At 38.3% G+C, this 119506-nt stretch overlaps 6 protein-coding genes, 2 long non-coding RNA genes and 1 other non-coding gene across 14 annotated transcripts in view; 7 read left to right on the forward strand and 2 right to left on the reverse strand.

The window, feature by feature from the left end:
- The window catches only part of dhx16 (DEAH (Asp-Glu-Ala-His) box polypeptide 16), a 9785-nt gene extending 301 nt beyond the window's left edge, over positions 1 to 9484 (forward strand). Inside the window, exons 1-21 of the mRNA XM_077528362.1 lie at positions 1 to 13; positions 536 to 738; positions 1146 to 1390; positions 1553 to 1730; positions 1801 to 1857; positions 1951 to 2205; positions 2319 to 2555; positions 2638 to 2829; positions 2910 to 3020; positions 3102 to 3217; positions 3674 to 3884; positions 4111 to 4209; positions 4487 to 4639; positions 4816 to 4956; positions 5115 to 5277; positions 5555 to 5673; positions 5881 to 5948; positions 6029 to 6191; positions 7228 to 7389; positions 7668 to 7841; positions 9038 to 9484. The exon at positions 1 to 13 is cut by the window's left edge and continues 301 nt beyond it. Of these exons, the coding sequence (XP_077384488.1) occupies positions 541 to 738; positions 1146 to 1390; positions 1553 to 1730; positions 1801 to 1857; positions 1951 to 2205; positions 2319 to 2555; positions 2638 to 2829; positions 2910 to 3020; positions 3102 to 3217; positions 3674 to 3884; positions 4111 to 4209; positions 4487 to 4639; positions 4816 to 4956; positions 5115 to 5277; positions 5555 to 5673; positions 5881 to 5948; positions 6029 to 6191; positions 7228 to 7389; positions 7668 to 7841; positions 9038 to 9166 (3171 nt within the window). The 5' untranslated portion in view covers positions 1 to 13; positions 536 to 540 and the 3' untranslated portion in view covers positions 9167 to 9484. The remainder of the gene's footprint in view (positions 14 to 535; positions 739 to 1145; positions 1391 to 1552; positions 1731 to 1800; positions 1858 to 1950; positions 2206 to 2318; positions 2556 to 2637; positions 2830 to 2909; positions 3021 to 3101; positions 3218 to 3673; positions 3885 to 4110; positions 4210 to 4486; positions 4640 to 4815; positions 4957 to 5114; positions 5278 to 5554; positions 5674 to 5880; positions 5949 to 6028; positions 6192 to 7227; positions 7390 to 7667; positions 7842 to 9037) is intronic.
- A 147-nt stretch (positions 9485 to 9631) lies between these two features.
- Positions 9632 to 17630, forward strand: rnf183 (ring finger protein 183). Its single transcript, XM_077528370.1, has 3 exons — positions 9632 to 10881; positions 11902 to 12132; positions 15320 to 17630. Exon 3 carries the CDS (start codon positions 15352 to 15354, stop codon positions 16270 to 16272), a length of 921 nt encoding a protein of 306 aa, XP_077384496.1. The 5' UTR covers positions 9632 to 10881; positions 11902 to 12132; positions 15320 to 15351; the 3' UTR covers positions 16273 to 17630.
- A 2544-nt stretch (positions 17631 to 20174) lies between these two features.
- mgat1a (alpha-1,3-mannosyl-glycoprotein 2-beta-N-acetylglucosaminyltransferase a) lies at positions 20175 to 27999 on the forward strand. Of its 2 annotated transcripts, XM_077526680.1 has the most exons (4): positions 20175 to 20826; positions 22263 to 22597; positions 25574 to 26206; positions 26471 to 27999. In XM_077526680.1, the coding sequence occupies exons 3-4, from the start codon at positions 25610 to 25612 to the stop codon at positions 27167 to 27169; spliced, it is 1296 nt and encodes a 431-aa protein (XP_077382806.1). In that variant the 5' UTR covers positions 20175 to 20826; positions 22263 to 22597; positions 25574 to 25609; the 3' UTR covers positions 27170 to 27999. The 2 variants fall into 2 exon arrangements, with proteins under 2 accessions (XP_077382806.1, XP_077382807.1); XM_077526681.1 differs by lacking the exons at positions 20175 to 20826; positions 22263 to 22597 and adding an exon at positions 24843 to 25116.
- LOC144022147 (uncharacterized) lies at positions 26208 to 28724 on the reverse strand. Of its 3 annotated transcripts, XR_013284274.1 has the most exons (3): positions 28509 to 28718; positions 26876 to 27172; positions 26208 to 26815 (listed from the first exon to the last, which is right to left on the reverse strand). It is a non-coding gene; the product is annotated as an uncharacterized LOC144022147 (long non-coding RNA). The 3 variants fall into 3 exon arrangements; XR_013284272.1 differs by having other exon boundaries at positions 26208 to 27172; positions 28509 to 28724; XR_013284273.1 differs by having other exon boundaries at positions 26208 to 27175; positions 28509 to 28724.
- sh3bp5la (SH3-binding domain protein 5-like, a) lies at positions 28467 to 37493 on the forward strand. Its single transcript, XM_077526682.1, has 6 exons — positions 28467 to 29194; positions 30454 to 30516; positions 30795 to 30923; positions 33042 to 33206; positions 33282 to 33455; positions 34470 to 37493. Exons 1-6 carry the CDS (start codon positions 28955 to 28957, stop codon positions 34923 to 34925), a joined length of 1227 nt encoding a protein of 408 aa, XP_077382808.1. The 5' UTR covers positions 28467 to 28954; the 3' UTR covers positions 34926 to 37493.
- A 689-nt stretch (positions 37494 to 38182) lies between these two features.
- Positions 38183 to 92729, forward strand: gabbr1a (gamma-aminobutyric acid (GABA) B receptor, 1a). 2 transcript variants are annotated; one of them, XM_077526761.1, is made up of 24 exons: positions 38183 to 38461; positions 42089 to 42175; positions 42391 to 42455; positions 43984 to 44122; positions 45683 to 45868; positions 47704 to 47721; positions 54266 to 54426; positions 62547 to 62681; positions 66100 to 66270; positions 67723 to 67824; positions 69076 to 69141; positions 70156 to 70347; positions 75163 to 75408; positions 75629 to 75692; positions 78931 to 79008; positions 80745 to 80895; positions 83552 to 83684; positions 84195 to 84311; positions 86338 to 86448; positions 86545 to 86638; positions 87736 to 87863; positions 87947 to 88075; positions 89681 to 89824; positions 89969 to 92729. In XM_077526761.1, the coding sequence occupies exons 2-24, from the start codon at positions 42097 to 42099 to the stop codon at positions 90233 to 90235; spliced, it is 2976 nt and encodes a 991-aa protein (XP_077382887.1). In that variant the 5' UTR covers positions 38183 to 38461; positions 42089 to 42096; the 3' UTR covers positions 90236 to 92729. The 2 variants fall into 2 exon arrangements, with proteins under 2 accessions (XP_077382887.1, XP_077382888.1); XM_077526762.1 differs by having other exon boundaries at positions 86344 to 86448.
- Positions 92730 to 93195: 466 nt separating this feature from the next.
- Positions 93196 to 114098, forward strand: LOC144021886 (uncharacterized). The gene is made up of 4 exons (XR_013284209.1): positions 93196 to 93610; positions 108205 to 108308; positions 113224 to 113314; positions 113674 to 114098. It is a non-coding gene; the product is annotated as an uncharacterized LOC144021886 (long non-coding RNA).
- tnfb (tumor necrosis factor b (TNF superfamily, member 2)) lies at positions 96576 to 115081 on the reverse strand. Of its 2 annotated transcripts, none has more exons than XM_077526117.1 (4): positions 115061 to 115081; positions 99857 to 100152; positions 99662 to 99773; positions 96576 to 97544 (listed from the first exon to the last, which is right to left on the reverse strand). In XM_077526117.1, the coding sequence occupies exons 2-4, from the start codon at positions 100055 to 100057 to the stop codon at positions 97060 to 97062; spliced, it is 798 nt and encodes a 265-aa protein (XP_077382243.1). In that variant the 5' UTR covers positions 100058 to 100152; positions 115061 to 115081; the 3' UTR covers positions 96576 to 97059. The 2 variants fall into 2 exon arrangements, with proteins under 2 accessions (XP_077382243.1, XP_077382242.1); XM_077526116.1 differs by lacking the exon at positions 115061 to 115081 and adding an exon at positions 102772 to 102880 and having other exon boundaries at positions 99857 to 100331.
- trnaq-uug (transfer RNA glutamine (anticodon UUG)) lies at positions 99450 to 99521 on the forward strand. Its single transcript has one exon. It is a non-coding gene; the product is annotated as a tRNA-Gln (tRNA).
- Positions 115082 to 119506: the final 4425 nt, after the last annotated feature.

Consider the following 119506-nt stretch of genomic DNA (forward strand, 5'->3'; position numbering starts at 1 on the left):
ATTTTTAAAAGAGGTAGGTGGATTTTTATTACAATTCTTTTGACTCAAAGGGTCGATATTCTTCTATTATATACTACTGACAGTGGGTGTAAATTAGGAAGTTGTGGCTTCGTGGCTGTCGAGGTCATGTGTAAACAATTATATACAGTGGTTATTTTGCCGTGAGTGGCAACTCTCCACCTAGTGTTATTCTTCCCTGAATCGCACAAGTACAAATTCTACACCTTTGATTAATGTGCTGCTGATGCAGGAGTGGGTAGTGCGCTCGCCACGCAGGTGCTAGGTCACGGGTTCAAATAAACGTGTTCTGTACATTTTAATTTATTTCCCCCCTTTTTCACCCCCTATGTTTACAATTTCTTGTAGCCTGTCGGGAGTTGTAAACGAGCCATTTGAAAGAAAGAAAGAAAAAACTATCGATACAACAAATCATGCAGAAATAAGACCCGATAGTAATTTTTCAATGAATTGCTTTTTGACTGCTTGATAACTTCTTAACTCAGATGCCGTGTTTGCTTGTGTTTTTACTGAGCAGACACCATGGCCAACCTTGAGCAGTGGGTCAACGACCGGCTGCATGACATCTTGGGCCTGAGCGACCGATACGTTGCTCAGTTCATGATCGGCACCGCACGCAAGGCGACCAGCTCCCAGGACTTTGTGAGCCGGCTCCAACAGACGGGCACCATAGACATCGACCAGAGCGTCACCGCCTTTGCGCATGAGCTGTTTGACAAGGTGTGTAGACTCTTCTTAAAAACCTGAAATATGTGCTACGGTGAATTCTTGGGCAAGAGAGAGACATTTACCAGGGACTTTTACCTGAAACTCATATTCCACAAACGCAACATTAGTCAGAATACTGTTTTTACACTTGTGGGGGCACGTAAAACATATTATTGTGAAGAACATTTTTGACTTGACTTCCTCTTTAAAGTAGCGGATATTAATTTCCATTTCCATTCATTTCAACGGGGAAAGATGATATGAGTATTTTGAGTTAAGCGTGTGGTCATCGGGTAAATGAAAACCTATAAGTCAACGGCGTTAACTTGGCACCACTGTCTGTTAATATAGCAAATTCTCAACATTTGTATGAGGGTATTAGCTCGGCCCCTTCTTTAAAAACCCAACCCGTGTTGCAGATTCCTCGTAAGCAGGTCGTGGAAAAAGCCTCCCGGGTGATGGAGCGTCAGGCCATCGAGATGGAAAGGAAAAATCGCACATACACTTTGCTGGAGGACAGCGACAGCGCCGAGGACTCTGTTGTCGAGAAGCAGCGCGGGAATAAGAAGAAGAGCAAAGAGAAAGAACGAGGAGGGAGCAAGCGGAAGAACATCCGGCGGAAGAAGGAGAGCGAGTCATCCAGTGAAGAAGAAGTGCCTGTTAGGTAATCTGCAAAATGTGTTTTCACAATTGTTCTGTTCCATATAAATTGGCTTTTTAAAGCTCTTAAAAGTTACATTTAACTTATACCTCTTGCCTATGCATATAAATACATACTCTATTATATTTCAGTCTTGTTACCTAATTGCATTTCTTACTTCATCAGGGCTAAGTCGAACCAGGGTGACAACTCCACCGTCAAAAAAGAAGATGAGGAAGAAGAGTGGGAGAAGGAGGAGCGGGAGCGTCTCCATGACATTGAGGAGCGTGACGCCTTTGCTGAACGCGTCAAGCTGAGAGACAAAGATAAGACGAGAAATATTGCAGAGAGGACGGACAAAAAGGTGACAGGAGCAGAGTCTAAGAAAAATAAATCTACTGCATTATGATAATTTCTTCACTTTTTGTCTTAAGGCTTACGAGGAGGCTCAGAAGAGGCTCAAGTTGGCCGAAGATGATCAGAAAAACATGGTGGGTGAAAGCATCATTTGGGGAGTGGAGAGGGCGAGGAAGGGCGTGTTGTGCAAAAATCTTTGACCTGCCCCTGTTTCCCTCCCTTGCCAGTTGCCTGAGCTGAGGAAGCAGTCCCGCCGCGAATACCTGAAGAAGCGTGAGGAGGAAAAGCTGGAGGACCTGGAGGCAGAAATTATAGACGAGGAGTATTTGTTCGCTTCCGACGACCTGACGGATCGTGAAAAGAAGGAGCTGGAGTACAAGCGCACTCTGCGAGACCTCGCCAAGGACTACAAGAAAGCCGGAGCCAAGGAGCTGGAGGAGAGAAAGAACAGATATTACATGCCGGAGGAGATCAGGATTAAGGTAAGATCCTCAATGTGGGTTCCCAATTAAACCACTGTTTCTTTTAACAACAAATTGATTTAAAAAAAACAAAAAACTAATGCATCTCATCATCCTTGGTTCTGTCCATCTAGGAGGTGCCTCAGAAGGAGTTGGAGCTGGAGGAGGAGGCGCCCATGGAGCTGGGCGGCGAGCAGGGCCGCTGGGAGGAGGAGCGGCTCAAGACGGCCTCGCTCAGCTTCGGTGCCAAGAAGGAGCGCGAGCAGGGCATGAAGCACCAACAGGAGAAGTACCAGCTCATCCTGGAGGAGGACGAGATGATCGACTTTGTCAGCACCGCCATCACTATGAAAGGGACTCTAACTGAGAAGGTGAGGAGATTGATAGTCCTTTTCTGTTTTTGTAAACTGTTTTTTGAAGGGGTTTGAATTACATGTAATGAATTTCCCCAAGGAGAACGAGACTCCGGCCTTGTCCCAGGCTGAATTGAAGAAGCAGTCCATACAGGAGGTCCGCCGCAGCCTCCCCATCTTCCCATACCGAGATGACCTACTGGCAGCCATCCACGAGCACCAGGTGCTGGTCATCGAGGGTGAGACCGGCTCGGGCAAGACCACCCAAATACCGCAGTACCTCCTGGAGGATGTGAGTGTCGTCTTAGATATAAATATTTATTTGCAGTGCTACCTTGACTTCTGTTTTTGACTAAACGTGTCCTGTCTCAGGGTTTCACCAAAGGTGGGATGAAAATTGGATGCACGCAGCCTCGCAGAGTGGCTGCCATGTCGGTGGCTGCCCGGGTAGCGCAGGAACTGAGTGTGAAGCTTGGTAACGAGGTAAATAAAGGAGGAAAAAAAAAAAAAACATTTTGGTGATGCTTTCCTCAATTTGTCATTGATGACATTTTCGTGGTGCAGGTGGGCTACAGTATCCGCTTTGAGGACTGCACGTCCGAGAGGACGGTGATCAAGTACATGACAGACGGCATGCTGCTACGAGAGTTTCTCACGGAGCCCGACCTCGCCAGTTACAGGTAACGTTCCCACTCACACGTCTTGTGTCATTTATCAGAAGTTCCTCGTCAGGAACAACAGCAGGAGTGAGCAATGTATGGCGGATGGTCCACAGAGCATTTACATGATCAAGAGTCCTGAAACACTTAGCCTGTTTTTTTTTTTTTTTTTTTTTAAATCCCTAAAAGTGGTTTGTTGAAATCTATGTGTGAATGTTCTCATTGATTTTTCTCATAAAATAATCAGTTAACTGATTTATTCTAAATAAAATTAAACATCAGGAAAATAAACAAATTTATTACATTTTTATTTTCATAAATAACTAGTTAAATATTATAATCATATTGATTATTAATATTACAATGTTAAAAATTATTTATATTAGTAGTAAAATAAACAAGTTCATGGGGGTTCAACTGTATTTTAATAAGCAGTTAAAAGCAACCCTTCCTCTCCCATTGTCTTTATCATTTTAGTGTGATCATCATCGACGAGGCTCACGAGCGGACCCTCCACACTGACATCTTGTTTGGACTGATCAAAGACATCGCCAGGTTCCGCCCTGACCTGAAGGTGCTGGTGGCTAGCGCCACCCTGGACACGGAGCGCTTCTCTACCTTCTTTGACGACGCACCCGTCTTCAGGATCCCCGGCAGGAGATTCCCCGTCGACATCTTCTACACTAAAGTGAGTGCACATTCCGTAGTAAAGAGGAATGTCATGTTTGTTGTTTTATGAGTATTTCCAGGCCTTTTGATCAGTTTCATTATCTTATTGCAATTTTTTAGCGACTGCTGTACTGTAGAGTCGGATCCTTCAGATATTTTGTCAAACGTGTGTTATTACAATATCTGGGCACTGTTTTTACATTTGTGGGAAAAGTTATAATAATTTAATTTGAATTACCATCTAGGCTCCGGAGGCCGACTACTTGGAAGCATGTGTGGTGTCAGTGCTACAGATCCACGTCACACAACCTCCTGGAGACATTCTGGTATTCCTCACCGGACAGGTACGCTGTGAGAACTGGTCTTACAAAAAAATGAAATAAGGGATATGTTGCTTAATTGAAGCATATTTACAATGTGCTGTGTCCATTTCCTAATGTAAAATGGCAATTATGATTGATGCAGAGAAATGGAAAAAATCTTGTCAGACAATAGACATCCATATTTGGAAATGATTTGACATTTACACTTGGTTCAATTTTAGTTTTCCATCCTTCCATGGACCAATTGCGTGTCTGCTCATAGGTAAATAAAAAGTATGTCCGTTCTCCTTTCGTGTAGGAAGATATCGAGACGTGTTGCGAGCAGCTCCAAGACAGATGTCGACGACTCGGCTCCAAGATCGCCGAGCTACTCGTCCTGCCCATCTATGCCAATCTGCCCTCTGACATGCAGGCCAAGATCTTCAGCCCCACGCCGCCCGGCGCACGCAAGGTAGGATCATGCAAGAGAAAATTGAAAATGTGTGACTTTTCTACTTTGCAGTTTTCCATTCATCCATTTTCTATAGCGCTTTAACCTCATTGATGTCACGGGCCAGAGCATTGGCCCCCAATGACGTCTGCATTTTTTACGTCGTGATGCTGAGCATTTCCTGCATCCTTTTTCAGGTGGTGGTGGCAACCAACATTGCTGAAACTTCACTGACCATTGACGGCATCATCTATGTCATCGACCCAGGTTTCTGCAAGCAGAAGAATTACATCGCCCGTACCGGCATGGAGTCGCTCATCGTCATGCCTTGCTCTCGGGTGACTCCGCACATCGCTATTTATTTTATTTAAAAAAGTGACTTTTTTTGGTGGGGGAAGCTGGAAAAGATGAATGTCATTTTAGTTTATGCAAGATGTTCTTTTTTAAGTATTTATCTGTCTATTAACTGATGTCTCTCTGTGTGTGTGATTTCCAGGCGTCGGCCAATCAGAGAGCGGGCCGCGCTGGCAGAGTGGCCGCCGGCAAATGCTTCAGGCTCTACACGGCATGGGCCTTCAAACACGAAATGGAGGAGATGACAGTGCCTGAGATTCAGAGGACCAATCTGGGAAATGTAGTGCTGCTGCTCAAGAGTTTAGGTGGGTGTGAACGGGGTAGTGTGATGCCACAATACATTCAGCAATGCAGTACAATTCACCACTGCAAACTACAATCACAATAGTTAACACATTGATAAATTAATGCAAAACCAGCCTTTCACAATCCTGCCCTAAATCAGAACATGCATCATAAAGATGGCCTCAATTATGAAAGGTGGAATGGTCTATTCTTATCAATGAACATTTTTGTAGCTCTGCTATGACAGACATGGGTTTAAGCTGATCTATCTGTATCGCAACGTCTGTCCATTTCTAGGTATCAATGACCTCCTCCACTTTGACTTCATGGACCCGCCGCCGCATGAGACGCTTCTGATGGCTCTGGAGCAACTTTATGCCCTCGGAGCTCTCAACCACCTGGGAGAGCTTACAACGGTACTCTATGAGTGGATACAGTACACATATAATTTCCTATTAAGGCCTTCCATTATCCTTCAAAATGACATGTCATTCGTCCAAATAGCAAAAAAAAAATGTTAGCACAAGATATACTAAAACATATATCTAAATACAGAAAAATCCTATATGGCCGGCATTCGCTGAATCTAACTTGTTGCTTACTCTCCTCTTTGTGGACTTTAGCTGGGTCGCAGGATGGCTGAGCTGCCCGTGGACCCCATGCTGAGCAAGATGATCCTCGCGTCTGAGCAGTGAGTCTCCTCCGGCACAAACCTTTAAAAAAAAAATTCACATGTCCTCTTCACTCGCATCATTGCCTGCACCCTTCCAGGTACAAATGCTCTGAGGAGGTTCTCTCAATCGCTGCCATGCTATCGGTTAACAACTCGATCTTTTACCGACCCAAGGACAAGGCGGTACATGCTGACAACGCCAGGATGAACTTTGTGGTGCCCGGCGGAGATCACCTGGTGCTGCTTAATGTCTACACGCAGGTGTGGACACATTTTGGTGATGGTGACATAAACCTTCCATGATAGGTTTTGTTGGGGAATATACAGTTGCATGAAAAAATACCGGTATGTGAACCCTTCTGAAGAATAAATAGGTCATAAAATGTGATCTCATCTAATCAGATCTGACCTGATTAACAACAAAAACAGTAGCCACACTTTTAATAATGCCATAGGTTTTATACTGGCAATTTGTGTCCTCTTTTCTTCCTGTTTTGAGCCAGTTTAGCTGTTATTGCAAATGTAATGAAACTTCCCACTGGTGGGTGGGGATTTTTGTCCATTTTATTTTTTCATTTTCAACTTCACCTCTTCACTGTACTGAGTTTATGTAAAGATGTATTTTTTTTAGATTGTTTTGCACATTGTGTAAAGTGTGAAAGGTTGAGGAAAAAAATTTAATGGATATTGTATGCTAACTATTAGCTACAAGAGCTGTTGTTGGCTTAAAAAAAAAAGATTGATTCTGTAAAAGAAACCCCCCAAAGGGAAAAAAAAAAAAAAAAAAAGAAAGAAAATCAGGCTTCGTCCAAATATTACATAGTGAACTCAACTCTCAAACATTATTTTTAGAGCCTCAACTAAAGAAAAGTGCTGAACATAAATGATGTAAAAAAATAATAATAGAAAACTAAAAAAAATAATAATAATAATTTAAATATTATTTTTGAATATAAATATACTTCTGTAGCTGTCTTTAGACCAAATAGTCAGTCCTGTGGCTGCCTACTGAACAAGCTAAAAGGGTAGGAAACTCAAACAAGGCCTGAGGGTTAAGCAGACTATTTGTCGATTGATGTGACTTAGATATGGAGATCAGATCACATTTCATGACCCACTTGTGCAAAAATCCTACTAGTTTTAAAAGGGCTCATAAGCTTTTTTTTCCTTTTCTTTTTTTTGACAATGTATATATGGAAATATTAATATTCCTTAAATACATGTTGGACACTACCCATGCCAAACTTTTATTATTTTTTATTTTTTTATTTTTTTGTAATGTGGTTGTCTGCCTTAGTGGGTAGAGAGCGGCTACTCGACGCAGTGGTGCTACGAGAACTTCATCCAGTTCCGCTCTATGAGGCGAGCGCGTGATGTCCGTGACCAGCTGGAGGGCCTGATGGAGCGCATTGAGGTGGAGATGGTCAGCTCGCAGGGCGACTCACTGCCCATCCGCAAGGTCTGTGCAATCAAGAGAAAACGTATTAAAAGGATTTTTAAAATAGGTTTTACAACCCCACACTCTAAAAACACACACACTTTTATCAAAACACCTTTTTAAAGTATTTCTTTGAGCTTGAAAGAATGGCTTTTCATCGTAGGAAATTACACTTTGCTGCAATTTAAAGTAGTCAGTGTACAATTGTTCTAATTAACTCTCACCCATCCCTAATTTAAATGTGTGTTTTTTTACATTGACATGAAACTTGACATTTTGAATGAATGGGTTCTTTCTAGGCGGTGACGGCAGGCTACTTCTACCACACGGCAAGGCTGAGCAAAGGAGGCTACAGGACGGTGAAACATCAGCAGACGGTCTACATCCACCCTAGCAGTTCGCTGTTTGAGGAGCAGCCCCGATGGCTCATCTACCACGAGCTGGTCATGACCACCAAGGAGTTCATGAGACAGGTCTGTAACGTCCTTCAACGTAGGTACAGCCACTTACTGATGCAACCGGCAGATGGCACAACTCATTTGACGATTAGACAGGTTGCTTTAGAAGTACTGCTCACTCTTTAAAGATGCCTGAGGCAGTAATGGAAGTTAAGTCAGCTTATTATTGAAAAATATTAGACAAAATAAAAGACAAATACAGTACCATTCTAAAAATATTTGGAAAAATTACAAACTATATTACAATAATATCACATAAAAAAAATTAGATTTTAAAAAGTCCTAAAATATTCAATGAAATCAAACAAAAATATCAGGGGAAAAAAAAACATGCCAAATAGACATACTACAACAACAAAAATAAAAAAATTTAAATAATGAATGAATAATAATGAATGAAAAATACATATTTCCCCCAAATCCTCAAATTTATCAACAAGAAACCTATTAAAAATGCAATTTATGAAAAGATCAGATAAATGTGCGATAAATAGAAAATCATGAAAAGATTGGAGTAATACTTCATTTGTGGAAAAAAAATTCAAATATTAGATTAGTTGAAAATGGTCTATTGTAGTTTTTTATTTAAAAAAAAAACAAAAATTTTGAAAACATGAACAATATTAAAAATAAAAAATATACAAAATTATCTAATTTAATACACAAAATAAAGAAAATGTTAAAGAAACCAGTATTTAACACAACCAAAGGAGAGAATTAGATTTTTATTTTTTTTCCTTAACAAAAATGTTAGAAAATCATATAAAATATTTATAAAAAATGTTGAATGGAAAAAAAAATAGTCCTCTTGAAATACTAGAAAAAATACAGCATTGCAAAACAAATCTAAACATTTTTAGACAGCTAAAATTCAGAAAATATTAGCAAATAATACTTGACAAAAAATAAAAAATATATTGGAAGAATTCAATTATTACAATAAAGGAGAAAAAATGCAAAATATTTGACAAAAAAATAACATGCTGGAGTCTCAATAGATTTTCTGACATCTAACACGAGGAAGCTTGGAACTCCAAACCAATTTCAAGTCACTCCTACCTGTTAAAAAGCACGTCTCATTAGAACAAAGAAGAACAGTTCTTCTTTAATGACTCCATGGGGAAAATATTTGCTTGTCACGCTGACTAGGTACAAAAGGAGGAAATGTGGCTGACAATTATGGAGCTAATGGTTGCTGCCTTTGCCTCCAGGTGGTGGAGATAGAGAGTGGCTGGCTTCTGGAAGTGGCTCCTCACTACTACAAGAGCAAGGAAGTGGAGGACAGCAGCAGCAAGAAGATGCCCCGCAAGCAGGGCAAGGCCAAGGAGGAGCTGGGCTGAAAGCCAGGGACCCAAGTACGCTGGCACACTGGCACACTGGCAGCCTCAATAAAAAAAAAAAAAAACTTTTGATAAGTGGACATGCTCAGGCAACCTGAACACAATCATGTTTTATATGATGAGGAGATTCCACAGAAAAGTGGGTGAAAAGCTCCCAACCGGTTTAATGATAAACCCGATTGCCTGCGGCGATAACGTGCGACTCAGCGAGCTCATTAGTGACGCTTGGCCACACATACTTGAATTTGTTACAATAATGTCCTGATTGCTGAGAAGCAATACATTTTTATTACTGCTGTTTGTATTTCCTCTGCACAATCAAGTACTTCCTGTTTCCCTCTTTAAAAAAAAAAATCATCAACAGTTCTTAAAATATGGGCCTTAATCCACTCATCTGTGCTTTTACGTTTCTTTGCTAGGTTTTGAAATATTAGAATTATACAGTGATACCCTGTTTATCACTCGGGATAAGTTCCTGACCCCTTTGCTAAAGGTGAAAAGCCACAGTTTTCGAGAGGCCACGTAGAGAATGTTTTCTACAGTATCGTTTTACCCTTCCCACACAACACATTCACACTTACTAAAACACATTTTTGAAGTGGTAATTCTCAATTGATTGGTCGGGACCCAAAGGCGGGTTGCGGGCTGCTGGTTTAAAAAAAAAAAAAAAAAAAAAAAGACATGTATTTTGAATGTTTCAGTTGAGATACGTACCAGGTTTCCACATAGAACATAATATTGCGTAAGTGTCAGAAAATATTACTTGCACTCTACTGTAAACATTGCAGCTCAGCCCTTTGTCATGAGTTAGCGATATACTTTTGGCGGCATGCGAAATTATTGTGAAACTGCATTTAAAATTGTAACATACTGTACAGGTATTTTCACTAGCTATTTTTAAACAAACAAAAGATGTATTGTACTTAACTTCTATAAGAATGAAATAATTATAAAAATGTTCAACTGAGGCATATCAGTTTGTCTGTTAGCTTAATGCTAACATCTAATGTTAAATGCCATAGATGAGCTAACAAATTAGTTTTTTTTTTCTTTTCTTTTTTTGTCTTTACATTTGAATAAGTGGCACTCACTTTAATATTTGGTCAATGTTTGGGGGTGCGTGTTGTGGATGGGCGGTTTGGTGATGAAGTGCTGCCTCCATGAGGGAAAATACAATCCATGCTTTCTTCATTAAGGTCTTCCTGGGGGTTTGCTTGCTTTTTTTCTTCACACCACGGACTATGCTACCATCTTCCTAACCTGCTAGCTTTGCTCCCGGTCGTCATAGCAACAGAAGGGAACCAGCTGCTAACATAAATGGAAGCATAATTACCCTTTCTGGTGATTACAATGTCTTTTATTAGAATATTTTATGTCTTTGCAAAGCAAGCCACGGGATTTAAAATCCGAGTGGTGAAGTATCATTTTCCCCCCCATCGTTGTGAACTGCATAACTGCGTGGTTTAGATATTTATCCACAGTATTCCCAGCACATCGAGCAGTGGCGAGCGTCGGTAAACCGCCAAACCGCAAAAAGACTCGTCGGGCCGGTGTAACGTGCAGGTATGACGGCTGTGAACTGTCGTCGGCCAAGTGTTGCTGATTCTTCCTTGATTTGTATCACGCATGACGCCACCGGTGCAGATATGCGGCCTGTTGACATCCATCACGCCTGTCAGCCAATGGGGAGGTCAAGGACATGCTGGAGCTACACCGTATGTAGTACTGTGAACATTTCCAAGGATGTCCAGAAAATTGGTGATTGAGAGGATTTAAAAAAAAATGTAATTATACAAAATACTTTTAAAACTTAAAGGGATACTTCACTTATTTAGCCCATTATAGCAATAAAAAGTTAATATTTTGTCTATAATTGTACCTTTAAAAACACATTTTGCAACTTGCTGTCGACTGAAAATGACATCACAAGGGCTCAGGCAACCAATCACAGCTCACCTGTTTTCTAGCTTTGGTCATGTGACATTCACAAGCTGAGCTGTGATTGGTTACCTGAGCCCTTGTGATGTCATTTTCAGTCGACAGCAAGTTGCAAAATGTGTTTTTAAAGGTATCAATTGTACATGAAAATAATGAAAATATCAAATTTGACTGCCAACAATGGCTAAATGAGTAAAGTATCTCTTTAACTTTTTTTCCTTTTTACCAAAAATATATTTATATGAATACCATTTGTTTAAATGAGATGTGTGGGATTTTTATTTTATTTTTTTTATTCTTAATGACCAATATAAATAAAATCATAGATCGGTCATTTAAAGATGACATGCTTGTGATGCAATCTTCTTTTTTTTTTTAAAGTAAATACAATAAAATAAATTTTTTTGTATTTAAAAAAAACAAAAACAAAATTAAAGGCACCTGTTTTCATCAAAAAACAATGTGTTAAAAATGGTAAATGGTCTGCTTTCCAGATAGCGCTTTATAAACTTTTTTTTTTTTTTTAATAGACTACATTCATAGAACATTTTTTAAATAAGATGCACAAGATGACTGTCATTGTTTATTAAAGTTAAGACAATGTGGTGTAAAAGTAATATAACAGTAACAGCGGCCATTGCGAGGCCTCAAACAAGATGTCCTCAGAGGGAAGTGGCTACTGAGCTGCCACAGAGACTGGAAGAGTCACAGAAAGGCATACAAGTGTTCTTCCTTGCGAGTAGTGTACATCTTGCAAAAATGTTCGGCCAGGCCTGACTGCCATATTCCACACGCAGAAACGTCCACACGCGGCAGAGCAGGTCCGACTGGTCCGACCAGAGGCGGCTGCCAGGCGGGCAGGAGTGGTGGGGGCGTGCCCCTCCCGTGAAGGCGGTGCTGTGTCACAGTGAGAAAACAAGACAGAACAGCCAGACTTGGAATGAAAGAGGAAGGCCAGCGCTGCACGCTTTTTACAACCTCAGGTGCAACCCCATGGAACTGCTGCTGATGTGAGACTTTCTCGACAGGTGGGTTGTGATTTTATTATTTATTTATTTATTTACAGTGGTGGGCAGTAAGTACAAATCTGATTTTTAAGGTATCTTTATTTTGTGTATTAATTATTTTTTTTTATTTTTTACTGCATTTGTTTACGTATGTCTGTACCAGCTTCTGACATTGATATTCTTGTAATTTGTAAAGACACAAAATAACTGCATGTTTTTTCAGTTGGCATGAGTTAATTTAGCATATTTGTTACATCGCAAGGTTAACAAAGCTTTGGAAACATGCTTTAATAGCTTGTGCGATGTTTTTTACAATTTCCTTTTTAGTTCAATCACTTTACGAGGTAAGAACAAAGGAGAACTATTTTGTGTTTAGACTGCAGAAATGTTTTTTTTTTTTTTAGTTATGCCAAGTTATCAAAACAGATATTGTATATAATTGATGATAAAAATTCATTTTTACTTATGCACATTTAGGTATGTACTTTTCTTAAGTAAATGAGTTGAATCAGTATTTCTACTTTCTTTTTTTATACTTCTACTTAAGTACAGAGTGTGACTATTGTTACCAGCGCTGCTTCTGCCCTTCTGATCCATTTTATCAACAAAGAGGAGTTTTACAGCTTTGGGCTTGTGAATACATTTTGGATATCTTGTACACACAGGTCAGAATGAGCACGTTAACTGGAAAAAACTTGTTGACATCCAACATGTTATCTTTTCCTTACAAGAAGTGAATTAATTTGGGCTGAAGTATTACAGCCGTATAATAAAACCAAATGACCTACATGTCACGTTTACAGCGAGCAAAATAATCCTGGTGATCAGTATGATCACAATTCACTAGTGGGAGTGGCTCAAGCCATGAGGTATGAAATATGCTCGTTCAATGAGAGAGAGATAAAACGCTAATGCACAACATGTTACAGAATTAGTCAAAGAAAAATACAAAAAAATTAATAACAAATATTAGACAAAAATACACAAATATTTGATGAAAATATGCAATGTGCAAAAATATACCATTGTTAGAAAATAATACAAAAACATACAGCAAAATACACAAATACGAGAAAAATGTAAGACAAAAATACGCAAATCTTATCAAAACAAAACAATAGACAATATCATACAATACAGTAGTGGAATATACACAATAATCTGAAAAAATATTGGAAAATATGAGGCAAAATTATAAAAGAATATTTGATATATAAAAAAACCCAAAATGCTGAACAAAAGTTTTGGACGAGGAAAAATAAACATCAGATGAAAAAAGCAAAAATATATAGACACCTCCTGCCATGTTGCGTAACATGCATTACATCTATTCCACAGTTCCGGTCTTGCACTAAATACTGTAGCGATAATGAAAATTAAAAACTAAACTATCCGCCCACTATGTTGGCACAGTTTGTCTTGAACTGTTTTGTTCATGAGAAATCTCTTAAATTGGGTCAATTGTATCGCTAGGCACTGCTGACATTCTGACTCATCTATCAATCTCTGAACGTCACTTTTTGGGTTGTTGGCCATGTAAAAAGGAAGTTAGCCCACTCTAGTTCTCGGTTATTGAATTATAATGCCCTCTTTGCCATCACTGGTGCGCTACAACAAGTTTTGTTTGACTCTAAGGCATTTAAATATACAGAATGTGGTTTGGTTGAACTGATGTTAAAGTTGAAAACGTTGAGGTTACAGTGGATGTCGTGGATTTCAGTTGAGCAAATTCAGGTGTATGTAGGCTGTAATTTGAAGCACTTCCACCGCAAGGACCCACGCTGACGTCTGTGTAGTAAAGGCCGAAAAACAAATAGAACCTACAAGCTAACTGAAGAATCAACATCAATGCTGAAACAATGTTGGGTGTCATTTGGATAACTACCTCCTGCTCGTTTCCTGCTTGGCCAGTTGTTGGCAGTCAACAAGTTATGTTGTTGTCGAAGAAATGCTTGACTGGAAAACGGCAAATGGGGACACATCGAATACTAACATATTTGATGGAAAATACACAAATATTAGACAACAAATATTTAAAAAAATAATCGAAAAATATTTGGTCAAACAGATTACAAAATAGTAGACCTAAAATAGTTGACAAAATGAAAGTAATGCAAACATGATCGTATACATAATATATGCATTTGATTAAAAAAAAAAAAAAAAAATATTATACAGTGTTTGTGGAAGTAATACAAAAATATTAGGAGATAATACACAAATAAAATCCCTGAACCAAAACTATTTAATATAAAATGCACAAATGTCACAACTGAAAGATTTTGGGAAAAAAACAACTTGAATATTAGACAGAATAGAAAAGAATGCAACAATCAAAGCCAAAAATATTAAAATGGAAACTAATATAGGACACACTTACTCTAAAATAGTGACAAAAATATTGGGTCAAAAGTATTAGAGATAAATGTTAGAATATATTAATATAATATTGTTCCCAAAATAATAAGAAAAAATATTTTTTAAATAATATATAAAAAAAAAATAGGAACTTATTGGAAAATAAAAATAATTATTAGACCAAAAGTGGGAAACTACCATCCATCCATCCATCCATCCATCCATCCGTCCATCCATCCATCCATTCAGCCATCCATCACCAAAATACACTATTACAAAATTATACAACAATATTAGTCCCAAGATGTTAGATAGAAATTTATAAATGATAACAATACTACACACAATTGTTGGAAATTTGTGTAAAAATATATTTGGAAAAAAAAATAGAAAATAATAATTTTTTAACTAAAAATCACAAAAACAATTGTATTTTTTAAAAAGAAATTACAAAATATTGGGCCCAAAATATTACTTTTTTAATCATTTAAAAATATCGGAGAAAATGATTGAAAACAAAAGCAAATCTTACTTTAAATATAAGAAAATAAAATGAATATTAAGCCCAACTTAGACAGAAACTTGAAAATAACACAAAACTACCAGACAAAATTATTGGAAAATACTCAAAATATTATACCAAGAATATGAGACCAATAACAAAACACAAAACTATGAGGAAAAATTAATTTGATATATTACGCCAGTATTTGTTGCTCATAACGATATCTCGTTGTTGTTTATAACCATGTTATTTGCACAATGACAAAATGAATAAATATTGAATATTGAAAATATTTTCATGCTTTGCCAGTTGTCGTAAGCCAACAGGTTGTGTTGTTGTCCGCAGAAACCCTTGACTGGCAACCACAGACGGCCGACATGAGCGACGAGCGGGAGAGGCGGCGGCCTCGTCGTAGCCACAGCCACGAGACCCGGCCGCCCCGCAACGTCAAGCCCCGCATGGACACCCGCCGCCCGCAAAACGTCAGGCGGTCCAGGAGCACCGACTCCGAGAGGGGCCGGCGGCGAGAGCGCCGCTCGGGGGAGCCCAACCAGCACCGGCACCAGCACCAGCACCAACGCGGCAGGAGCGCCGACCCGGGCGAGCGCCGCCAACCGCCCGAGGAGAGCGACGGCGAGGAGCTCGAGTGCGCCATCTGCTTCTGCTCCTACGACAACACCTTCAAGACGCCCAAGCTGCTCGCCTGCGGTCACACCTTCTGCCTGGAGTGCCTGGCGCGCATCAACGTGAGCGCGCCCCAGCTCAAGACGCTGTCGTGCCCCGTGTGCCGCGAGCTCACCGACATCCCGCACGGGCAGGACCTGCCCCGCCTGGGCAACAACCAGGACATCATCGGCAGGCTGCCGCCCGATATGCGCCGCGCCAAGTCCATCCGCTTCAAGCGCAGCAAAGGCAAGCTCCTCCTCAAAAACCCCGCCTCCAACGGCCCCGTCAACCTCGGCGTGCTCACCCTGCCGCAGAAGAACCACGAGGCCCAGGCGGCGCCCGCCGACGCCGTGCGCCTGGACGCCATGGAGGGCGGCGTGGCGCCCGCCACCGTGGTGGACGTGGGGCGCCCACCCAACAGGGTGCGCGGGCGCATCCGCCGTTTTTTCCGCTCGGACCGCTGCTACTACATCACGGTGGCCAGCGTCATCACCATCACGGTGGTGCTCTTGCTGGTGGGCATCTTGGCCTTTGTGATCGTGCCCAACGTGACCGGCAATCCCAGGCCGCCGCCCGGGAACCAGACGACGCGTCCGCCGCCTCCGCGGATCGCGTTCACGACAGGACCGTGACGAGGGTAGCAAAATTTCAGGAATTTTCATGGGATATATGAAGGAACCTAAATATAATTGTGGTGAGACATAGGCCGATTTTTGTTGTTGTTGTTCAGTGTTTCAGTACGTTTTTGCACAACTTGCAGTTTGACAGGGAGCTCAATAGAAAATGTACAAGTTTTTTTTGTTTTGTTTTGTTTTGAATTCTCAACAGACCCATCAACATATATGTTTACAGAAGAGGATTAGGGCCAGTGAAGAGAGAAAAAAAAAGAAGAAGTTTGGCAGGAGAAGAATTCTCATTTTAAAGTCAGAATTTAAAGTGAGAATTCTTGACTTTATTTTCAGACTATAAAGTCAGAATTCTGACTTTATTCTCAGAATTCTGACTTTGAAGTCAAATTCTGAATTTATTAGTGCTACTATTATGCTCACTTTAAAATTCAGAATTCTGACTTTAAAGTAAAATTTTGACTTTAAAGTGAGATTTATGATAAATTGATAGTAAAGTCAGAATTTTTAGATTAAATTGAGAATTCTCACTTTAAAGTCAGATTTCTGAGATTAAAGTCAGAATTCTGACATTAAAGCGAACATTCTGAGAATAAAGTAACTTTTTTTTTCTTCTCTTCACTGGCCCTATTCATCTTCCATATATGTCTTTCTGTGTGTTGCGTGTTTTTTTTGCCCTTTTCTTTATTTTATATACCTTTCTGAATGTTGCGTGTTTTTTTTTTTTTTTTTGTAGTACAAGCAGGTGTAGATGTGCTGTCACTTGAGTGAAGTGAGGGAGAAAATATGTGGATGACTGCTTATGACAACAACAACAACAACAAAAGGTTTATAATTGTGCTTGAATATACCTTTCCATTAAATAACCAACTTAATTCCCATGGAAATTTACTGGAATTTTCTACCCCTTGTACTGAGACTTTTTTTTTTTTTTTTAAACTAAGCACTACTGCTTCACGTGTTTGGCGAGGTGAAGAAATGAAGCCAAACGAGGATGGTAGCATTTTTCTAATGAAGCAAGCACAGACTTCAAATTGCACGCACATGTGGAGTGGAAACTGTGAACGCCAAAGATGTGGGGAGTGCATTATGATCAACTACAAAGTATTGTTTATGGACCAGCTAACTGTACATATAGCTCCATGTACATGTGTGATTTCATTGTAAATATTTGTAAAAATTCAATCAGAGCCGCCCGTCGTAATGTCTTTCGCAGGCATACTTTGAAGATCCAGCAGAAACATGTGAAAATCTGTGATGTAGAGAAGCCACAAAACTATTTTTTTTAAATATAGTTGTATGCCTCCTATGCTTTTAAAAACATGTCAACTTATTAAAATACTTAAACTTATGAAAAAACGTAAGTATTCCTTAGTGCCTCTTCTCACTCGTGTTGTCAAAAAATTGTATGATTATCATATAACATCACTTTGACGAAATGAAATGAAGTCTCGCACTTGCACAGTCCTCCAAATAATAGACAATGTTGGGTTTTTTTTGTCAGTATTTAAACACCAAAATGTTCATTTATGAACTTCTGTTAGCTTATTGCCAAATGCGATGGGCGAGCAGGAATTAGCATGTATGTTACGGTAATTATGAACCTTCAAAAAAAAGACTTGCCTGTATATGATACAAACCCATTTAAAACAAACAATGCTTTAAAATTTTGTGATATAGCCAGCCAGTGTGAATTAAAAAATAATACAAATGGATCAGAAACAAAGATACAGAAATGTGACTAAAAATAAGAAAATAATTCACCAAAAAATCCTGTTAGAATACATGAACAGTAAAATATGATTAGCAAATACAACATTGAGTGTTGGTTTTCAAAAAAAAAAAAAAAGGGGGGGGGGGGGGGGCATTTCCCATCCCTAACCAAGACATAGATACATAGATTATCAGGTTTAGCATGCTAATCAGCTAGCCACTGTGCTTGTACCTCTTTCTAGCCAGTTTAGCCAAAGCTAAGCAGACAAATATGTAAATGACATGAACATTGTATGTACTTATGTATAAGTCAATTAATTTATTTGTACAAACCCGTGATTATAATATATGTAATATTTTTCACTAAAAGATTGACAAAAAGCTGCCCAGCTAATGTGGAACTTTTGTGGAATGCGTTGTGTGTTATCTGTACACTACTGTACTTTGTTTCCATTTTGGAGGCCAGCCCATACGCACATCATTTCCTTGGTCTTCTTCAGACGTGAGCATGTCTTGTAAACACACGACAAGCCACAAGACATGAGTTTCAAGTGAGTTTCCCCTTCTATTCCCTCACAGGCAGCCAAACCAGTCCGACACTTAGCGAGTGACGCCTTTATCTCGACTTGTTAGCCTTTGTCGTCGACGGACAGATGGATGAGGGGTTCACGACAACAAGACAGAACTTGAAACATACAGGAAGTAAGTCTTCGTTGTAAATTTGCAATTTTAGAGAGAGAGAGAGAGAGAGAGAGAGAGAGAGAGAGAGAGAGAGAGCAGAAACTCAAGTTAGATGGCTGTTGTGTTTCGTTTGGAACAGTGCAAAATAAAAGTATATGTCAACTACTGCATCTTGGATTGTACTTTAGCACAGTATGTAGTGACTTGATACAACTGACCTGACTTGAGTTTTTTGAGATTCGAGCGATCGTTTGTGATGTGGGCACCATCTGTTATTGTCGACTGAACTTGATTGATCCCACTTCACAACATGCAGCAGATTGGCAAAAGTAAACATCCAGCCACTTTTAAGTAAGTTTCATATCTTCAGGTATTAGAACAGAACCAGTTGATAGCAATACTCATGTGCATGTATTATTTATTTTCTGAAGGATTATTAATATATTATTGTGGTTTAGTGAGGACTGACTGTTCATGTACTGTATAATCTGCATGTCTTTATGATACTGCCCCCAGGTGGCCAAATGGGGTATATGCCACGGAAGAGGCGGGACTGTTTTTTGCACATCAGTTTGTTTCCGGTTCCGTTTGGGACGTGTGGGCTGCGTCAAAAATAATTGTGCTTCCGACTTTGTGCCCCTCGGTTGCGCGTTCGCAACTCGGACCGGAAATAAACAGTTGTGCAAAATCACGCCCCGCCTCTTCCGTGGCATATACCCCATTGCGCATTCCAGAATGAGCAGCACAATGTCAATGGGATTGAAGCAAAAGTGCTAGTTTTCTAACTACAAGCGGTTCTATTTTGTCTACGCCACCAGAGCCAGAATCCAATTCCGTCATTTACAGATCATATCCAGGAGTTTTATCGTGTTGCCCTATAGTAGCTGAGGTCATATTTGAATATTTTATATTTGAAGACAAAAAAAAAAAGCAACAAATTCAACTAAACAAGAAGTCCGTTTGCCATGATTCTAGGAAATATATATATATACATTTTTTTTTTTTTTTTAAACAGACATAACGGTATATTTGAAGTGACATTTAGTTGAAAATAACTTTTTTTTTTAAGAATGCCACTTTAAGTATATCATTTATTTATTATTATTATTATTTATTACTCTGTATGTATTAATTACATTTTAAATTGATATTAATTCAATTTTGGGCGTTATAATTGTAATATTATCAGTGCAGTATATGGTTTTAAATTACAATTTATTTATTTTTTATTTGTAGTATAAAATTAATTACTGTGCATGTTTTGATTACATGAATTAAAAAAAAAGCAAGTTTATCTTTTCAACTCAATTTAATTTTAAAGTGCACATTCATTTTGAATGATAATTAATTTGATTATTTTAGTCTGTCTTCCACTTGGGAATTAATTATAGTACTATATTTATAGTCTACGTATTAAAATGACACCCTCACCCCTCCCGGACTTTGGCAAAATAGGTCAGTCATCCCCTATAAGACCCCCCTCCACTCGGCCTCCTCCCCTCCTCCCCTGTCCCTGTCCCTGTACCACCACCGGGGGACAGAGGTTGAACGAGTCAGCCGCTCTTGCAGACGCCGCCGACCGCCATGGCTTCGACTCCCTCCGCCTCGGCCCTCACTTCCGTGCTCCGATGTCGCGGGACGCTATGGACCAGGAATCCGCCCAGCAAGCGGAGCTCCCCCTCGGCGTACGGCCCCGCGCTGGCCGGCGGACCTCGGCGCGACTCGCTCAGCCGCGGAAAGAGCTTTTTGTCGGCGTATCGACTGTCCGTGCGGTACGATTCGCCACTGCGGGGGGGCGACGGGGCCCACCGTTCGAGGGATCCGCTGAGAGGCGTCCAGGAGGTGGACGCTCACCCAGCGGCGCCCCGCGGCCTCGAAGCAAGCACCGGGCGGCCGGGAGGAGCTCGTCAACCCGCCGCTGGTGTTGTCGTCGTCACCCGAGTGCTTCGACCGTGTCCAATGAAAGTGTTCGTTCGGGACGCGCGTGAGCACCAGTATGGTGTTTTGGGAGTTTGCCGTGACGGTGGAGAAGCGACGCCGTGTTTCAGGGACGCCAGATGGGCGACTTTGAGGAGCACCTGCCGCTCTCTCCAACTTCTGCTGACCCACATTGTGTTACGGAGGCTGGCCATGCTCTGCGGATGCGGCAGGGGGCGCCATCGCAAGGTGACGCACGACAAAATGACGAAATAGTGTACTGTACTACAAAAATATTAGACCAATACGTTCTAAAGCAATACAAAAATACTAATACAAAAATATATATTTGAACAATAATACAAGCATTACACTGAAAACGAATTACAATTAATATATTATTTCAAAATTATTAGAGGAAAAATAAACCAATATTGTAAAATACAAAACAGAAACAAACTTAGAATGAAAAATACATCAATAATACTAATATATATGAGCCTACAAATACAAAAGTATAAAACCCGATACATTTAAAAAAATAATAATACAAAAATGATTTAAAAAAAACTCACTGTATTTCAAAATAATGTAAAACAGAGAAAAACAAAAACATGGAAAAATACAGTAATATTACAATATGGTGGAAAAAAAGATTTGGATGGAAAATACAAAAATAACAGACAAAAAAGTAGAAAATGACAATATCATAAAATAGCATTCAATTCATTATTGTAAAATATACAATATACATTTAAAAAAAAAGACTAAAATATAAGAACAATATTGTACAATATATATATATATATATATATATATATATATATATATATATATATATATATATATATATATTTTTTTTTAAGTAGATGGAAACATTAACAAATATAAGAGCATATTTAAGTAATACACAAAAATAATGGTATACCAGAAAAAAATGTAAGAAAAAATTCATAAGAATTAGAAAACAATACAAAATATTTGACTGAAAAAGTGAAGAAAAGAATACATGAATATTAAATGGAAAAGATAGACAACTGTTAGAACACAATACAAAGTAATTAGACCAAAAAATACGAAAACATTAGAAAAATAATATAAAAAAAAAAAAAAAAAAGATTACCGAGGGACCATCCATGTATCCAAAAATATTAATTGGAAAAATACCTTAAATAAATAAATAAATAAAAATACATAAATAAATAAGTATTGACTGAAAAATGCAAAAATATTAATCAATACAAAGTATTTAACTAAAAATACTAATTTATTAGAAGAGTTTAAGAATAGAAAAAATGTTAAAAATACACAAATAAATAAATGTTAAAAAAAAATATACACACATGCTATTTCACCGAAAATATGTGATGATAAATAACAAAAAATGTTTGATGTAGTATAGAAAATAATACAAAAATCACTCGACCAAAAAAAACAACAAAAATATTAGATGATATAAATGATGCTATGCAGGCAACAGGTGACTTATCCTGTTAAATATAAAACATTTGAGAGCCAACCGTTCAAATCCCAAGTAAACATCTTACATAACTGGGTAGAATGTACACAAAAGCAAGCATCAAAGTGTGTTTTGCTAGCACCTTTAAAAGAAGAGATTTTAACATTTTCATGACATCAATATCCCGTAATATGTATTTTTTTTCTGTTGATGTGTTTTTTGTCAGATTAAAAGAGATGATTCCGGACAGAAGATTCACAAAAACGGACCCGACTGACAGTTCAAGGCCTTGAACTTGACACACCGTGACCCCTGTCTTATTTATTGACTTCTGTGTGTGTGGAATTTTACCGAAAACAACCTCAACATGAGGTCCACCTCCAGAACATTTTGGTTATCTTCTGTCCATGAGTGTTACACGTGGTGGAACGGGTGTTCCGAAAGTTGCAGCCTCCGCGTGTATTTTGCACATTTGGACTTCAAACTATTGACCAAAAAAAAAAAAAAAAAAACCTTTGTGAGCACTTTTCCGTCGGCGAACCGAAAGACTCACAGCGAGAGGTAAAAAAAAAAAAAGAAAAGAAAAGAAAACACATAGAAAGTCTTTGTCATTGACCGATATGATGATGTTGTCGCTGTTGATGATGTGTGCATGTGACAAAAAAGTGCCTTTAACTGCTAAACCTGACACTTGAAAATATTTTTTAAGATTAAGCAATTCAGAACTAGAGTAGACTACCTCATTTTTTGAGTGTTGAGAATTGATTTAGCCACTCTAGTTCTTAATGCACACTAAAAAAAATGTTAGGTTGTTTTCCTAACGCACTCACTGGGTAAATGTGATTTTGGAGCAGATTGTATTATGTTGCAAGATGGGTGTGAAGTTTTTGTTCACATTTTGTCGTGTTCAATTAAATTTTATATATCAAAAGTACTAGAGGTATCGGTCTGGAAAAAAAAGTGCGATCAAACATCCCTAGTTGTGTTTACCCAAGATTGGGTTAATTATTTTGATTGGTTGACGTTTTTTACGACTTTTGCCGTCAATGGCAGTGAATGAGTTACTACAGCGATACTGACAACCTGGCAACCAATTTCTTGCTCGCTTTAACTCACCACTATGGGTAGTTTTTACCCCTTGTTGACTCAAATCCTCAACCCAACACGTTGGTTATAACTAACCCAGCAGTGGCTTGGTCAATTGTGATGCAACTTGCAAATGATGATGTTGGCCTCTCAGAGCGTACATGCTGCCCTGTCTTATGTAAGTAAGTCTCAACCGTATAAAAATAGTTGTCACCTGGAATGAATTTGATGCCTGGCAACATGGAGGATGTTTAGCACTTGGACAGTATCCAGTACAATGTCATGTTCCAGTGCAAGTCATTTCTGTGCAGTTTTATAGTAGCTAATGTGGCATTTACAGTATTAAAAGTTACACATGATGATGCAATGAATGCTAAATGTGCCTTTCATGTGCCAAAAGGTGTGCTGAAATTCAATTCTCGCCATCACGGCGTGCATGCGATCGCTGGCGACTCGTCAGTTTGTCTGTTGGCGAGTAACACACATACAGGATTGGTTCGATTCTCCAGTCGCTCTTTTTTTTTTAAACTTCTATTATGGATGTTATATTTTTATTTGGTACTCTGCAATAAACACCCCATGGCCATGACAATATACACAAATACAGCTCATTTCCTTTAAAAAATAAAATAAAATAAAATAAAATAAATAATAATAATTAAAATATATCTTTTTCTTAATAGTCTTTCAAAACTGGTGGTAACATTAAAACAGACTGGCCCTTATTTATTTTATATATTTTATTTTTTGACCTATAGGTTTATGGCACTGATGTACTCAAGTACACTGTCATCCAAATAGCATGCAAATGCATTATAGCCTTTGCCTGTTGTAACAAGGTGAAGTGGCTTGTTCAAGTATTTATTTCATATTTAGTATTTATGTGATGTGCATTAATTCATTGATGTATTTAAAAAAGAAGACACAAAAGTAGCATTGAGAAGGACTTAAAGAAAACTATCTACTAAACTAAGCAGGAGGAAAAGTAGACAGATTTAAAGTGTTGCTGTTGGGCCGTTCAAGTTACAAAATAATGTAAAATATAGTTCAGTTTGCTACAGCAGGAAAAAAAAATAATTTAATAATGTACACTTATTACTTTACACTTAATTTGGCATTGCTAACATATGATAATGATTTTGTAAGTTCTGTTTGTAAGTGCTGTTTGCGTCTGGATAATTGATTAATCATTTACACCCGTTGTAACTTTGAAGGAAAGCAGACTTTTACAAAAGACCTATTTTAAATTTTAAAAGCAATTTCAAAAATCTTATATAATCCTAATCAATTTATTGAGAAAACTAATAGTCAGTTTGACCTATTACAAAATGTATAATTACTGCAGTCATAGTATGGATAACCTCCAATTAACATGTAGTTGAACCGGACCCTCAGATGGCCACTCTGGATTCTCCCCAAGTAGCTCTCACTTTCTAAAATATAGTTGAGTAGATCACGCCCTCTTGTGTGAAATTGTTTAATGTTTTCTTATTTGGTTTTGTATATCCATAAAATATACTTGTAATACATGCTATTTTTTAAAATCTAATTACTCGATTTAAAAACTATTTGATTGTGACAGTGCTACTTTTCTCTACATGGAAAAAAATCTAAACGTTACAAATTAAGGTAAACTGGTCATGCAATAAAAAAAAAAAAAAAATGTTTATCGATTTTTCGGCACTCATTTTCGAAGCGGACGTATTGCGAAAGGGAGGCGTGGCGGGACTTTCGGACTATTTGGCAAGCAGGAAGTTGTCTAGTCTCAGCTCGTATCCCTCCGCCTCTCAGTCAAGTTGACAGGAGCGTTCAAGTTTGCGAATACGAACAAGTCAAACTTTGAGTCCAGGGCCGACAAGTTGTTTCCGCCGCCGGGTAAAGCCGTTCGTTCCAAGACTGCTTTGTTTACGTGACCGCTCGCCGTTCCTCCAAGAAGAAGCGGGCGGCTGGCCACAATGGCCAAAAAAAGCGGAAGAGACCGCGATGTTTTCTGGGTAAGGGCTACCTGGAAACAGGTTTGTCTTGTCTTTAACAAATCCGAATGTCTGCACATCATGGGGGGTGGTTGTTGCTTTTTATGGGGATTTTTTAGGGAGTGAAAAAAAGAGTAATTTGTTTTGCACGCGGCGGCCACTGATGAACAGTTGAGTGATCTTATCAAGAGGGTGCGACATGCATAAACGCAGGCCGACATCTAGTGGAAGAGAACGGAAGTGTTCTTTCTGTCTGTCACTGCAAATCGCTGTCTTGACAGTTGACATTTCAACAAAGTTGTATTTTGTAGTAAGTAAAAACAAACAAACACAAAAGGTAAGAGTCAAGACGTCTTGTGATTTTGGGATGTTCCAATTGAGAATATAGTACTTGCCCCAAAATGAAAATAATATAATTCTTTTAAAAATGTGACTTCAAAGTCCCGGACACAAAAACTTGATTGTTCTTTTTTTGCAGCCATTTTGTGTATGCATGGTTTGATCTGGGTGGGCCATGCGCTGCCAGCGAGGTTCTGTGATCCTGTGCGGCACCTTGCTGTTCCTCACCTGGAACGCAGTGCTGATTCTGCTGCTGCGGCCCCGGCTTCCAGATCAGGAGGGAGCGCAAGCGCCCATGCACTACGACAATGACATGGTGGGCGAAGTGCTGCGTGTGGCCGACATGTTGGAGAAGGAGCTGGAGACCCAGAACAAAATCTTGAATGAGATTCAACACTTCCGGCCTCCGCGGGAAGCCTGGCAGAAGAAGAAACCGAAGCCAGCGCCGCCCGTCATCCCCGTCCTGGTGATTGCCTGCAATCGTGTGACGGTGCGGCGCTGCTTGGACAAGCTGATCCAATACCGGCCCTCGGCCGAGCGCTTCCCCGTCATCGTGAGCCAGGACTGCGGCCACGCCGCCACGGCCGACGTCATCCGCTCGTACGGAAGCGCCGTCACGCATCTGATGCAGCCTGATTTGGCCGACGTGCGGGTGCCTCCGGAACACAAAAGGTTTCAGGGCTACTACAAGATCTCCAGACATTACCGCTGGGCTCTCAAGCAAGTCTTCAACAATTACTCGGCCGTCATCATTGTGGAAGACGACCTAGAGGTATTTTGTCAAAGTATTTATTTTTGTAAGATTGAGAAGTTTGTCTAAAAGAAATATTTTTCAGCTTTTTCTTGTATACCTAGCATGTACACGGTCATGAACCCATGTTACATAAACGACAATTCCAGTTGAATTATATTCCCTCTTATAAAGGTTAGAGAATACAAATGAACAATTTTGTCAACTGTTTCTTTCTCTGAGTCTGAGTCAAAAGTCTGATACTGTTTTCAACACCAAAAGTGACACTCTGCTCTCCTCCTTCAGGTGGCGCCAGACTTCTTTGAGTACTTCAGCGCCACGCTGCCGTTGCTGCAGTCGGACCCGAGCCTGTGGTGCGTGTCAGCGTGGAACGATAACGGCCGGGAAGGCTTCGTGGACCCGGTGGGCTCTCGCCTACTCTACCGCACTGACTTCTTCCCGGGCCTTGGCTGGATGCTGCTCCGGGAACTGTGGGAGGAGCTGGAGCCCAAGTGGCCCGCCTCCTTCTGGGACGACTGGATGCGCAAACCGGAGCAGCGGCTCGGCCGCGCTTGCGTCCGGCCCGAGATCTCGCGCACGCTGACGTTCGGCCGGCAGGGTGTGAGCCTGGGCCAGTTCTACGACAAGTACCTGCGATACATTAAACTCAACTCGGACTTTGTGCCTTTCACCCAGCTGGATCTGACTTACTTGAAGGAGGACGCATACAAGAAGAGCTTCCAGGAGGAGGTTTACGCCGCCCCCGCTGTCACTTTTGAGGGCGTCCAGCAGGGGGCGTTAGAGGGTGTCGGACCCTTCCGCCTGCAGTACTCCAGCAAGGAAAGCTTCAAAGTGTTTGCCAAAAACCTGGGCATCATGGACGATTTCAAGTCTGGAGTGCCAAGGACCGGCTACAGAGGCGTGGTCGCAATCTTCTTCAGAGGACGAAGGATCTACATAGCTCCGCCTCCGGGATGGACCCAATACGATCCCACTTGGAACTGATTGCTGCTGTGACAGTGCCAGGAAAAAGAAAAAAATATTTTTCTAGAAAAAGGAAGATATAATAAAATAAATCAATACCTTTTATTGCCTTAATCTGAGACCATAAACTGCAACTAAATGTGCTTTCAAGTGAATAATGGAGGATAGGTTAAGAAATACCTAATTGTATTGTTTTTTATGTCTAGCTCAGTACTTTCAATAACTTTTATTGAGCCAATTCATGGCTGACATTAGGAAAATATTAATAAAATGTCACATCACCAAAGAAAAATGGCACAAAAAGTGTATATATACAGGTTTCTCAACTTTATTTATAGCGCACTTTAAAAGGCAAATGTAGCTGTTCCAAAAATGATGTACGTTACATTGAACATACCATTAAATAAATGGTGATTAAATAAAACATTTTATTTTTTAGGTTCAGTTCCTCATTTGGCTGATATTGTGTGAATCGGTCAGTAGATGACATTATTATTGATGTTTTCATGACTGTATGAGCTGGCATAGATTACATCATTTGTTCTAAATAATTTTTGGGCTTAGGTGTAAATTCCTGTGTCATACTGGTTGGGAATCACTTGTCTAATCACTGGTCTCGCTCGTATGGCTTCAAGCCAATTCAACTCAGGTAATCTTTTTAGGAGCCATTTTAAATGATTTCATTTACAAACCTCTCACGGGCTTATTTATGTGTGGTACGACGATGAAGTCGACGGTGTTGGTGATTTTTTTATTTTTTTTTCCTTCTATTGTTGATTTGGTGGTTCTGCTATGCCATGTTACACATTTCTGTGTTGGACATTTTGTAATAAAGAAAACAAAAACCAAAATACTTATTTTTGTTTTTTGAATGATAATGAATGAATGAAGCATTTTTTTTTTTTTTTTTTTACTGATGAACTAGGCCTATCGGATTAATTTTCATTTGTCTACGAGGACGTGGTGGCCCAAATTAAGTGATTCACCTGGTACAACAGATGGTCAGATGGTGGCTTCTCTTTAGGTTCTTGATAAAAAAAAATAAAAAATGGCGTCAATACAATTACACTAGAAACTGAAAATATATCGAACAAGTCCAATACAAAAAAAGGGGGTAAATTTTTGTTGAAAGTAAACACTAGTTCTTATCTCTACTTCCGTGTGGCTACGTATGCGGCGTTGGCCCATACTTTTTATTTTTTTCGTTGGCCCATACTTATTTTCTAAACACTATTCTCTTGTTTCGCTTCATTTTCAATTAAATAACAATAATAAATACAATTATTTATTATTAAAAGTACGCTGAGTGTTGTCGTTTCCGTCCGTGTAGCTACAGAAGCCGTGTCAGCCCAAACTTGACCTGCTTTCAATACTTCTGCTCTGCTGCGCCTCCATTCGCTTCATTAGTGAAGATGTAACACCGCTACCGCCAGTTAGCTCGTTAGCAACCCCGAACAAACTCAATAATGAAGCGCTTTAGGGGAAAAAGACATAACGGGCACAGGGAACGGCCTCGTAATGCCGGAACGTCGTGTTATTTACGCCACAAAGAAGGGCAAGAACTTGTTAGTGACGTTCCAGTCCTACTGGAACGTCAGCGTGAGGGCTAACTTAGCTCCGGTTGCTAAGTGACTCTGTGTGATTTGATATGGCAGCTCGCGAGCCAGCTCGCATCTACCGCAACTCGACGCGTTTGCTCATTTACTTACACTTTAGCACAATAAACCCCTTGAAAGTGTATCCGACGTATGACTAAAGGTTACCGCGTCAGCCCTTTTGGCATTTATCGAAAACGCCTAGCCTGGCATGGAGCCAGGCGACTTACGGGAGAGCCCCGCTGGTTCCGGGGAGTCCGACGCCGGGGACTGGAGGGAGGTTCGGCCCGGCGGGGAAGACGAGGGAAAAACCTCCCCAAGTGAGCCGGCGGCGGCCGCCCCCGAGATGTCACTGAGGGACACCTGCTGCCATGAGGTCGGCGGCGATAAAACGACGAAAGTGGGCGAGCAGTTGCACAGCCCTTCCGACGAATTGGATCCCCGAATACAGGTACAATGTACACACAACACAGACCACCTTGGTACTTTTTGTGTAAGGACACGAAGTTGATATTTAGCCGTGACCGGCAACTCGCCATTTAGCACTATTTTGCCGTGAATCGCGCGAGTGTCAGTATGCAAGTATCTGTACTTCTACTCAAGTATTTTTCATACCTCAACCGTTTATAGCAACCTTAATTATCTTATACAAATATAATTCTTTATTTACAGTGATGATGCTCAGTTTGGAGGACATAAATACAAATTTTTTCGTAGTAGGCCTTTTATTACCATCCATCCATCCATTTTCTGAACCGCTTAAAGGTACCTTTCTGGTTAAATTAAAAACAAACAAACATAAATATATAAATAAAACCTTAGAATACAATCAATTAGTGACATAATACAACTTATCTGGAAAGAAAACTATTTTAGTGTAACATTATGACTTATTTTTCCAAAATATACAAGTTGTTTTTTTTCAAAGAAAATCTTCTTTTTTTTTCCAGAAAAGAATAAAACATTAAAGAAAAAAAAATATATAATCCCTTTAACTCTTTGACTGCCAAAGACGTTTCATGATGATTAGTAAAATTCCAATGAATGGAATGCGATCTTTCATTTCGTAGCCACATTGTATATGTAGTAAAGGCAAACAATATTCTTTTTGCCTTGAAAGATGAGTTAAAATGCTCAAAAGCGGCTGGCACTGTGGATTTTTTTGTTTTGTTTTTATAACGCCTGGCAGTCAAAGAGTTTTAAAGAATAAGAGTATTTGAAGAGATGTAACTTGATAGATCACGTCTTTTGTCAGATTTCTGGTTAAATTACAAATAAAATAAATACATAAATAAATAAATAAATAAATAAATAAATGAAAACCCTCTTAGAATATGATCAATTATTGCCATATTATTTGGAAAGAATACAATTTTATTGCAACATTTTGACTTTATTTTTCCCAAAAATATACAACTTATTTTTCCCAAAGAAAATCACTTTTTTTTTTCTAGAAAAGAATAAAACATATTAATGGAAAATATATATATATTACCTTAAAAGAATGAAAAGTATCTGAAGAAATGAGACGATAGATCATATCTTTTGTCAGATGGCATCTTTTCTCTCTCAAATACACATAAATTAATAAATATTGGAACAACAGTAATACCTTTTTATGAATGTTACATCTATCTGTCAAAAAATCTTTGAAGATAATTTCTGTTTAAAAAAAACATGGCTATTATTGTCCTTTTTTCCCCCTCTCAGGAAGAGTTGGAGCACCTAAACGAAGCCAGCGCAGAAATAAACAGGCTTGAGCTGGAATTAGATGTAAGTTGACAACAAGGCTTGAGTCTTGAGTTCCTCTTTTTGAATTGAATTTCCGTGCAGTCCTGCTGCTAAAACGCTCGCTGCATCTTCCCAGACGCCGCTAATCAATATGCTCATTCCATTTATTGCAACGGTTGAAACCGGAGAGCTTTGCGTTGGATGCTAATAGTTTAGTCGTGCTGGAGTGCTTCCCGTCGCACTCCAGTGCAAAATCCAATCATGGGCTCCACTTCAGAAGAATCTAATCTTCCGTGTCTGATGCTTCTTCTGCCATCCAGGACGCCCGGTCGGGATACCGCAAGATTCTTACAGAGTCTGCTCGCAAGCTCAACGCTCACAGCTCCCAATTGGGCGGCTGCATCGAGAAGGCCAGGCCCTACTATGAGGCCCGGCGGCTGGCCAAAGAGGTTGGCACTAGAAAAAAAAAAAAAAAAAATAATAATTATATATATATATATATATATATATATATATATTATTTTTTTTATTTTATTATTATTTTTTTTTTATTTTTTATTTTTTTTGGGAGTTCCATATCGGGCTGAAACTTCATTAGTATTTTTTGTTAAATTTAATTTATTTATTTTCACAAATCAGGACTATTAAGTCAGTCAGTGTGCGTACAAGCGTGCCTTGTTTAACGCCTCGAACGTGTTCTTTTGTCCCTGAAATTGAAAACGCTGTAGTCTTGTCAGCTAAGCTCAAACTTAATTCACTGTGATGATGAAACTAGGGTTGTCACTATCGATTATTTTTAGGATCAATTTTTATATAGATTTTCTCATCGATTAATTGAATAACGGGGTAAAATGTAATTTGCATCAAAACCATTTCCCCCCCTAATTACTGTTACCTCATTCGCTCCCAGCCATTTTCACATAAGCAATCCCGTTCGCTCCCGGCTGTTTTACTGGATTTTGACTGATTTTGCAAGGCCCACAGAATATTGTGTTCTATTGCTATAAAAACATGGAGGAACCTATCAAATGAAAGATTAAAGTCACTTCATCAGGAAAAAGTGTATTTCTATCTGTTTTCGTTTTGCAGCAATTACCATTAGAATATAGCTAAGTTGAATCAATTTTCACAAATCTGTTTAGAAATGTGAGTAATTGAGCTTTGTCACACAACATGCATGTTACACAATATAAACAACCTACAATCTCTTATAACGCTTAATATTGATTAGGGGTGTGAATTGCCTCGTACCTGACGATTCGATTCGTATCACGATTCACAGGTCACGATTCGATTCGATACCGATTAATCCCGATACGAATTTATAAGTCGATTGTTGCGATTTTTTTTCATTCAAATTTAGAAAATACTAATCAGTAAGCTTGTAGAGTGTAAGATTTATATGAAAATGTATTATTTATTTATCTGAAATTTCAGTCTTATAGAGGTTGTAATCTGTTTCATGTTTAACTCATTCACTGCCTTTGACAAGTATACTTGTCAATTGTATTTTTTAGAGCGGTGCTAAATGGGGGCGAATCTGAGCATGCTCCACTGTAAATATCAAACTTGGAAACAACTTTACTGATGCCCAACCACCGGTAGATGACATCATTGCCCCATTTTATAGGAAATAAACACAGTTTCAGAGTCCATGGGAGAAATGGCTGTATTTTGGCAAACCTACATTTTTCTGCTGTCAATTATAAAAGAACGGGACGGGACAAAAAGTAGGGAGTCTATTCTGTTATTTGGTAGATTCGGTTTATATATAATTATTGAATGTAATATCACGTGAGTATTGGAAATGTACAAATTTTCTATAATGACTGGCAGTGAATGAGTTAAACAGCATTAAAATAAAATATTAAGGCTTAATGTTCCGTTCATATAACATTCTTCCATGCTTAAGGTGTGAATCCTAAAAAAAAAAAAAAAAAATCGATTTTGCCTATTATTGAATCGATTCGAGAATCGCGCGATGTAGTATCGCGATATATCGCCGAATCGATTTTTTTTAACACCCCTAATATTGATGTACTTACTTGCTAATGCATACACACATTGAGTTTCTCAACATAATGAGTCGGTTCACAAGCATATTTCGTTCATCTGACGACTAGCATGGATTTTAAAAAAAAGGGCCACAACATGCCTTGTGAAAATTAAACTGCACTAAAAAAAAATAGCCACCAGAGGGTGCTCGAAATGCACAAATGGAAGTCAGCCCGACTTTTTTTTTTTTTTTTTTTTAAACAGACGTGTTACTTTTAATATTGTGACATGACAACAATATACTGTTGCAGTTTTAATATCGCTGTATCACGATACTGCTGTTATCATTACATCCCTATTAATTCGATTAATTTTGACAGTTATAGATGACACCAAGATTCTAAATAACAAGTAAATACAACAGCATTTACTGATGTTCCGCCATCCAAAAGTCCTCTGCGTATTTACAAACATGAGGAATTAGCCAATTGGAAAATGTCATGTTTGATAACGTGGATGTGTTTGTGGAGGTCCCCATGTGCCAGGTTGAACAATATTTGTGCCCTGCGCAGGCTCAGCAGGAGACCCAAAAGGCGGCGCTGAGCTACGAGCGCGCTGTTTCCATGCACACGGCGGCCAGGGAGATGGTGTACGTGGCGGAGCAGGGCCTCATGGCGGACGGGAAGAACACGCTGGACCCAACCTGGCAGGAGATGCTCAACCACGCAACCTCCAAGGTGATAAGGCACGCACGCAAGTCGCCGGGAGAATTTTGCGCGACCTTCTGACGTCCCCGTGCGCGCGTGTTGCAGGTGAACGAGGCTGAGGAGGAACGTCTCCGCAGCGAGCGCGAGCACATGCGCGTCACTCACGCCTGTCAAGAGGCTGAGGCTCGTGTGCAGACGCTTCAGAAGTCACTGAGGAGAGCCATCCTGAAGTCGAAGCCTTACTTTGAGCTCAAGGCACAATTCAACCACATCCTCGAGGTGAGGTGGACGTTTGCGGCGAAGAGCTCGTCAGGGTTCCGGGAGATCGATCAGTGAATCTAATTGGTCTTGTCGTGTCGTTTAAATTTATACTATGATAGCATACGGACTGCTCACTGTCATTTATTTTGTATTATTATTATTATTATTATAGTTTTTTTATTTTATTTATTATTTTCTTTTTTGACAGGGGAAGATATCACAAGTTTCACTTTTTTCTGTCCCCTTTCTTTTCTTTTTTTAAAGAATGAAATAATTCTTGAATAAATTTGCACCTTTTTTTTTTTCTTTTTTAAACATAACTAATTAAATACATTTTGTTTCATCCAAAACTAAAGGAACTTGCATAATTATACTGATTCAAATAATTTGTCTTAATATTTTTTACTTTACTTTATTTTTTACGTTGAAATATTTTCTTGGTTTGCACCTTCTTTCTGTCCCCTTTTCTTTTTTTAAAGAATGAAATAATTTTTTTTTTAGTTGAATTAAATAAATTTGCACCTTTATTTAAAAATTTTAATATAACTAACACATTTTGTTTCATCCAAAAGGAACTTGCATAATTATACTGTTTCAAATAATTTTAATTGTCTTAATATATATATTTTTTTGTTTTTTACGCTTAAACATTTTCTTGTTTTGCACCAAAAAAATAAATGATCGTCCTACTGCACATGGTGCACTCCAAGGTCAAGTTTTTGCCAGAATAAATAAATAAATAAATATATTTTATTACATATGTATATTATTTTCAATTCAATTCATTTTTTTTTAATTCATTCCTTTATAAAAATAAAAAAAACATTTACATTTGTCTTAATGTTTTCAAATACTTAAACCTTTACTTGTTTTGCACTAAAAAAACAAATAATTGTTTGAATAATCGTAATTTCAATTATTGCCAAAATAATCACGATTATTATTTTTCTCATCATCAAGCAGCCCTAATGTGTATATTTCTTTTGTGTTTATGTCCCAAGTATGTTCATCCTGTTTGTGCGCGCCCCCCAGGAGCACAAGACCAAAGTAGTCGAGCTGGAGCAGCACGTGTCCAAAGTGAAGACCCGCTACTCCATCGCTCTGAGGAACCTGGAGCAGATCAGCGAGCAAATCCACGCTCAAAGGGGCCGCGACACCCCCGTGCCCGGCGGACGCAGCCCACCCGTGGGGGCCGAGTCGGACGCCTACAAAGAGGGCAGGGCCTGCGGGGGCGCCGGCCCGGACCCGGACAAGGAGCGCGAGCGGGCCGGCTCGGACTCCCTGTCCGTCTTCAGCCTGCAGACCATCGCCTCGGACCTGGAGAAGTACGACTCGGTGGAGCACCTGGGCGACCTCAGCGACGCCGGCAGCGTGACGGGCGAGGAGAGCGAGCGGGCGGTGGAGCGGCGGGACAAGCTTAGCCACGTTAGCGCCCGCCAGCGCCAACAGGAGTTCTCAAAGCAGCACCACCGCAGCTTCAGCTTGTAGACACGTAAAACTACAAACATGGCTGCCGAAGGGTAAATAAGCGCACACGTGTTCAATGAGGCTGTGTTGGGAAAACACTCCCTAGCCACTGCATATAGTGAGGCGGCCATTTTGTTATATTGTCCATGACATCAAAGTCCCAATAGTGATTATGGAGTAGTAGCATTTGCAATCATTCACTCCTTCCCTGCTCCATAATCACTATTATTTAGGGATTCCTAGGCGTCAATTAGCACTGTATGCTAGTTCGAATCTATGATACATGTTCTACCTAGCTTTCATTCACTCCTGGTGGGTTACCTGACAGTAATCCTTTTAACATTTTACTACCTGCTACATTAACTCATTTGAGTAAAAAGAGTGGGAATGTGTTAGTTAGCATCATAAACTAGTTTCAATGTTAACATGCGCTCCTCCTAAGGGAATCCATTAGCATTGGGGATGTAACGATATCCAAACATCACGATACGATAATTACCACGATATTGTGTGGAGGTTGGCGAAACAAAAAAGGTCACAATATTGTAAAAAAATGAGCTCATACGAAAAAACCCCACAATCTTTTGCTTGTGTACATAACAGCAATGCTGTGTCACGCAACATGCATGTTACACAACAATATAAACAATCTAATAACACGTAATATCGAGGCACTTACTCGCTAACACATTGAGTTTGTCCACATATTGACTTGATTCACAAGCATATTACGTTCCCCTTCATCTGACGACTAGCGTGGATTTTACACAAAAGGGCCAAAACATGTCTTGTGAAAATTAAACTGCACTAAAAAAAAGCCAGAAAATTGCACAAATGGAAATCAACCAGACTTTTTTTAAACATGTGCTGCTTTTAATATCGTGACATGACGACGACGATATATTGTGGCAGTTTTAATATCAAGATATTGCCGTTATCGTTACACCCCTAATTAGCATTGCACGTTAATTAGAATAATGCTTGGTTAAGCATGAAGGAAAGGGGGGGATTAATGGTTGTTGATGTGTAATGCAGTGAGATATGTGTCATGTACACCCCCACCCTTGCCAAGCCTCCCATTTTCACATTTTATGTACCGACATCCATTGATGTTGCACATGTTTAAAATAATATTGATGTTTTTCATCCCGGCCGGTATGTGAGCACTGATGGCGTTAAGAACGCTACATGACGATGCTCTCGATTTTTTTTCCCTCAGTGAAATACCCCGAGGTCAGTATTTCCATTTTGTGTACAGAAAAGACCTTGGCTGTCGGGTATTTGAATTTGATGAGTCAACGTTGTAGTCTATTGTATAAAAATGACTCCTCTCTCTCTCTCTCTATATATATATATATATATATATATATATACTGTATATATAAAAAGAAAAATCGCTATAACTTTGAGTAGGGATTGAGTGAATTAATCGGAACATAGAGCTTTGTCAACCTTTTTTTTTTTTTTTTTTTTTTTAAGTGTGCCTTGCCGCAGAACAATTGGCAGTTTCAAAGCTAGCCTAGCTACGTAGTATTAACTTGCATTTAGATAAGATCAAATTTGTACATTTTTTTTTTGTCAGTCTGGAAAACGTAACCATGCTGATGGTGACGGCACGTTTCCAGCAGAGGATTTGGACGGCAGGTGAATGATTTGTAAACAAAATTAAAGCAACACCAAGGAGCTTTCAGTTTTTGTTGATTAAGGCAGCACCATGTGGACAAAAGCAGTAGTGTTTTGCCTGTCGGAAGACCACATTTCTCATAGGACCAGTGCAGAGTGCCGTTTTTGAGCTCACACCTGTGAGTGATGACTTGTGACGACTCTCTTTGGTTTCCTCACACCAATCAAATTAAGAAATAGAAAAAAATAAATCAAACTTGTAAAAGATCACAACGTTTTGACGTTTTAGTCAAAGATGGATTTTTTTTTTTTTTTTTTTTTTTAACCCTTGTCTCCGATTCTTGATAGTCAGATTTCTCCAAATCCAGAATCATTTGTAGACTAAAGCATGAATATTACAAGAATTGATTCCAAAAGTTTTGACAAAATTGTGGAATCATGATTTTGACATGTCAAAATTGGATAAATTCTAAGATTTATTTTTTTGTTTTGTTTTTAGATTTTTGTGAAAGTTGATTTTTATTTGACATGGAGTCAAAGATGTAAAAATTGGAATTGTCTCTAAATATTTCCAGTAGGATAATCCCAAAATTAAAATGAGTCTGGGCCACAATTGTTTTGTCTCAAAATTGTTTACTTTAAATTCAGAATAAAAATCTGAATTCTTCATAATCCACCCCCCCCCCCCCACTATTGTTTTTTTTTTTTCCATTCAAGATGCAACTCATACCCAACTAAAACAAGGCAATTTTATTTATTATAACCTGCGTTGTATGTCTTATTTTTATGATGTGGCTTGTACATGTAATAAATTATGTATATCATGAACAGAAAGTTGGTAAATATTGATGGACATTTGACTCTTGTGAGTTGTGCAGAAAATCCTCACGTTAATCCCACAACTAACCTTCACCATGGACTTCACCATCATCAAATGACTTGACAAAAATAAAGTTGTGCGTATTGGCATGTTGTACGTGCAGGTTGCTCTCGGATGGGCGGGGTCAAATGAAAGAATGGCGAAGCGCGGGGAGAAGGAAGAAACTCTTCCTTAGTCTGGCTGCAATTAGCCATTTATAGAAATATGAGAGCCGAGCCCGGAATAGAAAGAAAAAGTTATAAAAGCCATGAACAGAAGAAAAGCCTTGAATAGAAGAAAGGGATAGAAATGACCAATATATGAAAAAGATGTAGGCAAAAGAAAAAGTGTTAAAAGAATAGGATAAAGAATAGCCCAGGATACACAAATTCAAAATGGGTTGGAAAAAACAGCAATAAAATAGTGTGGAAAGATGAAACATACATGAAAGAAAAGATCAAATGGAAGGAAGGAATGAGAAGACCATTTAAAAAAAAAGGCAGGAAAGAAATAGATGAAAGAAGAGAAAGACAGGAATGTGTGAAAGATGAACTAAAACCAACGAGATGAGTAATTACAATTAATATTTCGTAATGCAACATTATGTAGTTTTGACATTAACAAAATTATATCAAAATGTTTAAAATCACCAGCACCTCGAACCCAAGCCCCAAAACCAAACACCGTACTTGTTTTAAGATGGAGTCTAGACCTCGGCATCAGGAGTGATTTGTGCGCATGCGTGCGTCATCCTGATGACGTTTGGCAGGGAATTAGCTCCAGATTGTAAGGGAGGGAGGGAGGAGGAGGAGAAGAGGAGGAGGAGGCTTCTACAGCTTCGTCGTTGTATATAGTGCATGTCTGTCATTTAATTTGTAGCAATCCATCATTTTTTTTAATTATTATTGTCCTTTCGCTTTTACGTGCGTGCCAACGTCTCGCTTGTGCATGCCCGCTCACGTAAATAGCGGCGTGAAGCTCGATCCAAGAAAGCCATATAAGAAGAGGAACAAAAATGCGCATTTGGACTATATAGTTTAATTTTTGTATTCTTATTTGACATATGAAAGTCTAGGTAAGTACACTTTGCATGGCAAGCGCGTGTCATTATGTGTGCAGGGTGTTTATTTGACATGGTCCGGTTCGGTTGATCCGCAGCAGGATGATACGTTTACGTACCGTCTCCATCTCTTTGCGCACCGTCAACATTTGGTCCAAGCGACACTGATTCAATTACGCACAATCAATGTTAATGACAAGCGCGAACGTTCGTGACCGGTCCAGGAGATTTTCTGTGGCGATACCCTCCCCGTGACCCCTCGCGCGCACATTTACGATGCTTCTCCGAGTCCACTTGAAAGCGCCTTTTGCGTGGATCACGCCTCTTCTTCTTCCGGCAGGTCTGCCGAGCCGAGCCGAGCCTGCTTGTTCAGCTTCCGGTGATTTAGAGTGTGTTCGCTCTTAAGTAACTTTTGACTCTTTACTAGCCGTAAAGAGTCAAAAGTTACTTGGGTTACAGTATATGATTGATACGCTACTGTAAATTACAGATACCGATTTGATACATCACAATACCAATGTTATCACGATACTAGCTGATTGCAGGATAATCAGTGACGACGTCAGCATCTTATCTGGTGTTTGAACATCCGGGCATTTCTGATATTCATTGAGAGTGGGAAATTAGAATTATCCCACTCCGATTTTCTCAGTTCTGAGTCCGACCTCAACAGATTTGAGGCAAATGTAAATACAACACATGTTCACGTGACACAACATGATTTGGAATAACTGCGTTAACCAGAACAACAAATAACTTTTCAGAATCAGCCATCTTTGTTGTTTGCATTGTCTCAAACGCTTTATGGGCGAAACAGGGACACTGGGATAAATCCGGCTTCAAACCGTCCTCGAATGCAGCACAAGACCGCCATTTTGATTTGTGACCTAAACTTTGAATTGTAAGTACATAACTAAATGATACATGATGGTGATATCATCACTTTGACGTGGGCTTTGCGATATTGAATATATTGGAGTGACACATTAGCAATGATGCTTATGCATGATGTATATTTGATAGCCAGTGGAGCGTGACTATCGATATTTCATACTTCCTGTCAGTAGCACAGATGGCGAATGCGCAACCGAGGGGCACAAAGTCGGAAGCACAAGTATTTTGACGCAGCCCACACGTCCCAAACCGAACCGGAACCAAGCTAATGTGCAAAAACAGTCCCGCCTCTTCCGTGGCATTCTACTGTAAGAAACAAACGGTATAAGGATAATCCATATCTACTCCCTGCTTCATGGAAGATGACGGCATTGAATTATGATTCAAGGGGGGGTGTAAATCCAACCAGGCGATATTCGAGTCAGTTAGCAGACTACTTCCTGGTTCGGGGCAGGGATTAAAAATATGAGTTGAAGGTTTGCGTAAGAGTTTGAATATTTCAACAAGGAGGTGGAAAAGCATGTACGCGTCCCGCAGTGTTGTGGAGCAGAGGCGGGGGCGTTGTCAACGCTTCTCAAGCTTTAATTGCATTTCAAGCTTGAGGCCAGTTGACACACACGCACAATGCTTTCATCTGGCCCGGTGTGTGATGTGCTGCTATTAATGACTCCCGGTGGGCCGACCCATTCTCTCATTCTCGCTCTCCATCCCGTCCTGCCTTCACCCTCTCCGAATGGGGTAGTGTCTCTACTTCCTGCACGCCTCTTTGTCAGCACAAGTCTAAAAATATTGTCGGCTTCCAGCAGAGTTAGTCTGTCTTCCACCGGCCGGCAAACCTAACCGCCATCTGTCTACGGCACGGAGGTGTGCTTCTTCACTTTTTAGGCAGAGACACACAATGAACAGTATTATATAAACAGTGCTCCCATACTATATAGCATATTTTACTATATGTAAAGGTAGCCTTGGTTTTATTTGAAGAATGCTGGTTATTATTCCAGAGTGCAAATGAGCAGCTATATTTAGTGTCTTTGTTGTGTGTGTCTGTGTTCTCATGGGACTACTGTGTCGATTCAAGTCTTTGGACTTTTAACTGGCTTTAGCATAGCGTAGCATTTGTACTTTGTGCCAATTCAGGTGCCAACACTGGAGCTTTATTGAATCGTGACAGAAATACAAGAATGCAGAGAAGGCTCAACACACACACACACACACACACACACACACACACACACACACACACACACACACACACACACACACACACACAAAACACTGGTGATTACAAAAACACCAAGCTTTTTTGTTTGAGGGCCACATACAGAAAATGGATGGAAGCAAGGGTCACTTTAAAACTCTTTGACTTTAATATACATGCTAAAATCAATCAAATTAGCAATTTTATATTGTTTTTATTTTTATTCAATTTTATAAACTTCTTCATAACAGCTTTCAATATACTTAAAGGGATAGTTTGGATTTTTGGACATGAATCTGTATTTTATCCTCAACTCTAGTAGTGCGTGATCAGCACTGACTTACCCCTGACAGCGTTCCGTGACACGAGTTCTGGTCCCAAGACAAGGTACTTCTGAAGAGAAGGGACTAGAGAGAATCCAGTCCCCAGCAACACTCCAATCTTAAGAGAACATTGTAATGCAAAGAAAAGGTTTTAGTCCCAGAAGAAGGTATTAGTTCTGAAATATTCTAGAGTAATGAAGGTTCTAGTTGACAAAGGAGGTTTTAGTTCCAAGAGACTGTACTCGTTCAGAGAAAAGATTCTAGTCCTCAGGAAGGTATTTAGTCCTCATAAAGAGGTTCTAGTTAGTTAGTTTGTTTTGGCCTATGTTTGAAGGCCAATAATTGTCTGATTATAATAGGCGGCCGATTAATCGGTCGGGCCCTATTTGGCACATTAATTTACGGGGGGGGAAAAACTGTATTAAAAGTATCGATTCATGGTTTTATGAATCGATATTGGGCTATGAGAAGGAATATCGATTCAATATCGATATTTTAGACCCAGACGTAACGGCAAGTAGCGTAGCGAAACAATAACCCGACACTCTTCTCTGTTGCTGCCAGGCTTTTAAGGCGGGCTAATGACAAGATGGGCAGCAGGTGTGTTGGCAGGAACCGCCCTCCAGCCGTTTCCCCAGCAACTACAAGGGAGGAAAAATAGAAACAGGAATGGCCCAGAACAAAAACATGACATCTTCATAAATTGGGCTTTGACGTAGAGCAGAAAGTGGAATAAACTATTCTTTGCTTCTAAAACGAATCGCCTTTGTTCACAATTGTGTTTAGAAAAGAAATTGTGTTATTTTAGTCGTAAAATACATTTCGTATAGGACTGCGGGCCGCTGAAAAATAGTGGGTTGCAAATGGCCCGCACGGCATAATTTGGACACCACGGCACTATGTAGAAGCTCAGGTATTGAAGTTCTGGCTACAATGAGAACAATATTTATAGTCCTATAGGACCACTGAGACCAGTATTAGTACGGTAGTAACTCTATATCATCATCATATCACTGGACTCTGAAACACTACAACACAAGAAAGATGAGGAAACCAAGGACTCCTGGAGTGTTACAACCTCTAGGGACCTCTCTCACAATCCGTCTAAAAGTCTTCCATAAGGATGCAGTCAAACCAGTTCTAGAATTTAGTGCAAATTAATTAAAAAAAAATAGTAAAACAGTATAACATATATGACCACTCATCCTCTGCTTTTTTTTTTTTTAGGTGGAGTCATGGCGGCGCTTTTGTTTCTGCTGGTTCTCCACATCCTACCATCTCTTGTTGTGCCCATACATAATTCATCAACTGAAGGTAATTTGTGCGTGTGTATGTGTGAGTGTGCGTGCGTGACTGTGTGTGGGATGATGGGAAGGAATGAAGTCCGCCGAGAGTGCGATTTGTCAGATAAATTGAGCGTGTATCAATGTGCCGTGTTTTGCTGTGATATATCAACATCATCCGAGGAAGGCCTTTTTCTTCTCTGATTCTTTTTTTTCTTTTTCTTTCCCGCCTCTTCCTTTTCCTAGGCTGTGCCATCATCCGGCCTCCGAGGGATGGAGGCATCCGGTACAGAGGTCTGACACAAGAGCAGGTGCTTATAAATACAATCAAAAATACAAGATGGGCTTGTTTTTTAAAGTACATCTCATTTGCTCCCCAAAACATATACATACGTTCTATTTTAAATATTACCAGTGTCCCAAAGACGCATTTAGAGATTTTTTTTATGCTAAAGTATCAGCACACAGATTGCTTTGATGCAGCCTCTGAACTGAAGAGAACAGTTGAAGCAATGGTAGTTATTACAAAAACGGCCAGCAGGTGGCAGCAGAGTATAAGAGATCAATCAGGGCCATGTTGCAAACAAGCTGATTTCCTCACAATTCTCAACAGTTTTGTGAATAATGATGAAACTTAGCTATATTCTAATGCTAATTGCTGCAAAACGGAAACAGATAGAAATATACTTTTTTTTTTTGTCCTGATGAAAAAAGACACCCTAATCTTTCTTTTGGTAGGTTCCATGTTTTTATAGCAATAGAACACAATATTTTGGGGGCCTTGCAAAATGAGCCAAAATCCAGTAAAACAGTTGTGAGCGAAGGATTGCTTCAGTGAAAATGGTTGGGAGTGAATGAGTTAAGCTGAACGAAGGGTAGGGCATTAAATATCAAGATAAAGGTTTTGATACAAGAATCTCTTAATCATGGTATTCTTTTACAGTCACCCTGATATAGCAGCAAACAAAAATAATAAGAGCATTCTGGCATACTGAAATGGCCACTGTGCATCCAGAAAACATTCCTACGCATTTTCCTTTCCTTTATTTTTTTTTACAGCCTTATTATTTAAAATACATTATATTTATTTCCTCCTCAAAATTCTACATAAAATATCCTATTACGATAAATTAAAAGTGAATTTTCAAAGATGTTTGCAAATAAAAACAAATAAATAAAGAAAAAGTGGTGTCCCACAAGGATCACTGCTTGAAACCCTGATGTTCAGATAACAATTACCAATTTGGGGTTTTACAATGATTTGTATCTGTGATAATACTGCAACATGATGAGTACGCACAGGTAGGAAATGGGACTAGTAATTAACACTTGTGCCTCAAAATAAATTTTGTTAATATAGCTTATTTTCATGTAGAGGACTCACAGAATGAAGTCATACATTTTATAAATACAAGAAAAAACACAAATCAAACTAATCAAATGAAAATTTATATCAATTATATTGAAATAAAATGTTAAAAAAAGTAAAAATATATCAGCCCTATGTGCCCGGGAGTACCAGTACCAGTACCCCGCCTCTCGCCCGTCATCTGGGATAGGCTTCAGTTCACCTTCGACCTCTAATGCAGTATAGAAAATGGATGGATGAGGAGGCGACAGGGCTTCTTTTTTTAAATGGAGGAGAAGGCTTATTAAGAAAAAAAGACCTCTTCACGCTATTGACTTTTAGTGTAATTGAAATTCTGGTCACACAAAAACAACTCTGCAATGTTCATTTTTTTCTCTCTCTCTCTGGTGGCCACCATATGGCACTGTCTCGAGAGGACTTGAACGCATCAGGGATCCCCGTGTAATTTTCCTCGCTATATGCCTTTGCAGATCCGCAGCGTTCAGATCTTGCCTGTGGATTACGAGATTGAGTACATCTGCCGTGGGAACCGCGTGATCGTCGGGCCTAAAGTCAGGAAATGTTTGCCCAACGGCACGTGGACGGACATGACGCAGCACAGCAGCTGTCGTGAGTGCTCGACTCTTTATTTCTATTCGGGTATTGGGATGCAAACTGTTTTTGGCTTTCCTTGAACCAGTCGACATAAAACTTGGTCGGCCTATCTGTGGTGGAAAAAAAAAACGTGAAAAAGTTCCACACTGAACAGGAAGTCGGCCACTTTCAGTCATTTCAGGGTAATTCTAGGGCTTGTACACAAATACAATAGGAATGCAGGAAATCGAACAGGAAATGAACCATGTCCCCATCACGACCCCCCAAAAGTCATTCAGTAGTAAAAATAAAAAGCCCCTGACATCAGCTTCTCCAAAATAAACAAACAAAAAAACTGGATCAAAAACATCCCTGAAGGTGGTTAAAAAAAGAAAGAAAAAAAAGGCAGTCTTCCGCTTAGTTTTGTGAGAAAACAAAAGCCAGCGTGAAATTTCTATTCAGGTCATGTTTTGGGTGCAGTGATGCGATGAAATTCTTTTTTGATTTCTATTCTTTTATGTTCCTAATAAGACCTTCCCCCGAGTCCATTACATTCAAGTAATGCCTTTTTGTGCAAAAAAGCATAAAGCTGCAGATTAGATGACTTTAACAGTCAATGTGTTTACACGCCGGAGGGGATCGGCACACACGCACGTGCGCACGCACGCACACACACAGCAGATCGAAATAATTCATTAAAAAAAAAAATAAGAAGAATCCTTGCTGCCTGTTTCAAATCAACCAGATAAAAACATAAAGCATACAGATTTTAAAATGTTCCAAATAGGATTATAAAATGTGCCTGTCACTTTATAAGGCTTGCAGAAGACTTCTTTTTTTTTTTTTTAATTGAGTTTGATGCCTACGGGAAAGAATTTTACAAGAGCTAAGACATCAATGTTAGCCTTTTAGCTTTGCATGCTAACGCAACTAACGCTATCTGGTGTGGCTTTTGTATATTGACAGCACAGGTAGAGCTAACAATGCTAATTCAAATGGTAAATTCTATTATTATATGATGTGATTTGAATGTGACTAATCTTTATGCTAAACGTCAGCAAAACAGCCACATTAAGTGTGTTAACTTTTATTGGTAGGTGACATTAGCATTTAGCTAACATTCAAGCCTACAGGTCTCACAAATGAACCCTGATTCATTTGTTTGATGTTAGCATGTTTGTGAGGCGACAAAACCTAAAATTTTGGCAAATCAATTGCTGTTAGGTAGATAGTTTAATGGAAAAATTGTAAAACAACGTGTAGTTTCTGTCACTTGATAGTCATAAAAAGAAACCTTCTAACAACCTTCATTCGAATGTGATAACCACAACCTCTCCCCTACCTTTATTTGACCTTAGACATACAGAAATTTCCACAATAGTTATATATTTAGTGACTTAAGAAGCTAAAACAATAGTATTTTTTAATGAATTAAGATTAACACAATGTAGCTATTGCTATCACACAGCTATAAATGCTAACAGGCTTATATATATAGGCAGCTAATAATACATGTCTTCATATCGTGATATTTTATAGCTTGACTTCTTAGCATCTTTAGCTGTGTGATGCTAACACACGTGTTCTCTCTGCCAGTGTTGCTGTGTCCTCGTGTGTGGACGTCTCTGGAGAACGGCCAGGTGACTGTGAGACCCCCGGGCCCCCCGGTTGAGGGCTCGGTTCTGCAGTACCGCTGCCACAGTGGCTTCATACTGGAGGGACGCAACGTCAGCCACTGCACCAAACTGGGAAAATGGGACGCTCCCAAGCCCATCTGCCTCTGTGAGTAACACCGTAAAATAAAATGCAGAGCATCTGGAACAGTTTCACAGCATTTCTTCACACATTTTTGTGTGTGTTACTACTTTAATTTGTTATGGAATATGTTTTTCCCCCTTGCATTATCTATCTATCTATCTATCTATCTATCTATCTATCTATCTATCTATCTATCTATCTATCTATCTATCTATCTATCTATCTATCTATCTATCTATCTATCTATCTATCTATCTATCTATCTATCTATCTATCTATCCATCCATCCATCCATCCATCCATCCACCCACTGACCCACCTACCTACCCAACCACCGTCCGTCCATCCATCCATCCATCCATCCACTGACCCACCTACCTACCCAACCACCGTCCATCCATCCATCCATCCATCCATCCATCCATCGACCCACCTACCTACCCAACCACCGTCCGTCCGTCCATCCATCCATCCATCCATCCATCCATCCATCCATCCATCCATCCATCCATCCATCCATCCATCCATCCATCCATCCATCCATCCATCTATCTATCTATCTATCTATCTATCTATCTATCTATCTATCTATCTATCTATCTATCTATCTATCTATCTATCTATCTATCTATCTATCTGCATTTCCCTCACACCCAGTAGGGAATTGTTACATAAGTGAATCGTGAACGGTATAAAAAAAAAGATCTGAACTGTTGTTTCTGGCGGTGAAGCTGAATAAGTCTGTTTGAGAAAGAGCTCCTTTGCTGCCTAAGAGTCCACAACTAGCTCCTCTGTTCGTGTTGCAGACCACATGATTTCAGTTACAGTACAAGTCCAGAAAGTTGTCCACCAGCTCTCTGCATATACTGTATGTCTATATCTATAACAATTACGTTATATAAGTGTCACACATGACGCTGGAGCGTAAATCCCCCATCTGCCACATTGAAGTATCAATATTTGTTCACATGAGTGCAAGTGAATGAGGATTTGGTGGAAAAAAAAAAATCCACAACTTGCCAGCTGGTTATCAGTGTTGCCATGGCAACCATTAAAGTTGCTATGGGAATCTTTGGATTTAAAAAAAAAAGCTCTCTGACAATGTGAAAGTAGGTTGCGTAATCCCTAACAATTTGGAAACATGGTGTAGAGTTCACTTGTTCTATATTTGGGTCTTCTGAAAGCTTGGTGTGAAATTTTCAAGGCCTTTTGAATCACAGTCTGATTTGTGGTGACCGTCGTGAATTGTAAAAAATAAAATGTGTGGTGGTGAATTTGATATTGAGTATTTGCTGTGTGGATGTGATGAAATTACGTAAGAGCAGCCACTACCAAGCAATTCTGTCCAGAGTCAGCATGGACACAATCACACTGTTGCTGACATCTAGTGGACAAAAATATGCACTGCAGTTCTCCTCTGCCATGTGCAGTGTACTTGGCAATAGCCAGATTTATAATGGTGTTTAAATTTTTTCTGTTTTTGACATTTGCCAATAATCAAGTGAAGTCTGTTTTACTTCTGCAGTGCCAACTCACAACTGAATTGTCAAATTCTCTCTCACTCTCTCTCTCTCTATCTATCTCTCTCTCATCCTGAAATTATATTGCTTTTTCAAAAGTGAAATATACATATTTTTTTAAATGAAGCTATTTAAAAAGATGATTCTTTTAAATAGGTAAAGTTACTAAAATAATAAATAACATTTTGAAAAGGTCTGTACATCATAATTAAAAAACAAACAAAAAAACAAAACAAAAACAATTACTGAATATTAATGAACAGCATATAACTGTCTACCTGTCATGCATTGTTGTCCTAACATTTCTTTCTTTCTTTTGTATGTTTCTGCCTTCCGAAGATGACAAAAACAACACAGGTAAGACATTCCTCATTGTAAATAATCAATATTATTCATGATAACTGTCATGTCGAAGGCTCAAGATCAACAGAACAAATTTAAATAATCCACAAACTCCAAAAAAGTGTCTGCGCACGGGAATGTGTTGAATCATGTGATGTACGTGTCATTTAATTGGCATGGGCCCTCCTCTTGCCAGTGAACACAATGATTAGAAATATGTCATAATATTGTTTATTTACTGTGCAGTTCACCAGTTGGCTTACAGTCCAGTAAGCCTTGGAGCTGTAAAGTTGTTAATTGACCAAAAGAGGGCAGCAGAGTTCTTTTAAATGCTTTGCTAAATTGTCCGCAAGGGAGCAGTGTGGGCTTCAAAAAAACAACAACAACAACAACAAAAAAGACCTACACCTAGCAGTCCTAGCGTCTGTCAAGAGAAATGTTTATGTAAAATAAAAAAAAAACAAAAAAAATGCATAAATTTAAAAAAAAAAGAGAGAGAAAGTTGTAAACTAATATATATATATTTTTTTAAGATTTGATGTATTAACATTTTTTAAACAGTGCTAATCAAATATGTTCTATAAATGATTTTAAAATTAATTCATTATTTTGTTTTTATGAAAAGCAGTTGGTTGGACATAATGTCAAATAGGGGTGTTAAAAAAAATCGATTTGGCGATATATCGCGATACTACATCGCCCGATTCTCGAATCGATTCAATAATCGGCAGAATCGATTTTTTTTTTTTTTTTTTTTTTTAGGATTCACACCTTGAGCATGGAAGAATGTTATATGAACGGAACATTAAGCCTTAATATTTTATTTTAATGCTGTTCAAACATGAAACAAATTACAACCTCTATAAGACTGAAATTTCAGATAAATAAATAATACATTTTCATATAAATCTTACACTCTACAAGCTTACTGATTAGCATTTTCTAAATTTGAATGAAAAAAATCGCAACAATCGACTTATAAATTCGTATCGGGATTAATCGGTATCGAATCGAATCGTGACCTGTGAATCGTGATATGAATCGAATCGTCAGGTACTAGGCAATTCACACCCCTAATGTCAAATATTCAATGTAAAGAATATTTAACTTAATGTTAGTCAAATAAATGAAAGAAAAAAGATAATATTAATGTGAACCTTTAAACTTTTCAACGTCTGTTTTATTTATTTTATTCCATTTATTATTCTGTTTCTACAAATTTACCCCAGTCACGCTTCACTTTGTAAAATCAAATATTTTTCTCATGAAAGAAAAGAACAATTACGATGCAATTTTGTCTGTTTTCATTAAAAGTGTTAAGTTGAGTTAGCAGAAAAGCTGTCAAAAATTTATTTTGATAGATTTATGTTTTTATTGAAATTGATTCTTTGCTACCTCAAATACCTATTGTCTATTTTTAATGAAAGCAGTTAAAAAACATTTTTAGATAATGTGTACACTTGAAAAAAAAATACTTTTAATAAGTACAAATGAACAAAAAAAGATTGATTTATGATGATGATTCTATTATGAGTGATAATGCACTACCTCTAAATCCTCACAGTACAGCAGTTTCATTGGGGTTCATACTTTGGTGTACAGTATACATGACAATGTAGACATTAGGGATATTGACTACCTCCCCCAGGGAGCGTTGTAAAATGGTGCTTAAGTGCAGCGAGGATGAGGACCATTGAGTTTGCTCATCACTAAGCTAATTGTCATTCCCCAGCTCGATGAAGATTGGGTGTCCTCATGAGATTGCCGCTAATTGCCTTGCGGAGGCTGACGATCAACAACGGGGGTTGTCGTCATTTGAAATGTGACAAATTTGGGAGCACTTCCTCATTCTTTGTGGATTATTTCTTGTTTGTGATTTATGTTTCTATTGTGCAATGTGGCGGTTGTTATGAACAACTGGCAAGGAATATTTGCATTACATTAATTAAATGAAATGTACTTTGCATGTGCAAATGTGACTAAGTGTACCATGGGGTTTTTTGACCATGTGGATTATATCTTGTGCTGCTGTTTATTTCTTTTGTGCAAGCTGGCAGTTATGAAAAACATGAGTGATAGCATTAATTGAATGAACATGTGACAAAATGTGTCATGGAATGTTTTTTTTTTTGACTCTATGGATTATTTCTAGTTGTGTTTATTTCTATTGTGCCAGAATGAAAAACTGGAAATCGAGTCACAATAAATTGTATTACACGTACTTTGTGCAAATAAGCACGTGACCCAGTACGCCATGAACTGCTTTTTTGACGCTGTGGATTATTTCTAGTTTTTGTGTTAATTTCTATTGTGCAAGGTGGCAGTTATCATGAGTGGTTATTATATGATATGCACATTGCACTTACAAGCATATGCTATGGACTACTTTTTGACTGTTAATTATTTCTAGTTGTATGAATCTTTATTGTGCAAGGTGGCGGAGTGATTACATGTCATGTACTTTGTGCAAGTGAACATAGGACTGCTTTAGTGACGGAGTGGATTATTTCTTGTGGTGCTGTTTATTTCTATTGTGCAAGATGGCGATGACGAGTGATTGCATTGCATGACTGTAACAACATTGTGTTTGTGCATTACTGACAGTGCCGTGGATTTTTTAGTCACTGTCATTATTTCTATTGTGCAAGGCAACAATCACATTTATAACTGTAGTCAGTGTTAAAGAAGGAAATGTATTCACTTCTGTTTTTTTTGTTTTTTTTTTCTTAATGAATCATCAAATTGTGCCTCGTACTTGGACCGGTGTAAGCTAACAGGCAGACAGGAGCGGGGGCACGGTATTAACCTTTCTCCCGCTGAGGTGGCAGGAAGTGGGTGGAGGTGGTGCACTCGGGGGCAGGAGGTGGTGGTGAGACGCAAAATGGATACTTTCTATTTGAGGAAACAGACTTCGAGCATCTATCAGCAACTCTGCTCGTTAGTTAGCGGGATGATGCAAAAACAACATCATGGATTGTGTGCGCGTGTGTGTGTGTGTGTGTGTGTGTGTTTTTTTTTTTTTTTTTTTGTCGGGTAACAGCACAGGGTCAGTACATACAGATGGCTCGTGGGAGATATTACTTTAGCATTCCACTCAATGTTCTTAACTGTTTCCAGGGTCTGTTTCGGTCAGGATTTACAGCTGCAGGTTTGCCAGCCACAACAGGCATTATTATGACTTGTGGGGTTTGATAACTACCACCATGAAAAATAATCAAATTGCGTTTTGCCCCCTTAATAGGGTGATCATGATTTAATATGCAATTTTTTTTTCAAGGTCCCCTTCACGTGTATTTTTTTTAAACTCTTTCAAACCCAAAAACATGTAAACACGTTTTTTTAATACTTCACTCCCAAAAACATACACACTTTTTGTTTTTTATGCAAGAGCATACAGAAGGTTTTGATGCAAAGTCTGTCATGAAGAGGTGGCTTAAAGCAATGGTAGTTATTTAAAAAAACGGTCAGCAGATGGCAGCAGAGTATAAGCAATCAGCCAGGGCCATGTTGCAACAAACTCTTTTTGACAGTGTTTTCACCAGGAATGTGAATATTGAGATAACAAAATATAAATAAATATACTTTTTTTTCCCCCCTGATGAAACAATTAAAACAGCCAAGAGCGAAGGGGGTCGCTTCAGTGAAAATGGTTGGGAATGAATGAATTAACAAACAAAAGCAATAAATTATCTGTATTCAAATAAACAGATTTATTTTACAAAAACATTTATACTTTATGTTAAAGGCAAATGAGCGTTGAATATGAAAGACAGCTTATTTATATACTGTACTTCAATTATTAATTCCCCGAATAGTCGATGGATTAATCAATAGGATAATAAAACTTTCATCAAAAAAGGGGACATTAAAAAGTCCCTTTTACATGAAATGTCCCGCTACAGGTATGAGGTATGAATCTCTAGATCTTTCCAACCTTTAAAACAAAGTCCTCGTTGCCATCTACCTCGGCGGGGGTCTTAAAAACAGAAACACACACAGCTCCAGTCGAGCCGCACATAAAGTTCAGCGCTGAATAATTGATGGAGCGTCGGACGGGTCGCACGAGGAGGTGGAAGGCAAATGCCAGACGATGACAACCGCGTCCTAGCACAGACACTCGGATAATGGCACTTGGATAACCCGCCATCCTTGTATCACACTCACTCAATTGGTGTGCCGAATCACTTTCAAAAGAGACAATTTTGAAATGGAGGAGGTAGGGGTGAAGTCAAGGGGAGGGGACGGTGTACCAAAAATCACAGTTGGGTACGTACCTTCACCTTGGTGTTAAGGTGTTGTTCCAGTTCACTTTGCATACAGTTTTAAAGAGGAAGTCAACCCTTTTTTTTTTTTTTTTTGACAGTAATATGTTCTATGCAGGCCCACTTGTCTAAAAATGATATTCTGGTTTATATTGCGTTCCTGGAATATGAGTTAAGCAGCAAAATCCAGTTGTTTTTAGCCATCTCAGGGTGCGGCCATTTTGCCACTTGCTGTCGACTGAAGATGACATCACAGTTGCTCAGGGCTCAGGCAACGACCAATCACAGCTCACGTATTTTCTGAAGCTGAGCTGTGATTGGTTGTTACATGAGACCCAAGCAACTGTGGCAAAATGGCCGCCCCCTGAGATGGATAAAAACGGCTGGATTTTGCTAAATAACTCCTATTCCACAAATGTAATATTAATCAGAATGTCATGTTTAGACTAGTGAGGGCACATATAACATATTAATGTCAAGAAATGTTCAAGGTTGATTTTCCCTTAACTGAATTTCAAAATGAAACATAAAGAACTGCTCGTAGTAATAAAAATCACCAATAAAATAAATATTTTCTACTGTAACAAATATATTACATTTTCATTTTTAGAACGTTTAACCACAATAGGTTATTTTCTTTATGGGAAATAAAGTATATATAATCTATACTGTAAATTTAAAATCAATACAGTGGTGCTTTGAGAACCTAATAAGGACTAGCACTATATGGATGGATGGATGGATGGATGGATGGATGGATGGATGGATGGATGGATGGATGGATGGATGGATGGGAAGTCTTGTGGCGTCCCACAAGGATTACTACTAGAAACCTTGACATTGGGATAACTATCTTCAATTAAGGGTTAAAAATGATTTGTACTTGTGACAACATTGCAACGTGATGAAAACAAATACACAGCTATGGATGGATGATGATGGGGATGGGAAGTCTTGTGGCGTCCCACAAGGATTACGACTAGAAACCTTGACATTGGGATAACTATCTTCAATTAAGGGTTAAAAATTATTTGTACTTGTGACAACTTTGCAACATGATGAAAACAAATACACAGCTATGGATTGATGATGATGGATAACGATGGAGCTAGTTGTTTGCAAGTCTGCTTCAGTCGGAAATTCAAACCTCAGCACTTTGCATTTTCTTCTCGTGGAAAACGTGGATTTTCTCCAAGTAGTCTGGCGTCCTTCCACATTCGAAGAACATGATTGTTAGAATCAATGAAAAAATGATAGGTTTCAGCTCACCCTTGATTCTAGTGATGATGTTTGCATTATTTGATAATGTTTCATTTATTGGTGAATTTAATTCTGGCATTTTACATTTTATTTATATGATGTGTAATCAAACTAATTTTGGTATTTTATTCCCTTACTGTACCCAATGTGAACCGTCAATGTTGCCAAACCATTATACCCCTATTTATTTGAAAGTCTGTAAATCGTACTTCACAAATATATTAGTGGCTAGCATTAGTTGGTTGGATTCCATTTGACGAACATAAACGTCTACGGCGGTCAATGAATTAAGTGAGTATGAAGTTCTATTCGTTAGCATAAAAATACTCTGCCGGGCATCCTTGCATTGCAAAGTGCTAAATAAACCACCCCCCAAAACAGCAAGTTTCACTTGGAAAAATGTGATAACGTTAAGTTAGATTTGACGTGTGCCTCATTAGCTAATCTTTCAGCTGATATTGCGCACACACACACTGGGGAGTGATGCAGTGTGGATCAGACGCTGCTTCCTCTTCCGCTGCAAATCTTTTCATCTGTTTTCAACACGACAGGCTTACAGGAGGGGGAGATGTTGCCTGCCTGCCTTCTGCTGCTATTTCCACTCCTTCTCACCATTACACACACTGTGACTACACTCTCTCTCTTTGGGGGGGCTCCAGCTTCTCCCAATCAACACTCTGCTCCTGGTATCTCATTCGCGCCTTCTTTTTTTTTTTCTTTGCCTAAAAGTGGCGAAGCTCACACTTGTCTCCACATTTCAAGATTTTGATGCACAGCAGCAAGGAGGCCAAATTGACCTAGTATTTGTGTGTTTTTTTTTTTAGTTTAGTTTGAATCCAGACGTGAAATAATAGCGATCAAGTGACTTGAACATGTAATTGTTGACGTTTGGTTCTCCCGTCGTTATCCTCCACGTGTTGTCGAAATGATGTCGGCGAGGAGCGCGCGGCCGGCGAGCCGCGCATCTCGCACGCCTTCTCTGACCGTCTTCTTCTTCTTCTTCTGGCTCCTGCTGCTGGCGGCGCGGCCGTGCTCAGGCAAGAAGAAGCTGTACATCGGCGCTCTGTTCCCCATGAGCGGCGGCTGGCCCGGCGGCCAGGCGTGCATGCCTTCCGCCCAGATGGCGCTGGACCTGGTCAACAACCGTAGCGACATCCTGCCCGACTACGAGCTGGAGCTCATCCATTACGACAGCATGGTGAGTCCCGCTCGCTCTCCATCTGTGTCTTATGTATGCGCTTCAAGTGTTTTGCTGCATGTGAAAAAATGTTTGAAGGAGTTCAACACCTGCAAAATGCAATGAGAGGTTTTGTTTGAGGAATTTATTTAGCAGTACTTTGTTGCTACTATTGTTGTTTTGTTGTTGCAGTTGGCAGTTTTGGGTTTTCTGTAAAAGCCCTCAAATGTATAATACGCCCCCCTCAAAATCATCCTTAAATAGCATTTTTTTTCTCTGTACTTGTGTATAATACGGTCACCCAATTTGCTGGCATTCTTTATCATCGAAGTGAATAATAATATGCATTAATAAAGATTCAAAACATGCCAATAAACTGGAACTGCTTTTAAATGTTATACTTTTTTTAAGTACAGTATGTGAAGCATACTGAGTTCAGTTGTGTATGGAATGCACTATAAACCAATGATACTATTTTTTATTTATTTATTTATTTTTAACAATCTCTAGGTACTGGCTAGGTACTGATAAACATCTAAACAATGGGAAAATTCTTTTCTTATTAAGCCCCTGTTATAATACCCCTTATCTCGATTTGGGATTTTTTTCATTCATTGGATTTTGCAGCATTATATTATTGTTTTATAGCTAGCAATGGGTTCGAGTTGTTTTGGAATATTAAAAAAAAACAAAAACATTTTTTATTATATATTTATTATATATTTTTTAATTTTCTAAAAAAATTACATATTTTTTTTATTTGTATTTTTTTTATTGCTGATTGATTTAGCTTGCAGTGGTTTAAATATATTTTGAGTTTATTTAGGTATTTTTGTTTTGCATTTTATTTATTTTATTTTTAAAAATCCACCCATTTTCTATTTTGTTTAATTATAATTTATTTGTTTAATTAGAAACTACTCTCGTGTTTTTATTTTTATATATATTTTTTTGTTATCCAATGTTTTTCTTTCTTTCTTTTTTTTTTTTTTAACTGCGGTATGTGGAATGGTGGTGGTGGGGTTATACTTTTGTTATTGGTGTGGGTGAAAATATTGAAAGAGGTCTTTTTGAGTCATGTTTTATTATTATTATTACTATTACTTTCAAATTTATATACAGTTTTTAAAATATTAAACGTTTATGACTTATGTATTTTTATAATTTGGGGACTTTATTGGACTGCAATGTAGCCTAGAGAATGCAATTAGTGTAGAAATTTTGTGTCAATGCTGAATGCTAAACTGAAATGAAGTTGGAAAGGGGAAGATGAGCTCTTTTGCTCAATGACTCATTCGCCTGAAAGTTTTTTGAGTGGGAAAAGTCAGATTTTTTTTAAATGTGGAAAGTAACTCCAATATGTCCTGAATCTAGTGAATTTTGTGAAATTGCAATGGCTCACTTTGGGTCCGAAATGTGGAAGCTTCCGATATCAATAAAACGAGCGCAACAATAATAACATTTTTTGGGGGGGTTCAAACCTGGCCATATGTAATAATATGTGCCATACTTCTCCATAGCATGATGGATCGATAGCCCCCTCAAGCTCCTCATTAGTCGCGCCAAAAGAGCAAACGCGCCACCCACGCCCGTCAAACAGTACTTGAAAATGTCACACGAGCAACTACGAGTGGAATGGTCGCTGCAAGTGGAACTGGTCGTTGCCCCAGGTTGCGTCTGTCAGCAGCGGTTTGAGTGGGACACCCTTATGGAAGCTTTATTCGGTTTGGTAACGATGTCTCTGCATTGGTATAGCAATAGGAATGTGTGTGTGTGTGTGTGTGTGTTGGCATGGCAACAGAGTCGCTCTTGAAGCAAAGCACATAAGGAATCAAGACGTATGCGGCATGTGTGTGTGTTCCCAGTTTGTTTGTTGCTAAATGCTAAGTATGTGTGTGCATGTGCGTATGCGCATGTGCGCCAGATGCTACTAACACCAAGATAAAGATAAAACATGTCCGTGTGCAGTTTCCTTCCACGGCAATCGGATGACAGAATGGCTGTCGCCTGCAGTTGGAGACAAACACACGCGTACACACACACGAAAACACGCATAATCACGCAAACTTACACACATACACGCAAACACACATGCTAATACGCCCCCATGTGTGTGTGTTGTCTCCGCCCGGCCACTTGGTAATTTGTGTAAGGAAGTGTGCGTTCATGAGAGTGGAGGGGATTTGTGTGTTTTCCACGTTTGTAATTGGCAAAGTGGAGTTGAGGTGTCTGGCATGGCAATGAGCGTCTTAGCCAGGATTCATTAACCGTAATATTTCCCTCCCGGCTTATCATGATTGTCGCTCACGACCGGGCAAATATTCATCTTGTGGCTTTTAAGACGCTCGCATCTCAGCGTTAAATTGAAGTTTGAAATTAAGTCATTAAGTAAAACTCGTGCTTCTGACAAACCAAGGAAAGAAAGAAATGGAATGCCGTGTTTCAGCATGATCTTTTCTGCCTTGGTCACAAATTTGGTATTCCGACATGTTCTCATGATCTTTTTTTTTTTTGTCTCTCAGCATTCAAGTACAACAGAATTTGGGTGAATGCTCGTTTCTAAGCATTTACGCGCAATTGTTCTTCGTAAATATAAGTTGAAGAACGGTTGTTGGTTACTATTGTCGTAAATATTTTGTGAACGTAGAACACTGTCAAATCCAAGGCTTATCATTCAACATTGACATACAAGTGTGAACACTTGTCTCTCAGCTTTTATACATTTTTGGTTTGTTTGTACGTAACAGTTGAAAAATCAACATATTCAACCAAACTAGGCTATATAATGACGAACGACTGCTAGCTTGATGCTATTGCTAACATATAATGCCAAGATTTTATGGTAATTTTAAACCTTTCAACAACTGCTTATCTGACACAGACGGAACAGCAACACATACAAACAACATCAAACAATAGAGTCTTAAACATTGTAAATGTAAACATCAACACATTGCACCAAACTATATCATGACGGAAGTCTGCTAGCTTGATGCTAACATATAATGCCAAATGTCATAGATGGGCGAATGAAAATGGTTAGAATAAGCTTTTACAAATTCTTGGTTTGTTTGTACATAACAGTTGTAGAATGCTTGAGTCCAACGATTTTCGTGTTAATTTTTGTATTTGTAAATTAGCATAGATTTGATGGTAATTTTAAACCTTTCAACAACTACTTATCTAACACAGAGAGCAATACCTTCAAACAACATCCAACAATAGAGTCTTAAACATCGTAAATGTAAACATCAACATCTTGAACCAAACTATATCATGACGGAAGTCTGCTAGCTTGATGCTATTGCTAACATATAATGCCAAACGTCATAGATGGGCTCATGAAAATGGTTAGGATAAGCTTTTACAAATGTTTGGTTTGTTTGTAGGCCTACATAACAGTTGGAGAATGCTTGATTCCAACAATTCTCGTGTTATTTAAATTTGTAAATTAGCATAGATTTTATGGTCATTTTAAACCTTTCAACAACTACTTATCATCAACACATACTAACAACATCCAATAATAGAGTCTTAATCATTGTTAATGTAATTAACATATTGAACCAAACTATATCATGGCAGAAGTCTGCTAGGTTGATGCTAACATATACTGGCAAATGTCCATAGATGGGCCAATGAAAATGGTTTTGGGTTAATTTTAAACCTTTAAACTTACTACTTAACACAAATGAGCAGCAACACAGGCACGCAAGGTGGGGAGCCATATTAGCGTACTCGAGTGTGAAGCGTCAGGCATGCGTCACGCATGCAATATTCATGAAGCCCGCCGCTTAATCCTTGTTCGGCGCGGTGGATCAGCGTATCCTTTCCCCGGCTATCGAGGCCATGGCACCTCACGATACACATAGGCGTCCACACATGCTGTGATACGCACACGCATATGCGCTCCAGCCGCTGGCCGTTGCCATGGCGACGTCAAAGCTCAGACTGCCAACTTTGATGAATTATTAACAGCGACGCAGCGAGACGGCGCAGTTGCCACGTGCGGATGCGGTGAGACGGGGGTGCTTCCGAAGCGTAGTTTTAATTGGCAGGCGCAACACATTTTTTTCCCCCAAGTGGTTGTCGATCTGCCAGGTGGGACGCCGCATTGATTAAGGGTTAAATTGGGGGCGGTTCCCTTCCAGAGAGTTGCTTGCTCTCACTGTTAGCAGATATTCTCCCAGACTATAGGGGGCAGTGAAGAGCATCTACAGTATATGAACGCTTCACACAATAGCAGTAGATAAGTTTTTGAACACTTGACATATAATTTAAAAAAGTTAATGAACTCAACCTCAACTCAACTCAAGTTTATCTATATAACGCTTTCAAACCGCCTGAGCTGTCACAAAGCGCTTTACAGAAACACAAAAAACAAACATAACATAAAACATTAACACCAATACAATCACAGCAAATCAAAACATCAATGAATCAGGAAGTATAAATCTGTTGCTTCCAACAGCATTTGCTCGTCAGCAATGTTTATCTACATATATTTACAACCTTTCGTTGGTATGTGTGGAAATGATTTTGTTTCTCATGAACCTCGTGGATGTCAAGCATAAACCAAGCTTTAGTATCCAACTTAATTGATACCACTGTTCCCCAGTCCTTCTTTTTTTTTTTTTTAATGGAAAAGTTGTATATTTTTGTGAAAAGACAGATTTTTTTTCATGAAATGAAAGCACTTTTTTTGTTGAAAGAAGTCATATTTCTAGTAAAAAAAAAAAAAATCTTTAATCATACTATCTAAAAAATAAATTGTATTTTTTTAATTGACAAAGTCACACATTTTTAAGACTAGCATATGAGTGAAGTTGTATTTTTCAATAAAAAACTTTTTTTTTTTCAATTAAAAGTTGTCTTTAAAATATAGTTTTCACCAAAACAAACAAAAAAAATTATTTATCACTTCGTTGAACAAAACAAACTATACAGTATTTCAAGTGTTTGTTTGTTTTTTTTCAATGAAAAGTTGGGAAAAAGGTCTCATTTTATAAATGTGAAGTTATATATTTCAATTAAGATGTCCTATAATTATTTTTTTAAATTTAGGGGAAAAAAAATGTAATTTATTCCATACAAACATTTTCATTCGTTCCTGCAAAAAATGCATTTTTTGCATGAAGTTATATTTTTACATATTTATAATACAATTAAAAAAACGTTATTTTATTTATTTTAGTATTTAAAAAATTCTTATATTTTAACATTTAACATACATTTTCCTGTGATTTGAAGTTAAACATGTTCAATATGGCAGTATTTCTTATCAATAAAAAAAAAATGAAAAAAAAAATTGAAAAAGATGTTTGAGACAAGCAATAATTTTATAAGAGTGGAGGTTTTATTTAATAGTTAAAATGTTAAATAAAAATATATTTTTCATATTTAAATAAAAAAAAATTGTCAACAATTGTATTTTAGCAGAAAAAGTCCTGTTGTCCAAGTAATTTTAATTTTAAAAAATATTATTTTTATGTAGCATTTTTTACAAATAAAAAGTACTATGTTTTTCAATTAGTAGTAATGTTTTTTCAACAACATCAACAATTTATGAAAAAAGTTTGCTCGTTGTTTGACCCCTGTACTCCCCACGCTATGCTTGAATTGGCACTGGTGACACAATTTCTTGCTTGGTTGCTGGTCAGCCAAACGGGACTTAGCAAGTAATTAAGGGTTAAATCAGTAGCTTAGAACTGTTACGGAAAGGTATCCACTTTCCCTTCAGGCCTTTATCTTACTACCATCATTTCATATATAACATCATCTGAGCCTATTAGTGGCGGGTGATCAATGAGTGCTACGTAGGAGATATAGCTCAGGGAAATGTGACGTGTTAGTACGTCTGGAGTGTGCACATAGTCATCTTTTATGTGAAACATGAACTATTGCGTATACTATCTCCGAGTCTGCAGCTTTGTTGACATGATGAAGTCTGCACAGGCTGATTGCGCCTTCCTAACACGCAAAACCACCCGTGGGGAGGAAGTGATTGTCGCTGCTGATTGATTGGGAGGAAAAAAAAAAAACACCCCGCCGTCTCGCTCGCGTTGCGAAAATTGCCGCTTCTGGTTGGACATCAAAACTGAAAAGTCGATGCTAATTTTGTTAGCATTGGAGAACTGTAGCGCTGATGTTGTAATGGTAAAATTATTAGTTTTTATTATGAATGACTGTGTTGGCCTTTTTGGTGATCTCAGCAATTCGATAATACAAGTATATGATGCACGTGTTATGTTTGGAGGTCAGCCATTTTGGTTTGAAGCAGCCATTTTGGGTGAATTTCAGGGCTTGTGAATACCGTCAGATTAAATGCATTTTTTTTTTCCTTACACTATCAAATGTGGGCGGAGGATGATCAATTCAAGGCTCTGCCATGAAAAATGGGGTGCGAGGGTTCATCACTTTAATTATTTTTAAGCTCCTTTCATCTATTTTGGATGATCAATGTCAATCAAAAGTCAGCATAAGTATGTTTTTCCCTCAGCTCATTAGATGGTGCAGGTGCTCCTTTATGGCCATGACTAACCCTGGCATGTGCATAATGCCACTATTTGCACTTTCATTTGCTTTCCTGCCTCGGGTGCTGTCAACGCTGCGGCAAAAGTCAGAAAATTACGAGCTGGGCCTCGCAATTTTTTGACGTCGGCTCCCTCGCATCGTGCATCTTACTCGCATGTGAGGACGTCAAGTGTTTTCACTCGTTAGCTCAAAACGAGACAATCGGCGGCGGCGAGACAAACGTCCTGAATTAGGAGCCCCGTCACGGCCCGCTGATTGTTTGTGACACCCGTCAGGAGAGTTTCTATTGTGTTTGCGAGGCCTCGGCGGGGCTGAATCATCACACGTGTCAGGACAGTTTAGGCGTGACGGCGGCAGGCGGCGAGCGACCGATCACTCCTGCCATGCTGTCAGTTACGCTGAAAGCGCATCGGATTAAAATACAGTAAACCTCCGTGAGAAATTGACACCCCTGGTAAGAATTTTTATAATTGCCGATATTAATAGTTTAACCCATAGATACAGCACAAACCAGGATCCCAAAACACTGTATGATTTCAGCGGCATCTTGTAACATTAACATCAATGGCTTACAGAAGACTTGATTTTGAAAAAAAAATGCACATAATGTAAGTTGAACAGTTTATAAAGTTAGAACAGTTTTAATTGGTCAAAAAAAATACAAAGTCAAAATTTTTGGCTTTTATTATGGAAAAAAAAAATGAAGTAGAAATGAGCTGAACATTTTAAAGTACGGTATAAATGGGTAAAAAATGTAGAAATTAAACGGGAAAGAAATAAAACATACATTTTTGGCTTTTATTTTGATTTTTTTTTTAAATGAAATCTGTGATAGGGATAAGATGAACAGTTTAAAGTTGGAACGATATGAATGGGTAAAAAAAAAAAATAGAAATTAAAGGTGGAAAATCTAAATTTTTTGGCTTTTATTTTTACATTTTGAAAAAAAATCTGCGATAAATTTAAGATGAACACTTTACAATTAGAATGGTATGAATGGGTGAAAAAAATGTAGACAATGGGGGTGGGGGATAATCAAAATCTTTTTTTCTTTTATTTTGACATTTTGAAAAAAAAATTATGATAGGGATAAGCTGAACAGTTTAATTTTGTAATGTTAGAATCGGTCTAAAAAAAAAAAAAAAAAAAAAAAAAATAGCTAAGAGATTAAACCCAAAACAAAATTGTCTTCTTTTGAGAAAAAAAAAGATCAGAATTGATTTAAAATAAATGTGGTGGCATCTTGTGACATCTTTAGGCACCACATAAATACTACAAAAATGAATTAATTAATGAATTAATTAAAAGTAATTAATTAATTAATTAATTACTTAATTAATTATTTCAGCCCCATACATAAAGAAAATAAAAGATGTGAATGAACTTTAAAATATGTGAAAAATATACAAATATATATTAGCAAATTGTTGAGGGGATGTGGATTCCATTCATTTTGTAGCTTAATGTGGGACTGCACTAAAGGTGCACAACTCTAAATGCAGACGTTTTTGTACATTGTAAAAAACAAATATAGCGGGGAGACATTGCACACTCACACTTGTTCCCCTTCTGATTTTTCTTGTGATGTCCTTCGGAACTCCTTCCAGTGCGACCCGGGCGAGTCCACCAAGCTGCTGTACGACCTGCTGTACACGGAGCCCATCAAGATCGTGCTCATGCCCGGCTGCAGCGGCGTTTCCACCATCGTGGCCGAGGCGGCTCGCATGTGGAACCTCATCGTGGTGAGTTCGCTGCTCATGGGAAATAAGATGGAATTGGACTGTGGGTAAAGAGCACAGTGGGGTGGGAATACATAAATAACTACTCCTTTCTCAAAAATCACTCTCTTGTAATCTAATTAACACAAATGCTAGGATTTACTATTACCTTTGACTGACAGCCATTTTCTAAGCACAGTTCCCTATGTTGCCAGCTGTTGTAGAGTGTTTTGACACAGACTATTGTTCTGGTCTGTGACAATATAAACACCAAAAATACAAGATGGAGAAAGGGCTTTTAAAGCAAAACGTGCGTGAGTGACGCTGAGTCACCGCATGGCTCCTGTTCAAGGCCAGTAGCTTTTCAGTGTTATTACAGCCGTTTATAAACCTAAATTACACAGCCAAGCTGGGTGAGACTCTCTTCCATGCTTACCCATTGAAAAACTTGCTTGTTTCTGGTACTGGAATTCCTGGCTGGCGTGCCTCTTTTCTTGCGCTAGCTAGCTAAATGGCTAGTGCGTGTCATTTGTCACAATGTAGTGGATCCTGCTCAACTTTCTCCCATCAGTTCTGTCACGGTTGCCGTCCAATTTAAGAGCTGGCTCATTTCTGGCATTTCCGCTGCCTTATTATGGTTTTTGTTATTTTTATAAATTATTTTGTTTGGGTTGTCTTATAGTAACTTAGCAAAACATAATGGTTAGCTTGCTTGCTAATGTCAGCTCTATAATGCGCTATTCATTTCAGCGTCAAAAGAACATGTCTGCGCTATTAATCTCAACAGCAGAAAAGTCCATTAACTAGCCAATCTTTTAAGAATCATAAAGGACCACATCTTTTTTTGTTTGTCAATTTACCTTTTGAAATGTAAATGATGGCCATCGTTCTATCTCCCTTACAATAATTTTACATCACTTTTCAACTGCCACTCCACACATTCAAACCTTGGTGGTAGAGAAGAAGGCTATAATCATCCCTCAAGCCATTTTTGTTGTTTTCTGAATAGCTTTGCCTTGGTCAAATGACAGAGAAGGGTTTGTTTACTAGAGGTGCCATCTGAGATTGGAGAAGCTTGGCTTTTTGCTACTCAGAAGTCCGTGTGACACTATGCTAAATTTTTCTGCAGTGTAAAATGAACTATAGATGGAGTCAGTTTGCAGAAACGTTCAGTGCACATCATTTTCTAACTCTGTGGCTGTTTATTGATTTTGACGCCGCCGACACGTGAACGAGGCAGCTCCACAAAAGACCCTGACGAGGACATAATAGCGCAAGACAAAGCGTATTGTCCCATCTCGCATACTGCTTGTCAACATGTTTTTTTTCCCTCTGGCTTTGGCACCAAGTTCTATTTCCCATCTTCTGTGTTGCGTCCCGCCTCTCACTTGGCTCTCCATTAACTTTGTCTGATTGTCTTCGATGTTTCTGACTTTAGTCACAGAGTACAATGGCTTCTAGTGTTTGGCATCCGTCCCTCTTGTCCTTCTCGAAAGATGGCCTGCGCGATGTTCTCTGTTGTACATTTTTCAGGTGTCTGTACTTTTGAGTGCAGGATTGTTTTTTTGAGTACCGGTACTTTTACCAAACACCGCAGCCACCCCGCCCCTTTGTTTTTATTTCTACTTAAGTAAAGAATGTGTGTACTTTTGCTACCTTCCTGCAGGTGCTTCTTTGTAGCTCAGGCATAGAAAAACCTCAAGTTCCTGGATCAAAAAGAGGGTATTAATCATCTCCTTCTTTCACTCTTTTAATGTGATCCTGTGTATCTGTTACTAAAAGCACTGCTGAGCATTGATTGCTGCTTGAGGGCAGAAGGAAACCCGATTGGTTGGAATTAAAAGATATTGTTTGAGGTTTTATGGGCGGAAAGTGGGATCATACACGCCAGTGGTAGATAGCTGCAGCTTAAGTCTAATTCTTCTTTTGGGGAATGCCTCAAGCTTTCCAGTGAGTGACATTTGGGGTTGTTAAAGCTACCTTTCTGTTCACTTCAGATCTGTAAAACACTACCAGGCAGGTTATGTTAGAGTTATAGCATTGGTACAAGCTGGCAAAAAACGTTATTTGACATCTGCAAAATTAGTCTGGCATTTGAATTTTTGATATTTTGTACCCTTCTATCAAAATTGTCCTTATGTGGATTGGAGCCTCCTTTTTCATTCAGTAGTTATCTTTCATTATTTAAAATTGCTCCTTTTTTTATCTTTTATTTTCTTGGCATAAGTGGAGGGAGACTAGTGAATAAGAATTTGATTGCTAACGCCACCCTTTGTCTTTATTCAGGCTTGTGATAGGTCTAAGTTTGCTATGGCTTGTACCCCCCATAGGGCTGCATTAATCATACAAGATAAAAAATTATACCAGAAGAAAATCAGTGTATCTGTCATGACTGGGTCATGCCTGGGTTCATGCAAGGGCATGACAGGGTTATGTTTGGGTCATGCAAGGTTTATGCTTACTGTCGTGACTAGGGTCATGTAAGGGTTATGTTTGGGTCATGACCATGAGGTGTGTCAAGTGTCAAGTGTCTGTTTTGAACTGATGTAATCTGCATCTAGTTTCAACTGGTGGTGCGCTATGTGATGTCAGAAGCTATGTGATGTCAGGAATCTTTAATCTCTTTATCTAGTCAACAGCCAATCAGATAATTCCATGTCAGTCCTGTTACCCACATGTCTAGCCACAACCAATCAGATTGATTCCCTGTCTATATAAGCTGTCTGAGAAGTGTGTGTTTTTGTCTGATTATTACCTCTGTTCCTCTGCAGCTCTCGTTGTTTCTCGTCTAGTCAAGTTTGTTCCACGCCTCTCGTGAATAAATAGTTAAAATCTTATTTTTGTCTGCGCTTTGGGATCCAACCTTAGAACATAAAAGTATCGAAATCATATTGGAGCAAAATTACACAAAATAAATAATAATAAAATAATCAATGTTTTGTTGGATCGTAACTGTAGTGGAAGATCCTAATTCCTGATTAAAAACCACAAAAAAACAAAAACAAAAGTACGACCAGAATCGTGATCCCATTTACCGGTAAATAAATAAACCAAGTGCCTCTTTGGTGGAAATCTGAGCTCTTCTAGTTGTCGTACATTAAATTTCTGTGCTTGCACCGTTGGTCTTTCTTCAAATTGCACTTATATGTCATATAAACAACATTATCTACCTGCTGCACTCTCCAGGGATGTGTTATTATTATCGTTATTATTGTGAAGAGTACTTCTTGTCCGACATGTCTGACATCCATCAGGGTGGGAGGGAACGTCTGTAACAATTCCCTAAATGCCACCTTTGTCGTTTTTAAAAAGATCTGTCGAAGGTTTTTCCTTCCACTTGTCATTGTGAGACTCACTGTTTGATTCATTGGATGTTTGGCATTTAGCGCTGCCCCGCCTTCCAGACCTCTCCAAAGTTTATGCCCGGTGTTGTTTTTCACAGCTTTCGTATGGCTCCAGTTCCCCAGCGTTGTCCAACCGTCAGCGTTTCCCTACCTTCTTCCGCACGCACCCGTCAGCCACGCTGCACAATCCTACCCGGGTTCAGCTCTTCCAGAAGTGGAAGTGGACCCGCATCGCCACCATCCAGCAGACCACTGAAGTCTTCACCTCGGTCAGTATCTCGCATCACATGCTCAACCACGGTGTGTCTTATCATTGGCATTACAGGTGTCTTCAAATTTGGAAGCTGTCAGTCGACTGATTTTAAGAGGAAGTCAACCCAAAAAAACATTTCTTGGCAATTATACGTTGGGGACTAGTCTAAATACGATACCATGTGGGTGGCAGGTGGTGTCTGGTTGGTGCTGGATTTCACTTTGCTTCATCTTTCTTTCCTTTGATCTTTCTTCTGGTCTCCTGACCTTTTGAACTTTGCGACTCTGGCGAGACTCTGAAGGATCCGGTTAATTTGAAGGGTATGCGATTTTTATTAGGTTTCAGGTGAATTAATGAGCACAAATGACCATGCGCACATACACACATATTTAAAAGAAAAAAAAAAAAAGAGAGACCATTGATGATCATATTTTGAAGACGGTAAGACTGCCGCATGAACAATAACTGAGCTATCAAGAAAAATAAATAAATAAATAAATAAATAAATAAATACGGTATTATGGTTAATAATATTGTGTTAGTGGAATATGAATTAAGCAGCACAATCAAGCAGTTTTTATTAATATCAGAAGACGGCCATTTTGCCATTTGCTGTCGAGTGAAAATGACATCACAGTTGCTCAAGTCTAAGGTAACAACCAATCACAGTTCAGCTTCAGAAAACAGGTGAGCTGTGATTGGTCGTTGCCTGAGCCCGGAGCAAGTGTGATGTCATCTTCAGTCGACAGCAAGTGGCAAAATGGCCGCCCCCGGACATGAATAAAAAAGGCTGGATTTTGCTGCATAACTCATATTCCACAAATGTAATATTAATCAGAAAGTCATGTTTAGACTAGTGAGGGTACATATAACACATTATTGTCAATAAATGTTTATGGTTGACTTCCACTTTAAAGGGTGACAAGTAGCCACTGCACTAAACAAGGACCAGATGCCACAAATTCCCTTGACTGTATTTAAGTGTTTTTATGTAATGGAAGCACAGGAAAATAACGAGCAGGCATCCAAGCCGTTGTGTTGAACCACAAAGGGATGCTTGATTTGGTCATATTTTAATCACTTTCTTCATGTGGTTACATTGATGTTGTTTGCATCAGACCGGATTGTTTTAATTAGCCATTGAGCTTCTTGGTGTTTGTTTACCGCAGCCGCCGTGTTGCTCTTTCCAGCAATCACTCACAGTAATTATCGGACTCCTTTTCAACATATTTGTCAGAATATTGGTGGCGAAAGCACATCGATCGCGCCGTGCATCTCCCCCAGACGCGGCGGTCAATACACAGACGCTTAATGTGCGTCGCTTTAATGGAGGTTAATGATCCGCTTTTTCCGCCACCACCGCTAGCGTTTTTTTACTGTTGTCCCTTTATCAGGCGTCTTCTTTAGTGCTAGCTCCTATTCCGCTTTTCATGTTTTCCCTATGTCTGGGTTTCCATCTGTCCGTCAGACTCTGGACGATCTGGAGCAGCGAGTCAAGGAGGCCGGCATCGAGATCAGCGTTCGCCAGAGCTTTCTGACCGACCCGGCTGTGGCTGTCAAAAACCTGAAGGTGCTTTGATTAAAAATTCACCTCAGCTGTCAGCCAAAGACCCCCCCCCCCCCCCCAAACCCCCCCAACATCCTCTCTTCCAGGCACTCTCACATCACAGCTGCAAATATCATTAGCATGGACGCCAGTTGGCAGAAATTAATGTGCAGTGTTAATGAGATACTCCTGAGCTTCTGGAACACTGAAGGTCGCACGCTTCGTATTTGCTCTACGCATTCATTTCGCATCCGTTTTGCACATATTTCTGCGGTACTAAGACTGACCTGCATGAGGCAGCAATGTGCCACAAGGCATCTGCACTGACGGAAAATACAAAGACGATGAAGATAGGCTAGCTGCAGGAATTATTAAGAGGCTAGCGGTTCTTGTCTGCCGTGTTCAAACATTATCTCACGCAGTACCTGGATAGACCTGTGAGAGGCAGTAATGTGCCACAAGGCATCTGTACTGACAGAAAATGCAAAGACGATGAAGACAGGCAAGCTGTAGGAATGATTGCGGTTCTTGTCCGCCAAATTGAAAGTCTGCCGTGTTCAAACGTAACCTCGCGTAGTACCCAGACTGACCTGCGAGAGGCAACAATGCACCGAAGAGCATCAAGACATCCAAAAATACAAGAAGCTCGCTAACTAAATTCTTAAAAACGAAACACGCACATTTCACATTGATTGATGAAATAATTAGTTAATTCATTTATTTTGAATAATAAAATACAGAACATGTTAGTAAAATAATATTTTCTTGATAAGATGATCAATACTTTCTGTTTTAAATAATGAATTACAAAAAATAGTAAAATAAACAGTTTTTCATAGCCCACTAACACTTTCTTTCTGTAAAAATGAACTAAAACAATATTTTTAGAATATAGAATTATATGTACTGAAAATTGTAATTTTTTAATCAAACAATTTATAAATGTAGCTTTTGTTAATCATGAAATACAAACATATTTGTAAACTTTTTTTTTATTTCACATACAAACATTTTCTTTTTTTTTAATTTTAGAAAATGCATTTAAAAACTCCATAATGAATTATTATTTATTTGTTGAGATATTGTATTTTTTTTTAAATTTCATTATTATTTCACTTACACAATTACATTTTTTCCCACTCCAACTAATCTAAAGTCCCTTCTGTCTGTTTTCAAATTGCATACAACCCTTAAAAACATTAGGTCAAAGTTACAGTATTCTTCTTTTTTTTTTTTTTTTCTATTGCTCTTAACAGCATTTCATTTTTTTCTCAGCGTCAGGATGCCAGGATCATCGTAGGCCTGTTTTACGAGACCGAAGCCAGGAAGGTGTTTTGTGAGGTGAGTGCCTGCTTCTCTCCGCTCAATTAATCCCAAGAGACTCAAATTCCCCCGACTCTGGTTGTGTCCCTGTAATGAGCCATTTGAACGCCACAACAAGGCGACACATTTTTATATTTTTTTTTATTTATAATTTTTTTTATTTTAACCAGATTTGACCAGATTCACATACTTTACATGGTTACATGGCTTACATGATACATGGAACCCTTGGCAGGTGGCACATTTGGTACCTGGTCCTTCCAGTGGGAACTTACCCGACTCAATGTGACAAGAAACTATGTTAAAGTGAGTCGAGGAGCTTCATTTAAACAAAAGTAGGAGTTTCCCGTCGTCTTTTGTGATCGTGGTGCCAGGGAACTATGTTGAAGTGAGTTGAGGAGCTTCATTTAGACAAAAGTAGTGTGTTGCTGCCATCTTGTGGCAACTGTGTGCACTTATGAATCCACTTACGGGGGGAGCAATTACATACAGATTTTGGTTATTCATGGCAAGGCTCAGGCCCCTCCTATCCCCTGCAGCCAGCAGGGGAGCACTACTGTTTATCTTCTGCAGCAGTTCACAATCAATATTTAGCTAATAAAATTACACACCAAAAATGAATTTATCTTAAATAAATTACCCATACTCACCAGAGATGCTTATTATTGATTATATTAAAATGTGCAAATCGCAGTAGACATGTTTTGCTTCTTAAAGTTGGCTATACATTTTGCTGTGACCACCTAATTAGAGGATAGAAAAAATACTGACGTCATCAAGGGCCAGTGCTCTGTCCCTTTGAGGATGAATTTGAAATCTGCATGTTTAATAAGCATACAGTTCAAGTTTCATGGGCCAGCACGAATGATTGTGAAGGCCCTGGGCAGATTAGATTGACATGACAAGTTAACACATGGCTAAAGTCTAATTGGACTAAAAATCACAAATACATGTACATACATGTAATAGGAGAAATGCTACCAAACACAGACTGTAATGGACCCTGACCCTCCAACACACCGCCCCCTGCAGGTGTTCAAAGAGAAGCTCTACGGGAAGAAGTATGTGTGGTTCCTGATCGGCTGGTACGCCGACAACTGGTTCAAGATCAAGGACCCGACCATCAACTGCACCGTGGAGAACATGACAGAGGCCGTGGAGGGTCACGTGACCACTGAGATCGTCATGCTCAATCCCGAGACGGTCCGGGGTGTCTCCAACATGGTAGGCGAAAATAAACGCTATTTTGGTTAGCTTACCTTATTTGATGTCATCATGTCATCATCATTCTCAATATATGTATATTGAGGGACTATATGCTCGGGCTAAACCTATGCATCACAATAAAATAGGAAACTTACTACATAGGACACAATATAATGAATAGGAAGAGATTCTAAGCACAGCTTTACTGAAAAAGAATATTCCACATTTTTTGCAGAATATTTTGAATTTATGTATTTATTTTTGGAGGGAAAAAAAGACCAAGTATGCATAATATTGCAAAGAAATCCTTCACCCCTCCACCTATATTTCTATCTCCTATCATCACTTTGTGTAGGCTCACGGGTGAGCTAGAGCCCATCCCAGCTGGGCGGACTTATAACATATCAGTAAATTATTGCAATTTAATGGAAAAAGTACTTCAATTCGGACAGTTTGGTCGCCAAAGTCCATTATCACCTGTAGGTTATTTTACACGACGATAAGCACCACGCGCTTAATGCCGCGCTGCTAACGCAGTTTATTAAGGTTGTAGTCAGGTCCGGCCCCGGGAAGGATTGCCGCTTTAATTGGATGGTTTGTCGTAAAATGTATGACATTATCGTTATTATTATGACACTCAGGCAGAATTTTAATGACTCGGCTGTGACTTTGTCCTCCAGTAACAGTTTGGACGATTTGTGGCATTTGGGGCGGCCAAATGAGCGCCGAGATTGTCCTCTTATCAGCACTGCTGAGGAGATGCTCACTAGTTAGCATTTGTGGTGGTTGCCGCTAGCTATTAGTCTTGTGATTTCTCAGAAAATAAAATAAGACTTAATTCAGATGATGAATGTCGCATTTTTATATCTGCCTGCAAAGTGGTTCGCCAGCTAACTTTAAGCTTTTTCTTTGTCAAAAAAACAAACAAAACTTAATTCATATGATAAATGTCACATTTTTACTTGCTAACTAACATTGGCTGTCAGAGTGTCGGGGTTCCTATTGGCCTCATTGTTCCACAAAAAATGAGTAACAAACAAAAAACAATAATACTGTACTCTACATAATATGTATGTATTTCTATAGTGCTTGCTAACAAATATCTTTAGGTGTTGCTCACTATTAGCCTTGTTTTCTCATTTTTACATTGTGACTTGTTAACTGACATTAGCTCTAAGTGCTGCTAGCTATTAAATTTGTGCTTTCTTGGAAAAATATCACTTACTTTAGATTATGAATCGCACATTTTTATTTGGTGATCTGCGAGCCAACATTAGCTGAGCTAGAATCCTTCTGTTTTTGCTGAAAATAAGACTGATGTGAAAATTATCACCGCATGTTCTCCTCTTGATATTTTGCACTGTTGGCAGTAGTTTAGCTGTATGCTCGCCAATATGAAATTTATTCAAGTAATTCATTGTCATGTAAAAATGTTTGCTTCCACAGACGCTATGCCTCAGCATTTAGCCACCGATAAATATTCTGAGCTGTTTATCAACAATATGTTTGCTAAATCTCCACAACAGAAGGAGGATTTCTCCTCGAGGGAAAAAAAAACACTCGCCTTTTTTTTTGTTTTGTTTATTTTTTTGTCAGCATTTTCCATTTTGCTCATCTCAGCAGTGACGTAGTCTAAAGCCTCTTAAGTGCATGTTTTGCTTTTCGAAGAAGAGGGCACCATCTTCAAATGTACTCTCCGCTGGACACCTTTGTGGCCAACAATGTACACAAGCAAACACAATGCTGTAAAATTATTGTCAATATGTCAGTATTTTCTCCCCGTTTTTTCCATTATAAACTTCAACTCTAATCAAAATGATCAGATATTTAACAATTTTCAGGATTTCAACCCTTTAAATATTAGCTTAATTGTTTAACTTATTTGTCATTTAACCCCCAAGCCGTCTTAAATGTTTTGATTTTACCAGTTTGTAGCCAAAAATGGCCACAGATATCTGTAATTTTTAAGATTTTTTTTTTGTAATGTGCTGCCTCTACTGCAAAAAGTTGTAATCGTAGTTTGTTATTTAGTTAGTCAGTTAGTTACCTGTAGTTAGTCCATTTTTGACAAAACATGCTTTTTCAAATGTATCTTACCCAGCTAGATTTACTCATTATTGTATACAGTTTCCGTGGGCCATTAAAAAACAGATTTTGCCAAAATTTTACTGCCTTAAATGGCATGGGGAAAAAAAAACATTAAATACGATGTCCAGAGGCATTATAAATTTAAATACAATTGGCATTTATGCAATTCCTCTGAATTTGAAAAGAAAAATGTACTGCTCCTGTCATCAACATCCAACATGAAACATTAATGCCACCTAGTGGCAAAAAAATGACCTTAACACAAATCTATGACTCAATGTTTCATACTCCTTTTAACTGTTTCGTATATCTATTTAACTTTATGAATCATTTAACTGTAAAATTACTGAATAAATGTTCTGAAAGATGCAACCACATTTGTATTTGGTAACTATATAACATGACTGTGTTTTGTCTGTGTTTTGTTTGTGGCAAATGTCTGATGTTTGGTTTTATTTGACTTTATTTGAAATGATGCAAGATGCAATCGGCAGGTAACTGTAGTGTTTTTGTTTTATTTGAACTGATGCAGTCAACATGTAACTATGTGATGTCAAGAATCTTTAATCTCTTCATGGTCAGAAGCCAATCAGTTTTACACACGTGTTAAGTCAGCAGCGAATTAGATAAAGCCATGTCAGTCCTGTTTCAGCGACCTATCAGTGTTACCCACGTTTGGCCGCAGCCAATCAGATCCATTCACTGTCTATGTAAGCCTGTCTGAGAAGGGTGTGTTTTGTCAGATTATTCCCACTGTTCCTCTGTGCAACTCTCGTTGTTTCTCATCTAGTCAAGTTATGTGACTAAATAGTTAAAATCGTATTTGGTCTGCGCTTTGGGATCCAACTTCAGAACGTAACACCACATTTGTCTACTTGTGTAAACAAGAGTATGAAAAACATAATTTTATGATGCATTTAGAACAGATCTAACTTGCCTAACTATGGAAATCATGCAATTAATTATGATTAAAAATTGTAATGAACTGACAGCCCTTCAAGTCTTCCCCTTGACCTTTTCTGACTGCCGCTGTGTTGACTTTTATTCTTCATGTTTACCCGCCTCGCCTCGTCCTTGCAATTTTTTCCCCTCAGCAGCTGTTGTTTGTATTAAAACTCGCACCTGCCACTACCTGCTGCTACCTGCTGCTTTATCGTTGACGCACTCCTCCACGGGGCGTCCCGATTAGATGCGTACGCGCAATCACTCTATTTCCAATTCAATTTGCAAGTTTGAAATTGGCATATTTCTTGGCGGGCACGCCAAGCACTGGAGGCGGTGGGATCGCACGTCACATTTAAATGCCAAGGTGGAATTTTTTAATGAATTGGACTTGTCAGAGAGCCGAATTGGACTTGCGCGTGGGCCTCCAGGGGAATCCTCGGGGACATCTTGATGATTGCGAGCAATAATCTGCCGTCACACATGAGCGCCCGCAGATTAGCTTAATTGCTCGCTGCCGAGAGGACGGAGTTGACAAATCACCCGGGGCTCATTTACGCCCCAAAACAGGTGGTGAGGTGTTTTGATGGAATTCTGTCAGACTTAATGCGGTTGCTTTGTGGCCATCATTACATCTCAGGTCTGCGTTAATGTGATACTTTGTAGACAAATGCTGATTGATTGACACATATTATTACCCTCCGAGAGGCATATTCCTATTTTTCTTCCTTTGGCAGTATTTGGTGATCTTCTGCTCCGGAAAGACTGTATGCTGAAGGATGAAAATTTGGCAAAACATGCATCTTTGTGACACTGGCTGTGCTATTACCTTTCATAACAATCAGCCTTACCCCGGGTTTTCACCGGATGCGGTTGCGGTGCGGTTGCGGTGCGGTGCGTCTTGACTGCGTGCTCCGGACGGGTCAATTTTTTTGTCAATCCACACCGGCTCCGCACAGCTGCGGTCCGGCAGCTCCGTCGCCGCCCACTTCCCAACGTGTCTCGCGGGACCGCGCGCGCGCGATCATGTGGCATTTCACAACGAGAGGTGGACTTCTTTTGATTTAACCTTTTCTTCTTCTTCTGCTATGAGATTCCATGCAGCATCCTTTTTTTGGTTGTCCTTATAAAGTATATTAATAGCGGGTCCACTCTTTATTTCTGTCTTCCGCGTCCGGCTGCCGCTCAGTACGGCAAGCGAGACGGGCACAACAAGCAATCGCGAACATCAAACTCACAATACATTACAGTCCTTATAAAAAGGATGTGCCGTGTCATATATTATTTTGTGGTTTTCCACCTCCAATATAAACCTCTCCTCGTCCATGTTCGCTGGTGTCTAAACCGTGAATGAGCACATGGCCCGGCGACGCCCACGTCACGTTTTGCTGAAAAACTTGCGAAATAGGAGCTGGCGAGTGTTTTATTCTGAAAGGTAACCGGAAATTTATTTTGAAACTGCCTCGGTCTTCCTGTCCCGCTCGATGTGTTTTGTGCTAGCTTGCCATTTGCCGGAGGCCTACCGCTGCGGAGTCCGGCAAAAATAGAAAATAGGTCTATCCTTGCGGAAGGCTTGCGGCACGCCGCAGGCCTTCCGCAGTCGACACGCAACGCACCCGCAAGCGGTGTAAACTGCACCATTCGAATGAATGGAATCTAATTGCTTGCGTCGCCGGACCGCACCGCAACCGCACCGCAACCGCATCCGGTGAAAACCCGGGGTTATGGTGGCGTTATTATTAGACTCCAAAACACCACTTTTCCTCATCTACTTCCTTTCTATTCTATTTCCCCCTCAATCAGACATCCCAGGAGTTTCTGGAAGCCTTGATATCCCGCCTGGGCGTCAAGAATCCCGAAGAGACGGGCGGCTTCCAGGAGGCCCCGCTGGCCTATGACGCCGTCTGGGCCCTAGCACTGGCCCTCAATAAGACGGTGGCGCCACTCAAGGCCAAGGGGCGGCGGCTGGAGGATTTCAACTACAACAACAAAGATATCACGTCTGAGATCTATCGTGCGCTCAATACAAGCTCCTTTGAAGGCGTTTCGGTAGGTTAATTTCTAATAATATTTTATTTAAATTATTATTAAGATCCCTAGCTTCACTTCTATTTCAATTTTACCGGAAACTTTACAAAAAAAAAGTACAGAAAATTCTCCACCCCTTCGAAATCCCAGTCTGAAGGCGGCGAGAGCTAAGCTAACGTAACATCCAACTAAATCCCAAACTGAGAGGTTTGATTCTCCTCAAAATGTCTTTTTATCTCAGGGCCAGGTAGTGTTCGATGCTCAGGGTTCCAGGATGGCCATGACCCTCATTGAACAGCTTCAAGGTAATAACGTTCATTTTCATTGAAAATTAGACAAAATACAATTTGTGTAGAAATTGCGTGTGAATGCTGAAGAGCCAAAGCTAGACTGAAATGCACTAGAATGTAAGCGAATTGTTGAAATATAGAATGTGAGATATGAATTTGTAATGGTTTGAATCTGTCAAAAAATGTGGAAGGAAAATTTTACTGTGAAAAGCTTTTTTCCCCCCAATTCAAAGCATGCAGAAAAATGTCTTGTCCTGTTCCCAGTGGTGCCTTGTTTCTGAAATGATACTTGATAGTATTTTTCATGTATGGATTCTTGGCTCATATAGCAGAGCAGATTTTAAAGAGGGCAATTTGGAAATATCTTTTCCCCAATTCAAAGCATGCAGCAACATTTCATTGTTTTTTCCATATTCTTTAACTCATTCACTCCCAGCTATTTTTACTGAAGCAACTGGATTTTGACTGATTTTGCAAGGCCCACAGAATATCGTGTTTTATTGCTATAAAAAAATGGAACACACCAAAAGAAAGACTAGAGTTTCTTCTTTGATCGGAAAAAAAAAAAAAAAAAGGTGTATTGTTATCTGTTTCCGTTTTGCAGCAATTAGTTTTAGAATATAGAATAAGTTTATTTATTTATTTTTTTTGTTCACAAACCTGTCAAACACTAGCAAAAACAGCTTGTTTCAACATGGCCCTGGCTCTCCTCTGCTGCCACCTGCTGGCCTTTTTTGCAATAACTACCATTGCTTTAAGCGACCTCTTCAGGTCAGAAGCTGCATCAAAACATTCTGTGTGCTTTAGCATTAAAAACAAACAAACATAAATACGTTTTTGGTAGGGAAGGACAAAGTATTAAAAAAACGTATTTACACGTTTTTGGGTTTGAATGAGTTAATAATGATTCTCTACTATAATTGAACTGTACATCAAATATTTTTCCAGCGTGGATTCTCAGTTCAAGCAAATCCTTTTTGGAAAATATTGTAATGTAAAGCATGTCGTGACATTTCACTTCTTTTTTCCACATTCTGCAAGGGTGCTCCGCTACTGAAATGGTACTCAAGGGTATTTTTCAAGTGTGGCTTCTCGAAAATCCTTTCTGGCGAAACATCCTCTGCTGGCCTGTGTATCTTCTATAATTGCACTGAGCAAAAACGTGCTTGATGCAGTTTGATGCTGGATTAGCGCAACGGGCCACCAGCCTGCAGTTTGTCACTTAACGACTTTTAGGGCTGATTATTATTCTCACTCTCCTGCGCTTCCTTAAAAGATGAGCCTCCTTGACACTCCAGCCTCACGTTGGCTGTGTGGAGGTGTCAGAGGTAATTTGGCCCGCACAGTGAAATGACCTGACATGAATCCGCAAAAAAAAAAAAACGTCTTTGCGAGGGAGCTCATCAGTATTCCTGGTCAAGGCCACCACATAAGCTTCTTTTTTTTTTTCTCCCCACCTCCTTTGTGTTTGTCCTTCTCCTCTTCCGCCTGTTCTCATCCCTGCTTTCTTTGTGCACATTTTCATTCTTAACATGAAAAGCATGGTAGTGAAGAGACTTATTGGAGTGCACTTCATTGGTTACACCTCCAACACCATCCAGCAAGGTGTAAAACGAGAGAATGCACTCGAAATTTAATGTTGACTGAATATTGAGCTGAGCAGCCTTGTACAGGGACCCGATGATATGTTACAGACTTAGCCAATCAGCAACACAAGGAGACCATGTAAAAAAAAATGTTTTATAGTTTACCCCTCCCATATGCTTTAAACACATTTTAAGTTATGAAAGCACTTAAACTTATTACCTTTTCACTGCCAGCCATTTTCAAAGCAGAGTTCCCCATATTGCCAACTGTTTTAGGGCATTCTGACGGATCTTCCAAGACTCACAGAATATTGTGTTCTGTGACAATATAATCACCTTCCAAAAAAAAAAGCAGTTCCTTCTCTTCTTTTGCCAGAAAAGAAGTTTCTTTCTAGCTTTTCTGTACTTTTAGTAATCAGCAGTAGAATATGGTTTCACAAAAATTCCAGTTTCTGACCAAAAACCTGAGAAAACATGCTGAAAAGAAGCATGTCAAGCAGAACAGTGTTTTACATCAATACTTTAGTTGTTTTTTTTGCTTTTGTGGCACCTTACACTATAAAACAACATAAACAAGGCAGAGAAAGGGCTTGAAAATGTATTAATAGTATATATTTAAAGTGCATAGTTCGAGTGTGGCTTGTTTTTTTCTTTGTTTTTAACATTTTACACTTTCACCATTCGCTCCATAAACTCTTTTTTTTAACACATGATCGTGTCACACACTTTAAATAAATAAATAAATAAATACATGAAAGAAATAAGGCATTAAGTAATTAAAATAATATTAAATAAATGAAAATGTGATTACATGCATTGATAAGCCATTAAATAAAGTCACATTCAAATGAATATAAATGCCATTAATTCATTGAATACATAACAAAATAAGCCGTAAAATAACTAAAAATGTCATAAAATAGATAAATAAATAAGCCATTAAATGAATAGAAAATGCCATAAAATAAATACAAATGCAACTGGATAAATTGCAATAAAATATGGAATTACAAATTATATTTAATGCACAAAAAAAGCCATTAAATAGTAACAAATGGCAACAATAAAATATAAAATCATAAAAGAAATAAATAAGAAAAAAATATAAATAAAATTATGGCTAAATAAATAAACAAGCTATTAAATAAATAAAAATGTAATTGAATGAGTAAGTGAATAAGCCATTAACTCATTGACTCCCAGCCATTTTCAGTGAAGCAACCATTTAAAATAGAACGTATTTATACGTTTTTGGGAGCAAATGAGTTAAATAAGTAAAATACCATAAAAATACATTTACATTAAATGAGTAAAAATGTCTGCGATTGGCTGGCAACCAGTTCCGGGTGTACCCTGCCTACTTGCCCGAAGCCGGCTGGGATGGGCTCCAGCACCCCCGCGACCCTTGTGAGGAGTAAGCAGTCAAGAAAATGGATGGATGGATGAGTAAAAATGTCTTTAAAATCTATACAAACAAATATACATGTCATGAAATATTTGATTGATAAGCATAACCATTTTGTACTGAACAATCTGGACTGACTTTTAAGTCATATTTTTCCTAAATATTTTAAGTTTCATTTTCAAAGTTCCAATGTAATTATACATAAATGCATAAAACGTTTTATTTTTTTGTCATGCTATGAAAATTCCTCTACCTCGCCCAGAGGGCAGCTACAAGAAGATCGGCTACTACGACAGCTCCCAGAAGAACCTGTCGTGGTTCGGCAAGGACGTCTGGATCGGTGAGTTGGGAAGGAATTCCACCCGCTTCCTTTATTAAACATCCACTTGGCGTGCATCAATGAGCTAGCAAGAACGGTATCTCTACCTGTCCACTCTGTCCTTTGCTACCTACTTTTTTCTATCACTCTCTCCTTCCTTCTCTCCTTCCTTCTCTCCTTCCTTCCTTCCTTCTCTCTCTGTCTCCACGGTCGCCCTAACAACCACTTCAGCTCGCCTCTCTCTTCTAATCGCTGTGGCAACTGTTACCGAGCTGTGTCTCCATGGCAACACTGTTCTCGTGTTTTTTTTTCCTTTTCTTTCCACTTTTTTTTTTTTTTAAACTCAAGGACACTGGATGGTTAACACGCATGTACATGCACACATGCACTGTGTGTCTAGTTATAAAACTTTGTTTGAAAGTTGTTTTATTTTGAAAATCAGCCTCTGTCAAAACGTTCATCTTGGCCGTGTGATAAAATATGGAAAGGGTAAACCCAAACGCTAGCAAAACATTTTAAAAATTGTTTTCAAGAGACCCAATAGTGATATTGGAAGTCCTGCTTCAGGTTTATTGTTAGTTCACTCGCACGCACCAAAACCCGTTCTGCGTAATATGTGGCGACAGACTCGCAAATGAGGCGAGGAAGCCATCAAAATTGCTTTGGCGGAGCCCAGGCACCATACTTTATAAAAAGCAAGCTTCGGCGGAAAAAAAGGTGACGTTGAAGAGAAACAAGCATACGTCTCCCACTAATTACAACTACATGAATGCTGAATCATCATTTGTTTTTGTGTGTTTCTGTACCAGTCCGTTAAGCTATGTCTTTATGTCAGTCCGTCTCAAAAAAAAAAAAAAATTCTCAGTAACTTGACTTTTTTTGTCTCACATGTCACACGACGGACGGGCGTCATGTGGGAAGTAGATATTGTCAGCCGTCAGACAGATGGCGCCGCTGAGACATCGGGCTGCGTTACCGTGGTGACGAGCCCGTGGGGGTGACACTCTGACACCCGACGCTGACATCTGACACATCAGCTTCACGTGGCGCTCACACTTGCGCGCGCACACACACAGTCACACCCAATTTCTCTCGCATACATAGACATAAAAATCTATATTTGAATGTATCATGAAAAAAAATGATAGACTGCATCATGATAACAATAACACACACGATGTATCAGATAAACTTGCATTGCCTTAAGTATCACTACTCGTTCATCACAAGATAAATATTTTGTCGCTCTACCCAATTCCTCTTTCACACATAATATCAATATTTGATACATGCGTGCCAATACTGTATCAGCCCTTTTCACCAAAATACGTCTGTATATTTTTGGGCATCGTGAGTCTAGAGAAGAAAGACAAAGAAAAGAAGCCAAACAGACTGAAGCTGTTCTTGGTCCATCTGGCCCTTGTTGAACTTCATTAGTGAGCAATGAAGTTGGTTTGAAGCTGGAGCACGTCGGGATCATTTGCTGTTAAATCCACACTACACGCTCTTAATTAGCACACAACATGCCCACTCACTCACTCACTCACTCACTCCGTGTATATACTCAGCGTGTGTGCATGTGTATTAAAAGTTTTGCCCAGCAGAGTTCACTAACAAGGTTGCTGAATGAATGTATGAGCTTATTTTTCATTAATAGCTGTCTAACTTGTAAATACAGTATTTACTTGTATTAAATAAATAAATCCGTAAAAATAACGACTTTGGAAAAAAACATGTGCCGAATTTCCCCCATTTAGGGGCGGGGCCTCCAGCGGATCGCACGGTGGTGGAGAAAGAGTACCGCTTCCTGTCGCAGAAGCTGTTCGCTGCCGTGTCCGTGTTTGCCGGTCTCGGCATCCTGCTGGGCATCGTGTGCCTCACCTTTAACATCTACAACGGCAACGTGCGGTAAGAGTACACGCAGGTTGCCGTTGATGGAGCTTTTGGGGTGGTGAATAGCAGTTATGTGCAACCAATTTCCACATTTAGCAAAGCACTCCACTGGTGGACCATGTTGGCACAGTTACCTAGTTACTTCACTGATTGCTTGATTTTAAAAGTAACATAGACAATTTCCTGATTACTTGAGTTCAGTGCTGGACTGGCCACCTGGCATACAGGGCAGATGCCCGGTGGGCTTATTTTCTTACAATTTACCACAATAGACTGGCCCACAATTTAGAAGAGCCAGTCCATTTATCCATTTCGAACATAGCAAACATCATCAATAAACATCAGTGGCAGAACTACACGTTGGGCCAAAGTCAAAATGCCAGGACTGATTTTTTTATGCCAGTCCAGACTTGCTTGAGTTTAAAAGTAACTGTTCGATGACGTTGTTACTTTACTGATTAATTTAAAAGTAACTTGGCTAATTTACTGATTACGTGAATTTAATAGTAACTATGTTAGTTTGTTACTTTACTGATTACTTGATTTTAAAAGTAATGACAGTAATTTACTGATTACTTGAGTTTAAAAGTAACTTAGTTAATTTACTGATCACGTGAGTTTAAAACTAACAAAGTTAGATTACTTTGTTCCTTTCTTCATTAGTGCATTTAAAAGGAACATATAATTTACTGATTACTTGAGCTTAAAGGTAACTTAGCTAATGTAGTTATTGAGTTTAAAAGTAACAGATTATGTTGCTACTTTGCTGATTTCTTGAATTCAAAAGTATCTTAGTTACTTTACTGATTACTTGAGTTGAAATGTAACAAAGCTAGATTACTTGATTTTAAAGTAACTTAGCTAATTTAATGATTATTTGAGTTTAAAAGTAACTTACTGTAAGTAATTTACTGATTACTTGAGTTTAAAAATAACAGTTAGACTTTGTTGTTACTTTACTGATTACTTGATTTCAAAAGTAATCTAGCTAATTTACTGACTATTTAAGTTCAAAAGTAATTATGTTAGATTGCTTTGTTGCTTTACTGATTAAATGTTTAAATGCAATTTAGCTACTTTACAGATTACTTGAGTTTAATTAATTTAGCTAATTTACTGACTATTTAAGTTTAAAAGTAATTAAGTTAGATTGCTTTGTTGCTTTACTGATTACTTGAGTTTAAATGTAACTTAGCTACTTTACAGAATACTTGAGTTTAAAAGTAATTTAGCTAATTTACTGATTACTTGGTACTGTAATGAAGTTAGATTACAAGGTACTTTTTGTAGTTGCAATTAGTAGCTTTTGACAACACCACCTCAACATAAAAATGTCAAGCGGTTTTTGCCAACACTTTAATGGATGTGCATTTGACTTATTTTGTCAACTTTTGAAACATATTTTTCAAGGGTTTATGATGTTCCTAATGCTGTTTATCAATCTTCAATGTGCTCTCAAGCATGAGATTGTTATCTGTGACCATGCATTTGTATTTCACAGTGTGATCAGTGTAGGGATTCTCATCAAACTAACAGGAACATCCCTGTAATCTATTATATATCAATTTTGTCCTTGGCAAAAGTAAGAAATGGTTAGTTGACGAATTTCTACATTACGGTCTACAGGATGTCAGGTGGGAAATGAGAGGTGTTGAGCAGAATTTCAACCCTTTTTTGCAGACAATTTCTAGCCTCGAGTTCCCAGAACAGTCCGCAATTCCAGCAGATAGCTTAAAAAATGATCGCACCAAATTCCTTTTTATCCAAGATTTATCTCTACGGTCTATCCAACATGCTAAATTTATGTTTTGACCTGGACACGCTGATCTCAAGTCCAATATGTCAGTGAGCTCATCAGGAGTTTTCAGCAGTTTTATATCCCTCCGGTGTGGTCGGGGGAGGGCTGCGGTGTGATCTCCACCGGCTTTGATTAGATTTCACACGCAATTTGGCTGAGGGAAGAGTGTCGGATCACATCAAATGTTTTCATTAAGTCGCTCTCGTTGAAAGTCTCACACTGACGAGCTACTTCACGTCCGATCGGACCATTTAGGCTTGTCACAAGTCATTACCTGGACAAACCAGTACGAAATGTTTACTCAAGTGATGACATGCTGTCTGAATATCGCGAACCCCTGTTTCCTGACCCGTCCACAATATAGGTGCTACGTTACAAAATGTGATTTATGTCAGCACAGATAACAAGCCCATCTTACCAAAAATCTTTCAAGTTGGCGGCAATATTGAGCCATGTGAAGTTTCATGCCTCAACAGCGGGGATGGTAGCCTTGGTACAAAAACATTATATAACCTATATTCAAGGTTGGTTTTTTTTTTTGTTACCCCCCACCCCCCTCCCTCCCAAAGGGGCCCGGGTTCGTTTCCCGGCCAATGGACCAATTAAATGTCAGGGTTACCTCTTTGCCATCTATTAAACACGACACAAAAAGGAGAGAAGACACTTAGTTCAGGGGTCGCGAGGAGAGGAACTGACTAATACAATTCACTCCTGCACTCTCTGAAGATTCCCCTCCTCACCCTCTCTATTTATTTGGTTTTCCACGCCCTTACACGCCCTTAGTTCCATGGGTGTTCCAACCCTAAAAATGTAAATGCATACATATCAAAAGTCAGTCTGACAGTGATGTTTTGTGTACGTGTGCTATTGCAGCTACATCCAGAACTCTCAGCCATACCTGAACAACATGACGGCGGCGGGCTGCATGATGGCTCTGGCCGCCGTCTTCCCGCTCGGCATCGACGGACATCACGTACACCGGTCGCAGTTCCCCGTCGTTTGCCAGGTAAGCAAATCACCGCCACCAACATGGCTGTTTCGTACCTTGAGAATTTTGTGTGCATCTGGTTATAATAGAAATGTACCAATTTTCATGTTGATTGGCTGAACTGTTGTTGAGGAACTTTCCAGTGGTCGCAAAGGAGCGAGTAAGTTTTGCTGATGTAAAATAAAACTTTATTTTGTTATTATTAGGTTTAATCCAGATGGATTTGGTCTATGTTGAGAATGTTATTGGCACATTAAATTGCCTCTTTTTGCCCTTTAGAACTTGCAAATATAATAATAATAATAAAAAAAAAACAGAGTAGAAATGGCTAAATTGCTTTTTCCTCTAAGTATCTTTAGGATCTGCACAAGTTTTGTGCTGGTAATTACTGGTCCACCTTTGGGGTCAATGACAGATGAAGTTTAATATTCCGAAGTATAATATTCCCGTTCAGGCTGCACCCGATGGACTCCTCTTTGCTCTCAAATTAACTTTTTTTTTTTTTCCTTTTTGTCTTCCCACCTGCAGTTCCGTCTGTGGCTTCTAGGTTTGGGCTTCAGCCTGGCGTATGGTAGCATGTTCACGAAGATCTGGTGGGTCCACACCCTCTTCACCAAGAAGGACGAAAAGAAGGAGAAGAAGAAGGTAAGGCTTTCAAATGAAGGTTTCAAGACAGAGTTGGGGTGTCAAATTAGGGTTTTAAGATGAGGTCAAGACGGATTTAGCGTTTCATTCCTGATTTAGGGTTTCAAATTAGGATTTTAAACCAAGTTAGATTTTAAAATTATGGTTTTAAAACATGGTTTGGGTTTCAAATTACGATTAGAGATTCAAGTTATGGTTTAAAATTAGGTTTTCAAGCAAAGGTTAGGATTTCAGTTAGAATTTGTTTTATTTAGTCTTAAAGGCACGGTCTTCCGTTTTCACTCAAGAAAATGCACAATACAGGATATATACACATGAACTCTTTCTCAATCTACACCTCTGGACTTCTGTTAATGTGTGGTGGTGATTTTTTCCTATTCCTATTTTTTTTTCCACTCACTCACTCACTCACTCACTCACACAAGCTTACATGTCTGAGTGAGTGAGTGAAAAAAAAAATCCTGAGTGAAAACGGAAGACCGTGCCTTTAAGGTTTCAGACTAGTTTTTCAAATTAGGGTTTCAAACCAGGGTTAGGTTTTCAATTTATGGTTTCAAAAAGTCAGGTTTAAAGTGTCATTTTTGGGTTTCAAATTACCGTTTCAATCAAAGGTTAGGCTTTCATATTAGGTTTCAAGCTTGAGCTATGGTTTCAAGAAAAGGGTGGGGTTTCAAATTATGGGGGTTTAAATTTTAACCAGGGAAATGGTTTCAAATGATGGTTTCAATCCAGTTGATTTTTAGATAGAGTTTTAAGTTGGGGTTCAAATAATATGGATGGGTGGTTTTAAACAAAAGTTAAGGTTGCAAATTGAGGTTTCAATCCTGAGTCATGTTTTCAATCACAGGATGGGGGTTCCATTTGGATTTCAAGCAGTTTCAAAGTAAGGTTTAAAACAAGATTACGGTCCTTAGGGTTTCAGATCATTTTTAAAATTAGTTAGTTTTAGTTAGTTAGTTAGAGTTAGTTATTCCTTATATGGTTTGGGTTTTAAGTCAGAACTAGAATTTCAAATTTAGGTTTCAAATGTGGGATTCAAGCAAAGGTTGGGGTTTCAAACTCGGATTTAAAACCAGAGTTACATTTTCAAGTTATGCTTTCAAGCCAGGATTTTGGTTTTAATTCGGGATTAGAGATTCACGTTAAGGTTTTATTTATTATTAGGGTTTTAAACAAAGGTTAAGGGTTTCAAAGGGTTTCAAATTAAGATTAAAATAGAGGTTATGATTCAAATAAATCAGGTTTAGCATGTCAGATTAGGTTTCAAATTAGGGTCTCAAGACAGGGTTAAGGTTTCAAGCAAATCTTATCCTAGTTTTCAGCCATTTCACCCTGTTTATCTCCAAACAGACACCACCTTGAAGCACACTTGTCTCGAGTTATCTTAGCCTTGATCGTCCTCAGCTGGCTTTTTCTTCTTTTTTTTTCTTCCCCCATTTGTATTTGTGGACATAATTCAACCTGAAGGCCCCGCAAGATACACTTAACTCCACTTCTTAATCTCAAGATGGCGAGTGCAATATTTATGGTTATGTATGAATATGGATGAGTATTAACAGTCTGGGAGAAAGCTGCTGGTGAAGAAACGCTTCAAGTGGAGTCAGTGTTGATGCATTCACAGGAAACAACTAAATTGTGGCCACAAAATGTGTACATCCTCATTTGTGGGTTTGCATGTTATATTTGACTAAAAATAAATAAATAAATAATAATAATAATAATACTACTACTAATAATAATAATAATAATAATAATAATAATAATAATAATAATAACAACACAATTACAAAATAGAATGAATTAATGTTTGATATTAGAATAAACAATTTTACATACAAAAGTATTGGGGGAAAAAATTATATATATATATATATATATATATATATATATATATATATATATATATATATATACATATATATATATATATATATATATGTTTTTTTTTGTTCTTGACCTTACTTTATTAATTTTGCCCACTCCTAGTATTGGCTAACAAGCGTCCATGTTTGTGTGTTTGACTTAGCAACAGCTGGAGCCATGGAAACTGTACGCCACGGTGGGCGTGCTGCTGGCCGTAGACTTCCTGTCGCTGGTCATCTGGCAGATCGTGGACCCGCTGCACATCACCGTGGAGGTAAAATTCTCTCTTGTGCCGTCATCTCGTCCCTTCGTCCTTTCTCATTGTCATCCTCTCCTTCCACGATCCTCTCCGCCATCTCAACCGGAGCAGGAGTTCACCAGGGAGGCCCCCAAAGTGGACTTGGACGTCCTGATCCAGCCGCTACTGGAGCACTGCAGCTCCGAGAAGATGAACACATGGCTCGGTGAGTTTTCTTCGTCCTGCTTTTGCGTCTAATGACAGAACAATGGCGCTCACATTGAACTTCTATGTGGGTCGCAAAGTAGGTCAGGGCCTCGTAGCGCTTCACAGACGTCGCCGTAGCGCCAGATGAGACAATGGACAGCGGCAAGACGCCTTCTTATTTTCTCTCCCGCTGCTTTTATCCTTTTTTTTTTTTTTTTTCTGTCAGTCAGCAAGATGCAGAGTGACTTCTTGCACTTTCAACTAAGAACAGGAATCAAACACGCGCATACTGTATAGAGAGAGCGAGGGGGACACAGACAGATGGTTTCGTATCTTGTTAAAGCTCAACACATTTTTTGTTCTAAGGACTGGATTATTCATTCATGTTTGCTTTAATGAGTTGAGCAGACAACATCGATGGTCCAACTGAGATTTAATCTCAGATCACTGGATTCAAAGTCCAGAGTGCTAACTATTATACCATGGAATCTACATTCACTCATCTTATTGTTGTGAATTCTACAACACTTAATATGATATACCTGTTATGTTCTGAGGTTGGATCCCAAAGCGCAGACACAAATAAGATTTTAACACTTTATTCACATAACATCAAGAGACGCGAAGCTAACTTGGGCTGTGGGGGTGCACAGGGAGACAGAGGTAACAGAAGTAATAATCTGACAAAAACATACACTTCTCAGTCAGGCTTATATAGACAGCGAATCGATCTGATTGACTGTGGCTAGACATGTGGGTAACAGGACTGACATGGAATTATCTGATTGGCTGTTGACCAGATAAAGAGATTAGAGATTCTTGACATCACATAGCTTCTGACATCACATAGTGTCTTACCAGTTGAAACTAGATGCTGGTTACATCAGTTCAGAACAGACACTTGATCACACGGTCATGACCCAAACATAACCTTTACATGGCCTAAACATAACCATTGCATGACCCTAGTCATGACAGTACCAAACATAACCCTTGCACGACCATCGTCATGACAATACCGAGCAGCAATTATTTACTTTCTAGTAAGCAAGTTAAGAACCAAACTTTTTAATGTGTGGGTCCATAATTGTTATTGTCCCACGCTGCCCCCTGCAGGTGTGGTTTACGGCTACAAGGGTCTGCTGCTGCTCCTCGGCATTTTCCTGGCCTACGAGACCAAGTCCGTCTCCACGGAGAAGATCAACGACCACCGGGCGGTGGGCATGGCCATTTATAACGTCGCGGTGAGTCCACTCGCTACTGTCTGCACGATTCTGCCTTGGCGGAGGCCCGAGCTCCAACTGAATCGCTCTCTGCCCTCCTGCAGGTGCTGTGTCTGATCACGGCTCCGGTGACGATGATCCTGTCTTCTCAGCAGGACGCCTCTTTCGCCTTCGCCGCCCTGGCCATCGTCTTCTCGGCCTACATCACCCTGGTGGTGCTCTTTGTGCCAAAGGTGACTCGAGTTCAACTACGCTAGCATTAGCATTGCAGGGGAAACGCTGCCATCTGGAGGAATGTCAGACGAATGCCGCTTCAGAGAGAATTCTTAGTAGCTTACAAGTTTGTTGTGCCCTAATTAACGAAGTACAAAGACGTTAAATACATAATGTATTACAATTCTTGTTTACACATTACATTAGGTGGTGAAATAATAAATAGGCTCAATTCAATTATTTAACATTGTATATCACAATACAATATTCATCAACCATCCATTCACTTTCTGAACTGCTTATTCTCGCTAAGTTTGATATTACACATTCAAGTATTTTATAAAGTATTTTATAAAGTATCCTCACTTGGTTTGATATTACATATTAAAATATTTTATGAAGTATTTTAGGCGGCACGGTGGACGAGTGGTTAGCACGTCCACCTCCCAGTTCTGAGGACTCTGGTTCGAGTCCAGGCTCGGACCTTCCTGGGTGGAGTTTGCATGTTCTCCCCGTGCCCGCGTGGGTCTTCTCCGGGTACTCCGGTCTCCTCCCACATTCCAAAGACATACATGGCAGGTTAATTGGGCGCTCCAAATTGTCCCTAGGTGTGCTTGTGCGTATGGATGGTTGTTCGTCTCTGTGTGCCTTGCGATTGGCTGGCAACCAGTTCAGGGTGTCCCCCGCCTACTGCCCAGAGCCAGCTGAGATAGACGCCAGCAACCCCTGCGACCCTTGTGAGGAATAAGCGGTCAAGAAAATGGATGGATGGATGGTGGGATGAAGTATTTTATAAAGTATCCTCACTAGGTTTGATATTACACAAAGTATTTTATAAAGTATTTTATAAAGTATTTTATAAAGTATCCTTGCTGGGTTTGATATTACACATTAAATTATTTTATAAAGTATTTTTTTTAAATATCCTTGCTGGATTTGATATTACACATTAAATTATTTTATAAAGGATCCTCGCGAGGTTTGATTGTACACATTAAAGTATTTTACTTTTTAATGACTAGTTTAAATTAATTCTAGCACATTGTCATGGGGAATTTGTGCTTGGCTAATAATAAAATAAACTCATTTAAAAATATATAAAAATAAAATTGCTGTTGAGATGAATAATAAATATGCTTAATATTTTTCTTGACTTTTTTCTTCACAATTTAGATAATTTATGGACACTTTCAGAAATGATTCCAATTTCTTTCATTCATATCACTAAACCAGCATTTTGTGCTAATCTGTAATTAAAATAAAATAAAATGAGCAATATAAAATAATAAGGAATAAAAATGCTCCTATAATTATTTCTTAATATATTTAGCAATTTATTGGGCTTTTTAATAAATTACTTTACATTTTAATTAATGGCAACAGACACACTATATGCTTTCTAAACAAATAGTTCCTTTAGTTAAATAAAAATAAATAAATAGACTCAATATTTTATTCCTTATTGTATTATACAATTTATATTGTGTATTAGGGTCACCTTGCAAGAAAAAAAAAGTAAGACAAAACAGTACTTTAAATCTCATCTTGTCTTATTTTTTTCTCTATGTATATTAATTATTATTTACATATCCTGCAATAATTAACTCCACATTCACTTCCTGCAGATGCGTCGTCTGATCACGCGTGGCGAGTGGCAGTCGGAGCAGCAGGACACGCTCAAGACCGGATCGTCGACCAACAACAATGACGAGGAGAAGTCGCGGCAGTTGGAGAGAGAAAACAGGGAGCTGCAGAAAATCATACAAGAGGTCCGGGCAATGCAACAACACAACACTGTCTGTCTGTCTGTCGTCGTATGTGTGTCTACCTGTAGCGCATTTGTGACTGCGTGTTCTTGTAAGTGTCACCTTAGTGCACGTCAATAAAAAGTTGCGTCTCCGTTTGCGGTTTAGAAAGAGGAGCGCGTATCGGCGCTGCGCAACCAGCTGGCCGAGAGACAAGCGCTCCGCAGCCGCCGCCGCCCGTCCGCCGGCCAGAACCACAACGCGCCCTCGTCCCAGACGGACCCCAAGTCCCTGCTGCCGCCGCCCGGCTACCCGAGCGCCGACAATCACTCGCTGCCGCCGTCCTTCTCCAACTCGTCCAACTTGTACCCGGCCGAGAGCAAGATGAGCCGCAACCACTGTCACAACAGCCAGATTCCGCTACTCTACAAGTAGAGACCACCGTGGGAGGGGAAATGCGGGACCCTTGAACGCATCACGGGGGGGGGGGGGGTTTACGCTAATAAGGGGTATCGACACCACCTGACAGAGCCGGCCTAAAAAGCGTAAGCTTAGCTAAGCACTTGCCAAGGACCACATGACCACTAGGGGGCACCAAACGGCAATTTACAGTCAACTGACTTTTTTTATTTTTTATTTGTACTTTACTTTTTTGGAGTACTGTTGAGGAAGAACAGAGTAACAAAAATGCTAAATGTTTAAATGAATCTTTATTGTCAATGTTTCTTTAACTGAAGATTTTGCACATTTTTACAGAGTTTTAAGTTTATTGTTCAAGTTTGTGTTGTTTTTTTTAAACCATTTTGTGTGTGTGTGTGTGTGGGGGGGGGGGGGGGGGTGTTTACAGTTGTGTAACAGGGAATTTGACAGATCGGGAAGCCTGTTGGTTCGCAAAATAGCGCCCCAAATTTCTTAGATGGGGAAAAAAAGAAATCATTAGAAAGAGGGAGCTTCATCATCTGTATGTGTGTTCTGTATGTTTGTGTGTCTATTTTTGTGTAAATGTGTCCTAAAAGTTTGTTTTTCCCATGCATATTTTTACACATAGTGTTAAGTGTTTTGTTTTGTTTTTTTGTCACCTTGTTCCAGGTACCTCTGTTCAGTTATGGTTATTTGTTTAAAAATCAACAATGAATGATCAATAATGAACATTAATGACAGAAACAGAAGGCCCAATGGAAGTCGTTTTACCATTTATTCAATTTTCTTGATATCTATCTTGAGGTGTAGCAGTACACTATTTGCTGCCATGACGTTACTCAACCCACTTGTAGAACAACTACTTACTACTACTTCTAGTTTTACTGATGACATCATATTCCACTAGTTGATCTAGCACTTCACTATTAAGCCAGATGTCAACTAGTGCACAGTTTTTCCTCAGTAGTAACATGTAGTCCTGCTAGTATGCCAAAGTTGTCTTACTAGTGTTGAGAAAATGTCATAAAACAAGTTTGTTTTACTAATTGTCTTATTAGTGAGGACAAAGAGTGTACTAGTACATGGACCTCGACCTGCCCCAAATCAAATGTTGCCCAATGGAGGCTTGGGCCGGCTCTGCCACATGACACTGTGACTTGATGTTATTGGCGTTTGGTTGCCGTGGCAACAGCAAGCACATCTCCAGACTTTGCAGCACAGAAGTCCCTCATCCCGACCATTTGGGGAGACCTGACAGAACTTTTGCGTCTTTCCCCACACTCACGTTTGTTCTCTGTGGTCCTGTCGTCCTGTTTCGTCACGTGTGCGCGTCAAGAAATTTTTTAGCCATAAACACCGAAGAGGCGATGAGGACGGCGGTTCACATTTTTACCCCCAAATAAACGTCAAAGACACTTTTGTCAGCTGTTACGGTAGCGCTGTAACTTCAGCTGAAATGTACCCGCATGCGCAAAGTACTTTGTATTTGTGTACATAAAGGAACACGACAAGCACAGCGAAGATTTTTACCTTACATTTGTATCATTTTTTTTCCCCCCTTTTTGGTGAAGTAAAGCAGTGACATGACATGACATGACACTTTTATCTGCTGTTCGCACAAACGCAACAATACAGTTTTAGAAGCTCTTCTCTATATATGTTTTATCTTTTTGTTTCATGCTTCAAATGTTTGTTTTTTTCTGTACCACACCAATTGTTTATTTTACGTGTGCTTTTCACGTTCAATTATTTGTATTTTTTTTTTTCTTTCTCCAAAACAGATTGTTTTTGTTTTGGTAACGTGAAGCAGTCACATGACAAAATGTTGATGTTAGTCTGCATGTACTGTTCACACCTCCAACAACACAATTTTGGAAGATCTTGTGAATATTTTAGTTACACGCTTTTTTTAAACCTTCAATTAAGCCAATCTTGTTTATTTTTTTCATAAAGCGACAGTCACATTACAACACAAATCAGATGGCACAGAAGTTCTGTCGTATTTTTATCTTGATTTTTTGTTTTTGTTTTGAAAAAATAGGCAGTTATACGTCATCAAATTTCTTTTATCTTTTATTTTTCCCCAATGAAAAGCTTTTCATTTTTGGTAAAGCGAGGCACTCACATGACATAATTCTCAAAGACTCAAACTTTTTTTCTCCTTTTTAAAGCGCTATGTCTTGTAGATTATTTCAGCGGGCACTTTAATGAGTTTATGTTCGTTATGATCCACGTTAGCTCAGGGTGCGGGAGTGGCTAAGCAAATAAAACAAATAGGCCATATTTATATATATTTATGAAGCGTGCAGTTATATCACAATGTATCATATACAGTACGTCATATAAATACAGAACTCTTGCGGTAAATCTTGCACATGTTCGCCAATGTTTGTGGAAGAGGTCATATTTGTAATCACTCTATTATCTAAGACCATAAATGTTAATATTGCAAAGTATGTGTATGCAAATATGTGAGAACCATCAATAAAAATCATTGTTTTTCTTTTCATCATGGACTAATTTCTTTTTCTTTTAAATAAGTTTCCCCAATAGGAAATAACGAGAATAACCTTCTGATGTAACATTAATGCATATTCTTGTGCATATTCTTCTTGTTGAGGCTCCTACTTCATTATATTGTGTACTGAAAGGAGCGGACTTCTTAACATTTTTTGCCCCCAATAATTAAGAGCAAATTTAGTCAAATTGCAAATGTTTTTACCTCATCAGTGCGTAACTCTTAGACTATAATAATAAAATATATTTAATAATATATTCATATATTGAAACTTTAAATAAGAAACCTCATAAACTTTTTTTTAAAACTGTGCTTTTTTTACATGCTGATGCTGACTGCATCACCAGACATGTCCACTAGATGCCACTATAGTAGTTTTGCAGACAAGTCGTTGAAAATACAAGTCCCAGAATGCATTGCACGCGTGACGTCACATAGTTGCACCCTGTGTCGTCTTTTTTCTTCTTCTTTCTTTTACTTTTTTTTTTTTTTCTTTTACTGTATTGAAATACAATACAAAATAGACTACGGGACCGTTTTTAAATGTCTTCTAAATGTCCCTAAAATATCTTGTTAGTTCCGGAATAACACCATTTACAGTAGACTACAGTGGTTGTCTTTTTTTCCCCTTTTTTTTCTTTTTAAGCAGTGTTCTTTTGTTCATCTCCTAGATTAACCTACACAGACAATTTTTTCTTTTCTTTTCTTTCTATTTTTTTACGGCTTCAATGGGACAATACATTACCTGCAGGATTAATGACGTAGCTGCCTTCATGACCTCCTTGGCAGAGACGGCAAGAATGAGGCAACAAGGAAGAGGAAATCAAAAGGCTGAGCAGGAGGAAAAAAAAATGTTGTGGAAAGAACAATGAGTGAGTATTGCCATCACACACATTGATGATTAGTGATACTTTTTTTTTTTTTTTTTGAAAGTTTCGTAATGTTTGTAAACAATAGACGGCAGGATATTTACCGGTGACTATCGCTGACTGAAAACAATGAGAAGAACTTGTTGGGTTTGGGGTTACAATGCCAGATATTTCCCCAAAAGATTTTTTTCCATTTCCTGCACAAAATTCAAAATTAATCCAGAAGAACCTGAAACGGGATGTCAAAAATAGCAGAGAAAATCGCCAGATTGTAGCAGGCATACTGGAAAACATACCCCCATCATTGAGTTTGTCAAAAATATTTTCTCACTGATATATAAATACATGAAATGTGTATGTATGTGTGTGTGTGTGTGTGTTTTTTTTTTTTTACCTTTAAGTATTGAAGCAAACCATAATGGCTAGCATGCTAGCTACCATCAGCTCTATAGCAATTTGTGCCATTAATCCACACAACATTAAAGTCAATTACTTTTCAGTTCCTAAATTAGGATGTTAATTACATGTTATCTGAATTTGCACCACATTTATTTTTTTAATCAACTTACAGCCTGTACTACATCTTACTTCAAATCAATTTACTGTTCTTTTCATCACATTCTTTTCGACTGACACTTCGCATATTCAATTTAAAGCAGTAGGGAAGAAGGTTGAAATCATCGTCAATGCCATTTCCCCTTTTTTTTTTTTTTTTTTTTTTGCAATGACATGGAAGACTTTGTTTACTTGTGGTGTCATCTGAACTTTTGTCACCCCAAAGTTCATATGACATCATGGTGGAATGTCCTGTCAGTGAAATGGTCTGCCGGCTTCCTCGGTACTCGGCGTGTAATATGTCAAAAAATACCCCCCCAATAAATAAATAAATACATAAATAAAAAATAATAAAATCATGACAATCATATTGTCTATACGGCCCCACTAGACTAAATACGGTTAATACAGCGTGGAATCTGAATAAGCAGCAAAATCCAGCTTTTTTTTTTTTTTTTTTAAATTTATTTATTTTTTTAAATCAATATCAGAAGGTGGCCACTTTGCTACTTGCTGCCGAGTGACAATTACATCATATTTGCTCAGGTCTCAGGTAACAACATCACAGCTCAACCTAAGAAAACAGATAAGCTATGATTGGTCGTTGCCTGAGACCAGAGCGACTGTGACGCCATCTTCACTTGACAGCAAGTGGCAAAATGGCCGCCGCCCGAGATGGCTAAAAACGGCTGGATTTTGCTGCATAACTGATATTCCACAAATATAATATTAATCACTGCGATTGGCTGGCAACCAGTCCAGGGTGTCCCCCACCTACTGCCCTGAGCCAGCTGAGATAGGCGCTAGTACCCCCCGCGACCCTTGTGAGGAATAAGCGGACAAGAAAATGGATGGATGGATAATATTAATCAGAATGTCATGTTTAGACCAGTGAGGTCATGTATACAATGTTGCTCAAAAGTTTGTGAACCTCTTGATCTATTTCGTTTTTTTTTTCAATTAACCGTGCCATGCACTGCTGTCATGATCCAGGGATCGAGGTTGCGGCATGTTAATACATGCTTTCCAAAAACGTTATTTGCGTCAAGCAAACTCTGTGTGGCTATTTGCGCTGGTGTTAGTCAATTAGACGCTGCATTGGGGTCTCATTTGCATTGGGGTGGGCATATTTGCGTCGTGTATGCAGATTACCTAATTTACTTGCGCGCAAATAACACTGGCGCACCGTGGCAGCGCACTTAGTGACGGATTTCCCCATCTGCGCGTGTTTAGTGAATTAGGCGCTCCCGGATTGCTCCATTTTTACCGGTTAGCGCCGTGCAAAGGGGACGCAAACCTTTAGTGAATAGGCCCCTTAATATTTAGGAACAGTTTTTATGTAGCTATGGGGTGTACAATACATGTTAATTGACTCCTTAAGGGCAGTTCAGTAATATTTCCTACATTTAAGTGCAGTGTTAATGTTGAAACAAAACTAGTGCCATATTGAATGCACTTTTTGGGAATAAAACATCTGCCTCATTTTTGATGAACCCACAACGCTAAGTATTTTTTTAGGTGCTACTTGGTCACCGGTTTATATGACACACGCGCCCACACATACACACAGCTGACTACAGAGGTGGTATGTGTGGTATTTGCGTGGGTTACTTGGTCAGATTGGGGTGGGAAACCCCACTGTGGGCTGAGGCTTCTGCGGGCCTTCACCTGACACTGCACTCTGAACGATAGAGGAAATTCCCAATTTTGACCAGACAAAGGGACTGTTTGCTGCCCGTGCAGTGATTGTGTGCCAGCTGAAGCAGTTTGACAACTTCCCCTCTGGTGAGTGAGTGTGTTTTTATTTGTACCAGACAGGACACACCAATTCACATTTGCAAACGTGACTCTGCATAAATAACACCACGTTCCCAGGCGGCTTAAATAGAAAATAAATAAAAAAAATAAATAGCGGACATGAAGTAGCAAACTGTTACAGTTCATATTCAGATGGTGTGTGCTCGAGGTCATCTCCATTGAGATTGAAACAGTTCAGTTCTCAGTCACCGTTGTACGATGAATAAAGGCGGAGGCTTGTGTTCGAAATCACTCGTTTTTGACTTCTTAGTTACTATTTGGAATTTTTATGTAGTGGAGCTGAATAAAAAAATAATTGAGATTTTTATGCAGCAGACTATGTAGTTCATTCTCGGGCCGAAATAATTAACTCATTTTCACAGAAGCAATCCCGTTCGCTTCCGGCTGTTTTACTGGATTTTGACTGATTTTGTAAAGGCCCACAGAATATTTGTTTGTGTAATAACTACAATTTCTTCAACTGTTCTTTGCAGTTGAGAGGCTGCATCGAAGCCTTCTGTATGCTCTAGCATAAAAAAAAAAAAAAATAAAAAAAAAAAAAAAAAAAACGGATAAATACGTCTTTGGGACACAAACATATGAAATAAAACTTTTTCTCCGTTTTTGGGAGCAAATGAGTTAATCTAATTCTCCCTAATCACTACTTAAGGTTTTTTTTTATTATTAATAGAGTAGACTAGGAAGTTGACTCAAACAGAAAAAAATCACTTATGCAATGCATCATGGGATATTTTTGATAGTGACCATTGGTTGCTCCAAGATGCATTATGGGATACAATACTCATTAGGGATGTAAGTTAATTTCTATTTGTGCAGTTCTAGCACCCTCAAGTGCCTTTTTTTTTAACTGCAGTTTAATTTGAATACGGAATGTTTTGGCCCTTCTATGTTTTAAATCCAGTTAGTATAAGTTCATTATTTTTACAATATTGTGACCTTTTTTTTGTATCGCCAACCTCCCCACAACATCGTGATGTTTGGATATCGTTACAACCCTAATACTAGATCAAAATTTGCAATATAGCGGACAGGGAAGTGATTTCGAACACAGCCGTCGACCGGCGAGTCTCGCATCCCCGTCAGAGGGCAAAGACGCCGAAAAAGGTCTTGCCGCCGTCCGTCTCCAGCTCGGACAGCTGGTTGGTCTCGGTCCACAGCCGGTCGTCCTTGTTGAGCTGGAAGACAGCCCCCAGGTACAAGGCGTTGTACCAGCCCTGCTTGGAGCGCTGCTCGTCCTCGGCCGAGCCGCCGTGCTGGCACGCCGAACGCACGGCGCTCATCAGCGAGGCCTTGCGGCCCACGGAGTCGGAGTAGCGCCACACGCGGTGGCTGAGGGGCGCCAGGCGCTTCCCCGAAGACGCCTCCCCGGGCTCCGGGGCCTCCTCGACGCTGTTGTCGCTGCAGGACACGCGGAAGGAGGCCTGGCTGTAGACGAAGTAGAGGCCGGTGTGCGGCACCACGATCTGGTTGTTGCGTATGGTCAGGCCGCCTTGAGCGAAGGCTTGACCTTGGCCGTTGCGCCACTGCAGCTGCTCTTTTGTGTTGTCGCCTTCCTCGTGAATACCTGATGAGAGCAGAAAGACAAAAGCATGTTCAACCTCATTCATGAATCATGAATTTTTTGAATGATCGTTTTTCTTCATTTCGTCAGTTAAGAATGCCCCACATACATAAAATTGTTTTTTTTTTTTTAAGTCATTAAAAAAATATAATAGAAAAATAATGTCTATTTCATCAACTATGAATGGTACATCTATGCATTTTTTTTTCTTTTTGCCCTCAGAATTAATTGTTTTTAAAATGGCAAAATAAAATGCAAAAGTATTTCATTATTATTTCATGTTGTATGCATAGCAGCAACTATTTAGTACCAGAAGCAGAACGTATGTCAAACCTTTATTTTTTTTTTTCTTGAAAATTATTTACATTAGTTTTTTACCTTTTATTTTTTCTAGAGCTGTCAAACGATTTCATTTTTGTTTTTTTTTTATTATAATTTTTACTGGTAATAACATCTTAGAATTTTGATTGATTAATCATGATTAATCGCTTAATTAAAATGTTTTTTAATCAACATTTTTTTTTCTAATCAGTTAATTCCTTGCATAATTTAAAATGGAAATAAATTATCCCAAAAGTTTGACATGAACAAATATTCTAACATTTCTCAAATGCTTTCCTTTTATGCATATAGTTATGCTTATTGCTCAAACACAACCTGTGCTACCTTTAACTCAGCCATCCGCTGTCAGCGAAAGGATCATTTGCGGTCAAAATTAATAGTGTGAAATCTGCATTAATACGTGATTAATTCGATAATTTTTTTGTGATTAATTAATTTGTTAACACATGAACTTTGACAGCACTATTTTTCCCCCCCCAAAATGCTTTGGGTTATTTTTTTAATTTACAGTTTTCCGCAAAATTCTTCAGATCATTTTTAATGTTTATTTTTCCTTAAAATTATTCAGATTATTTTTTATATATATATTCTTATCCTCAAAATTATTCAGATTCTTTTTTAATTGAGATTTTTTTTTCCCCCTTAAAATTCTTCTGATCATATTTTATCCTGTATTTGTCCTCAAATTTCTTAGGATTAATTTTATAGTTTTTTAAAATCGCAAATAGAAATGTACATACTCGGTTTAGGATGACATTTACAAAAAAGATTAAAAGACAAACATTATTTAATCAATTAAGAAAGGCCCGCACATGCACACTTTCCATCAATAAGTTTCTTTTCTAATTGAAAAAAAATTGTCATTGAGGAATGGCTCATAAACTTTCTATCTCAGAATCTTGGCACGGCCCTTTCAAGGCAACATGGAATAGGATGCGCTCTCTTTCAGTAAAGAGGTTACATATTAGGGGTGTGAATTGCCTAGTACCTGACGATTCGATTCGTATCACGATTCACAGGTCACGATTAATCCCGATACGAATGGTCACGATTCGATACCGATTAATCCCGATACGAATTTATAAGTCGATTGTTGCGATTTTTTTTCATTCATATTTAGAAAATACTAATCAGTAAGCTTGTAGAGTGTAAGATTTATATGAAAATGTATTATTTATTTATCTGAAATTTCAGTCTTATAGAGGTTGTAATCTGTTTCATGTTTGAACAGCATTAAAATAAAAATATTAAGGCTTAATGTGCCGTTCATATAACATTCTTCCATGCTCAAGGTGTGAATCCTAAAAAAAAAAAAAAAAAAAAAAAAAATAATCGATTCTGCCGATTATTGAATCGATTCGAGAATCGCGCGATGTAGTATCGCGATATATCGCCGAATCGATTTTTTTTTTAACACCCCTATTACATATTATATGGTTTAATGGTTAGCGCTCCGGACTTTGAATCCACTGATCTGAGTTCAAATATTGCTGAAATCTTCAATGTAGTTGGCAAAATTAAGTGGAGCTCGTTGCAATATCTCTATTAGACAACTGATGCTGTACAGGTTCCATGGTGTAATGGTTAGCACTCTGGACTTTGAATCCAGTGATCCGAGTTCAAATCTCGGTGGAACCTTATTTGTTGTTGGCAAAATAAAACAAAAAGTGAAGGCATACATTTGAATCCTTAAATTTTGAAAGCTCTAAAAAATTTGCAGAATGATCACGACTTGTCCGTGCCAGACACATTAAGTGCACTTGTTCCCGACCTCTCACCTTCGAGATGAATGGCCGCCTTGGCTTTGCTGCTGATCGTCTTGAGTGTGTTGTGAGGATCCGACTTCTCTGCGTCGGCCACCAGCGCCAACGTCGGACCCACCGAAGGCGTCTGGACGGGAGCGAGAAGCATTAGAAGACAGGCCGCCTGCAACATTTTCTTGCTCTTCTCATATTTGAGAAGCGTCTCCCTACCGTGCCGTCTGCTCGTCCGTGCCAGTACCATGCGAAGAGCAGAACCAGACCCAAGCACAGGGCGGCCACCAGGAGACCCGCAGACAGCTTCCACATCCAGGCCGTGTACGAGCGCTTCTCCACCACCACCACCGTCTTCTCCTCATGCTGGAGGCTCATTGCCGCCTCCACGTCGGCCGGTGCTGAAGTGTAAGCCACCATGATGCTTTGGAGTTAGTCGAGTTGGCCTTTTAGTGCCGCTCCTGTTCCTGCTGCTGAGTGCGAAGTGTCTGCCACAAGGCCTGTTCTTTTATTGCCTGTGCAGAATGGGGAAACTCCCGTGATGTCAGCATTGTAAGACGAGCGGCATCCTCTTGGACCGCGTACAAGAGTGGATTAGAAAAAAAAAGAAAAAGTCAAACCAAGCATCCGCGCAAGTCTGACGCAGCTTTGAGGTTGTAGGTGTCGTTTTTCTGTTGAGCCCACCAAGAATGAGCTGGAAAAGTTGCCAAGGTTTTCATAAGATATAATTGAAATGAAAATGATTTGTTCACTTTTTTTTTTTTTTTTCTTCTACCAGTTTTCAAAGCAGTTTGCCAGCAGTTTTAGAGCAATTTGACTCATCTTTTAAGACCCACAGAATATTGTTCCGTCATAATATAAGCACCAAACTACCAAAAAGGAATAAACTATCATCTTTCTCCAGAAAAACATCTTTTTCAACCTTTTTATGTTCTTCAGCAATCAGCACTCAAAAATTAGTTGTTTTCACAGGAAATTTTAGTTTCTGACCAAAAAGTGTGGGAAAAAAAAACATTTTATTTTTTGTGAAAGGAAACATAAAATACACAAAATGACTTTGATGCTAATATTTTTGTTTTTTGTGACATTTCCAACTATAATATGTCAAAAGCAAGACTCAAAAAAAAAAAGATCAAAATTATGTTTTAATAACAAGTAATGCAATTTTTCTGATAATTTTATAACCTTTAATGGTAACGGGTGAAAAGAAGGTCATTAATATTAAAATGTAAAAATGTTCAATACCAGTTTTATTCAGACCGATAAAAGTATTCAACTCCTGAGTAGTCACTAACACCAATACCAAGTACTCATACCACATAACCCAACCCCTGGAAAAAAATACATAAATAATGACATATAATTTAAAATAAAATAAATAAAAAGACCAATATATCCTAATATAGCATGTTTCCTAAAAATTCTATGAAATTAATGGTGCGAGTTGCGATACCTTGAAATAAGGTCTGGTATCAGCCCGATACCAATATCTGGTACCAATACTCGTCTATACCTATTTATAATATTCTGAATTACAAAACAAAACAATAATAGTTCAACTGTCATCATAAACAATCTACAGGAAAATACAAGTAACATTTGAACGTCTTCTATGTTATGTACAGATGTCCAATTGTATGTTCTGTTAAAAACTGTATGATTTGGGAAAAACCTGGTAAATGCCTGAGTTTTTTTTTTTTTTTTTTTTGTTTTTTGCCCGGGCAAATAGCACTGCACTTATAAAAAAAAATTCGACTATTGATTTTCCTGTTTATTGAACGGCAAGAAGTGTGTGTTTTTTCCTTGTTCAATTTGAGGAAGGATTATAAAAAGAACTATTTATATATTTGCACTGCTTCAAATCTCGTCCAATGATGGAGTTGACTTATTAAAGTTTTGCATTTTCATGTTGAATGATCAAATTCCGCAATTTTCCTGATTTATTTTTCATACTTGTTGCGCTATTCTGCATCAGAAAGAAAGGTGTTTAATATTTCAAAATTATAATAATATAATTATAATTATATTAATAATAATAATATCAAAATTACTAGAGGCATCAGTACCTTGTATGGGTGAGTACTCAAAGAGTGCAGACTTGTACTGGTTCTGGTAAAAAAAAAAAAAAAAAGTATAACTGGACATCCCTAGAATTACTGTAACATCGATGCTTATTTCCCTGCACTTCTATTGTTTATTTGCCATCTTAACAGAGATGAATTGGTGCCAAAAAGAGGAAACGACAACTTTGTGGTTTGGCTTTGGTTCCATTTGAAAATTCCTATATGAAGCAAAATGTTTTTGTCCACATAAAGACACACATGCCACAAAGAGCTGCAAGAGACGTCGCGATAAAACAATCATGTAAACCACAACGTGATGACAAGACACTTATTGTCCTTCTATCTCTTAATCTGTGAAGCACGTGAACGAAAGAGTAAAAATAGCAACAAGTTATTTTAAGAGTTTTTATTTGTGCGAACAAGCTGGCAAGCTCGGGCTCCTAAAATTCACACTTCAATTGATTAAATGGTGGTCAACCTAGAATATTACTTAAAGCACTTTATTATTATTATTGAATTTATTTTTATATTTTGCTCTATATTGCATTACATCAACACTAATTATACTCTCTGTCTTGAGATTTGGGTTTCATTTGACTTATTTTATGGATGTATATGCACACTTTACTTTGGAGCCAGCCAGTCCAAAATGCTCTTAACTGGAACATGTAAAAGGGAGCATACAATTTTTTTTCCTGTCCTCCATTCACTTGCTACCTGGACAGTTTTTCATTTTCTGCCCTATATTTTTTTTATGATTTTCATTTTCACTGTTTTAACTGTTATTGTTTCTAAATTATGTAATTACGTTCCATTTGTATTTATGTACAACACGTTTAAGTGTCAGTTGTTCTTAGGCATATAATTAAAATTGACTTCCCTTGTATTTGTCTAATGTTTATCCTTACAAATATAACAAATGCAATGTTAAAAAAAAAAACTAAAATAAAAAAAAAATCAAATTTATGCTGTTAACATTGCATGAAAATTTTTTTGCATAAATGTCACATATGGGCAAAAAAAATTGGAATTGACTTGCAGTGTGACGAGCCTAAGTGAATTTTAACCTACCGCGTGTGATGATAATTTCTTTGGCCGGAAATTAATAAAGTGGAAAAAATAAAGAGGCGAGGCCACGTTGAGTTTCGTTTCACTTGACACTTGCCAGCAGCAAAACCGGGGGCGATCGATATGGACCTCATGACACCCCAATTTTCCTTGCACACTAGTGGAAAGTCTGGCAACAATGAACGTAGCCTTAGCCAAACAGGTTTCCACGCTTCCTATTACACAACTCCATTTTCCCGACGCGATGGATTGTGTCAATGTCGAACCAGTTCAGGCGGCTTCCTCTCGTCTCGTGTCTCGTTCGGTCTTGTCTGTGTGGTCCTTCCAGCATGTGAGCTTCCTGATCGCACAACTTGGAATATTTATTGAATAACTTTCCCTGCGGCTTGTGGGGCTTGTGTAACAACAAACTCTCCCAGGGAGAGAAAAAGCTGGCTTCTGATGCACACTAGCGGCATCCAGGTAGATTCTTGTGATGACCTTTTATTTTTTTTATTTTTTTTAACCGCCCTGACCGGATTCTTCCTCGTTGATCGTTGTCACACATGCACACATATACATCCAGCCCTCAACCTCCCCACGACTCCCTTTTTAGTGACAAGACTGAAATTCCAAAGATTTTTCTTCTGAAAATGCAATTACTGCAAAGAGTGTGACGCAGGTGCAAGTATGCATGCATTGCATGTAAAGAATTTCGTGATTTCCCATTCCATTATCGATACTGCTTATCGAGCTTATCAGTTTCCTTATCAAGTGTCATTGAATGAGGGAATTAAAATTTACTAGCCAAATTTAGCTGGTAATGCATGACGCATTCGCCAAATTGGCTCGTAAATTGTTATGACCTCCCTCCAAAATTAATTTTAACCCGCATTTGGTGGGTTGGCCGGTGTTAATTCACAGCCCTGGATACAAATGATATATATCATTGATGTCGTTATTGTTTTACTCATTTTTACATTGTGTGAAACAAGCACAATTTTACATTTCAATTTAGCTAATTTTACATGCAGATACTGATTTTATATATATATATGTCCTTTTTTTTCCTTCAAATTATATGAAATTAATGTCACTTTTCTCTGATATTTTCTACATTTAACAATTAAAGCGTTATCATTGAAGATTAATTTAAATTCTTGAAAGTGTTAAAAAAATAATAATAATTAACTCATTCTTATTTACTTCCTGTTTATGGCGTCATTAACCTGTAGCCAAAAGAAGACAGACAAACACGGGCTATAGGTAGTTTTACTTTCAGTTTTACTAGACGCTTGTTGGAAAAATCTCAATTTGTGCACTTTACAAAGCAAAATATCATATTAGTTGTATGTCTTTGGCGTAAACCTGGAAGCGACAAGTTCTGAGAATTGGTTCTATGAAAAAGAAAAAAAAGATGGCCTATAAAACTCAGTCAGTTAATTTTGATTGTTTTGTTTAACAGGGGAATTATACAGAAGTACTATTTTGATGATAAATATACTTTATATTTTACGTTAATTACAAGATTTTACTCAAGTAAATAGCTAACATTTAAAGAAAAAAGTACAAGCAGAAGTAGGAAAATGAGATTATCCATCCATCCATCCATTTTCTTGACTGCTTATTCCTCACAAGGGTCATGTGGGGTGCTGGAGCCTATCTCAGCTGACTTTGGGTAGTAGGCGGGGTACACCCTGAAGTGGTTGCCAGCCAATCGCAGGGCACACAGAGACAAACAACCATCCACACTGCTTGACAGATTTCAAACGAGAAATACAAATTTGCGAGCACCAATACCAGGTTTCGGTATCGGTCGGTAATTCTGACAGGCGCCCGTTCGGAATGTATTTGTCACGTGAGGTGAGGAATAAGGACCCAAACGCTCGGGAACATCGACGAGCTTGCAAAAGTGTCATTCAGTAACCCTCGTTAGGGCAATGGGCGATGCTATATGACGGAATAAAGGCCTCTACGACAAAATAAGAGTGACTCCGCAAACTAATCGTGACTAATAGCATAGCAACTGACATTGCACATCGTAAGGGATAACTACATAAGACTAGACAAACTAAGAATGGCTAATGAATCATTATCAAACATTATCATCATAACGGACATAGTAACTGTACAAGAAAACTGCATCCTTAACATAATCCCCACCCCCGATCAGCATAACCATAACTGCATAAGCGTAATATCATAAGGGACATCATAACTGCATATGCATAATACCCCACACATCAAAACACCAATATACAGTAAACAATACAGACATACATCACAAGGCCATATTAGAAAAATATAGAACCAAAATGCATTTCTTGCATGAGATGTCATCAATCATTTGCAACGGAAGAGGAACCGATAAGCGGAATCAACAGGGAAGCAAGAAAATGATTCCCAGGAATCAACTGACTGGGAACCAGTTGTCAAGAAGAACCAGTTTTTGATTCCCATTCTTAATTGTTATGAATTGTAGCTGCAAAAACGAGTTACTGGAAGCATCCAACCACTTTTTGGGTCAATTATGAGTTTTCACCTGAACTCGTGGTTCTGGTTACTTTCAGAAATGGTTAGGTTTAGGAGTTAGGCCAAGTAAGAATTTAGGTCATTAGGATTAGGGGGTAAAGATTAGAATTTAATTCAAGGGTTAAATAAATTGGGTTTAGGTAAAGAAATTAATTTAGTTAGCAGTGAAATTAAGGTGTAGGGTTTGGTTCACCAGATAGGTTAGGGTTTGAGAATGAAACTTTGTTAGTAACTTTGGGTGAAGTTAGGCATCAGTTTAAGGGTTGAGGTTAGAGTTTGGGTTAGGGTTTATTAGGGATGGAAATGAAGGCTTAGCAGAGGCCATGTGACCCCAATTTATTGTGGAAAAATACTATTGTATCCTGTCCATATTTATGTTCAAAAATGTTTGTTTTAATCTGTTTAAAAAAACGTTTAACCTGTTCAATCTGGGACCTAATTGGTGCTTTGAGTTTTGCAATTGAATTTGAAATGACGTATTGTTTTGTTTTTTGGTTAGGTTTAAATTTAGCATTATGTCGGGTTAACTTTAGGTTTAGGGTTCAGTTTAGAGGTTAAGGGTTTGAGTTTGTGATTAGTTAAGGGGGCTCAGGGTTAGTGTTGTGAGTTGGGTGCTTAAGATTTGCGTTACGTTAGTATTCATGTTAGGCTAAGGTTTATCGTTAATTAGCTAGCTAGCTAGCGTTTGGGAATGTGTTTGACAACAAGGAGCACTGAGTGACTAGACAACTACGTTAGCTTCTTGTGCTAATTGACAGCTGCCACATGGTTAGCTATTGAGCAATGGTTGAGCTGTACAATAATGTATACATACTGTATGTATAATTTATTGATAATGAGAGTAAAAAAAGAAATGATTATGTTATATTTAGATTTATAAATTGGACCTACAGAAGAATCCTGTGCTTTTTTTTTTTTTGCGTGATCAGTTCCATAATATGACTAAAAAGAGAAAGTAATATACTCACGAATGTCAGGAATCCATGAAGGTGTATCACTGTGCATTATGGTAAGAACCTGACAGCCTACCTATTGTTATTCATTTTGCCTTGTGAAAAAGAGGTCACATTGTTGGCATTCATAAAAATAATCATAATATAATAACAATAGTAATAATAATAGTTTATATAAGTTACTTGAAATGGATCCAAGTATGGTTACCCTTGTGGTTAATTTGTGGTCGGGTTAATTTTGTCATTTATTGTTCATGTGTGATAAATTTTTGACAGTTTCCTGGAATCCGCAGTGAATTTATCTGAATGACAAAATTATGTTTCCAAGCACTCTAACTGACATTTTTTTTTAAAGATAATTATTGACTGCACATGCAAAGACTGAGAACTACAAAGTAGTCCTGCTTGTACAGAATTCAACTGTTTTTTTGTTTTGTTTTGTTTTGTTTTTGTTTTTTTTAATCATTTGGAGTTTTCCTGGTCGAGTCTGGGCTTCGGCCTTCTTGGGTGGAGTTTGCACGTTCTCCCCGTGCCAGTTGGGTTTTTTTTCTGGGTACTCCGTTTTCCTCCCACATTCCAAAGACAAGCATGACAGGATAATTGAACACTTTAAATTGTCCCTAGGTGTGATTGTGATTGTGAATGTGAATCGTTGTTTGTCTCTGTGTGCCCTGCAATTGGCTGGCAACCAGTTCAGAGTATACCCCGCCTACTGCCCGAAGCCAGAGGGGATAGTCTCCAGCACCCCGGCAACCTATGTGAGTAGTAAGCGGTTACAAAAATGGATGGTGGATGAGTTTTCCTGAATTTTTGACTGTAAAAGTTAAGAACTTTCGCAACGTTGCAGTTACAACGTTAGCTAGCTAGTTATCCCTACACCCCGAAAATTTTGATATTCTGCTGGCATGGCTGCTTTTGAGTGGCTCATCTGCTGTGAGTGTGATTTTTTTTTTTTTTAGTGATTTTTTTTCTACGTGACAGAGTTGTAGAGACAGACTTCATGTGAGTGTGACTGTTTTAGAGTGCCTCGTTGTTGTGGCATGGAAAAGACCCATTCCAATTCCAGCCACAGGAGGCATTACGCGGGTATATCTTTGTGGCTTAAACATATAGTATAGGCATAAGATACTGTATATTACATTTAAATTTTACATGTCATATTTTAGCCCTCTATTTGCAATACCGTGAGAGTGCAATATTTCTGATAATAAATATCATACTGTCAGAAACTAATAGTGGCCCATGCCTACCGGTAACTGTTTATTTGTAAATAAATGACTATTTTATATTACCACCAGAGTTAATGTTCCACTTGACAAAAAACAAACATTTGTTTTCTCAACTTTTTCAGAAAAGGGTGTTTTTGTTAACACGAGCCCATGTTCTACTGCTGAAATCTTTTGTTTCTTCTTCTTCTTTTTTTTTTTGATGAAAAAAGAGTCTACTCTTCCTGTGGACAGGTTTTAGGCTTTTGTCATCATAAAACACAATGATCCATGGGTCTTGAAGGATCCGTCAAAAACAGCTGGCAGTGCAATATGGGGAACTCTTCTTTGACAACAGCTGGCACTGATGAGTTAGACAGGTAGCCATCAGGACCAATAACCAACATCTGAGTTCTCTCAAGGTTAAGAAGCAAGGTAGTAAAAGGGCATCTATTATTTAATCTCAACAAGACACGCCTCCGTATCACAGCGAATGTGTGGGTTAGTTAGTTCTCGAGTTCTTGAGTATCGTCAACAGCAGTAAAAGCTAATGACATATTTATGTAAGTGGTAGCATATAATGAACAATAAAGGACCAAGTACTTAGTGCGGTTGAGAAAATGTTCAGAAATTAACATTTACAGTCTTTCATAATATTTTTCTTTCAACATTGTCTTAATAGGCCAGTGGAATTGCATCAAAATGTGAAATTTATTTGTGAAATATAGCCATAATTGATTATGTATTGCTTTTGTGTTTGATTTCAGAGGGCTTGGTGTCTTGTGTAAACGTGTGGCGACGTCATCACGCCTCCTTTTCAGCCGGTGGGAAGTAAACCAGGAAGTTGAAAAGAGACGGCCACCTAAAGAAGGTGATGACACCAACGCTTTGTTACGACAAGAACACGGGGAAAGTTTAGCGGCTTGTTATCAATCATTTTTGTTGAGCTGGGAAAATTTGTCAGTACCAGCGACTTTGGAATGAAAAATGACATCACGACTGAGGAAGTCAAGCAAAATATGCATTTAGTGATATATTGATGTGTTCCATTGCTACCCTGCTATACTTTGACGATACTTCAGTTTATTAGAACAAACTTAAACCTATTCAAATACAAAACAATCGCCTACAAATTTGCAGTAGAGCGGGGTGAAAACGTACTGCAATACTGTGGGTATTCACTAACTGCAAATAATTGATATTAATTAATTTTCAAAGTTGTTGAAAATTGTAGATAAATTGTACAACAACTGAATTAGTCAGAAAAAAAGTATTACTTGAGAAAAATAGATATATTATGGCATATTACTGGAAAAAAATATTAATTGTAGAAAATTATTTGCAGAAAAAGTATACTTATTGTAAAAAAAATATATATATTCATTAATTTTAAACATTCAGATTGTAATATATGAAGTATAAAATATTTTAATTGTAAAATGTATTTATTAACTGCAAAAATATATTTTAATGAAATTAAAAATGATCTAAAAAAAGTTAGGAATTGAAAATTATTGTTAAATTATTTAATTTAAATACATGTTATTTAATTCTAAAACAAAATAATTGTAATATTATATTATTTATAAAAAACAAAAAAATATATAAAAAAAAAACATTTGTTGTAGAGATATTATATTAATTTTAAATATATTTTGGATTGAATATTATAGTGTGCAATATACCGCATTGTATATAATCATGTTTTGTTTGAATGATAACGAGTTGATTATGAAATGTTTTGCTGATGTTCTTAATTGCATAGCTTAGTGGGCAGGCGCATGGCCAGCTACTTGTCACTTGATGTGTAGAAAAAGTTCTGGAAGGACCAGTTTCTGATGATGACATCACGCAGGGCTCGGCCATTGGAAGGGCCTTTTTTTCCGTGACGTGTCAGCCTTGAGAAAAATAAAGCAATTTGATGCTCTTTATTAGCAAGTTGATGCAACAAGTTAATGCGTGGGGAAAAAATGTGTTCAAGCAAACCCAAGAAGGAAAAAAAAAAAATTGTTTTGATTTTCATTCGTTTTTTCCTACTACAGGCGGAAAAAGAAATCAATCAAAATCATGTCATGTTTTTGTGACCACAGATCTGAGATTTTAGTTATTATTAGCATACAGTAATAATTTATACATTGTAATTTGAACTAGATATTAAGTAAATGTCATTGTTTATGATTTCTTTAAATGCCATATAATATGTAAGGTATATTAAATAAATCAAGCTTTGCAGTAAAATATATATTATCAATTATATACATTAATTTAATCATATTTTACAAATAAAAGAATTTCCATGAACTTTCAGTGGCCTATGAAGACTATTAAAAATATTGTTCTTATATGTTGTATGTTATGTATGTAAAATAAAGTAACAATGTAATAATTATTAAACGTTTAAATAAATCAATAAATGACATGCAGTGTGTCCTATAAAACTTATTAAAATTAATATCTTAATTTAAGTTGTTTTTAATGCTTCGCCTTGAATAAAACGATACATGATCTTCAGATTGTATGACAAAATTTAAGTTTAAGTTTTAAATTTAAGATTCATATCCAATTCACAATGTATTTTACCTGAGTATTAATAGATTACGAAAGGCACAAACAACAACAACAACCTTGTCTCGAACTTTCATTAAATCTAAAAATAGAATCATTTGTAGTTTACCCAGGTGTGTATTGACTAAAGTATGCTATTATAAACCCTAATGTCTGTGCGTGTTTATTATGATGTCACTTTTTAATGAGCTGCTTCGAAACCAACCAACCATTCTCTGAACCGCTTGCTCCTCGCGAGGGTTGCGGGGGTGCTGGTGCCTATCCCATCTGAATTTTGGCAGTAGGCGGGTTGCACCCTGAACTGGTTGCCAGCCAATCTAAGGCACAGCTGCTTCGAAACAGACACTGAGTGAATATTGACCTCTCAACTATTTGGTGGTCTGTCTCGTCACCAAGACGGCAAAGTGAACATGTGTTTGTGAAACGGAAGGAGGAAACAGCTCCACCGGGTGGCCAATGGAAATACTGCAATTCTAGTCAAGCTGCTGAACGGTTCAAAACAAGACAAGTACAGTTCAGAGAGTCTTCTGTGTTATTATGTTTGTATACCAGCGTTTCAATTTATTTTGACAGGAAATGTTGATTTGTAAGTGGTGACTTGAGATTGAGGTGATTGTTTCGTTTCCTGTCTAGATGTGTTGAACCAATGTCAGTCTTCAAATAACTTTTAGCGATGACATTCACACCACCGCTTTAGCTCGTCTATGGTGTTTACATTGTTTTTGATAGCATTAAGCTGTTTCTTGTTATGAAGTGAAATGCAAACACTGGAATTGCTAACAATTCAAAGCAAAAAATCATCCAAGGAAGAGCTCATCCATCCATCCATCCATCCATCCATCCATCCATCCATCCATCCATCCATCCATCCATCCATCCATCCATCCATCCATCCATCCATTTTCTTGACCGCTTATTTATTAAAAAAAATATATATAAATAAAAACTCCTAACTTGGCTCAGTCATATCTTAAGGCACCACCGTAAAGTGGGCCATATTCTATTGACCGAGCCCTGCCACGGCTAGCAAATAATTGCAAATAATAAAGGGCTTCCCAAAAATATTTATGCCTGTAATTGCTTATGGCTGCCACAAGATGGCATATTTTTCTTTTTTCTTTTTTTCTTGACTAACTGAAGCTCCTCCCCTCACTTCGACATACAGGACTGTCTCAGAAAATTAGAATATTGTGATAAAGTTCTTTATTTTCTGTAATGCAATTAAATGAGCAAAAATGCCATATATTCTGGATTCATTACAAATCAACTGAAATATTGCAAGCCTTTTATTGTTTTAATTTTGCTGATTATGGCTTTTTTTTTCTTTTCTTTTCTTTTTACTTGGCCTGAGGAAATATTCTAATATTTTGAGATAGGATATTTGAGTTTTCTTAAGCTGAAAGCCATAATCAGCAATATTAATACAATAAAAGGCCTGCAATATTTCAGTTGATTTGTAATGAATCCAGAATGTATGATATATATTTTTTTAATTGCATTACAGAAAATAAAGAACTTTATCACAATATTCTAATTTTCTGAGACAGTCCTGTAGTTGCTTGGCCCCAAGATGATGCCAAAAAAATATTTATGATAATAGTGATGCAAAAAAAAAATCCTTTAACTTATTCACTGTCAGCCATTTTGAAAGCAGTTTCCTACATTGCCAGCTGTTTTTTCAAGTTACTTTGTCTTTGAACATGCAAATTTTCAAACGTGAACATCAAGGATTTGTCAAGTCAAAATGAAGTTTTCAACAATGAAGTCCTAAAATTGGCAACTCGAGTCAAGTCGAGTCCCCCCACCTCCGCTAATGGATCTGAAAGGCGCCCCAAAATGTGTCATCAGTCAGGAAGTCTCCAGTGATGTTGACACTGACGCTGTCCCCCTCCTGGAGGCGCACCATCTTGGCCACCCACACGGACCCGTGCGCGGAGGCCGGGTAGGAGCCCTCGGCCAGCTTCCTGATGCTTCTGCCAGATGTGGCGTTTCTGGTCACGATGACCCTTTTGCCTCTGCTATCGCGTCTGGATTGTTCTCTGAAGGTAACTTGGGCAAACAGGAAGTAGACTCCAGCCTTGCCAAACTGGATGGAGTCATCACGTAGTGCAAGGGTGCACTGGTCACACGTGGGTTGGCAGGACTCCCAAGGTTCTGTATTGGAACCTGTGGGAAGAGGACATTTGAGATCTACAGATGCCACTCTGTACATTAATTGGACACAAATTGCACATTTTGGATTTTTTTTAAATATTTTGTTGTTTTTTTATTGCCGTCCTCCGTTTTCTGTGGAAATGGCTTCTTCGCGGCTTATCAGCATTCTGTCAACAATTTTGGCGGCTTAAACAATTTTTTTCATTGAATTTAAATAGCCATCAATAGATACCAATTATATATATATATATATATACATATATTCGCTGGCCAGCCTAATCTTGACTCTCAATATCCCCCACAAATAGTGGAGTCCACTGCATTTTTACAATTAAGTAATATAATTTTTTACAATACCCTTGTGAGGAATAAGCGGTCACGAATATGGATGGGTGGATGTTTTACAATTGATTACAAATGTGGTAAAAAAAAAAAAAAAAAAGTAAATTTTCAATTACAATTAATATAATTATGTTTTGCAATTTTAATACATTTTGCACTCAACTGATATTTTTTTTTTTTACAATTAATACGTATTTTTACAATGAGTTAATATATGTTCTACTATAAATACACATATTCATAAAATAAGTGGAAAATTATGTATTTTTTTATGATGAGTTAAATTATATCTTTATTCATCAATATACAGTATTTAAAATATATGAACTTATTTAATTTTTAATAAAGATTTATTTTTAATTACAATTAATATAATGATGTTTCGCAATTTTAATACATTTTGCATTCAATTGATGTTTTTTTTTTTACTATACATGTTACAATCAATATTTTTAAAATGAGTTATTAGTATATATTCTACTATAAATACATATATTCATAAAATATTTGGAAAATGATGTATTTTTATGATGAATTAAAATATATTGGTATTCATCAATACACAATATTTAAAATATATGAATTTATATATTTTGATAATTAAATCTATTTTTACAATTACATTTACATTTTTAATTACACTTTTTCTTAAATGAATGTACTTTTTTTGTGGCCTTCCTCAGGGCTCTCTTGCGAATCCCCTCAACATGTGACACCTTTTGCAGGTACTTGGTTGTATGTTGGAACATTGCTGCATACATGTACACAATATCACAACGGGATTGCTTGACAAAGGCACAATTATAAAGCGAGAAGGTAAGTAAGTCCACGAAAGAAAGTTCTGCTTACGTTTCATGATTTGTATGTATGAATGAGAGAATCCTGCAGAAAATCCGACAGATATCAACGGAGCTCCTGTAAAAAAGAAAGATGTCCAATTCAGTCATTCATAGATGAAAAGACTTGTAGACAGAGGTGGCAAAATACTCACACTGTACAGATGCACATATTTAATTGTACTGTATAGTAGGCCTACTTGCGTAGAAGTGTAAAAATATTCATAAAATTCCTATCAATGAAACTGTAGATAATACTGATTTTGATAACTTAATACATCAATAACAGTCGACTTTCCCTCTCTATTCCTTTTTATGTCGTTTCATCATCCACATCAGGAAAATAAATACTCAAGTAAAGACACCTGAACAGCCTCCTTAAGTAGAGTAACCAGGTATCTGTACTATACACACCATTGTGGATAAGTGAAGGTGTGCTGGACGTCCGTGTGGGATTGAAAGGATGTTGGCTTCTCAGCGTTGGCGCTCCATGTAGTTCTGCTAAAGCCACTTGGTTAGCTTTAGCATTGATGTAGGCGAGTAGCGCGCCCATGACCAGGATGGCCACGGTGAGGAGAGTGAGCCACGCCTGCAGCACAACTTTCTTCGTAAAGCTTGGCCGAGGATCCATCCTGTCACATGACCACAAAAAAAAAATACAATCAGTAACGTGAAAAGTAGAGCAGGTTGTGTTTTAAGCAATTAACAATGCATTGGAATAAAGCATTTAAATGTTTGTGTATGAATATAGAATATTTGTTTTAGTCAAAATATTGGGGTCTCTTTTTTTTTTTTTTTTTTTTTTAATTATGCAAGGAGGATGAGAGTGTGCAGTGGAGCAAAAATTATGGAAGATATCCTCATAACATTAAATGCCGAAATAATTAGCACGTAACAAGTGCTCATCGAATTTGGCGGGCAATGAAAAGCCTTTTTTAATTAAGTGATTAATCATGATTAAAAATACAAAAAATATCCTTTGACAGCTCTAATATATATATATATATATATATATATATATATATATATATATATATATATATATATATATATATATATATATATATATATATATATATATATATATATATTAGATAAAGATGACTTGACTAGAGCTGCCAAATGGTACATTTTAAATCAAAATAATCACATCTAAGAATGTTGATTAATCATGATTAATCACTTTATTAAAAAGGCTACTTAACATTTTTTGCCTGCCAAATTTGAGGAGCACGTTTTTACATTTATTGTAATGAGGATGTCTTCCACATTTTTTGATCCACTGCACGCTCTCATCCTCCTTTTTTTCTAATCAATTAATTTCTAGCGTAATTTAAAATAAAAATGAAAAAATATATCCCAATATTTTGACTAGAAAAAAATATACCAAATATAGTTACATATTTACGTTTATTGCTCAAACACTGCCTTTAAGAAATCATCCACTGTCAAGCTAAAGGATCACCTGCAGTAAAAATGAAAATAAATAGTGTGATTAATCTGCGTTAATACATGATTATTGTGATGTTTTTTTTTGTGATTAATCAATGAGGTAATTCTTTAACTTTGACAGCACGAATATATATGTTGATAGTTTGTGCATTTATTTGCAGTGCACTTCTTTTAATTCCTAATTCAGTGTCTATTAGTAAGATATCAAAAATGGATGTCAGAAAGTAAAGTGATATAGGATGAAATATTGATCTTTAAAAGAGAGTCCACTCACCTGGTGTGTTGTGCTCACTGCCCAAATTCATCTGATGCGTCTGGTCTAAATTCTAGACCTGATTTCCTTCCTTGTGGTCATGCAGGGAGGAAGAGGGAGGCTGTGGTGAGAGTGAACGTGTAGGTGGCTCCGATTCAAAACCCCGCCGTGTCTTTGACGTTTTGGCTGAAACTGAGAAACGCGATAGAAAACCTTTTGTGGAAGTGAATGTTTTTTGTTTTTTTTATTGTAATAAAACCAAATTGAATAATTTCATTAAAAATGTTTATTTGTACATATAATATTTAAGAATAGGAAAGAAAGTGTGAGTGAAAGGAAGTATTTTTGCTGACCTTGAAAGATGTAGATGCGTGTGTGTGTGTGTGGCACGTACTCTGCGTACTCTGCTTATCGATGTGGGTGGTGTGTGAAATTCCCAAGTTTATAGGTCACCCTCTTTTTTTTTTAACCACAGAAACGTTTGACTCGTCTCACTCTCACTAGAAGACTGAAGGTATACTAAGTATACTATTGTGAGAACAATATTGTATTTTTTTTTGTTCATTAGCTTGGAATACAAATAAACTTAACTTTAATGTCATAATATTTATAACTATGGATTGAAAAAAAAAAAAGAAACTATATTCTCTTAAAATTACGACTTTTTTTCCCTTAACATATATATATATACATATATATATATATATATATATATACATATATGTATGTCTGTCCTTGTAAAGGTTATTTGTATTTTTTTATAGAAAAATGATTTTAGTCATATACTGTAACATTATGAATGTGTGTTTCTAATGACTTACCTTAGCTTTTCTCAATTTTGGGGGGTCCAGTGCCCCCTTAACACATTCACTGCCAGCCCAGCAAAAATGCATTATTTGACGTCTTTTTCCGTCAATGGCAGTCAATGACTTAAGATGAGATGTAACCAAAATTGATGGATTTTTAAGCAACATTTGCCTAAAAAAAAAAAAAAAAGGAAAAAAGGAGGCTGCAATATAATCACAAAATATATTGGCACATTGTGTTTAAGGATGAGACATTTTTCCACCAACCCCTCATATTCCTAATGCCAATTAAAATTAAAACTACCCTTTAACATCACAATTTTTAAGTTACCTCTTTTTGAAGTAAAACATTGAAATGTAAGCGGATGCTTATTTTAGTCTTCTGGAATTGAAATGGACAACTGACACAAAATCTTAATTTGACAGGTTCAAAGATTATGATTCAGTTGGATTCTTCACGTTGTGGGATCCCTCTGAGCTCTATTCCAGATCCCGTTTTATTTGTGATCAATTTCAGAAAAATGGATGATCGTTTTAATACTCTAACACGCAAATCACACAAATGATATCTTATGCAAAAATGAGCATCAAATTTGTGGTATCCCTCAAGGGCTCTATTCCGGTTCTCCTCCTATTTGCAAACCACTTTGATAAATGAATGGCTGTTTGAGTCTTGTAACATTAAAATGACAACTTACTACACATTTAAAAACTGCATTTTGACCATTTCAAATAAGATGAAATTTGAGCACGGGTTACTCGGTCCCTGATGGCTCTTTTCTGATCTACCCCCCAACCCCCTAATTTGTTATCAGTTGTTGGGAAAATTTGTTGTTTTGTTTCTCTAATTTACATTTTAAAACTTTAATTAGATTTTTATCATGTTCAAAAAATAAGATTGAACTAGAGCTGCGAGCAGCTATAAAGGGCCCTCGCAGCCCGGGCCACGTTGGGGTCCTTGCACGTTGGGGTACTTGCACGTTGGGGTACTGGCACGTTGGGGTACTGGCATATTGGAAGCAAAATTTCTTTGAAAATGGCATAATAAACGTTTACATGTAGAATATTTTTTTGCCAGTGTGTGTGTCAAGCTCAACGGGTTTTGGTGATTGTTAAGACCTGCAAAAATCAGCATCCTTTTTTATTTTTAGGCAATGAGTTGCCCTGATTGGTATTTTTTTGTAAAAGTGTATATACACATCATCGCTCGTTGTACTCATTGCACAATGTTACTTTTATTGTCCAAAGGGGCAATCAAAAATGAATAAAACAAAATGGAAACGTACATACGTTTGGATCGGTGTGAAGCCAGTGAACAATTTGAGTGGTGGAAACTAAAAGAATATTCATAAATGACTTAGTTATCACACTTAGAATGAGTGTACATTTTTTGTACAAAATACCGTATGTGGGGTATTTTTTATTTTTTTTTATATAAGCCTCAAGGGCTAGGTGGCGCTGTATTTATAACTGAATGTTGTCATAGAGATACCTTCAGGCCTTGATTATAAGCATACATGTCAAGTGTGGGATTTTTTTTTGGAGCATGTACCGTGGAGTTATTAAGCATATCCTTCATTCACGATATTGCTTTTAATGTCCATAGAGGCTATCAAAAATAAATAAAAATATATATATGTTTGGATAAGTCTGATGCCAGTGAACATTTTGAGTGGTGGAAACTAAAAAAATATTCATAAATGACTTAGTTATCACACTTAGAATGAGTGTACATTTTTTGTACAAAATACCGTATGTGGGGTATTTTTTTTTCATGCCTCAAGGGCTAGGTGGCGCTGCATATATAACTGAATGTTGTCATAGAGATAACTTCAGGCCTTGACGATAAAAATACATGTCAAGTTTGGGATTTTTTGGAGCATGTACCGGGGAGTTATCAAGCATATCCTTTTTCATTGTGAAACACAAATTTTGATGCCCCGCCCTCATCATATAGTATTTCGAAAAGTCAAAATTTTTCCCCCTGTCGTTGGCTCAGGTCTTGACATGGTCCAGGCCAAGTCTTAACTCAGTCGGATGAAACGTGTAGGAGAAGTGGGCAAAAGTCTGCCCCCTGTGAATGTGCAAAAATCGTCAAATATGGGACATTCAAAAATTCGTAGCTCACTTCCTGTTCATTTTAGCATATGGGTACAAGAGACTTTTTTGTAGGTCTTGAGCTCCCTCATACACCTAAAAATATTCGTCGTTCTTGCTTAAACGTACAATCGGGGCTGCTTCGTTAAAAATTTCTAGGGGGCGCTATTGAGTCATTTTTGTAAAAATAGGACAATACATGATAAAATATTGCTCATTTTGCCAGGCCAGATGTGTGTGCCAAGTTTCATGAGTTTCTGCGCATGTTTAGACCATCAAAACTAGCGTTGTTTTCTTGGCGAACAGTGCTTAGCCACGCCCACAGCGATTCGCGAAAACTCACAAACTTCGTGTTGTGACATCATGAAGGCCGAAACCCCCATCTGAGCAAATATGAGGTTGGTCCAGTTAACGTGTTTGGGGAAAAATGTACAAGAAAATTCGTAAGGAAAAAAAATTGCCACTAGGTGGCGCTATCAGTTAGATGAAATATAAGTTCGTAGATGTCTTTAGGGCTGGACTCTCATCAAATGTGTGAAATTTTGAGAAGATAGGATCATCTCGGTCAAGTTCATGCAGCTTTTATTGTCACGAAAAATCTTCAGACTTTGCGTCACCGTAGCGGCCACGCCCTTTGGCGAAAAGTTACAATATTCGGTGTGGGGCATCATCAACATCTTAAGGCTTTTCTGACCAATTTTCAACTGGATCCCTTCAACGAGCTCAGCACAGTAGCTAAAAACGTAAAGTATGACATTTATTGTAACCACTAGGTGGCGCTATATGTATAACTGAATTTTTTCATATAGGTGTTTTCAGGCCGTGACTATTACGTTGCCTGAGAAGTTTGAGATTTTTTGGAGCTTGTACATGGGAGTTATTCAGCATTTGCTCTTTCTGGACAAATGAAATTTTAAAGGCAATATTTGATGCCCCGCCCCCGTCATATAGTATTTCGAAAACGCAAGATTTTTTGCCTAGTTTTTCTCTTAAGTCTTGAGATGATAAATGCCAAGTTTAAAGTCAATGGGATGAAAAATGTTTGCATAGGGGGAAAAAGTATGACCACAGTGAATGTGCCAAAATAGGCCAAAATTGGACATTAAAAAATTCATAGCTCACTTCCTGTACATTTTAGGAATTGGCTTCCACTGACTTTTTTGTGCGTCTCGTAGTGCTACACGTGCCTGCCAATTTTCGTAGCTCTAGCTCAAACGGGCCGGGATTGGTTTTTATTTTTCTACGCTAGGTGGCGCTATAGAGTCGCGTTGTTATGACAACTACATAATATCAAATTTTTCGCCGGGCCCGAAGAGACTGCAAAGTTTGGTGAGTTTTCGTAAATGTTTAGGCCCTCAAAAATGCGATCGTTTACGGAGAAGAAGAAGAAGAATAATAATAACTAGAGCTGCGAGCAGCTATAAAGGGCCCTCGCAGCCCGGGCCACGTTGGGGTACTTGCACGTTGGGGAACTTGCACATTGGGGTACTGGCACATTGGAAGCAGAATTTCTTTGAAAATGGCATGATAAACATGTGGACTTTTTTTTTTTTCTTTGCCAGGT

This window comes from Festucalex cinctus, chromosome 7 (genome assembly GCF_051991245.1).
Source record: "Festucalex cinctus isolate MCC-2025b chromosome 7, RoL_Fcin_1.0, whole genome shotgun sequence".
In the NCBI taxonomy this organism is placed as follows: Eukaryota; Metazoa; Chordata; class Actinopteri; order Syngnathiformes; family Syngnathidae; genus Festucalex; species Festucalex cinctus.

What these genes read in the sequence shown, in the direction of transcription:
- rnf183 (XM_077528370.1), top strand. Translation starts at nt 15,352, where the DNA reads ATGAGCGACGAGCGGGAGAGGCGGCGGCCTCGTCGTAGCCACAGCCAC.
- mgat1a (XM_077526680.1), top strand. Translation starts at nt 25,610, where the DNA reads ATGCGCTGCCAGCGAGGTTCTGTGATCCTGTGCGGCACCTTGCTGTTC. An exon ending in TTGTGGAAGACGACCTAGAG is followed by an intron (nt 26,207 to 26,470) that starts GTATTTTGTCAA and finishes CTCCTCCTTCAG; the next exon opens with GTGGCGCCAGACTTCTTTGA.
- sh3bp5la (XM_077526682.1), top strand. Translation starts at nt 28,955, where the DNA reads ATGGAGCCAGGCGACTTACGGGAGAGCCCCGCTGGTTCCGGGGAGTCC. An exon ending in GGCTTGAGCTGGAATTAGAT is followed by an intron (nt 30,517 to 30,794) that starts GTAAGTTGACAA and finishes TCTGCCATCCAG; the next exon opens with GACGCCCGGTCGGGATACCG. An exon ending in AATTCAACCACATCCTCGAG is followed by an intron (nt 33,456 to 34,469) that starts GTGAGGTGGACG and finishes CGCGCCCCCCAG; the next exon opens with GAGCACAAGACCAAAGTAGT.
- gabbr1a (XM_077526761.1), top strand. Translation starts at nt 42,097, where the DNA reads ATGGCGGCGCTTTTGTTTCTGCTGGTTCTCCACATCCTACCATCTCTT. An exon ending in CCACTGAAGTCTTCACCTCG is followed by an intron (nt 66,271 to 67,722) that starts GTCAGTATCTCG and finishes TCTGTCCGTCAG; the next exon opens with ACTCTGGACGATCTGGAGCA. An exon ending in CGCTGCACATCACCGTGGAG is followed by an intron (nt 86,449 to 86,544) that starts GTAAAATTCTCT and finishes CAACCGGAGCAG; the next exon opens with GAGTTCACCAGGGAGGCCCC.
- tnfb (XM_077526117.1), bottom strand. Translation starts at nt 100,057, where the DNA reads ATGGTGGCTTACACTTCAGCACCGGCCGACGTGGAGGCGGCAATGAGC. An exon ending in ACGGACGAGCAGACGGCACG is followed by an intron (nt 99,774 to 99,856) that starts GTAGGGAGACGC and finishes GCTCCCGTCCAG; the next exon opens with ACGCCTTCGGTGGGTCCGAC. An exon ending in GGCGGCCATTCATCTCGAAG is followed by an intron (nt 97,545 to 99,661) that starts GTGAGAGGTCGG and finishes TGCTCTCATCAG; the next exon opens with GTATTCACGAGGAAGGCGAC.